At 40.5% G+C, this 144,179-nt stretch overlaps 1 protein-coding gene and 2 pseudogenes across 5 annotated transcripts; 1 reads left to right on the top strand and 2 right to left on the bottom strand.

Moving 5' to 3' along the window:
* The first annotated feature begins 41,473 nt into the window (after window positions 1–41,473).
* SLC5A1 (solute carrier family 5 member 1) lies at window positions 41,474–115,307 on the top strand. 5 transcript variants are annotated; one of them, XM_028124705.2, is made up of 16 exons: window positions 41,474–41,608; window positions 46,875–46,946; window positions 64,694–64,798; window positions 65,409–65,468; window positions 66,708–66,812; window positions 76,931–77,036; window positions 78,196–78,276; window positions 79,635–79,855; window positions 80,103–80,238; window positions 82,223–82,330; window positions 88,159–88,309; window positions 90,683–90,851; window positions 94,536–94,751; window positions 97,722–97,827; window positions 106,476–106,481; window positions 115,090–115,307. In XM_028124705.2, the coding sequence occupies exons 1-16, from the start codon at window positions 41,474–41,476 to the stop codon at window positions 115,305–115,307; spliced, it is 1,995 nt and encodes a 664-aa protein (XP_027980506.1). The 5 variants fall into 5 exon arrangements, with proteins under 5 accessions (XP_027980506.1, XP_087875816.1, XP_027980505.1 ...); XM_088019690.1 differs by lacking the exon at window positions 106,476–106,481 and adding an exon at window positions 102,247–102,252; XM_028124704.2 differs by lacking the exon at window positions 106,476–106,481 and having other exon boundaries at window positions 97,722–97,825; window positions 115,082–115,307.
* A 5,909-nt stretch (window positions 115,308–121,216) lies between these two features.
* LOC114225193 (dnaJ homolog subfamily A member 1 pseudogene) lies at window positions 121,217–122,431 on the bottom strand (annotated as a pseudogene).
* Window positions 122,432–128,111: 5,680 nt separating this feature from the next.
* Window positions 128,112–128,570, bottom strand: LOC114225248 (ubiquitin-conjugating enzyme E2 N pseudogene; annotated as a pseudogene).
* Window positions 128,571–144,179: the final 15,609 nt, after the last annotated feature.

Genomic DNA, 144,179 nt, shown 5'->3' with positions numbered 1-144,179 from the left:
CTTTATTAGATATGACCAGATTTTATCCAAAGTATTTGTACTAATTTATAGTCCCATCTGTAATGCACTAAAATTCACACTTCTTTACATCCTTTCTTTTTTTTTGATTCGCATTTCTTTATTTTTAATTTTTTAAATTTAATTTAATTTTATTATGTTACATTAGTCACCATACAATACATCATTAGTTTTTGATGTAGTGATCCACAATTCATTGTTTTCATATAACACCCAGTGCACCATGCAGTACGTGCCCTCCTTAATACCCATCACCGGGCTAACCCATCCCCCCACCACGCTCCCCTCTAAAACCCTCAGTTTGTTTCTCGGAGTCCATAGTCTCTCATGGTTCGTCTCCCCCTCCGACTTTCTCCCCTTCATTTTTCCCTTCCTCCTCCTAATGTCCTCCATGCTATTCCTTATTTTTCACAAGTGAGTGAAACCATGTGATAATTGACTTTCTCTGCTTGACTTATTTCACTTAGCATAATCTCCTCCAGTCCCATCCATGTTGATGTAAAAGTTGGGTATTCATCCTTCAACAGAGCAGGAAAAAATATGCAATGGAAAAAAGACAGTCTCTTCAATAAATGGTGCTAGGAAAATTGGATGGCCACATGCAGAAGAATGAAACTTGACCATTCTCTAACACTATACACAAAGATAAACTCAAAATGCATGCAAGACCTCAGTGTGAGACAGGAATCCATCAAAATCCTAGAGGAGAACATAGGCAATAACCTCTTTGACATCAGCCACAACAATTTCTTTCAAGATACATCTCCAAAGGCTAGTGAAACAAAAGCAAAAATGAACTTTTGGGACTTCATCAAGATAAAAAGTTTCTGCACAGCAAAGGAAACAGTCAACAAAACAGAGGCAACCCATAGAATGGAAGAAGATATTTGCAAGTGACACTACAGATAAAGGGCTGGTATCCAAGATCTATAAAGAACTTCTCAAACTCAACACCCAAAAAACAAATAATCAAGTCAAAAAATGGGCAGAAGACATGAACAGACACTTTTCTGAAGAAGATACACAAATGGCTAACAGACACATGAAAAAATGTTCATCATCATTAGCCATCAGGGAAATTCAAATCAAAACCACATTGAGATACCACCTTACACCAGTTAGAATGGCAAAAATTGACAAGGCAAGAAACAACAAATGTTGGAGAGGCTGTGGAGAAAGGGGAACCCTCTTACACTGTTGGTGGGAAAGCAAGTTGGTACAGCCACTTTGGAAAACAGTGTGGACATTCCTCAAAAAATTAAAAATAGAGCTACCCTATGACCCAGCAATTGCACTCCTGGGTATTTACCCCAAAGACACAGATGTAGTGAAAAGAAGGGCCATATGCACCCCAATGATCATAGCAGGAATGTCTGCAATAGCCAAACTGTGGAAAGAGCTGAAATGCCCTTCAGCAGATGAATGGATAAAGAAGATGGGGTCCATATATACAATGGAATGTTACTCAGCCTTCACATCCTTTCTTATACCTTCTGTTGTTAGTCTTTTTTCATACTGGCTGTTCAGATAGGGATAGAATGAAAATTTTCAAATTAGTTTCAGGGGTAGAATTTAGTTATTCATCAGTTGCATATAGCACCCAGTGCTCATTACATCAAGTGCCCTCCTTAATGCCCATCACTCAGTTACCCCATCCCCTGACCCACCTCCCTCCAGCAACCCTCAGTTTGTTTCCTAGAGTTCAGCATCTCTTATGGTTTGCCTCCCTCTCAATTTTCATCTTATTTTATTTTTCCTTCCCTTCCCCTATGTTCATCTGGTTTTGTTTCTTAAATTCCACATATGAGTGAAATCATAGGGTATTTGTCTTTCTCTGACTGACTTATTTTGCTTAGCATAATACTCTCTACTTCCATCCATGTCATTGCAGATGGCAGATTTCATTCTTTTTGATTGCTGGGTAATATTCCATTGTACATATATACCACATCTTCCTTATCCACTCATCTGTTGATGGACACCTGGAATCTTTCCATATTTTGGCTATTGTGGACATTGCTGCTGTAAACATTGGGGTGCATGTGCCCCTTTGAATCACTATGTTTGTATCCTTTGAATTAATACCTAGCAGTACAATTGTTGGGTTGTAGGGTAGCCTTATTTTTAACTTTTTGAGGAAATTTCATACTGTTTAGAATGAAATTTTAAACTGTATTTCTCTTATTATTATTGAAGTGGAGCATCTTTTTATTTATTTTTATTTTTTAAAAAGATTTTATTTATTGTGCTCACTTTGGCAGCACATATACTAAAAGATTTTATTTATTTATTTGACAGCGAGAGACACAGCAAGAGAGGGAACACAAGCAGGGGGAGTGGGAGAGGGAGAAGCAGGCTTCCCGTGGAGCAGGGAGCCTGATGCGGGGCTCAAGCCCAGGACCCTGAGGTCATGACCCCAAAGGCAGATGCTTAACGACTGAGCTACACAGGTACCCCGAAGTGGAGCATTTTTTATATGATTATTGGCCCTTTAGGTTTCCTCATTTTGAATAGCTTATTGATATCCTTACCACCTTCCCCCCCTCCCACTGGGTAATTTTTTTTCTTATTGAATTATAAAAAGTCTTTATATATCCTGGATGTTTATTTTTGTGCATATGTTTATTCTCTGTCCTCACAGATTTCATAGTCAAATGAAGAAACAGGAAATGGAGTTTGGTGGGTACAGTGAGAAGTACACAGGGCTAAAGGGTATGGGGAAAACACTTAAAACAGATTTCTGGGGAAGTGGGAGGATTTCCAGAAATGACATTTAATTTGAGATCCAGGGGGATGAGGTAGCCAGTTGGGGAACTGGGCCATATCTTCTTCTTTTTATCCCCCTAAGAACAATTTTTCTTTTTCTTTTTTAAAGATTTATTTATTTATTTATTTATTTTTTGAGAGAGAGAGAGCAAGCAAGCAGGAGGAGTGGCAGAGAGAGAGGGAGAGAGAATCCCCAAGCAGACTCCCCATCAAGCACAGAGCCTGATGTGGGGCTCAGTCTCATGACCCTGAGATCATGACCTGAGCTAAAGTCAAGAGTCAGATGCTTAACCAACTGCACCACCCAGGCACCCCTTGAACAGTTTTTTCTGCCCAGTACCTTCCACTTTTTGAGCATTATTTAGTATTTGTGGAAGTAAAATGGAATTTCTGACAGAGGAGAGATTTTGGACATGTAGGACCCTGTAGTATCTCTCAAATTTTACTCAGCTGAAAAGTCTAGGGGAATTCAGCTTCCTCTGTTCAGTGCTTGGAATTTCATAAATTTTAGAACTGATCTAGATCTAAGAGACCATTGGATCTAATCTTTCACCCACGGCTGGAATGCCCTGTATAAATCTTAGATAAGTGGTTAACCCAATTCTGCTGCTTAGTCTTTGAAGCTCACTCTTTCATGAGACATCCCATTCTATTTGCAGATAAACTGTTGTTAGAACTTTCTTATATTGAGCTCTGTGCCCTTTTCACCCATTATTTCCTGTCTGCCCACTAGAAACACAAAAAATATCTGTTCTTTTCACCTGATCACCCTTCAAATACCTAAAGACAATAACTTTGCGCTTTTTGAATCTCCTTTTCTCCGAATGAAACATTTCTAGTGCAATCAACCTCCACTTTCATTTTAAGGCATTCATGGATCACCTTTTCCAACTCAGTGGGTCTTTGTTACTGATCTCCTGGGTCAGACTTATTTTCTTGAGGAACCTGAGAAGAAAAAGTAGCCCTAAGGAATCTATATACACTTGTGGGGAAATAACTGCCTTGGGCTACGGTTCTTAAATTTAATTGCTTATTAAAACTACCTGGAGGAGTTTTTCTTTTATTAAACTGTAAAGAAATGGTAGTTTATTAATTCACTTTTGCTCAAAATCACAGATCTTTCACTGCAGTTTAAAAAATTATTATTATTTTTAAAGATTTTATTTTTAAGTAATTGCTACACCCAACATGGGGCTTGAACTTACAACCCTGAGATCAGCTCCACTGACTGAGCCAGTCAGGCATCCCCCTCCAAAATTATTTGTAATATTCATACACTAAAATTTACTGTTTTGGGGTGTTTAGTTCTATGAGTTTTGACAAAAACATAGAGTCATGTAACTATCACCACAAACAAGATACAGAAAACTTCTATCTTCCCCCCCGAATTCTGTCTATTTGTAGTAAACCCCCATCCCCAAACACTGGCAACTGCTGATTTATTCTTCATTATAGTTAAGTGCTTTCTAGAATGTTATATAAATGAAATACTGCAGTATCTAGCCTTGAATCTGATTTTTCACTTAGCATAACACATTTGAGATTTTTAATGTTGTTCCATATATCAGTAGTAGTTTCTTAATTTTTATTGATGAAATAATAATCCATTTTATGAATATACTATTGTTTGTTTATCCTTTCCCTAGTTGAGGGACACTGTTTCCAATTTTTGGCATGTATAGGTTTTTGCGTGAACATAGGTTTTCATTTCACTTGAGTAAATAGGTATGAAGGGGATTTCTGAGTCACATGCTAATTACATGTTTAATTTGATAAGAAACTGCCAAACTGTTTCCCGAGTGACTGTACCATTTTACATTCCCACTGAAAATATATGAGAGTTTCAGTTGCTCCACATCCTCTCCAACACTTGGTATTGTCAGGTTTTTGAAAAAAATCTTTCTAATAGGTTTGTAGTAGTATCTCATTGTGGTTTCATTTTACATTACTAATGACTAGAAATGAGCATCTTTTCATGTGCTTATTTGTTGTCCATATATCTTCTTTGATGAAGTATCTGTTGAAATCTTTTGCCATTAAAAAAATTGAGTTCTCAGGATGCCTGGGTGGCTCAGTCATTAAGTGTCCACCTTCGGCTCAAGGTCATGATCCCAGGGTCCTGGGATCGAGCCCCGCATTGGGCTCCCGGCTCAGCAGGAAGCCTGCTTCTCCCTCTCCCACTCCCCCTGCTTGTATTCCCTCTCTTGCTGTCTCTCTCTGTTAAGAAATAAATAAAAATCTTTAAAAAAAATTGAATTCTCTTATTCTTTAAAAAAAGATTTTAAAAAAGATTTTATTTATTTATTTATTTATTTAAGAGAGGGACAGAGAGAGCACAAGCTGGGGGAGGGAACAGAGGGAGAGGGACTCTCTGCTGAGCACAGAGCCTGATGCGGGGCTCAATCCCAGGACCTTGAGATCATGATCTGAGCTGAAATCAGATGCTTAACTGACTGAACCACCCAGGCACCCCCAAGTTCTCTTATTCTTGAATTTAGAAAGTAATATATTCTTTTTTTTTTAATATTTTATTTATTTATTTGACAGAGAGACACAGTGAGAGCAGGAACACAAGCAGGGGGAGTGGGAGAGGGAGAAGCAGGCTTCCCGCGGAGCAGAGAGCCTGACTTGGGGCTCGATCCCAGGACCCTGGGATCACGACCTGAGCCGAAGGCAGACGCTTAAGGACTGAACCACCCAGGCGCCCTAGAAAGTAATATATTCTGCATACAAGTAAGTCCTTTGTCAGATAATGTGATTTGCTAATATTTTTTCCTAAATTGTGGGTATCTTTAGAAAACAAAATTTAATATTTTGAAAAACTCTATTTAAAAATTTTTCTTTTATGGGCTATGCTTTTGGGTGATATCTAAGAACTCGTTGCCTAATACAAGATTACAAAGATTTTTTCTTTTGATTTCTTTAAAGGTTATAGTTTTACATTTAGAGGTCTATGATCCATTTAGAGCTTTTTTTTTTGTATAAGATGTGAGGTATAAGTTGAAGTTCATTCTTTTGCATATGGATGGTCAATTTTTCCAGTACCATGTGTTGAATATACTATTGTTTCTCTATTGAATTGCCTTTGCTGCTCTGTTAAAAAAATAAAATGGGGGCACTTGGCTGGCGCAGTCAGTGGAGCATGTGACTCTTGATCTTGGGGTTGTAGGTTTGAGCCCCACATTGGGTGTAACATTAAATAAAAATAAAATCTTAAGAAAAATCAAATGGACATGGACAACACCAAAGACTAAGGAAGATGTGGATCAACAGGCACACTCATTCTCTGCTGGTGGGAAAGCAGAATGGTACATATACCTTGGATGACAGTTTGGAAGTTTCTTACAGAACTAACCATAGTCTTACCATAGGATCCAGCAATCATGCTCCTTAGATATTTACACAGGTGAGTCGAAAACTTATGTCCACACAAACCCGCACACAAATGTCTATGGCAGCTTTATTCATAATTGCCAAAAATTGGAAGCAGCTAAGATGTCATCCTTCAATAGGTGAATGGATAAAGAAACTGGTGCATCCATACAATGGAATATTATATAGTAATAAAAAGAAATGAGCAATGAAGCCATGAAAAGACATGGAGGACACTTAAATGCATATTGCTAAGTGAAAAAAACCCATCTGGAAAGGCTAGCTACTGCATGATTCAAACTATTTGACATTCTAGATAAGGCAAAACTATAGTGACAGCAAAAAGATCAATAGTTGCCAAGGGTTGGGGAGATGGGGGAGGTTATGAATAGTGGAACATGGGATTTTGAGGACAGTGAAACTATTTTGCATGATTCTGTGACTATGGATACATGATTTTATGTCTTTCGCAAAACCCATAGAATTATACAACAGTGAACCCTAATGCAAGCCATTGACTTTAGTTAATGACAATGTATCTGTATCAGTTTATCAGTTGTAACGAATGTACCACACTAATGAAAGATACTAATAATGGGGGGAACTGGGGTGAGGGGAGAGGGAGTATATGGGAACTCTCTGTACTTTCTGTTCAATTTTTCTGCAAACCTAAAACTTCTCTAAGAAATAAAATCTATTAAATAAAAATATAATCAATTGGCCATATTTGCATGGGTTGATTTCTAGACTCCTTTTTTCTTCTGTTGATCTATGTATATATCCTTTCACCAATACTGTCTTGAATACTGTAGCTTTATATAAGTCTTGAAACAGGGTAAATTCTCCACCTGTGTTATTCTACATCAAAATTGTTTTGGCTATTCATGTTCCTTTGCCCTTCTAAATTATAGAATAATCTTTTCAATATCTACAAAAAATTTTACTTTGCTAGTAACTTTCTTGTTCCACCCCCTTCTGCTGGGATTTTTGACTGGGATTGTGTTGAATCCATAGATTGATATGGGAAGAACTGACTTTTTAACAATATTGAGTCTTCTAATCCATGAACCTGTTAAAAAAGACAAAATGCACAACTTGGAGTCACTTGTGCTAAGCCCACATTTCCATACTGAGAGTCGATACTTAATTGCAGTTTCAGTCCCTTCTAGGAATGTAACCTTAACCAATTAATCTGAATCTACCTGGTCCGTTTTAGTGAGATAATCTGACTGATGATGACCTTGCCTGAAACAATCCACTCTTGGCTAGTAACTTTCTTATACCACCCCCTTCTGCCTATAAAAGCAGAAGAGTTCCATTTCCATTTTGTACAGCTCTTTGGAGCTTGTGCTAGGTGGGATGCTTCCCAATTCATGAATCATGGAGTTAAACCAATTAGATCTTTAAATTCACTCAGTTGAATTTTGCTTTTTTTTCCTTTAGCAAACCTGATAAATTTCTCCATTTATTATTTATTTCATCAGTATTTTGTAGTTTTCAGCATACAGATCCTGCACATATTTTTTTTTTCAAATTTTTATTTAAATTCCAGTTAATATACACTGTAATATTGGTTTCAGGAGTAGAATTCAGTGATTCATCACTTACATACAACCCCCAGAGCTCATCATACCTGCCCTCCTTAATACCTCACCCATCTAGCCCATCCTCCACCCACCTCCTCCATTAACCTTCAGTTTGTTCTCTGTCGTTAACAGTCTCTTATGGTTTGTTTCCCTCTTGCAGAGCAACTTTTTTTTTTTAACTTTGATGAGGCCTAATTTATCAATTTTTATTTTTATGAATGCTTTTGGTGTCAGAAATTCTTTGCCTAGCTCTAGGTACTAAAGAGTTTCTCCTATGTTTTAAAGTTTTACATTTACACTATGGTCTGTTTTGAGTTTTTTTAAAAGATTTTATTTTTAAGTAATCTTTATACCCAACATAGGGCTTTAACTCACAATCTCAAGATCAAGAGTCACACTCTTACCAACTGGTCCAGCCAGGTGCCCCTATTTTGAATTTTTATATAAGGTGTGAGGTTTAGACTGAAGTTATCATATTTTTGCATGTGAATGTCTAATTGCTCTAGGACCATTTGTTTTAGTATTTCAAGTTTTACTTTAACTTTATTTTTTTAGTCAAGCAGAAGTAACTTTTATTAGTCTAATGAGCAGGAAGCAGTGCCAATGTCCCAACTGTGCCCTTCTCTAACTCAATGCTTCTCAGACCTTCTTGTGCACATGTTACCTGGGGATCTGTTTAATGAAGCTTCTGATTCAGCAGGTCTGGGGTTGGATTGAGACCCTGCGTTCCTTTTTTTACCAGCACTATTTGTTTTAATTTGCAATTCCATAGTGAAATATGCTGTTGAGCATCTTTTCATATGCTCTGTTCTATCTGTGTATCTTCTTTGGTGAGATGAGATCTTTGGCTTATTTTATTTTTATTATTATTTTATTTATTTATTTTAAAGATTTTATTTATTTATTTGACAGAGAGAGACACAGTGAGAGAAGGAAAACAAGCAGGGGGAGTGGGAGAGGGAGAAGCAGGCTTCCCACTGTGCAGGGAGCCCAATGCAGGGCTTGATCCCAGGACCCTGGGATCATAGGACCCTGGGACCTGAGCCGAAGGCAGATGCTTAACGACTGAGCCCCCCAGGCACCCCTCTTTGGCTTATTTTATTTTTTATTTTATTATTATTTTTTTAAATTTTATTTTGTTATGTTATTTTAGTCACCATACATTACATCATTAGTTTTTGATGTAGTGTTCCATGATTCATTGCATATAACACCCAGTGGCTCCATGCAATAGGTGCCCTCCTTATAACACATCACCAGGCTAACCCCTCCCCCCACCCCCTCCCCTCTAAAACCCTCAGTTTGTTTCTCAGAGTGCCCCTCTTCGGCTTATTTTAAAAATTGTTTCTTATTGTTGAGTTTTAGGAGTTCTTTGTGTGTTTTGAATGACGGTCCTTTATCAGATGTGCATTTTGCAAATATTTTCTCCTAGACTATGGCTTGTCTTCTCATTCTCTTGACAGTGTCTTTTGCAGCTAAGTAGAAGTTTTAAATTTTAATGAAGTCCAGACTATCGATTTCTTTCATGGATTGTTCTTATCGGTTGTATCTAAAAAGTCATCACAGCCCTAAAGTCACCTAGATTTTCTCCTGTGTTGTCGTCTAGGAGTTTAATGGTTTTGCATTTTCATTTAGGTCTATAATCCATTTTGAGTTAATTTTTGTGAAGTGTAATGTTGGTTTACCCAAATATTTGCATTTCTGTTATGTGTTCTTTATTTCTGAAGTTTTAAGTTTTCCTCTGGGATTACTTCTTTTCAACTTAAAGAATTTCCTTCTGCATTTCTTTTAGAGCAGATCTGTCTGCTGTCAAATTTCTCTTAGTTTTCTTTAAGCCACGAATGTCTTTGTTTCACCTTCTTTCTAAAGGATATTTTCACTGGATATAGAATTCTAGGTTGATGGTTCTTTTCTTTCAACAATTTAAAATGTTGTTTTACTGTTTTCTAGCCTCTGTAATTTCTGGTGAGAAACTTGTCACTCAAACTGCGTAATACTCCATTCCTATATGCAATGTGTTGTCTTTTTCTGGCTGCTTTTAAGATCTTTAAAAAATTTTTCTGGGAGGGCACCTGGGTGGCTCAGTCAGTTGAGCATCTGACTCTTGGTTTCAGCTAAGATCTTATGGGTTTTGGGATTGAGTCCCACATCGGGCTCTGTGCTTAGTGGGGAGTCTGCTTAAGATTCTCTCCCTCTGCCCCTCCCCCACTCGTGCTCTCTCTCGAATATATAAATAAATCTTAATTTTTTTTTTTTTTTTTTTGGTTTTCAGTTTAATTATGTATTTGGACATGGTTTTATTCAAGTTTATCCTGTTTGGAGGTTTCTGAGTTTCTTGAATTGGTAAAGTTTATGTTGTTCCCCCAATTTGGGAAAATTGCAGCCATTATTTCTCCATTATTATTATTTTTTCCTGTACCAGTCTTTTCTTCTTTTCTTCAGGGACTCTAATTACATGAATGCCAGACCTTTTGATATTGTCCCACAAGTCCCTGAGGCTCTGTTAATTTTTTCAGTTTTTTTCTTTTTGTTTTTCAGATTGGATAAATTTTATTGAAAAATTTTCAAATTTGCTGACTATTTTCTCTACATCTTCATTCAGTTATTGAAGACATCCAGTGATTTTTTTTTTTATTACAAATATTGTATTTCTCAGTTCTAAATTTTCCATTTGGCTTATTTTCTCAATATTTTCTATTGAGAATTTTTGTCTTTCCATTAATTTCAAGAGTATTTGTCTTTACCTTATACAGTATGGTTATAATAGTTTTTCAAAAATATTTTACAACTATAGATTTTTATTTATTTTTTTAAATTTAAATTCAATTAATTAACATATAATGTATTATTTGTTTCAGGGGTACAGGTCTGTGATTCATCAGTCTTATATAATACCCAGTGCTCATTCCAATATATACCCTCCCCAGTGTCCATCACCCAGTTACCCCATCCCTTTACCCCCTGCCCCTCCAGCAACCCTTAGTTTGTTTCCTATGATTAAGAGTCTCTTACGGTTTTTCTCCCTCTCTGGTTTCATGTTGTTTCATTTTATCCTCTCTTCCCCTATGATCCTCTGCCTTGTTTTCTTAAATTCCACATATCAGTGAGATCATATGATAATTGTATTTCTCTGATTGACTTATTTCACTTAGCATAATACCCTCTAATTCCATCCACGTTATTGCAAATGGCAAGATTTTATTTTTTGATGGCTGTGTAATATTCCATTATATATATATATATATATCACATCTTCTTTATCCATTCATGTGTCAATGGACATCTGGGCTCTTTCCATAGTTTGGCTATTGTGGACATTGCTGCTATAAACATTGGGGTGCATGTACCCCTTCAGATCACTACATTTGTATCTTTGGGGTAAATACCCAGTAGTGCAATTGCTGGGTTGTGGGGTAGCTCTATTTTCACCTTTTTGAGGAACCTCCATACTGTTTTCCATAGTGGCTGCATATCTTGGACTATTTTAGATGCTTCATGTAAGAGGAATCATGTAGTATTTGTCCTTCTGTGACTATTTCACTTAGCACATTGTCCTCCAGATTCATCCATGTTGCTCCAAATGGCAGGATTTTCCTTCTTTTTAAAGGCAGAATAATATTCCTCTGTGTGTGTGTGTGTGTGTGTGTGTGTGTGTGTGTGTGTGTGTGTGATGTTTTCTCTATTCATCTATTGATAGACACATTGGGTTATTCCCATATTTTGGCTATTGTGAATAATGCTACAATGAACATGGGAGTGAACATATCTTTTTGAGACCCTGATTTCCTTTGAATATATACCAAGAAGTGGGATTGCTGGATCATATAGTAGTTTTATTTTTAATTTTTTGAAGTACCTCCATACTGTTTTCGATACTGGCTGTAACATTTTATGTTCTTTTTTTTTTTTTAAAGATTTTATTTATTTATTTGACAGAGACACAGCGAGAGAGGGAACACAAGCAGGGGGAGTGGGAGAGGGAGAAGCAGGCCTCCCACGGAGCAGGGAGCCCGATGCGGGGCTCAATCCCAGGACCCTGGGATCATGACCTGAGCCGAAGGCAGACGCTTAACGACTGAGCCACCCAGGCGCCCTATATTTTATGTTCTTAACAAGTGTACATGTGTTTCAATTTCTCCATGACCTCTCTAACACTTTTTATTTATTTTTTATTTTTTGTTTATTCTTTTTTTAATTTAATTTAATTTTATTATGTTACATTAGTCACCATACAATACATCATTAGTTTTTGATGTAGTAATCCATGATTCATTGTTTTCATATAACACCCAGTGCTCCTTTCAATACGTGCCCTCCTTAATACCCATTACCGGGCTAACCCATCCTCCCCCCACCCTCCCCTCTAAAACCCTCAGTTTGTTTCTCAGAGTCCATAGTCTCTCATGGTTTGTCTCCCCCTCTGATTTCCCTCCCTTCATTTTTCCCTTCCTTCTCCTAATGTCCTCCATGCTATTCCTTATGTTCCACAAACAAGTGAAACCACATGATAATTGACTTTCTCTGCTTGACTTATTTCACTTAGCATCATCTCCTCCAGTCCCATCCATGTTGATGTAAAAGTTGGGTATACATCCTTTCTGATGGCTGAGTAATATTCCATTGTATTTATTTTTTAATAATAGCTATCATAACAGATGTGAGGTGGTGCCTCATTGTGGTTTTGATTTGCATTTCCCTGATGATTAGTGATGTTGAGCGTCTTCTCATATACCTGTTGGTGATTTGCATGTCTTCTTTGGAAAAATGTTTAGGATCCTTTGAACATTAAAATTTTTTTTTATTTTTAAAAGATTTTATTAACTTACTTGACAGAGAGATAGAGAGCACAAGTAGGCAGAGCAGCAGGCAGAGGGAGAGGGAGAAGCAGGCTCTCCGCAGAGCAGGGAGCCCAATGTGGGGCTTGATCCCAGGACCCTGGGATCATGACCTGAGCCGAAGGCAGACGCTTAACCAACTGAGACACCCAGGCGCCCCTCTTTTGAACATTTTTAAAGTCATGTTTTGTTTGCTTGTTTTGTTTTTTGCTATTGAGTTGTAGGAGTTCCTTACATATTTTGGAAATTAACCCCTTATCAGATATATGGTTTGCAAATATTTTCTCCCATTCTGTGGTTGCCTTTTTCATTCTACTGATTGTTTTCTTCGCTGTGCAGAAGCTTTTTAGTTTGATGTTGCCCCATTTATCTATTTTTGCTTTTGTTTCCTATGCTTTTGGTGTTATGTTCAGATTTTTAATTCATTTTCAATAGTTTTGTGTATGATGAAAGGTAAGGGTTCAATTTTATTCTTTTGGATGTGGATGTATAATTTTCCCAAAGCATTTATTGAAGAGACTATCCTTTTTCCATTGTGTATTTTTGGCACCCTTGTCAAAGATCAATTGACTATTTACTTTTGGGTTTATTTCTCGACTCTCTATTCTGTTCCATTGGTCTATAGGTCTGTTTTTATGTCAATACCGTATAATTTTTCTTTCTGTAGCTTTGTAATATATTTCGAATCCAGGAAATGTGATGCCTCCAGCTTTGTTGTTCTTGACCAAAATTGCTTTAACTCTTTGGGGTCAACTTAAAACTTTTTTTCCTATTTCTGTAAAAAAGTCTTTGGGATTTTTATAGGGATTGCCTTGAATTTGTAGATTGCTTTGTAATTCCTCCAATCCATGAACATGGATGTCTTTCTATTTAGATAGTTGTTTTTTATATTTTATCTGGAGTTTTTAGTTTTAATCAGTGGAAGAGATAGGTTTCATTGGGTTTACTTTATCTTCATCAAAACCAAAAGACTTGGGAATTTTTCTTTTACTTTTCAAAAATATTAATAAGTGCAGGAAAGACTTGAAGCACAGCCGAGTCTTTGCAGAATGCCTAGTGATCCTCCTGGAACACTAGAGGATAGGAGACCTATGAAGTGCTGCTATGAGACCACCTCCTACTCATCTTCTTATCTCCCCTGGGAGGCTGTCGTGAAACAGTTTTTCATTGCCTCCCAGAGTCTGATGAAAAATGGGGCTTGCTGTTCGGCGTCCTCTCAGAATAGAGCTGCAGAATGTAGAATCACTTAGCTGCAGTCTAGAATGAGCTCCTCAGCAATGGGATATCTCACAACTTACATTACAGTCGTCTGGTCCTTTTTATTTTGGTGTCATCTTTTGGTGTGTAAGACAAGTACCACAGGGAGCTGGCACCTTTGCCAACACTTCTTTTTGCTGTTCATATAAGTAATAAACTATCTGAATCTAAAAGTGGCTCATTGTATCTTTACTGACTGAAGCAGTCAGGCCTTGATCTTTGCTTTGTCTTGTTTGTGCTTGACATTAATCAGTTGCTATTATAAATTTTGGATTCTTATATTTTCTACAAATGGGCTCAGATGCCTACTAAAACCCAATGTTGGACAATTTTTTAAAAAAGATTTTATTTATTTATTTGACACAGAGAAAGAGATAGCAAGGGAGAGAGCGCAAGCAGGGGGAGTGGCAGGCACAGGCAGAGGGAGAAGCAGCCTCCCCACTGAGCAAGGAGCTCGACGTGGGGCTTAATCCCAGGACCCTGGGATCATGACCTGAGCTAAACCAACTGAGCTTAACCAGCTGATCCACCCAGGTGCCCTAAGTTGGACAATTTTTTAAAAACATTTTTTATTGTGGTAAAATATAAACACAAAATTGATCATTTTAACTGTCTTTAGTGTGCAATTCAGTGGCAGTAATTATGCTTAAAATGTGCTGCCATCACCACTATCCATTTCAAGAACTTTTTCATCATCCCAAGCAGAAAATCTGTACGTATTAAGCAATAACTCCATTCTGCCCTATTTTCATCCTTTGGTAATCTCTACTCTACTTTCTGTCTCTGAATTTGCCTCTTTTAGATGCCTCGTATAAGTAGAATCATACAATATTTGTACTTATGTGTCTGGTTTATTTCACTTAACATAATGCTTTCAAGGTTCATTTTCTTTGAACTTTTAATGTTGACATAATTTTGGGGTGCCTGGGTGGCTCAGTTGGTTAAGTGTTTGCCTTTGGCTCAGGTCATGATCCCAGGGTCCTGGGATTGAGCCCCGCATTGGGATTCTTACTCAGTAGGGAGCCTGGCTTCTCCCTCTGCCTCTGCTGCTCCCCCTGCTTGTGCTCTCTCTCTGTCAAATAAATAAATAAAATCTTAAAAACATAATTTTGACATAATTTTAAACTTAAAAAAAGTTGCAAGAATAGTACAAATAATTCCCATTCACCCTTCACCCAGATCTTCCAAATGTAACATTTTACCACACTAGCTTTTAATTTTCTCACTTTCCCTTTCCTCTCTCCCCATGTATATGTATATGAGTATGCATACACACACACACACACACACAATTTTTTTTGAATTATTTGAGAGTTAATTGTAGGCATGATACCTCTTTACCCCTAAATACTTCAGTGTGATTTTCTTTCTTTCTTCTTTCAGAGAGGGAGAGGTTGTGGGGGGGAGCAGAGGGAGAGCGAGAATCTTAAGCAGGCTCCAGGCCCAGTGTGGAGCCTGACATGGGGCTTGATCTCACAAACCTGAGATTATGACCTGAGATGAAATCAAGAGTCAGATGCTTACCCAACTGAGCCACCCAGACACCCCCTTCAGTGTGATTTTCTAAAAGTAATGACATTATTTTTACAAAACCACAACAAATCAGGGATTAACATTGATATAATACTATTATCTAATTTACAGACCTTATTCATATTTTGACAAGCATCCCAAGTAAAAAGAAAAACGCAGATCATGTATTACATTCAGTTGTCATGTCTCTTTAGTTTCTTTTCATCTTGACCATTTACTCAGTCTTTGTACTGCATGACATTGATATTTCTGAAGAGTAAAGACCAACTATTTTGACCTGGGAGAATTTTAAAAACCATTCCTGGGCTTCACTTCACAATTTTCTATTAAATTGGGTAGAGGTGAGACTTGCACATTGATATATTAAAACTACAACAGATACAACAGAAACTCTCCAGCTGGTGATAATATGCAGCCAGGTTGAGAAACCCTGGGCTTTGGGACTTTAGAATAAGGGCAGAATCCTGCTGGGTGGGTTAATTAAGTAAGGTAGGACTTTGGCTGGGCCTTGAATGGTGGTTAGTTGGGACAAAGGCACAGACTAAGATGTAAATTCAGATGGCAGCTATGCCTCTTACTACCTGTGATTTTGGGCCATTTACCTCACTTCTCTGAGTAAATTTCTTCATCTGTGAAACCTGGTAATAAATCTCACCTTATAGGATTCTTGTGAAAATTAAACTAACCAATATATTGAAAAATGCCTAGCCTAGTGCCTAGCACATAGTTAGTAGCTGCCATAATATTAGCATTTTAGTATTTTCATTCATATTATTATTAAAGGGCAGAGCATTCTGAGCAGGAGTAAGGCTGTTGAGGAAGGAACAGTGAATTATGTAAGGAACATTTCTCCAATAAGATTGAGGACCATATAGGGCGCCTGGGTGGCTCAGTTGGTTAAGTGACTGCCTTCAGCTCAGGTCATGATCCTAGAGTCCCGGGATCAAGTCCCGCATCGGGCTCCCTGCTCAGCGGGGAGTCTGCTTCTCCCTCTGACCCTCTTCCCTCTCGTGCTCTCTCTCTCTCATTCTCTCTCTCTCAAATAAACAAATAAAATCTTAAAAAAAAAAAGAAGACCTTAAAAAAAAAAAAGATTGAGGACCATATATATCTGCTCATCCCTGGCTTCCCCAGTGCTCAGCTATATGCAGAGTGTTGTTCAGGACAGGCTGGTGAGAGTCAGCAATGGGGCAGTTAGGGGAAGAGTGCTCTACCAGAGGAGTAGTATCTAAAATCATGGGAAGTGGGCGTCATGGGTGATATTCAGCTGGTGGTGTGAGGAGTCCTAGGAGGAGCATGGAACTCTTTGTTAGGGCACAGCAAAGTGTACCAGACTCTCAGACTTCTCTTGATGTGTTTCTGTTTTAAATACATACTGGGGGCCTATGGGAAAGTTTATTTAAATACAAACCCACAAGATTATATGGTGGCCAAGAATTTCCTTTTTGACTAATGACTTTCCACAAGACTGTGGCTTGGCCAAGCATCTGGCTTGGCTGCCTCCTTCTGATTGGACATGGTTGTGAAACAGGTCTCCTCTTGTTAGCTGCTTGTGGCTCCCCTGCCATAGGAGGCTGAATAATGGTCCCCAAAGATATTCACATTTAAATCCCCAGAACATGTGAATGTTACCTTATATGGGATTTTGCTGATGTGATTAAGGATTGAGAAAGGGAGATTATCCTGGATTATGCCAATTGGCCCAATATCATCACAGGTATTCTTGGAAGACAGAGACAGAGGGAGACTTGACACAGAAGAAGGCAATGTGGTCACTGCAGCAAGGTGCTTCAAAGCTTTTGGCTTTGAAGATGGGAAAAGGGACCACGAGCTGCAAGGAGTGCAGTTCTAGAAGCCAGAAAAGGCAAGCAAACAGATTTTTTTCCTAGAGCCTCTGGAGGAATTGTAGTCCTGCTGAGAGCTTGATTTCACCCCAGTGAAACTGATTTTAGACTTCTGACCTTAGAGTCAAAACTGTAAGAGAATAGATGTGTATGTTTTCATTTTCAAATATAACTTAATAACAAGGACAATTTTTATTGAAAAATGCTAAGTAACAAAAGCAGGGTAAAAAATTATATGTACACAGTTTGCTCTTCAAATAATTATAATTATGTATGGCTCTGTGTGTGTGTGTGTGTGTGTGTGTGTGTGTGTTTATGCACATTGCAGGGGCTTTTATATGTGCATACAATAACATAAATAAAACCTGTAAGGAAATAGTAGAGTTTATCTCTGGATGCTGGATGATTTAAAAATACTTTTCTTTTTTTAAAAGATTTTATTTATTTATTTGACAGAGAGACACACAGCAAGAGAGGGAATACAAGCAGGGGGAGTGGGAGAGGGAGAAGCAGGCTTCCCTCCAAGCAGGGAGCCTGACGCGGGGCTCGATCCCAGGACCCTGGGATCATGACCTGAGCCGAAGGCAGACGCCCAATGACTGAGCCACCCAGGCATGCCTTAAAAATACTTTTCAATAGTAATCATGTTCCATACCATATGGAAATGCTCTGCCACAGTTTGATAGTCAACATAGAAGTAGCAGAGATGAGATACACAGTTAGTACAAGGGATTTTTTTTTTTTTTTTTTTTTAAAGAACAAGGGAGTCTTGATATCATTTGGCTTTCTGGATCCAGTCATGCATAAATCTAGCTCCCCTATTGCCCTTCCCACGGTTTTGTTCAATATACAAATATGTTACTCACACTTTGTTTTTTGCCTGTTTTGCTTTGCCTTATGTAGATTTATTTATTTATTTATTTTTTTAAAGATTTTATTTATTTATTTGAGAGAGCGAGAATGAGAGAGAGAGAGCACATGAGAGGGGGGAGGGTCAGAGGGAGAAGCAGACTCCCCGCTGAGCAGGGAGCTCGATGTGGGACTCGATCCCGGGACTCCAGGATCATGACCTGAGCCGAAGGCAGTCGCTTAACCAACTGAGCCACCCAGGCGCCCTGCCTTATGTAGATTTAAACTGGGTTTTATCACTTGAATCTAACTGTGTGTTGTTTTAGGTTACCAGGTTTGTGGTAATTTGTTATAGCAGCTTTAGGAAACTAATACATGTGCCCACTGACATCGTCACCCTTCTTCCTTCTTGGAGCAGTTGGATATTCAAGATGCTGCTCTTGCATATGTCAATCATAATATGGGCTGTGGTTGAGATCTGGTCTATCACTCCTTCTTTAGGACCACATGCAATGCTGAACCAGTTAATAAATGTAAAGAATGAACCAGATCTTTGGGGTTATATGATGCAAATAATTCAGATAGATTTTTTACCAAATACAATGATCTTTTTTTCCTAAGTAGCTAATTTAATACTGAATTAAACTATAGTTAGCAATACTCTATAATGTACTTGGAAGTTGCTAAGAGAGTAGATCTTAAATCTACTTTTGTTCTCCGCACAGTACAAAATGGTAATTATGTGAGGTAATGGAGATGTTAACTGACTTTATTATGGTTATCATTTTGCAATATATACATGTATCAAACCATCACATTGTACATCTTAAACTTACACAATGTCATATGTCAGTTGTATCTCAATAAAACTGGAAAAAAATACTAAATTGACAAAGTTGGCTAGTTTTACATAAATCAGTACTTTCCCCTTCAAAATGATTGTTTTAAAATGTAATTTTAAAAATTTTTTAAAAAGATTTTATTTATTTGTTTGAGAGAGAGAATGAGATAGAGAGAGAGAGAGAGCATGAGAGGGGGGAGGGTCAGAGGGAGAAGGAGACTCCTGGCTGAGCAGGGAGCCCGATGCGGGACTCGATCCTGGGAGTCCAGGATCATGACCTGAGCCGAAGGCAGTTGCTTAACCAACTGAGCCACCCACGTTCCCCTAAAATGTAATTTTTTGTTTCTCACCAGATTAGTCAAATTTACACTCCCTGAAGTTGCTTATTTTTGCCCTGAATTCAATGATTGCCCCTGTTCCATTCAGGTGTTCTGTGAATAGACTCTGAGGCCAAGTAGCTCCCTGAAATATCTGGGCTCCTCACCTCAGCTGTGAAAAGGAAAATTTCCCAGGAAGAGGGTGTGACAGTGCTCATAAGGTGATCGGTGTTTTTTGCTTCAGAGACAGGTATTACTTGAAGAGGGTGGTGCCCGACTCTTAGGCCAAATTCTTCCTGAATTGAGCAGGTAAAAACATGCCCCTGCCTGACTCAGCTGGAGGAATGAAGGAGTACTATCCCAAAGCCTAGTGTTCCTTTCCAAATAAAGCATCATAGAACTGGGGCTACCCTCATGGATCATCTGAGCACAGTGAGCTCAGGGCAGAAGTGAGGCTTGTCCAAGTTTATATGCCATGACTATGGCAGAGAATCCCAGGGCTCTGCCCTTGACCCGGGCTGTCTCTTATTTGGTAAATACTTACTGAGCACCAGCTGTGTGCTCCAACTTGGCTCTATGCTCCTAGTCACATGCTGTACCTTCTCTCCCTCTCGCCAAGTTAGCTCCCTTCCCCTGGGTCATTATCACTGATCTTTTGTGACACTGCTTACATCACTCTTCTGGGGAGCTTTTTCTCACCCCCTGCCTCCCAGGACACAGCCTTCATTCAATGCTCTATCTGAAAGCTCTAGAGCACTGTGTGGGTGTCTTTGTCATAGCACTGACTTATCAAACTTGTTGAGGGGTGAAATGAGGGCAAATATCAAGGTGGCAGCGTGGGATCAGAAGCTGTGAGTTCTGGTTCCAGCTGAGCCAGCAGGCCTCACTGGGCCTCAGTGTCCCATTTGCGAAAGGTGGAGAATGAGTTATGCCCTTGCTAGTAAAATTTCCAGGGATCACATTCAAGCTATGTAATTTCCAGGTCTTCAAAAGGAGCTTAGCGAGTTGCAACCAAGGAGAGCAGATTTAGAAATGCAGACCAGTTGGCTTTCTGGGTGCAGTAAGTTGGCTTTCCCAAGACTTTAGCTCTGGGCTCCTCAGTGAGGTAGCTGAGGAGCCACAATAGCTTTGTTACACATGTGTAATCAGGGAGCTGTGATAAGAGTATTCAAGACATCCTCCCGTTAAACATTTTTGCGGTGGGCTATGTTGGCATGACTTAGGTTATCAAATAAATTGTGTACCTTCTGAGAGGGGAGTGTGTGGTTTATTAACCTCTGAAAGAACCAGACTCATTATGTGATAAGGCAAACGTCACAGAGAAAGAGCCAAGGGTCCTGAGCTGAGCAGAGCTCCCTGGAATCTCCTCTCCAGCCCTCCACCCACAGGCCATCAAGACATTAGGCCCCCATCAGAACCTGAGTCTGGTGCAGCTGGAAATTATGGGAAAAGGGGTGGTAGCATGATGTTGGGATCTCCGACAGGATGAAGGAGGCCAATGAGCCAAGGAGGCAGGGATGCTGGTGGAGCTGGGTTGCTGAGAATCTGATGGTTCACAGAGAACCAGTAGGTCAGAGAGGGGAAGGGATTTTTTGGGGTGACATATGGTGAGTGAGGAGTGGAACAGGGATGGAAGCCAATATTCTGAGTTCCTGCCCAGGGTTTTTTGTTTTTTTTTTTCCCTCCCCTGGATATCTTCTCTGAGCACATTTTTTATTTTCTTACTCCCCACCCCCTTTACTTAGATATAATTGACAAATAAAATTGTATATATTTAAAGTGTGCATTGCAATGATTTGATATATGTATACTTTGTGGGCACATATTTTTAATGTGTGATTAAGAGCAATGGGTTCAATGAGAGACGACGATGGACTCTGAAAAACAAACTGAGGGTTCTAGAGGGGAGGGGGGTAGGAGGATGGGTTAGCCTGGTGATGGGTATTAAAGAGGGCACGTGCTGCATGGAGCACTGGGTGTTATACGCTAACAATGAATCATGGAACACTACAAAAAAAAAAAAGAGCAATGGGTTCAAATTCTAGTTCTCTCCTTTATGAATTACTTAATCTTTCTAAATTTCAGTGTTCTTATCTACTAATTGAGGATAATATCGCCCATCACATAAGGGTGTTGTAAGGATTAAAGGGGAGGGTAATGTTTATAAAGCACTTGTTACAGTGGTCAATAAATGATAGCACACCATTGCTTAATGATAATTCTTTTGTTGTTATTCTAACAATGGTCTCCAAAGAATAATTCCCTGGGCCTAAGGGAGTGGGGGTTTGGTGCAAGGCCTTGAACTTTGCCCTCTTCTCTGGCTCTGCTCCCCTGTCCTGTACACTTTATCTCCTTTCTCCTACAGATTAGGACTTGTCCTGGTTGTGACCATCCGCTAACACGCATGATGCCAGAAATCTGGAGGGCTTCAGGCCATCTCAGGTCATGTAAGCATTTTTGTAGGTGGTTTCCATAGATGGTCCCTCTCATACTCTCTGAATCCTATGCTCTGGCTTTGAGTGGGGGCTGCAAAGTGATTTGGGGGATATTCATGCTACCTCTTCCTTCCAACTTTTAGGGCAACTGACTTCCTCATTTAATACCTTTTATTAAAAAAGCTTTCTTCCAAATGGTGAGGACCCCTTGTTCTCCCAGCCCTTGTTCACATTCATATCCTTTCCCTCTTTGAAAAGAACTGTGCCTGTTCTACACACTTCCACACTCCACCTTCCTTTGAGCCTCCCCTGGAAGATGGATAGTTGCTTGCATTTGACGCATGTGGAAACTGAATCTCAGAGAGTTGAAGTCACTAATCCAAGGTCAAAAAGCAAATTAAAAGCAGACTCAGGACTTGGATCTAGGAATCTTGATTCCTATTCCAAAGTTCTTGCCTTCTGTTAAATTCCTGGAAGAATTCCTGCCACTGGATTAAGGGGCATCCAAGGCCTTTAATAACATAGTCCCGGAGTCTGTCTCACAAATCTTCATTCTCATTCTCTTCCTGCTCACCCCTCAGGGGCCTTGTATTTGCTCTCTCTTCCTGAGAGGGCCTTCCCCCAGACATCACATGGCCTAGTCCCTCATTCCTTCCATACCATTCATAAGGGGTCCTGCTTGATCACCCTGCCTTTTTCTGGCCATCTTTATCTCCCGTTAAACATTTTTGCAGTGGGGTATGTTGGCATGACTTAGGTTATCAAATAAATTGTGTACCTTCTGAGAGGGGAGTGTGGGGTTTATTGACCTCTGAAAGAACCAGACTGTACTCTGCTTTGTTTTCCTTTCTAGGACCTATCATTGCCTGATATATTATATGCACTATTTGCTTGTTTTTTCCAAAATTTATCTTCTACAACTAGAATGGGAATAAGGACTGTGTCTTCTTCACTGTGGTTCCTCTAATGCCTAGAGCAGTGTGTGTGGCACATAGAAATTATTCAATAGCAATTTATTCAGTTATATAAACAGATACAGTAAATTTCCATCCAAACTAGACTATTCTTGTTCCCCGGCTTTTGCCCATGCAGTTCCCTCTACCTGTCATACCAGACAAGCTTTATACATAAAATAGCTATTTTTAATTAGATAGGTTTCTTTCTTTTTTTTACTGAGGTATAATTGGCATATAACATTATATTAGTTTCAGGTGTACAGTGTAATGATTTTACATATATGTATATTGCAAAATGATCATCACAATAAGTCTAGTTAACATGTATCACCACACATAGTTTTTTTCCCTTGTGATGATAAAAATATTCTCTTAGCAACTTTCAAACATATAATACAGTATTATTAACTATAGTCCCAATGTTGTTTATTATATCCCCAGGACTTATTTATTTTATAACTGGAATTTTGTACCTTTTGACCACCTTTACCCATTTTGCCCATCTCCAAGGCCCCTGCCTCTGGCAACCACCAGTCTGTTCTCTGTGTCTATAAATTCTTCTTTTTATATTCCACATATAAGTGAGATCATATGGTATTTGTCTTTCTCTGTCCTGCTTTTATATAGGTATTTTTATGTTGCCTTCTCTGTAAAGCCTTTCTTGGTTCCTCAAAGATACTGATGAACCTGTGTTAAACTTAGAATAGAAAATCACCTCCTGGGATCATCTTCTGCCCATGCCTATACTTATTATGTAGGTGTACACTTAGGTAAACCTTTCTCTATATCAGGCATTATAAAAATCGCAAACTTGGACTCATGAGCCCATATGTCAGGTTACTCTTTTGTTGATTGTGACAGAACAAATCTTGCCAGCGGAGTCACTTTTTGTCCCACCGATAACCCCTTTGACATCCAGCAGTATGAGGACAGGTTAGATGTGAGTCTTGCCTATATTCATTTTTTTTTCTAATTATGCCTGTACTATATAATTTTATTTGAAAAAAAAAAAAGGCCATATAGACAAGCCAAAAGAAAAAAAGTTATTCTTAAGCCCATATCCTATAAATTGCCACTGTTAACATTTGGTGTATATATCCTTTCAGACTTTATTTATGTATTTATTTTTTAAATTTTATTTTATTATGTTATGTTAGTCACCATACAATACATCACCAGACTTTAAAATATGTATTAAATACAGCTATGTATTAAATATATTCATATTTATATTATCTACTTAAAAATAAGCATCACATGTTTACACAATGAGATTAACCATTTTAATTTCAGTGGCATTAAGTACATTCACACTGTTGAGCAACCATGACTGCAATCCATCTTCAGAACTTTTCCATTATCCCAAAATGAAATTCTGTATCCTTAAACCTAGCTCTCTATTTCCCCTCCTCATAACTCCTGGAAACCTCTATTCTACTTTCAATTTCTGTGAATTTGCTTATTCTAGGTACCTCATTTAGGTGGAATCATACAATGTTTTTCCTCGGTGGCTTTCCAGACCAGCAAGGAAGACCCATGTTCCTCCCCCTACCACTTTTATTGCGGTAAAATAGATATAACTTAAAATTTACAATCTTAACCATTTGCAAAGTTCAATGGTTTTAACTACATTCATACTGTTGTGCAACCATCATCACTCATCAACATACGAATTTTGGGGGGGACACATTCAGGTAATAGCATATGCTTTGAGTTCTCTTGAATAAATGTTTAAAAGTGTAACTATAAGGGGGGGTGGGGGGGATGGGTTAGCCAGGTGATGGGTATTAAAGAGGGCACGTTCTCCATGGAGCACTGGGTATTATGCACAAACAATGAATCATGGAACACTACATCAAAAACTAATGAAAAAAAAACCTAATGATGTAATGTATGGTGATTAACATAACAATAAAAAAATTTAAAGAGAAGAAAAGTGTAACTATAAGTCATAGGATAGGTATAGCTTTCACTTTATAAGAAATTGTAGGGGTGCCTGGGTGGCTCAGTTGGTTGGGCGACTGTCTTCAGCTCAGGTCATGATCCTGGAGTCCCAGGATCGAGTGCCGCATCGGGCTCCCTGCTCAGCAGGGAGTCTGCTTCTCCCTCTGACCCTCCCCCCTCTCATGTGCTCTCTCTCTCTCTCATTCTCTCTCTCAAATAAATAAATAAAATCTTAAAAAAAAAGAAATTGTAAATTTGTTTTTTTGTTTCGTTTTTAAAGATTTTTTTTATTTATTTGATAGAGAGAGAGAGCACAAGCAGGGGGAGTGGCAGGCAGAGGGAGAGGGAGAAGCAGGCTCCCCACTGAGCAGGGAGCCTGACATGGGGCTCGATCCCAGGACCCCGGGATCATGACCTGAACTGAAGGCAGACGCTTAACCAACTGAGCCACCCAGGTGCCCCTGTAAATTTGTTTTGAACAATGTTTTTGGAGAAGGCAGAGCATTGGATTGGGAGTTCAGAGACCATGCTATAGATTTGGACAGGTAACCCTTCCTCTTTGGGTCTCAATTTCCACTATAGAATGAGGGGGTCGGTTGAATGCTCTTAACTCTTTTCAGTCAAAGAGTCTATTATTCTTAGAGGTTGTAGAAATGGAGAACCTGACACATGCCCGATTCAAGCATTACAAAACTGGCTCTTAAGGCTACTCACCAGCAGCATCCTATGCTCAAGAAGGTACAAACACTCCTCCTGTATCAGGGCTATGTGGGTGTAATCATGTTAATAACAGTTGTATTCAAAGAGGCCTTTGCCCCAAAGAACTCACAGCTCTTTCACATGGGATCACGACTTTGGGGAATACGGAAGGAAGCCCTCCCAGCCCGGTGCTTTCCCAAGGAGTGGAAGTGGGAAACAAGTGGGGAGTGACTCAAAATGAGTTAAAATAAGACATTAAAAACTGGGATCTGGAATGACTACTGCTGGCTGGAGCACAGAACAAATAAGCTTTACAGTGGCCCTCCATTAAAAATGAGGCACTATGCTTGGGTCCACAGCCTAAGCCCATATAACAAATTCTGGCTTCTACACTCTTTTCATGCACAACCCCTAAACCAAATCCTTTCTCTATCAGCAACTGCAGTTGTAGAAAGGACCAATTCCTTGTCTTGCCCACGTGTCAGAGCCAAACTGAATCTGGAAGGTCAACCAACAGGCTCTCCTCCAATTACAGAATCACTCCAAAGACAAAGATTTTAGGATTTTGCATTTTGGATCATCACAGTGGTTCTTTCTGTAAGTGTAGCCCATCTAAAATTAATGGTTCTTCATCTCAGAATTTTATTCTGTGCTTTGGGGTTGACATTTGTGTGTATGCCTAAATTTGTGTATGTACGGTTTCATTCTTAAACATATTATATAATAATTTAATCAAAACCAACCTAAAACATCAGGCTAAGCCCCAGGCTGTTGATGTTACACCTTCGTCATCCAAGGTAGTGAGAATGACACTCTTCTTTTCTTGCTTCCTGGTAGGATTTCCCAAACTTGGAAAAAACCTATTGAGGAATTTGCCTAAGACTCTTAGAAAACCCAAGAGATTGGGGACATTTGACTGTGGGTTAGGTTTTTTCCTCTTGCTCAGACAGAAGATCATTCTTTAGCTGGGTCTCTGCTTTATTGCTTTTCCTTAGTATTTTTGGTGTCTCAGAAGGAGCAGATGAATCATTGTTTGGAGTGTGTGTGTGTGTGTGACCAGTAATCATTTATAATGACTCCTAAATAATTGTGTGAATATAGGATGAAGATAGTATTAAATAGCATTGAGATATCTTTCCTTTGGCTGGCAATGACTATTAGAAAGTTTTCTATGTGTAGGAAAGGAAAGCTCTTTCTGCAAAGCCAGTTTTGTGGTTCAGTTATCTTCACACTCATAAACATTGCCTGTGTAATCAAGTCCATTTCCTTTGCTTTACTTTAAGCCCAGGGAAGATAATGAAACCAAACAGGAGCCCATAGACCTGGGTTTCAGCCCTGGCTCTCCCACCAACAAAGTGTTTGCCCTTGACCAGGGTCCATTCATTCTCTGGGCCTCAGTGTCTCATTGGAAAACTGTAAGGTCTTTCCCTGTTAGATTGTGTACCTTTGTACCTTTGCATCTTGCTATCTATGGCAACTGGAACAGTGCCAGGCATGTACAGGACACTCAAGATAAATTTGTTGAGTGAGTGAATATATTATTGAGTCAGGTTGGAAGATCTCTGAGGTCCCTAACTGCTTGGATATTCAGTGATCCTAGTGTGGTACTCTCCTTCTTTCTCTTGACTTTCTTTCGTACCTCCCTTCCTGCTGCTATCTATTGATCTAGTAAACAATACATTCCCATGGTTCATAAAGTACATAAGTATATATAGAGAGAAAGCCTCCCAGTCATCCAACCTTTCTCCCCGAAGCCAATCAATTTTGCCAGTTTCTTGTGTATCCAAGAGATTTTTAATGTACATGTAAGCAGATCTGTACCTATATTCTTCCCCATCCTCTATTTTATATTAATGTTAGCATACTATATATTGTTCCACACACCTTGAGTTTTTAACCTAACAAAATCACTTTGAGATCAATCAATATTCATACATAAGAGTTTTCTTTTTCTCTCTCTTTTTTTTTAAATGGCTGCATTGTAACCACTGAGTGGATAAACCATAAGATATTCAAATAGTTGGGTGTGGATGGGCGTTTAGGTTGCTTCTAATCTTTTTATTACGAATAGTGCTACAATAAATAACGGTGAACATAGATCATTTACCTTTATGTAAGCCTGTCTGTAGTATAAATTCTTACAAGCAAAATTGTTGGGTCAAAGGTTATATACATCTATGATTTTAAAAATGGACTTTTTTGAGCAGTGTTAGGTTACAGTAAAATTGAGTGAAAAGTATAGAGTTCCCATATTACCACCCCTTTGGCCCCATTCTCAGCCTGTGTCACCATCAATATCTTGTAGTAGAGTCATACATTTGTTATAATTGGTGAATATACATTAGCACCTCATTATCACCCAAAGTCCATAGTTTACATTAGAGTTCACTCTTGGTGTTGCATTCTATGAGTTTTTTTCTTATTATGTTTAGTTAGCCAACATATAGTACATCATTAGTTTTTAATGTAATGTTCAATGATTCATTAGTTGCATATAACATTCAGTGCTCATCACCCTACGAGTTTTGACAAATGTATAATAACATGTATCCACCATCATAATATCATAGAGAATAATTTCACTGCCCTAAAAATTCTCTGTGCTCAGGTATTCATCCACTTTTCCTCTCTAACTCCTGGCAACCATGGATCTTTTTATTGCTTCCATAGTTTTGTCTTTTATGAAATGTCATATAGTTAGAATTATACAGCATATAGCTTTTTCAGATTGGCTTTTTTCACTTACTAATATACTTTTAACATTCCTCCATGTCTTTTCATGACTTGATAGCTTACTTCTTTTTTTTTAAAGATTTTTTTTATTATTTATTTGACAGAGAGAGATAGTGAGAGCAGGAACACAAGCAGGGGGAGTGGGAGAGGGAGAAGCAGGCTTCCTGCTAAGCAGGGAGCCCAATGCGGGGCTTGATCTCAGGACCCTGGGACCATAACCTGAGCCGAAGGCAGACGCTTAACGACTGAGCCACCCAGGTGCCCTGATAGCTTACTTCTTTTTATCGTTGAATAATACTCCATTTTCTGCATGTACCACAGTTTACTTATTCATTCACCTACTGAAAGACATCTTGGTTGTGTCCAAGTTTTGGCAATTATGAATAATTATTTATTATTAATAAAGCTGCTATAAACATTTGATAGTTTGGTTAGCATTCCTTTATCAGATATGTCCTTTGTAAACACATCATGTTCATAACAGCATTATTCATGATGGTTGAAAGATAGAAGCAACCCAAGTTGAATGAATGGATATCCATCACTGAATGAATGGATAAATAAAATATAGTATATCCATACAATGGAATTATTTAGCCTTAAAAAGGAAGGAAATTCTAACACATGCTATGACATGGATGAACTTTGAGGACATTATGCTAAGTGAAATAGGCCAGTCACAAGAGGACAAATACTATATGATTCCACTTCTGTGAGATACCTGGAGTAGTCCTATAGACAGAAAATACAATGGTGGTTGCCAGAGGCTGGGGAATTATTGTTTAATGAGTATAGAGTTTCAGTTTTGCAAGGTGAAAGGAGTTCTGTGGATGGATGGTGGTGATTGGTGCACAACAACGTGAATGTATTTAATGCCACTAAACCACACACTTAAAAATGGTTAAGATAGTAAATTTTATATTATGTATATTTTACCACAATTAAAAAACACCTATAGTTAGATTCATTTAGTCAACAGATATTTATTGAGCTTTGTATGCTCCAGGCCATGTTTAGTAGGCACTGGAGATAGAAACTTGAACAAGACAAAGTCCTCTCAGAGGTGAAAATAGGCAGTAAGGAAGTAGCAAAGAAATCAACAAGATAGTTACATTTTGTTATGAGTGCTGTGAAAGTCACTGAATTGGGGTGGGGGTGGAGTTGTTTTAGTTCTGGTCAGGGAAGGTGGTGGTTCTTAATTTTTCTGGAGTCACCTAATCTGAGAATCTGTTAAAAACTGAAAACGCAAGAAAACACAAATCTGACCATAATTGTACATACAATTTTAGAATCCATGGATGTTCAAAATCCACCTCTGAGGGGCCTATGAGTCTAAGGTCAGGAAGCCCTGCTTTACTGGCTTCCCAGTATTCTATGGGATGAATTCCAGGATGCTTAGTATGCCACACAAGATCTCCTGTGGTCTAATTCCTGCCCACATCTCTGGCCTTATCTCCTGCTGTTCTGCCCAGTCATGCAGACCACAACCACTTACTGTTCTCTAAATATGCATACTGTGTGCTCTCACATCTCAAAACCTCATCTCAGCTGTGTTGCCTCAGGAACTCCTACTTATCCCTAAAGATTCAGTGCAAATATACTCTCTTAATGATTATTTCTTTTGCCCCCCTCTCTACATCCCTTAGGTAGATAAAGTAAGGCATGTTCTATCTCACCTTCCCTCACTGTTAGAGCATCTATCACATTATAATTGTTTGTGTTCATTATTTTAATTCACTTATGCACCCAACTAATATTTATTGAGCATCTACTATATGCCAACCCCAGTACTAGGCACAGTGATGGTCAAGACACACTGGCATCTCCCTCCTGATGCTTATAGTCTTGTGGGTTCATAGACAGTAAATATAGCTATGCAACTAAATGTGAATTATAAACTGAGACAGGAAGGATGAGAATAGGGCTTGAGAACTAAGTTCTCAGAGACTTTCAGGCTAGGGGTGGGGTGCAGGTCAAGAAGCTTCTTGGAAAAAATTTAAGTTAAGATGAGAGGATTATGACAGTTAGCCAGGTGAGGAACAGGGAAGAAAGAACAGCATGTGCATATCAGATGTAAACTTTCCTTGATGAACTGGGAGGGCCCCAAGGCAGAGATTGCATCTTTCTTTTTTTCTTCTTCTTTCGGCTAGTATGTATTTTCTTCTTTTCTCCTCCCTTACTTTCTTGACGCGTAATTGGCAAAATTATATATATTTAAGGTATACAATGTGATGATTATATATATATATACACATATTAAAATGTCTACTACAGGGGCCCCTGTGTAGCTCAGTTCGTTACATGGCTGCCTTTGGTTTGGGTCATGATCCCAGGGTCCTGGGATCGAGCCTCACATTGAGCTCCTTGCTCAGCGGGGAGCCTGCTTCTCCCCTGCCTGCCACTCCCCCTGCTTGTGTTTGCTCTCTCCTTCTCTCTCTCTGTATCAAATAAATAAAATCTTAAAATGACTACTACAATTAATTAAGGCATCCATCACCTCACATAGTTATCATTTTTTAATATCCAAAAAATATAAGGAACTCTGAGAAGTCAACAAGTACATGAAGAGTGCTTGACATCATTAATCATCAGGGAAATGCAAATCAAAACCACAATGAAATATCATCCCATGCTTTTTAAAATGGCTATTATCACAAAAACAAGAGGTAAGTGTTGGTGAGGATATGGAGAAAAGGAAACCTTGGGCAGTGTTGTAATGTAAATTGGTGTAGCCCTTATGGAAAACATGGAGTTTCCTCAAAAAATTAAGAATAGAGTCTACATGTGAGTAAAATAATATGGTATTTGGGGCGCCTGGGTGGCTCAGTTGGTTAGGCAACTGCCTTCAGCTCAGGTCATGATCCTAGAGTCCCGGGATCGAGTCCCACATCGGGCTCCCTGCTCTGCGGGGAGTCTGCTTCTCCCTCTGACCCTCTTCCCTCTCGTGCTCTCTATCTCTCATTCTCTCTCTCTCAAATAAATAATAAAATAAAATCTTTAAAAAAAATAATATGGTATTTGTCTTTCTCAGTTTGACCTATTTCATTTAGCATAATACGTTCTAGGTCCATCCATGTTTTTGCAAATGGCAAGATCTCATCCTTTCTTATGGCTGCATAATACTCCATTGTGTGTGTGTGTGTGTGTGTGTGTGTGTGTGTGTGTGTGTGTATGTGTCACATATTCCTTATCTGTTTGTCTATTGATAGACAGTTGGGTCACTTCCATACCTAAAATAAAACAAATGAATAAACAAGCAAACAAAAAGCAGAATCAGACCTATAAATACAGAGAACAGACTGATGGTTGCCAGGGGGAAGGAGGGTGGAGGGATGGGCAAAATAGGTGAAGGGGGGTGGGAGATACAGGCTTCAAGTTTTTGAATGAATAAGTGACAGGAATAAAAGGCACAGCATAGAGAGTATAGCCAGTGATATTGTAAAAGTGTTGTATGGGGACAGATGGTAGCTACAATTGTGGTGAGCATAGTGTAACATATAGAGAAGTTGAGTCACTATGTTAGAGGGAGAGAGGAGAGAGAATTCCAAGCAGACTTCATGCTGAGAATGGAGCCCGACTTGGGGTTCGATCGCAGGACCCTGGGATCATAACCTGAGCCCAAACCAAGAATTGGATGCTTAACTGACTACACTACCCAGGCAACCCCCAAATAAAATATTTTTAAAAAGATAAAAATATTAAAAATAGAACTGCTATATGATCCAGCAATCCCACTTCTGGGTATATATACCGAGGAAATGAAATGTTGAATGAGATGAAGAGATAGCTGCACTTTTACATTCATTGCAGAGACTGTGTCTTATTTAAGGTTGTAATCCCTGTATCAGGTATAGAATGGATACTCTGAAGGAATGAATGAATGAAGTTTCTTAATGTAGAATTATCAGGGTCAACCATTAGATGGGAGAGGATATTCTTTTGATGGTGAGATAAATTCACCTTTACATTCTCAAAAGTTGAACAAATGAATGAAATTCATGAAATTTTAGGACCAGTCAACAGGTTGGGAAGAAATTATGTGGGTGGGAATTAAATTTTTATTGTCTCCAGGCCTGACGTCTTGTACGTAGTTATGGGTTTTTAATTTTTATTTTTTAATGGAGGTGAAATTCACATAAAATAAAATTAATCATTTGAAAGTGAATAATTCAGTGGCATCAAGTGCATGCAACTGTTACTTCTATCTACTGTTATCATCCCAAAAGGAAATTCTGTGCCCATTATAAGCACATGAATAGGTTTTAAGCTCCTGAAAGACAGGGACTACCTTTATTTTGTTCACTTTGTACCCCTGATGCCTAGACAGATGTTCAACTGGTATTTGTTGAATACATGAATGACTTGTCATTCCTACTGTTACTTTGTGGGTTTTTCAGTTGCTCAAGGATTTTTGAGCCTGGTTTTCATGTTCCTGGAATCCTAGCCTCAGTGTGGGTTGATGGATGGGTGGCAGTTGGCTGTGTGGGGATAAGGTTCACAGGTGAGAGCTTTGATGAGTTCCTCAGCCAATACCTGAAGGCCTCTGGCTACCTGGGAGCTGCTTCTCTGTCTCATCTCAAGAGGGAGTTAGACATGGGATGACAATCACATTGAAGTGTGGCTGTCAGAAAGCTGTCAGAAAGCCTTCTCCAGGACTTGAGTGACAGTTAACTCTGCTACTTCACGTGCTCTCATTCTGGGCTGTGGGTTTTCAAAACACCAGGTTGTTTGTTAGAAGATAGTGCCTGTAATGCTGCTGGCTTTTGCCTCTATCTGTTATAACTAGTGAATCAGTGAAATGTCTCACACCTACAGGGAGGTGGGGCCAAATGCCAACCCTGGGATGAAGCAGGGAAGGAATAGAGGGATGCTACCTGGGGAGTAGGCTGGGAATCAGGGCTAAGGCTTTACTTTCCCTTCTCCCCTTCTCTCCCTACCCTCTTTTTCAGTAGTTAAAATATAGGCTTTGGTATTATACCCACATAGGGTTAAGCCCTGGCTTGGCCATTTACCAGCTTGGGCAAGTTACTTAACCACTTTTGAGTTTCGGTGCTTCATCCATAAAATGGGATAACAATAGGGTCATTGTAAAGCTTAAAGTTGTACCACTTGTCCCAACACAAGGTATAGGTTTTCCTGTTCATATCTGTCTTCTCACTTTGAGGGCAGGACCCCAGCTCAAGGTCCCATAACTTGGAGTCTAGGTAGGTGATGAAGACGAAGATTAAAGTTAACATTTTATTGAGCACCATATATGTGCTTGGCAGTGTGCTGAAATATTTTCTTTCTTTTTTTTTTTAAAGATTTTATTTATTTATTTGACAGAGAGAGACAGAGAGAGAAGGAACACAAGCAGGGGGAGTGGGAGAGGGAGAAGCAGGCTTCCCGCAGAGCAGGGAGCCCGATGCGGGGCTCGAACCCAGGACCCTGGGATCATGACCTGAGCCAAAGGCAGACGCTTAACGACTGAGTCACCCAGGTGCCCCTGAAATATTTTCCATATGAGGCACAATTCAGCCAGGTATGCTTCCCACAGTGCTTTAGAGCTGTTGAGCTCATAGGTGAGGAGTGTCTAGGGAGGGTGATATTCCTCCTTTACAATTTTAGAAATGATAGTGAGCAGTAGAAAATGTCAGCCCTGGGGCCATCAGATGTAGTGAGGGATGAGATTTAGGATGAAGTGGTGTTGACATGCTTGTGACATGCAACTGTCCAGTGCTTTCTGTCCCCAGTTTATAAATGAGAGACAGAGGTTCAGGGAAATTCAGGGCCCTGAATAGAGTCGTAAAATTGGCACCAGGATCTTTCTTAAGAGACCAGTTGGTCAAATTCTGCCAATTTGATAGGTAAGAAAACAGTCTTAGAGGGTGAAGTGACTTGTCTGGGGCCACTTGGCAGAATAACCAGTGCTTGGACCCAGGTCTCCTGCTTCTGGGCCATGTGCTATTCCTGCTGCCCTGGGCTAAGAACCAGGGCTGAGACAGTACCCTGTAAAGAGCTCTGGGGAAGGTAGGCTAAGATATCTTGCAGCATCTCATCCTGTAGCTTCTTCCTGAAGCTTGTCTGGGATTTGGAATATAGACAAAAGAGCTACAGCCCACCACCAAGCAACCTGGGTTTTGGTTGATATGCATGATGGGCACTCAGCAAGCCTCTGTTAGTTCAAACTGGATCCCTGCTGTAGCGGTGATTCTCAACAAACATTGGGGGCTTACCCATCATGACCCAGCATGGCAGAGGCGTAGCCAGGGCTTAGATGATTGGATGGAGACCACCAGGGGTCAACTCCTTATTGATTTCAGCTTTAGAGGGAGGGCCAGGAGCATTTTGTCCTTCTTAGCTTTCTGTCCTTCCATTTACTCCCTTCATGCCCAGATACCAGCTTGGGGGCTGGGGAGAAAGAGCAAGCAGCCTGGGGCCAATTCACAGATTCCCTTTCCTGGCCCTTCTGACTTATCCTCACCTCCTCTTTGCCTGGAAGCTTTTTGGCTTTTACCCTTCTGGGCCTAGACTCATCCCCTCCAGCAGTGCCCTCCTCCTCACTCCACCCTTCCCAAAGCGGCTCCAATCTTGCTTCCTCCATCAAATCCTTCCATATTCAGACTCCTTCACCATCACTGATTGCAGTAACTAAATAATGACCATCCAAAGATACCAGGCCCTCAATGTTGGAACCTGTAAATGCTACCTTATTTAGAAGAAGGGTCTTTGCACATGTGATTAAGTTAAGGATCTTGAGATGAGGATAGATGATCCTGCATTATCCTGGTGGGCCCTAAACACCATCACAAATGTCCTTAGTGACAGAGGGATATTTGACAGACAAAGAAGAGAAGGCATTGTGAAGATAGAGGTAGATTGTATGAATCCTCTTGTATAAAGGCACCTAGAATAGTCAAATTCATAGAGACAGAAAGATGAATGGTGGTTTCCAGGGGAAGGTGAGAAGTTAGTATTTAATGGGTAGAGTGTTTCTGTTTGGGATGATGAAAAGTCTTGGGGTATGGATAGTAGTGATGGTAGCACAACATTGTGAATATATTAATGCCATTGAATTGTGCACTTAAAAAGGGTTAAGATGGGCAATTTTATGTAATGTATATGTTACCACATAAACACACACAAAGATGGAGACAGAGATTGGAGAGATGTGACCACAAGCCAAGGAATGCTGACAGCCACCAGAAGTTGGAAGAGAAGAGAAGGATCCTCTCCTAAAACCTGAACAATGCAGCCCTGCTCAAACCTGGGTTTCACCCAGTGAAACCAATTTTGGACTTCGGCCTTCCAGAACCCTGAGAGGATACATTTCTTTTGTTTTGAGCTGCCATATTTGTGGTAATTTGTTAACAGCCGCCACAGGAAGCTAATACACTGATCAACAGTCTGCTTCCCACAGTTGAGCTTCCAACAAGGAAAAGGAAAAAGAAGAGAAAATCATAAGAGCCCTCTAAGTCCCTCACCTTTGCCTTTTTGTTGTCAATGAGGCCCCTTTGCACCCTCATCTCGTTTGGACCTCATAAGTACAGAAAACAGTCCTTGTCCATGCCATTTTACAGATGTTCAAATGGAGGATCACAGATGTCAAATGAGCTATCCTTGGTCTGCTGCCGGTTGATGGCTGAGCTAAGATTCAAACCAGTCATGTTATTTCCCCTCTCCAGGTAACTTCCCAAACTCATAGCCTCTGCACCTGGGCTGTTTATTTCACTCTGTGACAAGAGTTCAGGAGCTGGCCGTCACATCATGGGATTCCTTGACATGGAGCACATTGTGGCCAGTGAGAGGTGGACACAGCACATTTGAGGCTCGCTGGGGAAGAACTCCTGGGCTGATAGAAGCAGGTAGGGATTCCTGTGGGACCTGGTCAGATGAGTAGTGTGGAAGGGAGACAGAGAAGAGGAAAGAGGAGAATTCCCACTCAGTGATGTTACTACACTCCAAATCCTCGGTTCCTCCTCTGCCAACTGTAGATGTTAGCTTAGTGACCGCAGAGTCACTTGGATAATGTATTCCCAGCACTCAGGTTTAGCTGTGAATCTGTGGGCACCTGGTTTTTCAAGCTTAGGACTCCAATCTGACCTGAGATTGTGAACCTGTGTGGACTCAGGTGAGGTCTGCATCTTGCTCTTAAGTCTATCTTTCCTCATCAGCCTCATCTTACCCAGTCTGGCTCTTTGGCCAGCTTTTTTCTTTCTCTAGGGGTTCTGGTAATAACGCCCCTTTTTGTGACCAGACCCTGATTTGGCTTGGCACCAGTGAGGACAGGAGAGAGGCCAACAGGATCCTTACTAATTAGCAGTGGCCCAGCAGCTCTGGCCAGCTCTGGGGGGCAGATGGTGCATCCTACTGTGTTCCCCTGGAAGTATCTGTGTAGGGGAAATAATTCTTTTCTTTAAAAACTAGGTTGTATAGCATGATTTTTTAAAAGGTGTACGATGTGATGATTTAATATATACATACAGTGTGCTATGATTACCACAATTAAGTTAACTAAACACATCCAGCACCTCACATAGTTACCATTTTATGTGCTTGTGTGTGTGTGTGTGTGTGTGTGTGTGTGTGTGTGTGTGTGTTATGGTGAAAACACTTAAAATCTACTCCCTTAGCAACTTTCAAGTATACAATGCAGTATTGTTTACTATAGTAATCATACTGTACATTAGATCCCAGACCTCATTCATCTTATAACTCTAAGTTTGTAACCTCTGCCCAACATCTCCCCATTTCTCCCACCCCCTAGCCACTGGTAACCATCATTCTATTTTCTGGTTCTATGAGTTTGACTTTTTTTAGATTGCACATATCTGTCTGGCTTATTTTACTTAGCATAATGTCCTCCAGGTTCATCCATAGTGTTATAAAGGGCATGATTTCCTTATTTTTTATGGCTGAATAATATTCCACCACACATACATATACATATATGTGGTATGTATATATACCACATTTCCTTTATCCATTCATCTGTTGATAGACACTTTAAGTTGTTTCCAACTTGATTATTGTGAATAATTCTTCAATGAACATGGGAGTGCTATCTCTTTGAGATACTGATTTCATTTCCTTTGGATATATACCCAGAAGTGGGATTCCTGGATCACATGATAATTCTATTTTTAATTTTTTGAGGAATCTCTGTGCTGTTTTTTGAGTTAAATTGTCCTTTTAAAGGGGACCAGTGATGGGGCACTTGGGTGGCTTAGTCGTTAGGCGTCTGCCTTTGGCTCAGGTTGTGATCCCAGCGTCCTGGGACCGAGCCCCACATCGGGCTCCCTGCTCGGCGGGAAGCCTGCTTCTCCCTCTTTCACTTCCCCTGCTTGTGTTCCCTCTCCCACTGTGTCTCTCTCTGTCAAATAAATAAATAAAATCTTTTTAAAAAATAAAGGGAACCAGTGAGGAACAGAAATTGCAGAAGGGCCTCAGGCATCCTGGAGATCCCCTGTCCACGCCCCATAGTGGGGGTGTTACTTGCTGGTGACATGCTTATTTATTTATTTGGAGGGAGGGGGAGGGACAGAGGGAGTGGGAGAGAGAGAATCTTAAGCAAGCTCCACGGCCAGTGTGGAGCCCGAAGTGGGGCTCGATCTCACAGCTCTGAGATCATGACCTGAGCCAAAATCAAGAGTGGGATTTTAACCAACGGAGCCACCCAGGCGCCCTTATTTATTTTTTATTTTTAGCCCCAGCTTGTCCTCTCCTGGAACATCCCTCCCTCCCACCTTACCTGGCTCACTCCTCTTTCATGCCCCCCCCTTTTAAAAATTTTATTTTATTATGTTATGTTAGTCACCATAAAATACTTCATTAGTTTTTGATGTGGTGATCCACAATTCATTGTTTTCATATAACACCCGGTGCTCCATGCAGTACGTGCCCTCCTTAATACCCATCACCGGGCTAACCCGTCCCCCCACCCCCCTCCCCTCTAGAACCCTGTTTGTTTCTCAGAGTCCATAGTCTCTCATGGTTCATCTCTCCCTCCGATTACCCCCCCTTTATTTTTCCCTTCCTTCTCCTAATGTCCTCCATGCTATTCCTTATGTTCCACAAATAAGTGAAACCACATGATAATTGACTTTCTCTGCTTGACTTAATTCACTTAGCATCATCTCCTCCAGTCCCATCCATGTGGATGTAAATGTTGGGTATTCATCCTTTCTGATGGCTGAGTAATATTCCATTGTATATATGGACCACATCTTCTTTATCCATTCATCTGTTGAATGGCATCTCGGCTCTTTCCACAGTTTGGCTATTGCGGACATTGCTGCTATGAACATTGGGGTGCATATGGCCCTTCTTTTCACTACATCTGTGTCTTTGGGGTAAATACCCAGGAGTGCAATTGCTGGGTCATAGGGTAGCTCTATTTTTAATTTTTGAGGAACCTCCACACTGTTTTCCAAAGTGGCTGTACCAACTTGCATTCCCACCAACAGTGTAAGAGGGTTCCCCCTTCTCCACAACCTCTCCAACATTTGTTGTTTCCTTCCCTGTCCATTTTTTGCCATTCTAACTGGTGTAAGGTGGTATCTCAATGTGGTTTTGATTTGAATTTCCCTGATGGCTAATGATGATGAACATTTTTTCATGTGTCTGTTAGCCATTTGTGTGTCTTCTTCAGAGAAGTGTCTGTTCATGACTTCTGCCCATTTTTTGACTTGATTATTTGTTTTTTGGGTGTTGAGTTTGAGAAGTTCTTTATTGATCTTGGATACCAGCCCTTTATCTGTAGTGTCACTTGCAAATATCTTCTCCCATTCTGTGGGTTGCCTCTTTGTTTTGTTGACTGTTTCTTTTGCTGTGCAGAAGTTTTTATCTTGATGAAGTCCCAAAAGTTCATTTTTGCTTTAGTTTCACTAGCTTTTGGAGATGTATCTTGAAAGAAGTTGCTGTGGTTGATGTCAAAGAGGTTATTGCCTATGTTCTCCTCTAGGATTTTGATGGATTCCTGTCTCACATTGAGGTCTTTCATCCACTTTGAGTTTATCTTTGTGTATGGTGTTAGAGAATGGTCGAGTTTCATTCTTCTGCATGTGGCTGTCCAATTTTCCCAGCACCATTTATTGAAGAGACTGTCTTTTTCCCATTGCATATTTTTTCCTGCTTTGCCGAAGATTATTTGACCATAGAGTTGAGAGTCCATATCTGGGCTCTCTATTCTGTTCCATTGGTCTATATGTCTGTTTTTGTGTCATGGCCCTTTTCAAACCAGACCTTTCCAGGCCTTCCCCCAACTCCACCTCATTCCCAGGTCAAAATCTTTGCTACACATTTGGAACATTAGTATGTCTCTTTCAAAGCACATATCACAATGCTAAGTTTATAGGTATTTGTCTCATTTTTGATGATGGTCTATCTCCCCCATTAGGCTAGAAGCCTTGTGAGGGCAAGAACCCTGTGAATCTTTTTTTTTTTTTTAAGATTTTATTTATTTATTTGACAGAAAGAGACACAACGAGAGAGGGAACCCAAGTCAGGGAGAGGGAGAAACGGGCTTCCCGCTGAGCAGGGAGCCCAATGAGAGGCTTGATCCCAGGACCCTGGGATCATGACCTGAGCCGAAGGCAGACGCTTAATGACTGAGCCACCCAGGTGCCCCGAGAACCCTGTGAATCTTGTGCACAGCTCTATCCCCAGCATTGGCACACATGACCTGGCACATAGAAGCTGTTCTTCTGTTGCAAGAATGAATGAATGAATAAATATATTTTCTGGTCTCTTCCAAGATTGGAAGGAATTGCCATTCCTTTCCTTCTCTGGCCATGTTCTGCTGTCTGAGAAAGATCAGAGGACAGCTCTTTCTCTCCTAGTTCAGGTCCTTCCTCCTGCTCACTTTTCAGATTTGCTCATTGCCAGACTTCACTTTTGGAGATTGGCATAGGCTGGCTGCCTGCAGCTGGGGGTTCAGGACTGGACTTTTGCTGTGGATGAGCTCACTTCCAGACCAGCCTAGATGTTCCCTGAGGGCAGGGGCTCTGCTTGGTCAGAGCCAGGTGAAAATGCTCTGCTGAATTTGGGAACAGATGGACATGGATGAAAGGCAAGTTGCTCCAAGCTGCGGCTGATGCTGAGCTGGAAGTTTTGGAGAGCATCCATGTTGAAGAGCCCCTGCTTCCAGGTTCTCCAGAAGAGAAAGTCCTGTTCCCTGTGGCCAGGCATTATGATGGGCCCTGGGCAATGGGTGGGGGGAAATGGGGAAGACGTACATGGACGCTGCCCAAATAATGATTCTCTGACTGCAGACTCAATTGGAAGAGCATGTGCTGATGAGGGAGAAGGGGAGCAGACCTCAGAGGCAGTGAGGTACAAAGGAATGGGTTGCTGGCATTTCGGGCATTGGACGGTTGTCTAGTGCTGGGCAGGGAGGGCCTGAGGCAGAACAGAGTCCTGGCAGGTTTATGTGGTCATCCCCCTCCCTGTACCTTAACACCTCAGCAAGCCTCCCCTCTTCAAAGTGGCTGCTCTGTGGCCTCCAGCGCCAGCCTCTGAGAGCATCTCCAACCCTCCTCTGAACTAGGCTTGCCCTTGCCTAGGCTGCAGGACCAGCTCTGTCACTGGCTTACTGTGTGACCTTGGGTGAGTCAGGCCTCCTCTCTCAGCCATCTCTGTGTTGAGCCCTGACTTTTGGCTTAGACATGTGTTTCCAGATGGGAAGTCTGAGCACCCAGGAAGGGTCCGAGCTTGGTGAGCTCCATGGAAGGGATTCTCTAGTATCTTCCCTCCTACCTGCCTCAAATCATATTACTGGGTGAGGCACAGGGCAAGGAAATAGCTCCCAGTGGAATCCCTTCTCCCAGTCTCTCTTTCTTCCTCCTTATCGTGGGGGTAACAGTGGCTCTGGGGACTGCAGAGGAGTCAGAAATGTGAGTAGGTGGGTGGCTGTCCTTGTGGCCAAGAGACTGCAATTGTTCTGAATTTCTTTCCAGCAATATTTGACAAATGGTCTTCCCCAGATTTTTCTCCACAAAGACCAAGAACTTGGCTGATTGCTGGGAACAGTCCTGCACCCATGTTACACATGGAGAAGCCTGTCTGCAGAGGGCTTGGTGCTGATCCTCTGGCAGGTGACCTGAAGCCTCTAAGCCCCTGGCCCCAGGCAGCCTGGCTCCTCAATGAAGCCGCACCCTCTCTGCCCCCGCAGAGCAGGCCAGGTTGCCCGGCCAGGTGCCCGCTGCGGGAGCACAGCGGGCCTTTGTGCTAGACGGGCACCACCCCCTGGCCGGTCCCTCCCCACTCACGGAACAGCCCTTACCTGCCGGCCTGCCACCCATCTGCCAACAGCTCCGTCTGCTCCTCCTTCAAGGCGGTTTGCGTCTAAGGCTGCTCCCCGACGACGGCGCAGCGCAGGAGCTCCACTGCCCGGACGCAACTTCGCGGGTGCCCTCTCCCCGCCTCTCCCGGGCTGATAATTAACCCGGAGGCCATATAAGGAGCAAGGGGCCTGGGCGGGAGGGACGCATCGCCGCCACCGCCGCCGACATGGACAGTACCATCTGGAGCCCCATGACCAACGCCACTGCTGCACCCCTCGCGGCCCACGAGCGCATCCGCAATGCGGCCGACATCTCTGTCATCATCATCTACTTTGTGGTGGTGATGGCTGTCGGGTTGTGGGTATGTGGGGGCCCTGAGACGCAGGCTGAGGGGGCAAGGGCCACCAGGAGGGACAAGGGGGGGGTGCAGAGAGGAGCGACGGCATCGGTGAGCTGTGAGGAGGGGACGATGGGCTTAAGGGTCTGTGGAGCGGGTTGAAAATAACTTGGAAGCGCTTGAGAGGAGTTTGGGGCTGGGGCACAGTGTGAGGTGAGGAGGGTAAGCAAAGATGAGCAGAAAGGAGAGGGGTGCCGAAGGGAGCTGGCGAGGAAATCCACGGAGGATACCCCTGGCCTGTGAGCAGAGAAGGAGGTGGCGGGGGGTGGGGAGGGGAATTGGAGAGGCTGGGGGCCAGTGTGAGGGGCAGGAGAGGGACAGCTTGGGGCTGCAGGGAAGATCCATGGGCTTGGGAGATAAGCCCCAAGGAGGCTAGGACTATCCTGCCTCTTCTTAGTCATACAGTTTTGGATGGGAAAAAAAACCACAACAGTTTAGAGCAAGAAGGACACAAGCCTTTGCCAGTTGCAGGGGCTGCGGGGCAACCCCAAATGGAGGGGTGCTGCCGGGTCCTTCTGGGAAATGCTGATCTGCAGGCCAAGGGGCTGGAATGAGTGAGAGTTGGCAAAGCTGGGTGGAGGAGGAGGAGGAAAACCGGAGGGTCGCCTGGTGCTGGGGAGAGGGAAGTGCCTGTGGCTCCCCTTGGGGAATGGGGACACACCAAACCAGAGAAACTTGTTCTTAGCAGCCTTGGAAATTGGAACTTGGAAATTTTACCATGACAGGCCCTGGCACACCCAGCAACTAGAAGATGAGGTATTTTAAATGTGCACATATTCCAGGGGTGCTTGGGTGGCTCAGTCAGTTGAATCACCGACTTTTGGTTTAGGCTCAGGTCATGTTCTCATGGGTCCTGGGATTGAGCCGTCTTTGGACTCTGGGCTCCGGGCTCCGCTCTCTGGGAGTCTGCTTGAGATTCACTCCCTCTGCTCCTCCCCCTACTCGTGCATGCTCGCGCTCTCTCCCTCATAAATAAATAAATCTTAAAAAAAATATAAATGTGCACATATTCCAGATACTCTCGATGGCTTTGGTTGGGATGTTGGACCAGGAGGCTGTGATGTCAGCAGGTGCTTGAACTCTTGATTTAGAGGGGAGGAGGGTGGACATTAACCCTTCCATGGCTGCAGAATTTAGTTTAGGTTAGGTTTTTGTTTTTTTTTTTTAGAGGTAAAAGGAAGTATTTTTTTGGTTTGTTTGTTTTCTAAGTAATTGTAGAAACAAGATGTGACTAAAAGCTTCTCCAAGTGTCACAAGGGGTCAGTGTGACTGACTTGTCCCCAGTAGTCTTACCTTCCCAGAAGTGTCCAACTAGGAGCCAGGATTCTCAAGTTTACTACTGGCTTTGACATGGTTCTAGCTCTATGACCTTGGGAAACCCACCTCAGCCTCAGTTTACTTAGGTGTAAATAGGTACAATCTTATTTATTCTTATGACTCCCCAAGGTTGTTGTGAGGATCTGCAGAGATGAACCTGAAAATTCTTTATGGAGTCTGGGAGTCTTTTTAAATACTATTAATCATTTGCCCTCCAAAATATGAGCCAGGCCCTGAATTGTAAAATGGGCAAAAGGGATCAACTAGGTAGGGCATCTTCACAAAAAGCCCCAAGAAAGGGAGGGGAGGAATGCTAATCCCCATTTTACAAGAAGGAAACTGAAGCCGCATGTGGTTGTGATTTGCCTAAGGTTGAAACACATGGCATTGTTCCTGGAACTCAGGTCTTTTGACTCTTGGTTTTCCACAGAACCAGGGGCTCTGCCTCCTTGCCTACCTTCCTCCCCCCACCCCTCCCCAGCTTATAAGTGCTGTAGCCAAGATGTGAATCCATCATTTGCTAGCTGTGCCATACTGCCTGTTTCCCAGACAATCACTGATAATCTCTTTTCCCCTAACCAATCTTATTTTAGCCCCTGCCAGTCCTGCTGATTATGGTGTTTACACTTTTTAAATATCTGTGAATCAGTATCACTTGTCCTGTTAAATGCTACTTAATGAGCCTGCTAATATTTGTCTACATTTAATCTTCCCCATTAGTCAGTGCTTCTGGACCCTGATCATTTAACATGCTGGATTTCTTCCAGTTTACATTCCTCTTTTTTTTCTATGGGAGTATCAAAAGTGCCTTGGTTTGGGGATAGGCATCTTGACTCTTGCATGATCTCTGGGCTGCCCAGACAGAGCAATCCTGGCCTATTGTACTTCCTCATCTTAGAAAAGGCATCCACAGCTAATGTCCCTCTGTCACCATCCCCATCTCTTCCAACATTATTTTGTTCTGTCTTACCCTCTTCCGGGGCTGCCTCATCCAACTATACAATACAGTATTTTAGGGCGCCTGGGTGGCTCAGTCGGTTAAGCGGCTGCCTTCGGCTCAGGTCATGATCCTGGAGTCCCGGGATCGAGTCCCGCATCGGGCTCCCTGCTCGGCAGGGAGTCTGCTTCTCCCTCTGACCCTCTTCCCTCTCGTGCTCTCTATCTCTCATTCTCTCTCTCTCAAATAAATAAATAAAATCTTTAAAAAAAAAAAGAATCGTTTAAAAAAAAAAATACAGTATTTTAAACTATGGTCACCATGATGTAAGTTAGATCTCCAGAATTTATTCATCTTATACTTTTGCCTTTTACCTTTTTTTAAAAAAAGATTTATTTATTTATTTTTAGAGAGAGAGAGAGAGAGAGAGCGTGTGTGTGAGCACACGGGGTGAGGAGGGGCAGAGGGAGAGGGAGAGAGAGAATCTTGAGCAGACTCCCTGCTGAGCGTGGAGCCCAACTTGGGGCTCCAACTCACCACCCTGAGATCGTGACCTGAGCCAAAACCAAGAGCTGGAGGCTTAACCGACTGAGTCACCCAGGCGCCCCTACCTTTTACCTTTTGATCAACATCACTCCATTTCCTCCACCCCCTAGCCCCTGACAATGAATATGTACTTCAAAATATCACATTGTATCCCTTAAAAATAAACAATTTTTATTTGTCAGTATACCTCAATAAAGCTGGAAAAAATTGTAATATGGTAACACAAAGTAAAAAAATGTAAGGGCTGTGAATGAGGTATGGAGGGAGTTCTCTAGATGTTCACAGAAGAGAGAGATTATTTTTGTTTGGGAAGGGGAGGAGGCCATAGTAGAGGAGGAAGTTTCTGTGGAGGAGTGTGAGGTAAAGTTTCATGGGGAAGGTCACATCTGAGGGGCCTTAAAGGATCAGTATGTGGCGTCCGGGCTTGTGGAGAGGAGGGGATGAACATTCCAGAGAAGAGAAGGCCTGGTGTAGATACACCTCTCCTTGTCTTTGAAGGGCAGCTATGATCACCACGATACTACCAATGCAGACTCTCTCCTTGTCTTTTATCCAGCCCAACATCTTTCCTGAATTATCCAGTTCCCCACTCTAGTCTCTACCATCATATTCTTCCTCTAAGCTCTTCATTTCTGAGACCAACTTCGAAATGTTGTGTCTGGGCCCCAAAACCACTTTTTGTGTCCCTCCAGTACCACCTGGGGCCTATCAGTCTGTTTTGACTTCAGAGTGACTTTCAGAATGGCCTTTCCCTGGCAAACTGCTGGAGCCTGAGTCCTTGGGCCATATTTCTGTTCAGCCCCTAGCTACCTTCTTTGCTCCTTGGGTCTGCTAGTCTTTTTGCTATTCCTAGAAAAACCACTACGGAAGCCCTAACAGTATGTCCTATGGGAGGGAGGACCCTGCCAGGAGTCCGGAAAGATCTGAGCTGTGTTCTCCCTGGCACTGCCTGGCACACAGTTGTGCTTAACAATCTACATTGATTGTTGGATGTATGAATGACCCTGCTTCCTAAAGGACTGAGTCCAGTCCATCTTTGGAGTCTGAGCACTCAGCAACATGCTCTCTGTTGTAGACATGTTCGCTGAATAAATGGTGAGTCTAAGTGTCTGAAATGTCACCATCTGAGATTAATTCCTTTGGACTAGAGATGCTCTTTGGCCTCAGGGGTCATGTGTGAAAATGCAAACACCTTTAATAAGGCTTAAGTCATTATCAGCCATTAACATTTTCAGGGAGATTAGCAAGTGATCAGCTAAGGGAAGGCCATTGACATAGAAAGAGGGAGGACTGTACTAAACCTTGGCTAATTGAATTTAAATTAAAAAAAAAAAAGAAAGAGGGAGGGGGAGGGAGGCCACAGGCAGAGACACTGTCCCAGTTTTGAGCTGGAGGACTAGGCCTGGGCCTGAGCTGGACCAGGAATAAGCTGAAGGTTGAGAGGCAACATTCCAAGGGTGCTGGTGGTCATTTATTGAAAATGCATGTCATTCTTTTCCTCATAAACCTTCAGTGGCTCCCCACTGCCTATGGAATAAAGCCTATACCTTTTAGCTTGGCATTTGAGGGTCTGCGGTCTGCCCTCACTTCTCACCCCTCTCCTCATTCATATGCCTCAGCCGGGTTCACCAGGTAATATTGTTTACTGTTCCTTTCCTCCCCACACTGCTGCAGTTCTACCTCTGGGTTATCACTCATGCTGTTCCCACAGTCTGAAATGTCCTTTCCTTCTTTTCACTAATCAATCCCACTCTATCTTCAAGACTTGCTGAAGTGCTGCTCCTTCTGTGACTTTCCTGACACCCCAGTCAGAAGGAATCCCCTCCTTCCTCTGTATTTGTAATAATCATCATTAGTACTCACAGTACGTTGAAAAGTAATGTTTCCAGGAAGCTCCTACCTACATCCCAGAGAGGAAAGTTTTGAATTGAGTTTGAATGTTCCATCTTTAATGTATTTAGTATGAACACCATGCATTCCTAAAGCGTTTTTCTTCTTTTTTTGTTTTGATAACGTTATTGAGATAACATACTGTATGGTGTTTTTAAAAAGAATGATATTTCATTAGGCATCTTGAGTATGCTTGTAAAAAAGGCATAAAAATTCCATTTCCCCTTATTTAACAGACAAACAGGTCCAGGTGGAGTGACTTGCTTGAAGCCATGTGAACTCATTGCAGAGCTAGCACCAGGGCAAGCTCTTTAAACCTTCTGAGCTCCAGTCTTCTTGTCTGTCAAATGTAGGTCCCTGCCTCCTTCATCTAAGTATAGAGGAGCCCCAAGGGTATAAGGAAAGTGGATGTGTTTCAGCATGTGAAGTGGGTAAAAGAAAGTGCAAGTATATGGGGGTGGGGTGGGAGAGGTGTGTCCTTTGGCTGGCAAAGTTGCTCTGTTCTAGTTTACTATTACATTTTTGACCTTTCCTCCTCAGGCTATGTTTTCCACTAATCGTGGGACTGTTGGAGGCTTCTTCCTGGCAGGACGAAGTATGGTATGGTGGCCGGTAAGTTTTCTCTGAAAAACTACTTGCTTAACTACAATATTCTCCATAGGAGGCCCTTTTCTTCTTGGCTTTGGGAGGCACTGATTCTTCCTTCCTGCCTTAAATCTCTGATAATGGGTCTTCTGCTCACCAGGTCTCCTGGGTACCCTTAATTTCTTGTGGTAAAGGAATAGCCTTTAAATAAATAGTGCTTGGAATCTTTCATGGTATACATGGAGGAAGAGACTGCACAAGGTGGACAGTGTGGAGAAGCAAAAAGAGCACACAGACTGAGGTGATCTAGGGCACATCTGAGCTACCACTTTTGTACGTATAAAATGGGGATGGTAATATTTACCTTCCAGGAGTGTTATGAGAAATGGATACCTCTTAGGGGGTGGAAACTCAATAAATAGCTCTTTTACTACCTTAAGAGTCCCATGATAGAGAGACTTTGTCTGTCCCAACCTTGGGAGCTTAATGAAATGCCTGATACACAAGGGAACCTCAATAAGTACTCATAGAACAGATGGAGGAGGAGCCCCCTACTGTTCCTACACTTTTCTTCATCTCTTGGAGGATTTTGTATTTTGTATATTTGAGAGGTATTTTTCTTGAAACTTGTACATGGGCAGAACTATCTCAGTCAAAGGACATGTGCATGCATGGAAGGGAAACTGGGAAGCCCCTTCCATCCTATCAGCACAAAGCTCTGGCTGGCTTATCAGTTCAGTCCAGTGACCGTCTCAACTCAGAGTTCTCACCAAAATGACTGGTTGACCAGATTGGCCAAGTTATGCAATTCCTTGGACTTCAGGTATAAGCAAGACTGGCTGGCGAAAGAGGTGGGTAATGAAGCATAGAAACAATTAGAAGAAAGTGAGTGTGAGTTGATTGAAGGAAGAGAAGAAAGTAAAAATTGTCACTGTCATATGCAGAGCTTGAGAGGAGTTGTAAGGAAATCACACCACACCGTGCAGTTGGCCTTTGATCAGCTGTTTTGGGATGGACTTTAATAACTGGAATCTTTACAGTTTGCTTGGGTTATCCCTGAAGTCATTTCTGCCTTATCCCTAAGGTGGCTAAGAATACTGGGCAGATGCTGATTTATATCATGGTTCCCTCATGGTGCTCCCTCCTGACATATTTTATCTTCTCAAGCTTTGTACTTTGGTGCTTTCCTAAAAGCTGGTGTTGAATAGGAAGCTCTGATCACGAAGTCCAAGACAAGGCTAGGGTAGTCCCTCTAGAACTGCACTGTCCGGTATGGTAGCCAGTAATCACATGGGCTAGTTAAAAGGCAAAAGATTTATGCGATCTGAAGAGAAACCAGAGTATCACATGGGCTATTTAAATTGAAATTAAAATTAAATAAAATAAAAAATTTCTTTCCTCAGTCATACTAGCCATATTCCAAGTGCTTAATAGCGACATGTGGATAGTGTCTGTCAGATTAAACTGTACAGATCTAGAATGTTTCTATCATCATAGAAAGTTCTATTGGGCAGTGTGCTGTACAGATTTCAGAGCCAATGCTGGATGAAATCTTGGTGGACTTGAGATTTGCTGAATTAGAGAGTTGGATAGGAAGTTTACTTTAGTTATTTTGAAAGCAGTGCACCCCCACCCCATCTAATGCTTCACTGCTCCCTGCAGTATACCTGCCAAGTACTCAGCTGCCCTCAGTTTGCATCCACACCTCCTTTTTCTTCCCTCCCCCCACTGTGACGGTTAACTCTCATATCTCTTTATATAAAATTTCTAGGGCTGATTTATTAGGAGTAAGACATCAGCTTCTAATCCCTGGTCATGGAGAAGCCAATGAGAGTGGGAGGGGGTAAGAATGGGGCAGAACCATCCTTAGGAAATATGCATTTTGGGCTTGGCCTGGGAACACATCACATCTTAACTAACAATGATGTCTTTCTTCCTGCTAGCACCCAGGAGTGGGTCTGGGCCGAGATTTGGTTGGTGAAAGGAATTAGCCTTACCCAAACATGTAGGGTTCATTGGTTCATGTGGGGTTTCTGTGGGTGTTGTTTTCCTTACTCATGTTTCAGTGTTAGATTATTCTAACCAACAGAGAAGTGTGGCGTCATTTTTCTTTAGTACAGAAGTCACTACTTCCTTGATGAAGCTGAAATTCAACTTCTTCCTCCAATGGTGGTTTCCATCTAAGGCTTTGTGAGATTACATTAATGGTTTACAAACTTGCCCATGTATCAGAATTATCTGGGTGTGCTTTCCAAAGATACAGATATCTAGGCCTCACTTCAGACCTATTAAATAAATAAAAAAAAAAAACCTTGGAAGAGAGGCCCAGGAATTTGCATAAAAAAAAAACTTCCTGGATGCTTTTGATTATCAGGCAGGTTTGATAATTACTGGTTTGGGTAGACTCTTATCTATCTGGTCAGATACACTGAAAACATCATCTGTTAGGGATGCTGGACAGAGGGATTCTTGGATGGAGGAGCAATGACTTCTAAGTCCCTCTCGACTTTGAGAATGCTTTAATTCTAAAAAATTCTATAGTAGAACAAGCATGAGCTTTGAAGTCATCATATCTGATCTGCTACATTTACTAGTTGTGTGACTTTGGCCAAGTCACTGAACTTCCCTGAGCTTCAATTTCTGCCTCTATAAAGTAGGAGAATAGTGCTTACTCTGGAGTGTTCTCATCAGGATTAAATGAGATAATCCATGTACTCCACTCGGCACTTGGCAAGTACTCAGTAAATGAGAGTATTAAGAAATGGAAGAACGGTCAGGAGTACAAAGGCAACCTTCCAGTTGGCATTTGTCTGGGGCAGAGCACTTAGTGCCCACTAACTGAAAATTAGCATGTATGTGAAACTAGTGCTGCTGCTTCACTTAAATTTAACTTTCAGATTGACCATGAGGATAAATGAACATGATTTATATTTATATTTATTTATACTACTATAAGTCATCAATCCAAGCTACACAATGACCGCATTTTAACATCTCTGAGATTGGCTTGTGTATTATAATCAATCAGTGGCATGCCATAGCTTAAATGGCAATGCTTTTTCTTTCTTGGTGCTACATGGTATGTCTTACAGTAGTTGGTGTCTTAGATTCAATAAAGTATGGTTATATTCTGAAATAGTGTGTTTGAAGATATGTTCACTGCAGAAATATCTCAAAGGCTGCCCTCCTCCTCCTTCCCAGCAAACTGACTTTTATTTATTTTATATAAGGGGAATCTGCTAAGAATTTGTTTGAGAACAAGGTTCTGCTAATTTATAAAATTTAAAGACTGTTAGGGCGCCTGGGTGGCTCAGTCGTTAAGCGTGTCTGCCTTCGGCTCGGGTCATGATCTCAGGGTCCTGGGATCGAGCCCCGCATCGGGCTCCCTGCTCAGGGGGAAGCCTGCTTCTCCCTCTCCCACTCCCCCTGCTTGTGTTCCCTCTCTCGCTGTGTCTCTCTCTGTCAAATAAATAAATAAAATCTTAAAAAAAATTTAAAGACTGTTAATTTAGAAGAATAATAATTTTTATTCTAAAATTTAAAATGGTTTTAAAGTACTATTGCAATACATGCTTGAAAGAAGGAGTTAAAGGAGAAGATGAGAATCTAAGTACTTTCCCTCTAAAATTGAAAAAGAATTCAAACTATATTAAACCTATACATCTAGATTTCTCTTTGTATTAAAAATCAAAGTCAATTCAATCATGTCTGTCAGGGCTGGAAGTTCAGAACTGTAATGTCATTTCTCAAAAGTGCAAGCCCAAGGAGAACATCACAGTGCTAACAGGCTTTCTGGAGCTCACATCTCTGTCAGAAACCCTCTAATGGGACACTTTGCCCCCTCCATCTGCCATTAGCCATGTTGCTTTGTGCTGTATGTAGCAGGAGTGAGCAACCAGAGAAGCTTTGGGAAAAGAGTTCTTAGGTTATTTTAGGAACGGAGGACCTTGGATTAATACACCAGAGGCCAGGGGGTCTTGGGCAGTCACCCACAAAAAAGTAGGAGGAAATTGTATCTTGCAAAGTCTGAAAGGAGATTGAACAGAGAGGTCAGTTGGGGGCATTCCTGGGGGCTTAGGAGGCTGAAAGGAGCAGTTATGACCTGTAACAGGTGAAGATTTAGGAGCTCTGGAAAAAGACCCTATTCCTAAAAAGTTAATAAGGCTGAGAGAGAGAAATCATTTGTGCCTTGGCCTGGGAATAGAAGTGAGGGACAATTGAAGAGGAAGAACAAGGACTCCAGGGCTGGGTTACAAGAAAAGACAGCTTACACAGGGGGCGGGCAGGAAGGCCTCCAGAAACCTGAGTCACACAGGAGCAAGCCAAGCCAACTGAGTAATATGAAACCATGAAGCTATACCTTTTGTAACTTTGGGCTGGTTGGTGGCCCAGGATTCCCTTCTGTGGTTGACAGCTTAACAAACAGCTGCCTGTGTGCTATGGTGTATTGGTTATTTGGGGATGTGGGAGATGGGGAAGAAGGAATGTGAGCATTGAAGGGGAAATTTCCCACTCCTTGTATAGTGGTAGCAGAAATTACTCAGAGAGGCTGGGCCTCAGATACACAGCCCAGTGGAGAATTCTTGTTTCGGAGGAGGGTTTGGTTATACTTACCCAAGTCAGCTCCAAGGTAGCAGTGGGTTATAATGGGGTTGAATAAACCCTTCAACAACCTCCTTCAATGCAGAAATAAGCATTCCAGGGGGCATGGGAACCTCACAAGGAATGAAAGGGCTTGGCTTGTCCCAGCTTTGTGACATCAGGCAAATCATTAACTTCCCTGAGTCTCAGAGTCTCTTCTGTAATGGGGGACAGTCAGATTGAGGATCTCAAAGTCTCTTCCAGTACTAAACATTTACGAGTCCACACCACGGAGGAGGAAGCAAGAATGGGTGTGGGCATACTAGCCAGTCTGTTGCCAAAGAGGATTTTGAAAATTGAATGCCTCTCAATAGCCACAGTTCCTTTCCTTCTTTTATTATTAGAGAATCATCAGAGAAGAGTATATCACAGTGATGTAGGGCAAGGGTTGACAAACGTTCTCTATAATGGGCCTGATAGTAACTATTTTGGCTTTGTAAGCTATATGATCTCTGTCACAACTATTCAACTCTGTTTTTGTAGCATGAAATTAGCCATGGACAATGCATAAATGGATGGGCATGACTGTGTTCCAGTAAAACTTTATTTATAAAAAGAAGCAGAGGCCAGATTTGGTCTATAGGACCTAGTTTGTTGACCCCTTGTTCAGGCCTAGAATCTGGAGTCAGGCTGGTGGGGTTCAAATCCAACCTCTGCCCCTTAATGGTTGTGTGACCCTGTTTGAATTACTAAGCATCTCTGTGTCTTGCATTTGTTATCTCTACATTGGCGATATCAGTACTTACTTGAGATTGTTGTGAGGACATAGGCACAGTAAACTCTCAGGTTTAGCTCTTGTTTTTCTCTTTTCAACTGAAAACTTTTTAAGACTATCATATCCCATATCTGAGTGATCCAGCAAGAATGAAGATTAACCCAATGGATTGCCCAAGTTCATATAAGATAATTACAGAGCTAGGACTCTTTCTCTTTTTCTGGTTATTCAGGTCCCTTTCTTCCTATCCTTTGGGATGGAAGTTTGTGAGATCAATTGGTATAGTCTAAAGGTTTACCTGAAAACCAAGAAATTCCTTTAGGATTGAAGAGACCCTGATGAAAATTTTCCCTGAGGAAAGGAGACAACTTTTTATACTTACTACACTTTCTTGAGTAAAATATATCTGATTTGATATTTAAGTCTTTATACCCTAATGATCAAATTAAAGTTTATCTACGTAGGATGATACTGGAGTGGGTCTTGGAAGAGTCCGGCAGACCTAAGATATAGGGAAAGGCAGAAGAGCTCATCAAGGGAGCAAATCTCAGGAAGATGTGAGACTGAAGACAGACAAGTACTTGACCTTCATAAGCCTGGGTAGAAGTGACCAGTAAGTCCAGCTGACCCTTTCTTCCCCGCTCTGATTGTTTTCTATTTGTATGAAGCTATGTGTGCTTTGGTTTACCCCAGAGCTGAGGCTATGTTTTTCTTAATCTTTTTTTTTTTCTTCTTCTAATACCTAGTCCACGACCTTGCATCTAGTGGGCATTTGAGAAATACGTGCTGAATTAAAGAAATAAGAGGGAGGAGAGGGACATGTCCTTAGACACTCAGGCTGGATCCCTTTGTTGATGTCACCTAAGACCTTAGCCTGCATTTTGCTCTCTGGAGGATTGGCCACAAGTGTACGCAGTGGTAAGAACTTAGGAGGTTAGGAGGGTTCTGGATCCAAGTCAAAGCCTTCCTCCAGCAGTGCTCCACATTTCTGTTTCTGTGTACAGAGAACATTTTTTTTCTTCAGATTTTGTTTTTTTAAGGCTCTTGGTAGTAAAATTGGAAAAGCAAATTTCAGCCCTTATTGGACCCCTTGGAAAAGTCAGGTTTGACTATGCTCCCTTACTATCTCAGACATTTGGTTTTTCTCAAGTTGAGTCAAGATTTTGCAAAACTTGGTTGGCGGGTCCCATAGATATGTATCTCTTCTGTGGTGAGGATTTTTTGCTGAATGTGACAGTTGCTACCTTGCTCTTGAATAGCCTGTTTTCTCTCTTCTTCTCCTTTTCGTCTTCCTCTACCACCACCTCATTCTTGCTCTTTCTTCTCTTCCTTCCCTCACCTTCTCTTCCTGTCCTTCTTCCTTTTTCTCTGTTTTTGGTGGGGCCATTTCCCTGTCACTCTTCATGGCTTAATCTCCTCTGAGGAGTTTCTCTGATTAATGCACAGCCACTCACCACCCTATGTATTCTTTGTGTTCTTGGGCATCAGTTGATGGGTATGTAGCCAATTTCCTGTCATCTAGTTGGTGCATAAACTCCTGGTTTCTCCTTTCTCTCTGGATACCTTCCCAGCATTTTCTAACACATTAGCACTTTCCCAGACAGAGAAAGGAAAAAGTAAATTATAATCAACATTTCTAGTTGTTTGAAGTCAGAAGAGTGCTGAAACTATCAGTTAAGATGAAGACTTTGGATTATTCATGTTAGAAATGTATCTGAGCTTTCCATTTCTACCATTGGCATGGCACATTTTAGGTCACCTAGAGCTATATGTTTCTCTTTGAGTAAATTTTATATTAAGGAGGTGATTTAGAGTTGGAACCAAGACCATGGGTCCTGGAGCCAGGCTGCTTTGTTTTGAACCCCAGTTCCCCCATTCCTAGCTTTGTAGCCTTGGGTGAGTTACTTAAATAGAGAACATAACACCTATCTTATGGAGTTGTTTTGAGGATTCAGTTAATTAAAATACATAAATCTTTTACAACACTACATAATTAGTACTACCCAAGTTGGCTATTCTTAATATCATCATCATCATCATCATTTTTTTAAGTAATCTCTACACCCAATGTGGGGCTAAAACTCATGACCCTGAGATCAAGAGTAGTATACTCTATGGACTGAGCCAGACAGTTGCCCCCATCATCATTATTATTGTATCTCATTTCCAGATCTTCCTTCTTAAACTGTGAATTCATTTATCCATTTATGCATTGCTATTATTTCATTCTATATTTACATGTTGATTACCTACTATGTGCCACATTCTGTGTTAGGTGTTGGCATATATTAGTGTGTGTGTGACACATTCTTGCAAAATATATCCAAAATCACAAATAGTGGTAAGTGTTAAGAAGGAAGTGTATTTGAGTCAAGGGTGAGAGGGAAGGAAAGGGGTCTTTCTCAACCTACGTAAGAGGATCAGGAAAGACCTTTCTGAGGATTGAGCATTTAGGCTGAGACATGAAGGATCAGGAGGCAGCCATTCTTCCAAGCAGAAGGAACACAGTGGTCAAAAGCTTGAGGTGGAAAGGATCTTGGGATAGTTGTGGAACTGAAAGGAGGCCAGTGTAGGGGAGACAATGCATATCAATCAGGCCCTTCGAGTGAGGGACCCCAAGTTGTTGATGATCCTAAGGATGAGTCCATCTGAATTGGTGAGAGGGTTGGTCTCTAGCTTCCTTGACCTATAAATGCCAATAGAAGACCTCACCTGCCTTTTGTGCCAACAGCCCATGGGAAAATGCCAGTCTTGGCAGTGGTTTCCTGATTTCCTGCCCTTTTGGTTCTTAGGGCAAGGAGAGAGATTTGTGAAGATAATGAGTGAATGGCTACCATTGTTCATGAAGGACGTAAGCTGACGTAAAGTAAACAGAGATTATGATGGCTCTGGAGCAAGGCATGTGTCTAAATATTTACCAGAATCTCAGAAATAAAATGGTCTGAATATATGAACCCCACCTTCTTTTCTGTCCCAGTCCAGGAATTGTGATCCTTAAGAGATGGCAAGAGTCAAAGATTAAATCTTTCCAAATCTCTCCTGTGAAAAGATATCTTTAATGGAATCAAATACTAATTCAGAGTAGAGACCAGTTCCCCAGAGGATAAGGGAAGAACCTGAAATACAAGCATGATGGAGATATACACATGCTGTTCTTAAATTTACAGTGAGATGGGTAGGGGAGTCTGACCTGACTGTGTCCCTTCAGGGATGCTCAGAAAGGAATGTCTGGGGAAGAAGGAAGAAAGTCAGAATGGTGCTATGACCTCCCCTTCTGTCCCTTGGATGTTGGTCATGTTTGGCTGTGGGACGTTGGGCAAATCACTGTTCTGGTCTTCAGTCTTCTCACCTGTAAAATGAAGATGAGAATAATCCTTATCTCACAGACTATAGTGAGTATGATGTAAGTTAAAGTGAATGGGGTGCCTGGCCCCACACTTGGGCTAGAGGAGGCACTGTAAAAGTTAGTCATCCCTCTCCCTTTCTTATTCTCCCAGGACAGGCCTCTCAAATTGTGGTACCCACACCAGCAGCATCAGCAAGACCTGGGCTCTAGTTAGAAAGGCAAAATTTCCAGCTTCAACCCAGACCCACTGAATCAGAAAGTTGAAAGGATGGGATTCAACCATCTGCGGTTTAACAAAATTTCCAGGTGATTGTGATTAGAGTTGCCAGATTTAGCAAATAAAAATATAGGATGGCTAATTAAATCTGAATTTCAGAGAAACAATGAATACTTTTTTAGTGTAATGTCTCATGCAATATTTGAACATAATATTATTAAAACTGAATTTGTTTATCTGAAATTCAGATATGTTCTGTATTTTTACTTTAGATTCTGGGGGTGCCTGGGTGGCTCAGTCGTTAAGCATCTGCCTTCGGCTCAGGGCATGATCCCAGGATCCTGGGATCGAGTCCCATATTGGGCTCCCTGCTCAGCGGGAAGCCTTCTCCCTCTCCCACTCTCCCTGCTTGTGTTCCCTCTCTTGCTGTCTCTCTTTCTGTCAAATAAATAAGTAAAATCTTAAAAAAAAAAACCACATTCTGTAGATTCTGATGCATGCTACAGTTTGAGAACCATTGTCTGAGGATATCTCAAGGCAAGCATCTAGCACGGCCCAGAGAAAGGGTGGAGAGGAGGCTCTGGGATATTCTTGTATCATTCCTTAAAGGGAAGATAGAAGTTGGGATTGAAAAGCCATCTCTAGAGCTCTGGACATTCTGGGTATTATATGGTCCATTAACAAAGAAAACAGTTTCCTGAAATTAACTGAGTGTATTTTCCAATCGAGCTGTGAAGATCTTGCTCCCTCTAAGAGAAAACGACCACTCTGTTTCTTTTAGGAAATTCAGGGAACTCCATAAAAACATGGGGTGTACAAAAGCATCATCAGTATTTCTTCAGAATTGCATGCCTTTGTGGAACAGAACTTTTTTTTTTTTTAAATTTAATTTCAATTTGCCAACATATAATACATCATTAATTTTTGAAGTAATGTTCAATGATTCATTAGTTGTGTATAACACCCAGCGCTCATCACATCACATGCCCCCTTATCTTTCTTTTTTTTCTTTTTTTTGTCCCCGTCTGCCACTTTCCTCATACAGAGGCAAAACTTTCTTTCTTTCTTTTTTTTTTTAAAGATTTTTATTTATTTATTTGACAGAGACACAGAGAGAGAGAGGGAACACAAGCAAGGCGAGTGGGAGAGGGAGAAGCAGGCTTCCCACCAAGCAGGGAGCCCAGTGAGGCTCCATCCCAGGACCCTGGGATCATGACCTGAGCCGAAGGCAGACGCCCAATGACTGAGCCACCCAGGCGCCCCTAGGGGCAAAACTTTCTTAAAGGTGTCTCATATTTGTCACCTCATTTAAGCCTGAGAACCTTGTTGTGAGGTAAGCTAAGGATTCTTATCCTCATTTTATAGTGGAGGAAACTGAGGCTCAAGACAGGGAAGTGACTGGCTCATGGTCATATAATTTGTTTTGACAGAGCCAAGATTAGAATAAGATTCGAAGTCTCCCAGTGTGCTTAGAAGGAAGGGAAGAAAGTGGGGTCCATACCACTTAATTGTGCTTTCAAGCATGATTATTGATACTTTTTGTAAATCCATTAGCTGCCTCTGATGGTGAAACAAGGAAGACACACACAGACGTTGTCCATTGCCTTAAGCAATTCTTGACTCTTGGGTTAGTAGTTTGGAGTGTCATACTATCTTACTTTCTTAAAGTTGCGGAAGTAAAGATAACATTAATATGTAAACTTGAATCACTTTCTTCCCCTGGGCTATAATTTTGTTTTCTTTTGAAAATAACAAGGTTGACCTTAATTATTTCCAAGGTAATTCCAGCTCTAACATCAGATGACTGGATGTTGGCAAGTAAATAGGCTGTCCCCTATAGTTCCTATTTTCTTTTTCCTGTCACACAGAACATAATTTTTAGGTAGCATTCAATGACATTTTCATGTCTTTTCTTATATTGCCCCCAACAAACACATAACTTCCCTGCATGCTTTGTTCTCAGGCTCTGCAAGTGAATCTGAGACAGTTCTGGAATGATTTCCCTTTATTGTTAAAGGTTTTAAAGAACTGTGTTCTGCGGGGCACCTGGGCGGCTCAGTCGGTTAAGCGACTGCCTTCGGCTCAGGTCATGATCCTGGAGTTCCGAGATCGAGTCCCGCATCAGGCTCCCTGCTCGGCAGGGAGTCTGCTTCTCCCTCTGACCCTCTTCCCTCTCGCGCGCTCTCTCTCTCATTCTCTCTCTCGCAAGTAAATAAAATCTTAAAAAAAAATTAAAAAAAAGAATTGTGTTCTGCTTATAAAATTACACAAACTCATTGTGGAAAGATTGGAAAAGTACAAAAAAGGCACAAAAACACATTCATTATTTTCTCTTTCAAAGATAACCACTGTTAAACTTGGAGATATATCCCTATCTCTATCACTATCTCTCTCTATAAAACCTTGAATGTTATTTTTTATTTGACATTTTATCACTTTCATCTTCCCATCATAACAAATTCTTCAAAGCAATGATTTTAATGGCTGTGTAATATTCCATCACAGGTATGTACCTTAATTTAGCCGTTTGTCTTCCTATTGTTGGACATTTATGTTGTTTCCAAACTTTCCTGTATTGTAAATAACATGGCAGTGAACATACTAATGAAATTCTTATATATAAATCTTTGTATTTCTGATAATTTGCTTAAGGTAGAGTACTAAAAGTAGGATCATATGGTGGAAGGAGATGAGATTTTGATATGTACCAACAAACTACTTTCTGGAATTATGTTTATGTCAGAAATATATGGGAGAACCTATTTACTTGCCTGTTTGATGGACTAACCCAGAAGGTCAGATTCCAGCTGAGGTCTTCTTGTTACTAACACTGATCTTACAGGTCACCACATTAACATCTCAGAGTAGTGCATAATCCTAGCATGCCCCGTTGTTCTGCTGGGCACCATCTGGGCCTAGCAGGCCAAGTTTATTGCCTCTTCCTCAGGAGAGAGCCATCTTTAACACATCCCTATGAAGAGTCCCAACTCTATGCAGCCAGTGGGAATAAATACAACTCCAAGGCACTTGATTGCCAGCATCCTAGGAATTGATACAGCAACCCACTCACTCACTCAGCAGACTTTTATGGAATGCTTGTCACGTGCAAGAAAAGAAGCAGAAATGCTCTTTGAGGACTAGAAGATATGTGGGGGGCAACACTTGTGCAGAAGCAGTGTCATGCCCCAGGAGAGTGCAACAGACAAGGAGTGGGAGTAAGAGATCGGAGGAGGAAGAGATCAGCTCTGAATGGTGTCAGTGGAGAGATGGAACTGGGATTCCTTTTGAAGACTGGGTCAGTGTTTTGGGGACATCAGAGTTTGATGGAGAGGAGATTCAAGCAGAGGGAAATGGCATAAATAGAAACAGAAGGTAGGAAAGCCCAGAGCATATCTAGGAAACTGAGTCAGTGTAATTTAGTGGAGTGTAAGGGATACGAAACAGTATGGAGAGGCTGCTGGGGATGGAGAAGGAGGAGGGGGCTGGGTTGCAGACAGCCTTGAAGGCCTATAATTTCTGATGAAATTCAAGTCCATGGCCGGTGAGGATTAGACATATGAGAAGAGGAAGCTTAGCCCAGAGAAGATTTGAGGGTAGGCACAACCCCTTTCCTTAGACATTGGAAGAGCTAGCTTGTGGAAGAGAGATTTGACTTGTTCTGTATCACTCCAGAAGGCAGAAGTAGCCAGATGGGTAGATTTCAGCTCAAGGTAGAAAGAACTTTTTAACCACTAGAATTGTTCTATGGTTTCAGCTGCATTGTAAAGTGGGGAGCTCTCTGTCAGTAGAGGTGTGCGTCTAGAAACTGACCATCACTTAGGGGGTTGTTGCAGAGGGGATTCAAGCTGTGACATTTGTGGGTTCATACAACTCTGGAAGACTTATGATTCTATAATTTCTCCATATATTTCCTCTCCTGCCAATTTTCTAGGGCAGGAAGTTTAGGCAGTAAAATGTGATTATGAATTTCCCCAAATTCAAAGGAAAACAGTCTTTTTGCCATTTTTGATGTCACATTATGTTATTTCCCCAATACCATGCTATCAAACCTGTTGGGTGTGGTCAGACCCAGCTCAACTTGCACAATTACAGCAAAGCCATCTAAATACTTGTAATAGCTTCCTGAATCCCATCAGGGGATGAGGAAGGCTTGGAAAGAAGTTAGTCAGAAGCAAGGTCAAGCTGGGGGAATTTTAGATGAAGTCTAAAATCCTGAACTCAGAGGGACGGTGGGAGGAAATTATAGAGAAGGCCATGATTATTCACGTCATCGGGTCACTCCCTGGATGGGGCGTGATTCCCAAATGGGCATGAATGTGGGTGAGGAGTGGACAGAGAGTGTTTGGGAAATCAGAGTGATGAAAGCATTGTTAATGGGCTTTAGTGGGAGGAAGGGCAGAGTGAAAACCTGGCAGGGGAGTGGAAATGATAAAGCAGTGGTGTCTGTTACTAGTCTGCTTGGGCTGCCATAACAAAACACCATAGACTCGGAGGCTTAAACAAGAGAAATTTATTTTTCCACATTTCTGGAGGTTGGAAGCTCAAGATCAAGATGCTGTCAGGGTTGGTTTCTGGTGAGACCTCTTTTTCTGGCTTGACTACCTCCTGTCTGTGCATCCTCTTTTCTGAGTAGAGAATGGGAGGGGGGAGGGAGAGGGGAGAGAGGGAGAGGGGGCAGAGGGAGGGAGGGGGAGGGGGAGAGAAGGGGGAAAGAGAGAGAGAGAGATGGTGTCTCTTCCTCTTATAAGAACAAGTCCTATCAGAGTAGGGCCCCACCCTTATGACTTAATTTAACCTTAATTACCTCCCTAATTACCCTATCTCCAAATAAAGCCACATTAGAAGGTTAGGACTACAACACATAAATTTTGGGGGAACACAATTCAGTCTATAACAGTGTCCATTGTAGGTCTTATGAATTGTCTTTGTCCTCTTGGAGGAGAGAAAGGACTCTGATTGAGGGCTGGCTAAATGTCAGTCATTACTGATTCATAGTCTCATTTGACTCCTGAATAACCCTGTCATGAGAGAAGATTGAAGCTCACAGATATTATGATCACCCAGATAGTAAGAGGTCAAGAAAGTATTCAAATTCTAATTTTTTAATTTCATACTTCTCACTGGAGGGGATTTTAACTTGAAATCTTGTTGAATTCCTAGGACTACATCTTTTTTTTTTTTGATAGATTTTTAAAAGATTTTATTTATTTATTTAAGAGAGAGAGAGATAGTGAGAGAGAGAAAGAACATGAGTTGGGGGCGGGGAGAGAAGCAGGCTCACCACTGAGCAGGGAGCCAGATGCAGGGCTCAATCCCAGGACCCAGGGATTTTGACCTGAGCCAAAGGCAAATGCTTAACCAACTGAGCCACCAGGCACCCCGAGGACTACATCTTTAAACCTGGAACTTCCAGGAAGACTGCTTGGCAGGCCCATTTGGGGGTTGTGGAGGGTCTTTGAATACGGAAATGTGGCTTGATCAGAGTTGTGCTTTGTGGAACTGGCCATGTGGGTAGGCGGAGACTGGAGATCATCCAGAAGCCTGCTGAGAGATAATCACAGCCTATATAAGGGCAGTATAAGAAGTGCTAGATGCCTTTAACATTGTGAAGGCAGAGTCAGGGTTTTGGTAAATGATTGAGTTAAGGCCATGGGGTGAAGGGAGGAAGTCCAGAATGAGGCCAGGGCAAGTGACTGGGAGAATAGTAGTGATCATGACAGAAATTAACTGAACCTGGGCAGGACATGTGGTAACCCCAAAGCTCTCCTGATCCCCATTCCATCAGATGGTGAGGGAGTACCTCAGAAAAGCCTGCAACTGCTTAAAGTCCAGTGTTTCCCTTTGCGGGGGCTGTTGGAGAAGACTTCTGGAACTTAAGGTTAATCTAAAGCAGTTAATCATTACTGGTAATTATGCCCTTAATAGTACAACATTAGGCTTAATAATTTATCAAGTGAGAGATGATAAATGAAAAGATAATGGGCCAGGACAGGCAGGCTACATGCAGAAGGGAATTCGACTAAAAGTGGACTGTTAGCCCTACCAAGCTTTGAGGAGAAAGAGGTGAATGTCTCTGAACAGCCTGCTTTCCTCCCAATTTCCCCTTCTTCTTTTTAAAATTTCAAGTAAAATTAAATACAGAGTTATATTAATTTTAGGTATACAATACAATGATTCAACAATTCTATACAACTCTCAGTGCTCATCAAGATAAGTGTATACTTAATCCCTTTTATCTATTTCACCCATCCCCTGAAACCTCCCCTCTGGCAATCAACAATTTGTTCTCTGTACTTGAGTGATTTTTTTGTCTCTTTTTTCTGTTTGTTTTGTTTTTTCTTAAATTCCACATATGAATGAAATCATCTGATATTTGTCTTTCTCTGACTGACTTATTTTACTTGGTATTATACTCTCTAGGTCCATTCAAGTTGTTGCAAATGACAAGTTTTCATTCTTTTGTTATGGCAGAGTAATATTCCATTATATATATTTACCATATCTTCTTTATCCACTCATCTATGGATCCATTTTCCTCTTAATAAATGGCACCCACCTATTCAAGTCCTGAATCTAGAGTTACTCTTGATTACTCTCTCCCTTATTTCCCACGTCTGATCCGTCAAGGGTAATTCCTAGATTTAGGACTCCTGTCAACTTTACTTCTAAAATACTCTTCAGTCTCTATACTTGCCTTTGTCTTGACTGTTACTACCAGAGACCAAGCCACTGTCCTCTAATGTAGATACAGCATTAGCTTCCCTTACAGTTTCTCTGTTTTCCCCCTTGCCCCAAGCACTACATTCACCATGTGCTTGAGAACAATCTTTAAAAGCAAATTAAGTCCTGTCCCTCCCCTGACTAAACACTGTAGTAGTGGGGTGCCAGGGTGGCTCAGCTGGTTGAGCATCTGACTCTTGATTTTGGCTTAGGTCATGATATCAGGGTTGTGAGATTGAACCCTGTGTCGGGCTCATGTGCTGGGCATGGAGCCTGCTTAAGATTCTCTCTCTCCCTCTGCCTCCCCACCCCCCACCCTCCCCAAAAAACCTCTAGTGGCTTCCCACACTTAGAATAAAATCCAAACCTCCTATCCTTGCCTGCTAGGACCTACATGATGTATGCCTGCCCGGCTTCCCAGCCTCATCTCACAACACCCTCTTCCTTGCCTACCACACTCCAGCCACTCTGGCCTTTTTGCTTCTCAACTATGACTACTTTCTTTCTGATATTGACATAGTGGACTTCTTTTATCACTTCAATCTTAACTTAGAGGTCATCCACACAGAGGGATCTCCTGACTCTCCAGTTGAAACTAGTTATTTTATCACATCCTCTCTACTCGTCATTCTCTGATCTCTCTTTTTAAAAAATTTATTTATGTTTCCTCTGTTAGAATATAAGCTTCTGAAGAGTAGGGATTTTGTCTGTGCTATTCACAGTGGAATCTCCAGGGTCTAGAAGAGCGCTTGATACATTGAGTCGATACTAAATTAATTTTCATTGAGTGAATTAATGAATGCAATTTTATACGATTATCTTATCATTCCAGACACCTTCTGGCCTGGCCTTCAGGGAACTCCTTCTCTGACTTAACTATTTGGTACTAAGCATCCATTGCCTTATATTGGGGATAGGGGCTGATATAGTTAGGACAGTTTCTTGGAGTAATCTGTCTTTTGGAAAATAGCATTCTGTGTTTTGTTCCAGATTTGTTCCATCTCAGGGATATTCGACAAATAACTACCAGCCTTCCCCCATTGCTCGGCAAAAATGGAGATAATTATACCAGTTTGGTACTTTTCAAATGGTGCTATGCCTCTCCTCCTGGGTACAGAAGGACTCTAGAAATTTCTAGAGTTCTCTTGGACTTCAGATACAGTTGAGTTGATGGCACAGTATCATGATTAGTTAGTGCAAGATCCCTCTCTTGTTTTACCTGATATTTTCTCCTTCATCTCCCATTCACAGTCTCATTCTCCTTTTTCCTTCCAGGCTTCCAATCTTGGGTTTTTAATATATATCCTTCCAATCTGTCTTCTAACCTATGTATTTAGATATATGTATATCCTTGAAAAATGCAGTGTATGTGTCCATGGAGTCTAGGAAACCTTTGTAAAAAATAAAAAATAAAAATACTATATTGATTTAGAGAGTTATTATTAGTAGCACCTCGTGTTACTTGGGAGCACATGGGATCATAGAATTTTTAAAAAATTTTTATTTAGATTCAATTAACATATAATGTATTATTGGTTTCAGAGGCAGAGGTCAGTGATTCATCAGTCTTATATAATATCCAGTGGGGATCATAGGATTTAATAGTTAGGAATTGTCTGTAAATTATAGGCTCTAACCCCTGCCTTCTCTGATAAGTGAGAGGACTAAGGCCCAGAGACTTCCTTTAAATGATTCCTTTTATCAAAACTGTCCACATTTACTGGGAGCCAGTCCTTTGTCAGGAGTGTTGGAGGACAGAGATGAATGGCACAGGGCCTGCTTCTGAGTGGACAGCCTTTTGGAAGACTTATAAGGAAGGCTTGGTGGGCTGTGGGGTTTCCCATGTCTTCTTTGTTATTGGTCATTGGGCTGAGAAAGGACCCAAAGATGATCTGCTTTGGGGATACACACTGCCTCTTCCCCAGTCTTCTCCTTTTCATCTTCACTATTACCTAAGACTCCACATCCACCTTGTGAATCAGTGATCCCTACAGACATGCAGTCAAGTTCCCAGCCTGCCTCTGCTCTGTCTTGTCCCTCTTGTGGGTGACATGCCTCTTCCCTGTTTGGTCTACCTCTGAGTGTCCTGGTGGAACATAGAGAGTCCTTACCAGACTTTCCCTTTGTGTTTCCAGATTGGAGCATCTCTCTTTGCCAGTAACATTGGAAGTGGCCACTTTGTGGGGCTGGCGGGGACAGGAGCTGCTGCAGGCATCGCCATGGGAGGCTTTGAATGGAATGTGAGTTACATCAGAGACACTGTGTCCTGGAGCTGGAAGGACGTTTAGCAGTCATCCAGTTTAATCTATGCTTAGAGATGCTCTAAGTGTTAGGGAACCAACCAGGGCCACTATCTGAGGCAGTTGGAGGAGGGGCACAGCGTCAGGAGCTCCATGGTCCTGCTCCCCTCCACAGAGTAGCATGAGGAAACCACTGATATGATGGCAATAGTGTTTTTTTCTTCTCTTAAAAATCCAAATCCTCCTATACCCTTTTGGCCATATTGGAGGTTTGGAAATTCTTACCACCAGATTTCCATTATCATTATTATTAGTATTTAAAAGTTCTCTAAGTGGTATTTTACTCCTTGTAAACCAGAGAAGAGGCAAAAGGAGCTATGATGTCAGCGGACAGCCCCCTGGGGTGCTCTACACTATTGCCCAACTACCATTCCTGTGGGCCAATCAGGCAGCAAAGCCCTCTTTCAGTTTCTGAAGGCCACTTAGGGAGTTGTCCCCAGAGCCCCAAGAGAAAATGCTTGGTGATTTTCCTGTACTATTTGAGGGCAGGCAGCAGAATGGGCTAAGGTTCCTCCTGGTTTGACTCTACCTATTTTTTTGTTTGTTTCAGGCCCTGATTTGGGTGGTTGTCTTGGGCTGGGTATTTGTTCCCATTTACATTAAGGCTGGGGTAAGTATCTGCTCTGTTATTCTATTTTGTGCTATATATATACACATACATATATATATATACACACTATATAGACACATATATATAATATATAATACACATATTGTATATGATACATATATCATATATATATATATAATATATGTATAATACACACACATATTTAATATGAGCTCCATCCTCCTGAAGGACAGAGGAGACTTTATAGCATAAATGGCAGAGAACACCTGTGCCTTGGTTTTCTTTTCCAGGTTATAAAATTTTTGACTACTTTTAGAGGCATTCGACAGATCCACTCAGCCATGACTTGACTGTCTAAGAGACCCTCTAAACAACCTCATTCTATTCAGAGCCCTCTTAAGCATCGTGTCCTCTCACATTGGGTGTGCACTTGCAAGGCACTGCCATGCATTTGCTCATGGTATATAGCTGTGTGCCTCTGCTCCTGGAAGGGAAGCAGCATGAGAAAAATAACTGTATTTCCCCTTCATTTGCATATGTCAGTAGCTCTTGCAGCTGGTCCTCAATTATCGAATGCATGCTCAGTCTCTTGACTAAATCTCTCTGACATTTTACATATGACAGCTTTGGTGGCACCTGTTTAGTGAGATATAATGAATACCTACATTAGGAGCTGAAAGCAATACAGAAAAAACACAGGGCAGACTCTACATCTTCTGGAGGCTCATGGACTATTGGTGACATGTGTGTGATCCTAGAAGACAGTAGGCTCAGGGTTGAGAGAATGTGACAGAAGTACAGTCAGAATTTGCAGAAAGGAACTGGGAGAACAGTTGAGCAGGTCTGCAGCTACAATCCTTGGCAAGGTGAAGCACACACCCAGCCTGGCCAATTTGGTGCACTGAACAGATGCTACCATTGGTATGATGTCTTGTTCACAGTAGGCACTCTGTATAGGAATGCATATCTATCACCTCCTCTTTCAGGGCAAAAATCTGCTTTCTTGGTTATGTATTGATGTGTTCACTTAGACACAGAAAGTGTCTATTGAGCACCTTCAGTGTCCTGGGATAATGCCCTACCACTGCAAGGGTAGGGCATATGGGATTGAGATGGGATTGAAGAATGGGGGTCATCTGGCTACCTTATAGACTTCTCTGACCCATGAGGGTTAACCCTTGATCATACTTCTGATGCCATGGTGGATGCCACTGCTCTGTTTGCTCTGAGTCTTCTGGTCATTTTGGCTGGCAATGACCTCTCTTACATCCCATGCAGGTGGTGACAATGCCAGAGTACCTGAGGAAACGATTTGGAGGCAAGCGGATCCAGATCTACCTCTCTATTCTGTCCCTGTTACTCTACATTTTAACCAAGATCTCGGTGAGTCCACTGCCCTGGGGACTGGCATTAGCTGTCTACTGACCAATGTCTACCTGCCCACTCCTGCTCCTCGGCACGTATTGGCCCACCAAGGAGCAGCAGTATTTGTTTCTATTAACTTGGTGCCTTAGGTCTTCTTGCTCCTTAGGGTAAAGTCCTATTTCATGCATCAAGGAGTCAACACATGGAACTCCTTACCCTCTACCACGTGGAAGGTTAAAAGCATAAACAGGTTCAAGGAGTTTCAGTGAAAACTGTTCTTAATAGAAGACTGAAAGGGAATTAGCAATATCTGAAGGCTGGTTTCAATCTTAGAGTTTGCTGCGAGCCTTTGTGCCTGAAGGGATCAGAATCTGGCTCTAGGTGATGTTTCTAATACACTTAGACATGGGTAGTCAGTGACAACTCTTGAAGGGACCTCAGAAATTCTCCCTCTTCTTTTATGGACAGGGAAATGAAAACTGGGAATTGAAAATACTTGCTCAGGATCCTGAATCAGGAGTAGAACCCAAACTTCTGGCTCCACTTCAATGTCCTTTTCATTACACAAGGCTTCTTGTGTGTTATTATTTTTTAATCTGTTTTTTTTTTCTGATGTTGCTCATGCTTTTTGTGTCATTTCTAAGAATCCATTGCCAAATCCAAGGGTTGAGAGAAAAGTGACATTTTCTGAGACATAGGGAGTTACAAAGCGCTCACTGCTCTACCAGTTTTCTCATTGAGTATGATCAATTTTCCTCTGTTTTCTTGTCCTTCTCTATCCAGCACCAAAGGTAAGATTGGATCAATCTCAGCATCTTGCAAAAGATCTGTCCTGGATGAAATCTGAGTCAGGTTGCATCTGAAATGAGCCTTCTGCTCTAGCTAGGTAGTGTGCTGAAAAAACAGCTGCTAGTGCTTTTATTTTCCTGATCACTTAAAGCCAAGACAACAACAATATTAAATAACATTTGCATTTTTTTTATTTTGGAAAATTTCGAACATGTATACCCAGAGATAGAATAGTATAATAAACACTTGTGGACCTAATACTTTTCACTCAGCTTTAATAATGATTATCATTTTGTCATTCTTGTTCATCCATTTCTTCTACTTTTTTTCCCAGCGGTTTTTTAAGTCAAATACCAGACATTATGTCATTTCGCTGTGACTTCTTCAGAATACATCTTCAACTTTTAAAAAACATAACCATTATGCTATTATCACACAGCAAAATCTATAGGAATTTCCTAATTTAGGTGGTTTAATACCTGGTACATATCCAGATTTTCCTGATTATATAAAAAAATGTCTCCTTATAGTTGATTTTTTTGAATCAGAATCTAAATGAAGTCTACACATTGTATTTGACTATACTTTCTTTAAAGGAAATATCTATATCTTCAGCTTACCATAATAATTTTTCTCTTTTGTACCATTACCTCCCAGCCCTAGTCCTGGCCTACCTGCACATACTTTTTTTTTTTTAATTGGATTGTTTGTCTTTTTTTGTTGTTAAGTTGAAAGAATTTTTTATATGTTCTGGGTACTAGACCCTTATCAGATAAAGGATTTGCAAATATTTCTCCCTCATTCTGTGGGTTTTCTTTTTCATTTTCTTGATAATGTCCTTTGAGGCACAAAAGTTTTAAATCTTGATGAAGTCCATTTATCTACTTTTATTTCTGTTGCTTATGCCTTTGCTGTCATTTCTAGGAATCCATTGCCAAATCCAAGATCATGAAGATTGACCCCTATATTTTCTCTGAAGAGTTTTATACTTTTAGCTCTTACATTTAGTTCTTTGATCCATTTTGAGTTAATTTTTGTATATGATGTGAGGCAGGGGTTCAACTTCACTCTTTTGCATGTGTTTATCCAGTTCTTTCAGCACCATTTGTTGAAGAGACGATTATTTCCTATCGAATGGTCTTGCACATTTTTATACAACTCAATGTAAACATGCTCTTGCCTATAGGGCTGATAGAACTTTGTCTTGGAATTGGGACTGATTCCCAGAGCACTGCTCTTTCCCTGCGCAGCTTCTTGACTCAAACTGCTACTGTCCTTGACTGGTGCTTTTGTGTTTTGCCACCAATATGATGATTTCACCACCTTCACTTTCTCCTCCCCTCCTTCAGGGTTAGTTTTTAGTTATAAGATGAAGACCCTGGGCTTTTCAATGCTATGTCATTAGATATCAATGTGCAGAGACTAGACTGAGAAATGCTGGTAGGGGTGGAGAAATCAGGCTTTCTGAGGGAGAGAAGAGCAGATATAAGAAGAGAAAAAGGAATGTAAGCATGGAGGGAGAGGAGGTCATTCTTGAGCTAGGTGGGGGTTGGCAAGGGAACTGCTCCTTGGTTCAACTTGTGAGGTAGCACCTGTCTAATTAGCATGTAGAGGAGGCTACTGGGATTTCCCTTTTTGGAATCAAGCCTTCTCCAAGTCCACAGTTCAAGCAGGTGTAAGTCTGTTGACTGTAGTTGCCATGGAAAGGGTACTTTTTGCCCTTGCAGCTGATATGAGGTTAGTAATATAAATGAACTAAATGCCCAACCTCTCTCCCTGCATTGCAATCACCTCACCTATTGTTTAGGTTACTGATTAAACCTCCCTTGACTTGGGAGCCCCCAGATAGCTGAGGGGCAGTCTCACTCAGCTCAAGTCCTGATGGAGCCCATCCCCCAGCAGTCAGCTTTTTCTGAATTTTGCTTTTGAAAAGTACTTGGTATAGGCTGTTCCCTCTCTGTATAATTTCTGGGCTCCTTGCTGGAGGCCTTGCCCACCATCCTACCTGCTCTACCTGCTTCCCAGAGGCAGAAATCTCTTGAATATTGTGTAAGAAGGATGATAGCTGCCTTTTATTTAATGCCAGTCTCTTTGCTTAGATTCCAATAGGGGCTTTACTTTTTTCATCTCCAGTTCACATGAGAACTGCATGGTAAGGATTTCTATTTTATCTTCCACTTCATGGATGAAATAACCGAGTCTCAGAGAAATTAGGTAATTTGTCCTAAATCATACAACAAAATCAGGCATTGGAACCCAGGTCTCTCTAGTCCCAAAGTCTGTGTTCTTCTCACAGTTCTGCTCTATGTTGGATGGGATGAAGACATAGCATGATGGAATGAGATAGATCATCTAGTCCTATGTTCTTCGCTCTCATTTTATAGCTGGAGAAACTGAGGTCCCAAGAAGGGAAGGGACTCTGTGGGGTTAAACAGTAGCAGAACTAGGATGAACAGCAGGGTCCCTGTTATTGACTCAAAACCTTTGGCATTATGTGGCCCCTGACTTCTAAATCTTTCATTCTTTTAGTACAGAGTCAGTTAAAATTCAAGACCATGGGAAAAATTAAGATAGCCAGTTAAATAACCTTACAATATGAACAAGTTTCCATGAGTAGGATTTGAGAGGACTATGAGGAGAAAGCATCAACTGCACACCGGTGTATGAAGGATCTGAAGGAGGGACATTTAAGCAGAGGGCAGGGGCAGGGAAGGGTTGACCCGTAAGACTTTGTCTTTATAAGTTTGGCTGACTTCAGGTTCACCATGAGTCATAGAGCATGAAACCATTAAAATAATTATACTGATGGTGAATGTAACTCCTAGGAGCTCATATTAAGATAACACATGAGTTCAAAGTTCATTGACAAAAGAAAATAATTATAAGTTAACAAAGTAAGATAGGTATTTATTTACATTGCACACAAAGATTAATCAATCTTGTTGTGTATATGTAGAGGCATGGTAATTTGTGATGGGCAAGAAGAGAAGAAGGGTGGGGTGCCTGGGTGGCTCAGTCATTAAGTGTCTGCCTTCGGTTCAGGTCATGATCCCAGGGTCCTGGGATCGAGTCCCACATCGGGCTCCCTGCTCCCAGGGAAGCCTGCTTCTCCCTCTCCCATTCCCCCTGCTTGTGTTCCTGCTCTCGCTGTCTCTCTCTCTGTCAAATAAATAAATTAAAAAAAAAATCTTAAAAAAAAAAAAAAGAAGAGAAGAAAGGTGGCCTTGTGAGATCCAAATCCACACAGGAAACAACTAGGGACCTGCCAGGAAGGCTTAGGGGAGGCTATAGGGATCCAGTGTGTGTGTAATTGATAGCAGAGAAAAAGCATTTCAGGTACAGGGCCCAGATATAACCCAGGCCATAGAACAGCAGTGGTATAGAATCTTGACTATGGCTACCATCTTGTGGCCAGGTTTTGGGCTCTGAGACCCAGATTTGATTATTCCTCCATGTACTTCTCTGAATTTTACTGGTTCCCTGCTGTCCCCTTCCTGGCACCCTGTCTTATCAAGTTCTGAGAAGAATTCTGGTCTGTAAAATTTCCCAGTATCATGTATCTTATTTACGTGTGCACAATCACTTGAGATAAGCCTCAGATTTTATGAATTACATGTGATGACCAAATGTCTCTGTTTCTATTTCCTGGGGCTATTAACATGACTGCGATAAACTTTTACAGCAACTCCACTGTCCATTTTGGATCCTTGAGTGAAAATAAGAGCTTTGGCTTTTACTTAAGGTTTGAATACTCATTATCTGAGCCATTCACTTTCACAAACGAAAAGAGAAATTTGAGCAATGGGGCTCTCCATCTCAAATGTCATTGCCAGGCAGGATTTATTGGGTGCTCAGATATAACTCAGACCAGAAGGGGCACAAGGCACACATATAAAATCATAGGATCTCAAAGTGTCAAAGCTGAGACAAGTAATCTATGCAAGTCTCATGGTCAGAGACTCAGTTACTCTAAGAGGTTTCCCAGCTGAATCTGTAATTTTATTATTCCCATGAGTCTCATGGACGTTGTTCAGTCAAATTTTCAAAGTGACGGGAACAAAGCTTTTGAGCTGAATCCAACTGCCTGTTTTTGTAGATATAGTTTTTTTTTTAACATTTTATTTATTTGAGAGAGAGACAGAGAGAGTGAGTACACAAGCGGCAGGGAGAGGCGGAGGGAGAAGGAGAAGCAGACTCCCCACTGAGCAGGGAGCCCTACGTGGGGCTTGATCCCAGAACCCTGGGATGATGACCTGAGCCAAAGGCAGATGCTTAACCGACTGAGCCACCCAGGCGCCCCTGTAGAAATAGTTTTATTTGAACATGGCCACACCCACTTGATGTATTGTCTATGGCTGCTTTCTTGCTTCAACTGTAGAATTGAGCAGGTTGGACTGACTATATGGTGTATAAAACCTAAAACATTTATTACCTGAAACTTTATAGAAAAAGTTTGCTGACCCTTGGTCTAGAATATGGTAATTTTCGATTTCATTTCAAGTTGGTTTTACTTAGCGTGATTGGGGAAATTTGCTTGTTTCCTTCCCTTTTTTTTTTTCTTTATTAAGGGCTAAGAGAAGTTTAGAGAAGGAGCAATCTGGGAAGAGCTGTGAACCAAATGGTCTCATAGGATTATAGGAGAGTTCTTTTCTATCAATGCTGGCGGTGTATTTCCCTATTCATTCCCCTACTTTTATAAATAAAAAAATAACAAAATGCTTCAAACATACAGAAAAGTACAAAGACTAATATAGCAAATATCACCACCCAGATTCTATAGATCTTAAAAAAATCTCATTTTTTAAAGAAAAGAAATAAAACATTACAAATATGATGGAAGGCTTATTTCTACCCTTTTTTTTTTTTTAAAGATTTTATTTATTTATTTGAGAGAGAGGGAGAGAGCGCACAAGCAGAGGGGAGGGGCAGAGGGAGAGGGAGAAGCAGACTTCTTGCTGAGCAGGGAGCCCGAACCGGGGCTCAATCCCAGGACTCTGGGATCATGACCAGGCGCCCCTATTTCTACCTTTCTTGACTCTGTTCTTAAAAGTTATACATGTCTTAAACTTGGTATGTTTTCTTCTGTCTGTTTTTATATTTGTACTACATATATATGTATATTTATATATCAATAGAGAATATAATGTGTTTTAAAATTTCTGCTCCCCCCACTTTTGAAACTTATAAGAAAAACGGAACAATGGTATTTAAGAAAATCTGGAGTGGAAAAGCACCCATAATCCTATGACTCTAATTCAGATATTTCATATTGTGTCTTTGCCTGTATGTGTGTTTTCTTTTACAGAATTGCAATCAGTATGTGCATACCATTTTGTCATCTTTCTTCCCCATCTTAGCATCAAACTGTATACATTTTCCCATGTTTCCATCTTCATAATTATTATTTTGAGGGGATGTGGAACTTAATATTTGACATAATTTTCAGCAAGACATTTAGAAATCTTCTGGTGGAAAATGGCCAACAGACACATGAAAAAGGGCTCAACGTCGCTTGGCATCAGGGAAATTCAAATCAAAAATTCAATGAGATACCACCTCACACCAGTCAGAATGGCTAAAATTAACAAGTCAGGAAATGACAGATGTTGGCGGGGATGTGGAGAAAGGGGAACCCTCCTACACTGTTGGTGGGAATGCAAGCTGGTGCAGCCACTCTGGAAAACAGTATGGAGGTTCCTCAAACAGTTGAAAATAGAGCTACCATACGATCCAGCAATTGCACTACTGGGTATTTACCACAAAGATACAAACGTAGGGATCCGAAGGGGTACGTGCACCCTAATGTTTATAGCAGCAATGTCCACAATAGCCAAACTGTGGAAAGAGCCAAGATGTCCACCGACAGATGAATGGACAAATAAGATGTGGTATATATATATATATATATATATATATATATATATACACAATGGAATATTATGCAGCCATCAAAAGGAATGAGATCTTGCCATTTGCAACGACGTGGATAGAACTGGAGGGTGTTATGCTGAACGAAATAAGTCAATCAGAGAAAGACATGTATCATATGACCTCACTGATATGAGGAATTCTTTATCTCAGGAAACAAACTGAGGGTTGCTGGAGTGGTGGGGGGTGGGAGGGATGGGGTGGCTGGGTGATAGACATTGGGGAGGGTATGTGCTATGGTGAGCACTGTGAATTGTGCAAGACTGTTGAATAACAGATCTGTACCTCTGAAACAAATAATGCAATATATGTTAAGAAAAAAAGAAAAGAAGAAGATAGCAGGAGGGGAAGAATGAAGGCGGGGAAACTGGAGGGGGAGATGAACCATGAGAGATGATGGACTCTGAAAAATAAACTGAGGGTTCTAGAGGGGAGGGGGGTGGGAGGATGGGTTAGCCTGGTGATGGGTATTAAAAAGGGCACATTCTGCGTGGAGCACTGGATGTTATGCACAAACAATGAATCTTGGAACACTACATCAAAAACTAATGATGTGATATATGGTGATTAACATAACAATAAAAAATTTAAAGAAAAAAAAAGAAATCCTCTGGTGGACCAAAAGCTCTTAACAGTGGTCACCTTTGATCTGAGTGATGGAAGTAGGAACACTTTTACTTTTCAGCGTATAACTTTCTGTGCTGCTTTTTTCCAACTATACCCATAAGTTATTTTATTTTAGAAGTAAGTAAAAAAATGTTTTTTTAATGATAAAAGATCTTGCTGTCTGCAGAAAATATTCCAGAAAAGAGAACTCTTACCTTTTAGTGTTGTTGGAAAGTCACTGGACTTGGAGACAAAGAACCGATTTTAGCTCTTGAGCTTGTCATTAATTTTGTCTTTCTCATCTGTAGAGTAGAGACAATATATTTGTCCTATTACCTTGTTTTGGGGATCAAAACAATGAATGTACCTGAAAACATTTGGTAAACTATAAAATTCCCTGGATATGGCGGGAAAAAAAACCTTAGTGAAGCAGATAAAGTTTCGGCCCCTAGGATTCAAAGACTAATGTCAGAGCACCTGGGCTAATGTGAACGTAGGTATGGCACAGTATCCTGTGGCACTTCTGCTGGCTTTCAGAGTTCTAAGGGCAGAATTTACTCCTGAGGTTAGAAGTGTAATCAATAAAGGGGCCCCTTCAACTGAAATAACTATGTGATGATAAAGAAGCATGGGAGCAGAGGGTCCAGCATTATGAATACTCATCACAATTCCAATGGCTCAGTGTGCAGAGTCAGGAAGGAGTGGCCATTTCACCCTTAGCAAGGCTGATGTGCAGCTGGGGGCTCTTTCTTCTTCTTTGGCTTTAGAGGATAGGATGGAACAGGTCCAGGACTTGGGAGGGGAATGTTTTCTTTGGCTGCAGGACTTCCCCACTTCCAGCCACTGAGGATCATAAGCACTCAGAGTCAGAGCTTCTTACTTTAAAGATGAGAACACGGAGACATGGAGAGGTGAAATGTTTTATCCAAGGTCACTCAGGCCTATAATCACAGCACTGGTATTAAAACCCAGGTCCTCTGACCACTAGCCCTTGGATGGTCTCTTTCTAAGTCACCATTCTCTCCTTACCTTCTGACTCTGCATCTCCTCCTCCACCAGGAAAGACAATGATATTAAGTACCCTGGGGCTAGGGAATCTGCAGGGGAGCTAAGGCAGCAATCCTTAGGAGACCCATCTTGGGAGAGGGAGTTGTGCATTAGCACATAAGCTTGGAGCTGGTGTGAGACAATCTCTCTGCCAACTAATAGCGGCAGGGAATAGGAGATTTGACTGGTGGGGAGCTGAGCCACTGGAGGGCCCCAAGGAGCTGTAAGGAGGTGGGGAAGCTAAGATTGGAGAGGAGATGCAAGGGCACCATTCCCCGGGTTATGACTAGGTGGCCCATTACACACCCTGAAATATATTAGGTTTTATGCAGTGAAATAGCTCGTGCATTGCATCTAGGGGACGTCTAGTTTCTTTCACACCTAGCAATTTGAAAATAAAAGATTTACCATGATCATCCCTTAATACTACCCATCCTGGTAGTATTTTGGAACTGCCATGAAAATTCATTTTGGGTGACTCTGGTACTCTCTGTTTGGTTTAAATTAGCCACTGCACCATCCTGCCAGGTAGAAGGTTTTTTTTTTTTTTTTTTTGGTTTGTTTTTTATGGGGCTAATGAGGCAGGTAGGAGGAAGAGAACTGCATCAAGAACATAACTGGTGAATTTGGGAGGGAAGAGGGAACACTTCTCCCTAAAGTTTCATGATATAATCTAGACAAAGCCACCTAGAAACAAGCCTGCCATGCAAAAGATAATTGGTGATGTTCTGGTTGTGTTTGAGTCAAGGTGGACTCCATCTGGGCTGAGAAGATAAAACTATGATGTTGCTAAAGTTTCTCTCCACTCCGGAGTATGGTTGGGGTTTCCCTCTCATGGACTCTTTAGTACTTGCTTTTGGAAATAGATCTGATAAACATTTGCACACTGAGGTGTAAATGATAGAAAATAGCTTAGACCAGCAGTCTACAGGTGGGTTGGGAGGAACCTCAAGGTGTTAATAGTTATTCCTTGGCAAACAAAGTTCTATAGTTAAATAAGTTTGTGAAGCATCATTTACCACATTCCCCTCCTGGGGATTCACAGTACATACTATATATTAAAGGCTCAGGGAAGTTGTGTGTTGAGGAAACTGTCTTAACTTCACTTAATCCAGCACTTCACAGATCTCTGACTAGGGAATCCTTTTTCCCCCCCATGGGATATCTATTATCATCTTGAATAAAGCTTGTTGAGAAACTTAGGAATAGAGCATGACTCTGAGGTGTTTGTGTTTTTATTTTATTTTGTTGTGGTAAGAACACTCAACATGCCATCTATCAAAATTTTGACAGATTTTAAGCGTCAAATACATTATTGTTGACTATAGGCACAGTGTTGTGTGGCAGATCTCTAGAGCTTACTCATCTTACTTAACTGAAACTTTATGCCTGTTGATTAATAACTCCCCATTTCCTTCTCCCCTCAGCCCCTGGTAATCACCATTCTAGTCTTTGATTATACAAATTTGAGTGTTTTAGATACTTCATATATGTGGCATTGTGCAGTACTTGTCTTTCATATTCTTACCCGGGGATAAAAATATGAACTTTTAATTGGGGGATTTTAACCAAAGGGCAAGGGGGGTGTGGGCCAACATTGGGCCCAGAAATCACAGGCATTGACATTACTCAGGAGACGCCTTCTGCTACCCACTCCAAGTTTGCCACCTTGTCTCTGCAGCTGAAGTGCCTCAGCCAGGCCCTGGGTGCAACCTGCAGTCAGCTGGCCTCCTTCACCCCTAACTCTGCCTCTTCTCTTCTTCCAGGCAGACATCTTCTCTGGGGCCATATTTATCAACTTGGCCATGGGTCTGGATCTGTACCTGGCCATCTTTCTCTTATTGGCAATCACTGGCCTTTACACAATCACAGGTGAGTCCATACAAATGACTCAGCCGAAGCCCAGGAAAGGAGGAGGAAGTAGGAGACAAAGCTCCTCTCGAGGAGGAGAGATACACCTAGGAAACAGTTGTAGAATTGAGTGCTTAGTCCCAAAGCTCAGACCCTAACAAGTGATATGGGAGTCCCAGAAAACTCCAGTGTTGGCTGGAATAGTTAGTGTAGCTTCTTCTAGGAAGTGGGGCAGGGACTGGCCTTCCAGGTTGTGGATAGAAGTTGGCTGAGTTGGGAGAATCAGAGAGGGGCTACCAGGTGCAGGAATGGGGAGAGCAAGGGAATGGAGTCAGGAATGGGCATGGCATGGGGCTGGGGCAGGGTGAGCAAGCAGATGCGTTTGGCTGGAGAACGGTGGTCAATGGAGGTAGTTGAGGTGTGTGTGGAGTGATAAGCCCTGATAGTTCAAAAGAGGTCACAGTGCAGGGGGCTTGGAAGCCAGAAGGAGGCCTTGGATTTGATGTGATAGGCACTGGAAGGCACTGTAGGTGGGAAGGGAGGGAGTGACACAAAAAGAGATTTTAGAGGAAGACTCGAGAGGTGACTGGAGAAGCTGATGACAGGGACAGTTGGGGACCCCTTTGCAGAGGTGTTACTCTGTTCCCGATAGGGGAGCCAGGGTCAGCAATGGAATTTGGAGACAAGAAGTTATACAGCTTTGGGGACAAGAAGTTACTTAGATGATCTGAGTAAAGAGAGAGCAGGTGTGCATGGAAGTAGCCCTTCGAAATGTGCAGATTTGGTAACACCCGAACACCTTGTAGAGATGTTAACTCTTTGCTCTTCCGTGCCTTTGTTTGTGGGAGACAGTTCTTACCACAGCCATCTCCTTTGCACCATCTTCTGCCTTCAGTCACATCAAACTCCTCCTTCTCAAATAGGGAGAAACATTCTCCTTTTTCCAAGGTCTTCCCAGCATTTCTGTGAGAAGTAGAGGTGTGGGAACATGTTCGGTAATAGATTGCTATAACAAGACAAGGGAGGGAAGGAAGGAAAGGCAGACAGGTGACTGAGGGGTGTTCTCAGAGGATGTGCAGAGGGAGAGGGCCAGGGATTGGGCAAAGGAGGTAGGCTGGACCACACAGACAGGTGGTCCTCCTACATTAGGTCACATGTATTATTTTCTTTGCCTGTTTAGGGGGCCTGGCGGCTGTGATTTACACCGACACTTTGCAGACGGCGATCATGCTGGTGGGGTCTTTCATCCTGACTGGGTTTGGTAAGTGGGGCTGGGGCAGGCTGAGGAGGCAGGGAGGCAGAGGAAGAGGCCTAGGGAGACAAAAATCAAGTCTAACCTCCCTGCCTGCTGCTGGCCCAGGCAGTGAGCTGGGTATCCTCTGCCCTCCCCAGGGGAGTGGTCCAGCCTGAATTGGCCGCCACAGTGGGTGTGCAGGGGCACCTTCCTCAGCCCTAGAAATCTCAGGCTGGGCCTGCTCTCCACAGAGAAACTGGACAAAAAAAGGGATACATCTAAATATCCATCAGGCTAAATATATTCAATGTTGTATCTTAAACCTCAGGTTACATCTTGCCTATATTTGATGTTAAATGTCCTTTATTTTATGAATTGATGATAGTAAGTGATCATTTTCTTGTTTATGTCCTTATTTGACAAAATTTAAAAAACTAGCTTGTCTATGTTGGCCCCTGACCCCAATTTTGAAATTTTATTTGTCTGTAAAATCCTAAAGACAAGACTGGAGACACTAGATATGGAGGTACTTGTTATGGGAGAATATAAAATGCATTTTTAAGAGGGCCCATACTTTCTGTGTGTCCTGTGAAGCCTCTCTATTCTCTGTTTCCAAGAGCTTCCATTTGTTTTTCCCTAGTGGTGGTGGTAGTGGTGGTGGGGTCTGCAGGGCAGAAGCTAGAATGCCTTATTCAAGGACACACAGCAAAGAGGTTGTTGGGCTCCAGACTCCTTACCCTTTCTTTCTCTGTCCATCCTACCACATTGTTGTGACCAGGGATGGTATGGCTGAGTCTGTGGGTCTCTAGGTCTCTGTGCGGGATTTTAAAGGCTGCTGCTGACAGCAAAGGGTGAGGGGGAAACGTCTTTGAATCTTTAAAACCAACGTCTTTCTTTTAATAAGTCCAAGTACTTTCCCTTTTTATTTTATTTTTTTTAAAAGATTTTATTTATTTATTTGAGAGAGAGAGAATGAGAGATAGAAAGCATGAGAGGGAAGAGGGGCAGAGGGAGAAGCAGACTCCCTGCCGAGCAGGGAGCCCGATGTGGGACTCGATCCCTGGACTCCAGGATCATGACCTGAGCCGAAGGCAGTCGCTTAACCAACTGAGCCACCCAGGCGCCCAAGTACTTTCCCTTTTTAAAAAGTTTCATGGTTAAAATACTTTCACAGGTTATTGGTTTAGACCCTCACAGGAGCCCCCCCACCCCAGGAGGCTAGGCAGGGTTAATAATCCCATTCTATGGATGAGAGAGCTGAGGCCCAGAATAGGGAAGTGACTTTCCCAAGACCACACAGTGAGGGTGGTTTCTCAGGCATCCACAGGAAGAAACCCGAATGAAGAGTTGAGAGTTTTAGGATGTTTGTTGCTGATGTTTTCCAGCTTTCCACAAAGTGGGAGGGTATGATGCCTTCATGACAAAGTACATGAACGCCATTCCAACTGTGATTACTGATGGAAACATCACCATCAACAAAGACTGCTATACACCAAGAGCTGACTCTTTTCACATCTTCCGAGATCCCCTCAAAGGAGACCTGCCATGGCCTGGGATCATCTTTGGGTTGTCCATCCTTTCCCTGTGGTACTGGTGCACAGATCAGGTACCCATGCTGGATGCGTGGGGTGGATGGGGTATTCCCCACGTCTCTACAGGGACTCCTGTCTGTCTACGGCTTGTGGTGTTAGGTACGGTAGGGTTGAGCTCATATGGTCTGGGGTCACTGAGCCTTAGTGACAAGGGGCTCGCAGGCCAAGAACCAAGAACATGTGGGAGGGGAGCTGAGGGTAGCCAGAGGACGTTGAGAGGTCTCTGGCCTGCACCCCTCTCTTACTGGCTTTCCCCGGCAGGTCATTGTGCAACGCTGCCTCTCAGCCAAAAACATGTCTCATGTGAAGGCCGGCTGTATCCTGTGTGGGTACATGAAGCTGCTGCCCATGTTCCTCATGGTGATGCCAGGAATGATCAGCCGCATCCTGTACACAGGTGATCCCTTTTGCTGGACTCAGCAGCCACTCTCTCCCACTTTTCTGGCTCTGTGTCACTTCTAAAGCCCTATAGCTCGCTGCTCTTCCTCTTTTTTTTTTCTTGCCACAATTACCAAGCATTATTGTTCCCCCTTTACATAGCAAACAACTTGAGGTCACAGAACCTGTGGGGTTGTCTTCCCTGGTTCCTTACAATGACAATTACTTTCTCCCCTTTTGTAAATTCTCTGAAGTCATGATACACTTCCAGCTGTAGCTTCTTCCAACTAATATTTGCTAGCATTTTGCTCAGTCTTCCTTCCTCAGTGTGTAAAATTTAATGTCAAAGGACCCTGGCCAGTCTCTAATTGCTTGATGCTCAGAGCCCTGTTTCTTGGGCCATTTCTTTGAAGAGCCCTGAGCCTTATACTTTGCTATCTAGGGTAATAGAGTCTTTTTGACCCTTTTGTGACTTCTCCAGCATTGCATTTTTTTCAGTCAGCCATCATAGGTCAAAACTGTTTCCTGGAATATGAAATAATGGCAAAAAAGAGAGCACCAGGGAGTGAAACTTTGGTGAGCTCCTAAAATGAAGACAAGACAGTCTGGAGGCACTTGCTGCCGTTGGCCGTTATTAGCATTCCTATTAGATCTTTTATACTCCTATGCTGGCTCACCTGTCATGAGAAAAATATTCCTAACTGAATAATTTATATTCTAATGGGTATTACACACATAAAAGTATTTGAGATAGTGCTATAATGAATCAGCACTCTAAGGAGCAGCACTAAATGATATATCTGTAGTAGGTACCCAATAAATGTTTGTTGATTTAATTCTAAAGAAGTTACTGGAATTTTGTCCAAGTCTTTAGATCATTTCCCCTTCCTCTCCCAGGCTACTCCTTGTCTTTCTCTACCCCAGATTTTTCACATTTTGGAAGTACTACCCGATAGCCCTCCCACTGGGGAGTTCCCTCAGTTCAATCCTACTTGCAAAAAAGCTGCTTCAAATAAACCTCAAAATTAGGAGCCACAAGTCACTATGATCTTCAGGAGAAACAAGACAGTAGTCAGTGCTAAGCTGTAGGGAGGCCTAGCTAAAGTCTAAAGACTGTGCCCCTTCTCTTCCCGCCCTGAGCATTGCTTTGCTTCCCCCACTCCTCTGCCTAAGAATCCTTTTCTTCCTAGTCAGATCTTGGAGATGGTCATACCAGCAGGGCAGGGGCATGGCATGGAAGGGCTCAGCTTGGAGCTGCACTCTCTGTGGAACCAATTCAGGGCCTTAGGCAGGAATGTCCTGTTTGAAGCCTTATTTTAAGAAAGTGAATCTTGTTCCATACAAATTTTAGGATTGTTTGTTTCAGCTCTGTGAAAAATGTCAATGGTATTTTGATAGGGATTGCATTGAATGTGTAGATTGCTCTGGGCCACATAGACATTTTAACAATGTTTATTCTTCTAATCCAGGAGCATGGAATGTTTTTCCATCCCATTGTGTCTTCCTCAATTTCTTTCATAAGGTTCTGTAGTTTCTAGAGTACAGATCCTTTACCTCTTTTGTTAGGTTTATTCCTAGGTATCTTATAGTTTTTGGTGCAATTAAAATTAGTTAATCAGAAAAAGACAATTATCATATGGTTTTACTCATATGTGGAATTTGGGAATAGGGCAGAGGACCATAGGGGAAGGGAGGGACACCTGAATGGGAAGAAATCAGAGACGGAGACAAACTATGAGACACTCCGGACTCCGGGAAACAAACTGAGGGTTGTGGAAGGGAGGGAGTGGGGGGGATGGGGTCTGGGTGATGGTCATTGGGGAGGGCATGTGATCTGATGAGCACTGGGTGTTATACACAATTGATGAATCATTGAACACTACATCAAAAACTAATGATATACTATATGTTGGCTAATTGAATTTAAATAAAAAAAAGGAAAGTGAATCTTGGAAATATTTCCCCGATGTCTGCTTGCTGACATGGCTCTCATCTTTCCTCAGAAAAAATTGCCTGCACTGTCCCCTCGGAGTGTAAGAAATATTGCGGTACTGAGGTTGGCTGTACCAACATTGCTTACCCGACCTTGGTGGTGGAGCTCATGCCCAATGGTGAGAGTCATCTTGCTGGCAAAGTCTTTCTTTGGAGGCTGATTTGGCTTCCACTTTATGTAGATTTCTGTGGCCTTCTGGGGAAAAGCCATTTCTGAGCCTGGGGGCCCAGTAGGGAAGGCTTTCCTCTGGGTGTCCTCAGTTTTTGAACATGTCTTCCTTCAGTGGAAAGGAGACATATGACTTGGTTGAGCTCTATGAGACCTAGCATGTGTCCATCAGTCCGTTGTGGAAAAGAGGTGATCTGAAAATGTGCTAGTGAAAAAAACAACTTTTCCATGCTCATCTAGAAGATCTTTTGGAGCTCTCCAACAGACATTAACATGAAAGCTTAAACTAAGTGGAGTTTTTCCTTGAGAATGAATTGATATTCTAAGGAGGAAAGGCAGAACAGTTTTAGCTATTGAATGAGGAAGTTTGAGGCAGTAGATGGATGGACCACAAGGGGGCTTCTCACTAAAGAGAATGTGTTATCCTAGGTGATTGAGTACTTGGAGTCCAGAATAGTTTTGGGTTAGACCTGTAGGGCTACTGTTCATGTTTCATGTCGAAGAAAAATCTAATTCTGGATCAAGGGATGCAAACCTCATTAGGTTAGGGGGTCTCAGGAGGCTAAAAATTCAAAGGTATTGATCAGGAAAATTTATAATAAACTTATAAATTTTATTACTGAGAGGAAACCTAGAGACTATCTAGTCAAACCTCTTCATTTTATAGTTAGGGAAACTGAGACCTACAGAAGGAAAATGATTTTTTTCCAAGGCCACATAGCAACTCAGTGTCTGGCTTGCATAACTGTGCTCAAGGCTGGAATTGAAGTTTTTTTTTTTTTTTTTAAACCACAAACTGGATGTGTGACCTTGGGCAAACCATTTGCATTCAAATTCTATAAAAATGGGGGTAATTGTTAACTATTCCACTGAACTGGGCTGCTTATTAATTAAGGTTGCAATTAGAAGAGTCACATGGCTGGTTCTTTTAGAGTTCTGGTTTGGATTACACTGAACTATGTGGGGGTGTTTATGTTATTCCTCTTTCTCTTTTTTTAAGATTTAAAACATTTTTGAAATGATTTACTTATTTTATTTTTATTTTTTATTCTTAAAATGATTTATTTATTTGTCAGAGAGAGAAAGAGAGCACAAGCAGGGGGAACAGCAGGCAGAGGGAGAAGCAGGCTCCCTGCTGAGCAAGGACCACCCCCCTCCCCCTGATGTGGGACTCAATCCCAGGACCCTGGGATCATGACCTGAGCTGAAGGCAGATGCTTAACTGACTGAGCCACCCAGGAGTCCCTACATATTTATTTTAGAAAGAGAGAGAGAGAGCATGAGTGAGTGGGGGGAGGGGCATAGGGGGAGGGAGAGAATCTTGAAGCAGACTCCCTGCTGAGAGTGGAGCCTGACGCGGGGCTCGATCCCAGGACCCTGAGATCATGACCTGAGACAAAACTAAGAAATCAACTGACTGAGCCACCCAGGTTTTCCCCTAAAAAAAAATTTTTTTTAAAGTAATCTCTACACCCAATGTGAGGCTTGAACTCACAACCCCGAGATCAAGAGTCGCATGCTCTAGAACCATCCAAGTGCCCCTGTTTATGTTGTTTCTTTAGAAGGGCAGATTGTGGGTGAGACTGTAGTTCTGAACACTGTGCTAGAGTGAACTGTACATGACAGGAAAATGCATGACTCGCAAGACAACAAAATGCTGTGTTTACATGTACCATTACCATTCCCTCATCTTCAGCTAGAATCTGGCTTCTGTAAACACTGAATTTTCCAGTGACTTCCTGTGCTAGATTAAATAGAAATTTTCCATTCCTTATCTTACTTGACCCCTCAGTAGCATTCAGCTTTATTGATCACTCATCTTTCTTCCGTTATCTCTTCTCTTGGATTCCATTATACTATACTCTCCTATTTGTCTGTTTTATCTCCATCCTTTAGGCTGCTCCTTTTTGTCTCATTTGAAGATTCAGCCTCTTCCACTTGGTCGGTAAATGTTGCCCCACCAATCTGTCACTAAATTCTGTCCATTTTGCCTCCTAAATATCTCTTATATTCATCTATCTCTTTCTATTTTTTACCTCTATCACCCTGCATTGATATACCGTTATTTCTTGCCAGAGCCACTGTAAAATTATGTTCAACAAATATTTATTGAGTGAATAAGAGAGTTTGATAAGAGTGTAGTACAGAGGGGAGAGCTTTATCCCAGCTTTACAATTAACTAAACCCTGAACAAATGGCAGAGCTAGGGCTCGAAGCCCTACCTCCTAACTCCTTGAAGTGGACCTTTGTTGTCCACTGAAAAGTGAGGGAATTGGACTAGAGGATCTTTGTAACTCCTGTGGTTTATGTGCTACAAGCTCAGGAGGAACCATTAATTGTAAAGCTTTATCCCAGCTTTACAATTAACTAAACCCTGAACAAATGGCAGAGCTAGGGCTCGAAGCCCTACCTCCTAACTCCTTGAAGTGGACCTTTGTTTTGTCAACTGAAAAGTGAGGGAATTGGACTAGAGGATCTTTGTAACTCCTGTGGTTTATGTGCTACAAGCTCAGGAGGAACCATTAAAAAACTCCCAACAGGGGCACCTGGGTGGCTCAGTTGGTTAAGCATCTGCTTTTGGCTCAGGTCATGATCCCAGGGTCCTGGTTCTCTTTCCCCCTGCCTGCCACTCCCACTGCTTCTGCTCTGTCTCTCTAAAAAATAAATAAAATCTTAAAAAAAACTCCCAAAACAAATGACAAAATAATTGAAGCTGGCAGCCTTTATTTTTCTTCTTGCAAGATGAAAACAAAACTATAAAATTATTTGCAGATACAAAACCTAGAGGAATGATAGAATCATGTACCAAAAAGATCTCAACAGGCAGGAATGTTGACTCAAATCTAATAAGCTCAAGTTTAATAGAGGTAATATGTCAAGTTCTGTATATTTGGGCCCCCAAGCCCAATTATAAAGAATATTGTAAGAAACTGAGGATCTTTAGTGTGGAGAAGAGAGAGTTCAAGAGGACATGAATTATCTTTGAATATATGAAAAATGGTAAAGTAGGTGAACAGTGAGACCTCTTCTGTTGGGTAGCTTACGGACTGTGTCTGAGGCTATAAAGAGGCAGATATCAGCCTAGTTAGGATTGTCCAAGAGGGAGCAGACCCCCTGTGCAGTTGTGGATTTCCTGTTGCTGGAGAATTTGGGCAGAAGAAGGGATTCTACCAATGGATGGTAAGCCTAGGTGACAACTAAGGTTACTTTTACTTCTAAGACTGTACTCTCCATGGTGGGCCCTCAGCATGACCTGGCCTTCCAGCCTAGCAGGGACAACTTTATGCTGTCCTTGGTATGGAAGTAGTGATAGAGATTATAGCCAACCATGCTGGCCATGAGTGGGAGAAATTTTATTTATTTATTTATTTAGATTTTACTTATTTATTTGACAGGGAGAGTGAGAGAGCACAAGCAGGGGGAACAGTAGAAAGAGAGGGAGAAGCAGGCTCCCTGCCAAAGCAGGGAGCCCAATGCGGGGCTTGATCCCAGGACCCTGGGATCATGACCTGAGCCAAAGGCAGACACACTTAACCATCTGAGCCACCAAGGCGCCCCTGATTGGGAGAAATTTTAAAAGGACAATTCCTTATTCTGATTTGGGCAGGTGTAGTATTATCCCCATTCAACACACCAAGAGATGAGGCCTAGAGGTTAGCATAACTTGCTTAGGGTCGGAGTTTGGAAATACAGCCTTGTCTTTTGTTTTTCAGTGACAACTTTATTGAGCTATAATTCACATACATATGATTTATCACTTAAGGCATACAATTCAATGGTATGTTAGTATATTCAGAGGTGTGCAACCATCACCATAGTTTTAGAAAATTTTTATCATCTCCAAAAGAAATCCTGTACCCAATAACAGTCATCCCACATTTTACCCAACCCCCGTAGCCCTAGGCAACCATTGATCTATTCCCTGTCTCTACGGATTTGCTTGCTTTGAGCATTTAACATAAATGAGATTATACAATAGTTGTACTTTGTGTCTGGCTTCTTTCACTTAGCAGAACGTTTTCAAGGTTTATCCACATTGTAGCATGCATTAGTACTTCATTCTTTTTTACTGATAAATGATAGTCCATTGCATGGGTGTATCACACTTTGTTTATCCATTTATCAGTTGATGGACATGTGTTATTTCAGCTATTATAAATAATACTACTATGAACATTCATGTTCGAGGTTTTATTTACAGATTATTTTAGAGAGAGAGAGAGTGGGGGAGGGGCAGAGGAAGAAGGAGAGAGAAAATCTTAAGCAGACTTGCCACTGAGCATGGAGCCCAGTTTGGGACTCAGTCTCATGACCCTGAGATCATCACCTGAGCTGAAATCAAGAGTCAGACACTCAACCGACTGAGCCACCCAGGGGCCCCTCATGTTCAAGTTTTTATGTGGACACATGTTTCTATTTCTTTTGAGCAGATACCTAGAAGTGAAATTAATAATCATATGGTAATTGCATGTTTAACTTGAGAAACTGCTAGACCATTTGCCACAGTGACTGTGCCCTTTTACATTACTGCTAACAATGTATGAGGGTTCCTATTTCTCCACATCTCCACCCACACTTGTTGTTATATTTTCTTCCTTCCTTCCTTTCTTTCTTCCTTTCTTTCTCTTTCTTTCTTTCTTTCTTTCTTTCTTTCTTTCTTTCTTTCTTTCTTTCTTTCTTTCTTTCTTTCTCTTTCTTTCTTTCTTTCTTTCTTTCTTTCTTTCTTTCCTCTTTCTTTCTTTCTTTCTTTCTTTCTTTCTTTCTTTCTTTCTTTCTTTCCTCTTTCTTTCTTTCTTTCTTTCTTTCTTTCTTTCTTTCTTTCTCTCTTTCTTTCTCTCTTTCTTTTTTTCTCTCTTTCTCTCTCTCTCTCCCTCCCTCCCTCTCTTCTTTCCTTCCTTCCATTCCTTCCTTCCTTCTTTTTTATTATAGCCACCCTAGTGGGTACAAAGTAGTATTTTATTGTAGTTTTGGTTTGAATCTCCCTGATGTTGAGCATCTTTTCATGTGATTATTAGCCACTTGTTTATCTTCTTTGGAGAAGTTTCTATTCAAGTTCTTTACCCATTTTAATTGGATTACTTGTCTTTTTTATTATTCAGTTATACATGTTCTTTATATATTCTGCATACTAGACCCTTATTAGATATATGAATTGCAAATATTTCCTTCCATTCTATGGAATTTTTACTTTCTTGAGAACCTCATCTTTTGAATCCTACTTTTAATCTTTCTGCTATACCATGAATTTTTAAGTAAAAGACCTTATAAAACTCCTTTTAGATGGACTCACACACACATCATCACCACCATCACCATTAACCACCATTACCACCACCATCATCATCATTCAGTTGCAAAGTATTTACCTCATATATATTTTGTCCTTATCTCTCTGTTGACTGCTTTGGGCTTACAATATAATATCTAGTCTTTATGGAGAGACAAGTTGGAGAACATGGCATGGTTTCAGAAGGCAAACAAAGCTTGAGTTCTCACAATTTCTAAGTGCAAAAGGGGCGCCTGGGTGGCTCAGATGGTTAAGCGTCTGCCTTCGGCTCAGGTCATGGTCCCAGGGTCCTGGGATCGAGTCCCACATCAGGCTCCCTGCTCCTTGGGAGCCTGCTTCTCCCTCTGCCTCTCTCTCTCTCTGTGTCTCTCATGAATAAAAAAAAAAAATCTTAAAAAAAGAAAAACAAAATTAAAAACAAAACAAAACAAAAACAAAAACAAAAGAGCTGAGTTGCTGTGTGTGCCACTCAGAATCTCCTTCTCTTTCAGGACTGCGAGGCCTGATGCTGTCAGTCATGTTGGCCTCTCTCATGAGCTCCTTAACCTCCATTTTCAATAGCGCCAGCACCCTCTTCACCATGGACATCTATACCAAGATCCGGAAGGGAGCATCTGAGAAAGAGCTCATGATTGCAGGAAGGTAAGTGCAGCTTCTCCTTGCCACCCATCATGAAAGACTGAATGATCTGTGCTACCCCTCAAGGTAGAGAAGACTGGTAGATGCTTGGTTAGAATGGGAGTAACCTCTGTGGCTAGTTATATTTTCACTTCAGTGGCATTTAACTTCAAATTGAAGATCTCAAACAATGCCTGTCTGGAGTAAGATATGACATCAGAAATCATCTAATCTAACCCTCAGTTTATCAACAAACAAAAGGAGGCTTGTCTTTTTTTTTTTAAAGATTTTCTTTATTCATGAGAGGGAGAGAGAGGGAAGCAGAGGGAGAAGCAGACTCCTCACAAAGCAGGGAGCCCGATGCAGGGCTTGATCCCAGGACTCTGGGATCATGACCTGAGCTGAAGGCAGATGCTTAACCGACTGAGCCACCCAGGCACCCAAAAGGAGGCTCGTCTTGCCTAAATCCAGGTAGTCTGGACAGTGGCAGAACCAGGGCTGGAAATCAGGCCAAGTGAGTCCTTGTCCAAGGCCCTTTATACTGCCCCATGTGGGCCTCCTCAGCCCTCGACACTGTAGGTCTTCACATGGGCCATCTTCAAGGCCCAGATGCCTCTGATGCCTCGACCCTTTGCTACAACATTTTGCATGACCATTGTGAGGATCAAGTGATACTGTGCTTGGGAACATGCTCTGTAAAGTCTAAAACACCATGCTATACATACATTTGTTATTGCCAAATGGGATAATGGACACAACAGGATACTGAAAGCCAGAGCGTTGATGCATGGGTCAGAGGTGCTCATAATCTTGACTATCCATAGAACAGATGCTTTGGATAGAGGACTAACTAAAACTCTACTATGTCTCTTTGTGGGGCTATGGCAGGTCAACTTCTCAGAGCAGGGGGATCAAGTCCCTGTGATGTCAGTCAAGAGAAATTTCACAATGAGTGCAGGAGGGGTATGGACTGCCACCTCATAGGCCTCATCAATAAGATTAGGGCAAAGGAAGGAAAGGGAAAATGACAGGCCATTGTCAGGTGATGAGCCACCTGGCACCCAGGGGAGATCTGACCAGGCCCAAGTCTACTACTTTGCTTCACAGAAAGCAACACTATCACCCTGACTGTTTTTTTCCTTAGAAAGGACTTTACTGTTTCCCACCCGCCCTGTTATCTATAAGGCTCGAGATGCAAGATGAAAAGAGAACCATTTTGTTGCTTTGCTCAGGGCTGGCCCCTTGGCTCTGAGGTTGTTGGGGCTCACACTTTTTTGCATCCCATGACTGCTGCCCTGGAGCTTATCCATGCCCTAGATGAGCTTACAGGAGACAATCCCAAACTTTGCTATGGGGACTGTAAGAGCAATCAAGGAGTCAAAGAAGGGAGAGGTGAACATGGCATGCAGTAGTTGGGGAAGCTCCTAGAAGAGGGAGGCCTGAGCTGAGGTCAAAATTGTGGGTAGGATTTGGGTAAATGGGGGGTAGTGGGAAGGGCATTCCAGAGAGAGAAATATATGAGTGAAAACACTGCTTTGCAAAGGTTAGTTTAAGACTCTTTTGCCTTAAATTCATGTAAGTGAGGTAAGGGAATCATAGCCTTCTTTCTAATTAAATCAAGAGCACAAGTAAGAGGAGCTTGTAAGGGAACCCTCCAATCTCTTCAAAACTTGAAGTAAAATTCAAGAGGAGAGCTGGACGTACTTGGTAGTGTCCCTTTCTAACTAGACTGTTCCTTTATAAACTCTTTTTGGCTGTAGTTTTCAATTTATGAAGTGAAGAGGAGAAGGAGGAGGAGGAGAAGAAAATAAAAATTATGGCCTTTACTATTTATTGAGTACCTACTGTTTGTTAGGTGTTTTGCTATAGCTGATCCTTATTCCAAAATTGCAAGGTCAGTCATATTATTCCCAATTTGCATATAGAGAAATTGAGACTCAGAGAGGTTAAGCAAGGTGTCCTATGTCACATAGAGAAAAGAAAGATTTGAATCCAGGACTGCTTGGCTCCCAAATCCATACCTTTGTTCCTACACTCTGCTACTTGTCAAAGTGTGATTCTCTTATGGCAGTGACTAGTTTAGGTTAGTTAAGTGCATTTCACTTATTCACAGGCACAGATGACTTTCTCAAAGAAGCAGAATACAGAGGAAAAAAACCCTCAAGAATGAATTTGCTAATTATTTTTCCTTGTTGTGGTCATATTACACACACATACAACATGTATATATAATTATAATAAATGAAATTATGCACACACATAAATATATACATTTATGTGCATATGTATTTGCTAGTTATATATATATACACACACAAACACATCTGATACATAGTAATATATATTTATTCATATAGAGCCGTTTATTGACACTGTACTGGGGGGCTTTGATTTCAGGTTGTTCATCCTGGTGCTGATAGGCATCAGCATTGCCTGGGTGCCCATTGTGCAGTCAGCACAAAGTGGGCAGCTCTTCGATTACATCCAGTCCATTACCAGTTACTTGGGACCACCCATATCAGCTGTCTTCCTGCTTGCTATTTTCTGGAAGAGAGTCACTGAGCCGGTAGGTATCATTTATGCATGTCCTGAAAAGCCATTCTGACACAGAAATTCCCACCTGGAGCTGCATAGTCTTCATGGAAGGGATTCTGTTTCCCAGAGATCTCGAGCGGGAATACATGTGCCACTGAAGGTTTGTATGGGAAAGCCTTCAGAGACTCTCCCGGGTTCACGTTCTTTTGGATTTCCCTATCCTCTTTACTACAGGTTCCAAACTCATTCTCAACTAATGATGTACATTTTCCATCCAATCTGGGTGATTTTGACCTGATAACATGGCATTAGCCAGGAAGTTTGTAACCCCTGGGTGAGCCCCTCCGGAGGAAGTCCTAGCACAGGCTCCCTCTAGTGGTTCTGCAGTGAGCTTGGGTTTCTGGCCAGCACTTCTCAAGGCCCAGTGAAGGATGAAGTCCTAGGGCTCAAGAAGTTTATATGCAAAACAACATAAAGTAGATCATAATTGAGTGGCACAGAACATGAGAAGGGATTCACAGAAAGGCTATATCAGCAGAGGCTGAAACTGAGAGGGAAGAGAGGGTATTCAAAGCAGAGAGAACAGCACCAGGACTTGGAGGCAGAAGTGCAAGGATAAGGGTAAGGGTGAGGGGCTTGTAAGGCATCTCACCTGGCTCAAGAGGGAGTTTGTGTGTATGGATAATGGAAGATACGCTAGAAAGACAGGTTAAAGTTAAATTAGGAATGGCTCCTTTGAAAACCATGCTAAAGAGTTTGGGTTTTCATTGGGGTGCTGTTAAAGGTTTTGAGCCACCATGAAAAGGATGCCTTTGGATATGCCTTCTGACTGGGGTGTTGCTCACCTGGCTCTGTATCAAACCATCTACACACCCAGGGAAGGCTGGGGTGGAGTGGGGGTGCTGACTATGTAGCTTATTGTCTGAAGCAGTATAAATGATGACATATTTTTGGTTAGAGATAACCCCTTTCTCCCAGTAGGACAAAAACAAAAATATGCTTGGGAAATACCTCACTGGAATGACCCAGCTTTGAAGTGCAAAATTACATGTGTTTCTCTCCATTCAACATTTGCTGTTAGGAACATAGTCCAGATTTGCTGGTAACACAAAACCGCATGCACAGATAAATACCCTTGAGAGATCAGAATTAAACCTGCAAGTGATCATGACAGGTTAGAGAAATGGGTACACTCTTAGGATATATTTCAATAGAGATTAGCAGAAGCTGAGATATTTCTAAGTTAAAAGTTAGTAAAGTGTGGCTAGAAGCCCAGCTGGGTATTGCTGTGGACTAAAAACAGATTCAGTTCGGGGTGCCTGGGTGGCTCAGTTGTTAAGCATCTGCCTTCGGCTCAGGTCATGATCTTGGGGTCCTGGGATCGAGTTCAGCATCGGGCTCCCTGCTCAGCGGGAAGCCTGTTTCTCCCTCTCCCACTCCCCCTGCTTGTGTCCCCTCTCTTGCTGTCTCTCTCTCTGTCAAATAAAAAAAATTAAAAAAAATCTTTAAAAACAGATTCGATTCAACAAAGGACTGTGACATTCAAAAAATAAGGCTAAGAATTGGGATAGAGTGGTTCTCAATTGGGAGTGATTTTGCCCTTCCCCCAAGGGACTTTTGACAATGTCTGGCAACATTTTTGATTGCTTTGATTCAGAAAATGCTACTAGGATCTAGTGGGCGGAGGCCAGGGATGCTGCTAAACATTCTTCAGTGCACAAGACAGCTCCCCCCAAGCCCATCCCCAAAAGAATTGTCCAGCCCAAATGTCACAGTGCTGAGGGTGAGAAGCCCTTGCTAGAGTCTCTGGAGAGTACCACTTAGAGACTGCAAAGTGATTCTCAGGACTGGCCAGGGATTGTGTTTGATGAGGGGTGACTCTAAGGCTTGAGGAAAATGTCAAAATTTCCCAGATTTTTCAAGAGCCTCTTGAGAATAAGATTAAAGGAACAAGAAGAGGAGGCTAATTGCCAAAAGAGAAGGGCTATGTGTTGGTTAATTGAATATATTTATTTATTTATTTAAAGGTTTTATTTATTTATTTGTCAGGGAGAGAGAGAGCACAAGTAGGCAGAGTGGCAGGCAGAGCAGGCAGAGGGAGAGGCAGGCTCCCTGCTGAGCAAGGAGCCTGATGTGGGCCTTGATCCCAGGACCCCTGGATCATGACCTGAGCCAAAGGCAGATGCTTAACTGACAGCCACCCAGGCATCCCGCTAATTGAATTTAAATTTAAAAAAAGAAAAAAGAAAAAACCACAAAACACCAAAAGAGAAGGAAAGTTTTATAGCAGATTTTATCAATATTATTCATACAAACTAAAGTAAAAAAAAAAGTAATTTTTTGAATGAATAAGTGTATGGGGAAAGAATGAGGAACATCTTTTTCCCTATCTATCTATCTATCTATCTATCTATCTATCTATCTATCTATCTATCTATCTATCATCTATCATCTTCTAACAGATACTTCCAGATGCCAGACATAGGGCTAGGTACTGGCAACACAAAGGGAATAAATCCTGGTTTCTTCCCTGGGCAAATTCCCAGTTCAGAGGGGGAGACAGAGAAGTGAGTGAGTGATTCCATAGCAGTGGGATTAGTACTGGCATGGAGGTGTGTCTAAGGTGCAGTCAGAGCGAGGAGGATGCGCCCACTCAATTCTGTCTTGGGAGGATGAGAAGGGACGTTTAAGCTAGAAAAAGGTTACCAGGAAGGGAAGAGCTTGTGCTCTCTCAGACAGAGAGTGACCTGTGCAAAGACCTAGGACGTAAATACACATGACATATAAAGTGCAGGGGTACCCATGGCTAGGAAAGTTCAACGATCAACGTTTGAAAGGAAGGCTCTTTTTTTCACCTTTCTGTGAGCTCACTGTACTTTTTCACTGGTCCTTTTAAAATGTGGCCTCTATATTCAGACCTGGTTCTCTAGGTGAGGACTGACCAAAAAGGAAGCAAGAAGGAAGTAAGGAAGGAGGGGAAGGAAGGAAGGAAGGAAGGAAGGAAGGAAGGAAGGAAGGAAGGAAGGAAGGAAGGAAGGAAGGAAGGGAGGGATGGAGGGAGGGAGGGGTTAAAAAACTCTGAAAAATTGTACCCCAGTATTTTTAGTCTCTTAAAGGCTTTCCATATTTCTAATATGCAAACCCAAAACTTAATGTGAAGACACATAGTATAATTTTATGTTCTCAAATTAAAAACAGTGACTTTGGATCTATAAAAGGGGCTAATGAAGAAAGTAGTATTTATATTTTGATGGAAACATCTCTTTCTCTTCCATCCCCAAAAGACCCAATTTGTTTTTCAGTGTCTTCGAGGAAAACAAATTACTTCACAAGTAATTATAATACCTCTGAATATGCCTAAATCTGGAGGCTAATGTAGCTACAGGGAGGAGATTAAAATTATTTTTAAAATTAAAAATTAATTTTTGGAATTAAGACTTTGGGTTGATACTTGACACCAGGTATTAGACACTGTTACCCCATTATATTATGAATCTTGTTTTATGACCCAGGTAAAATCATGTCACTGAAACATGATAAACACACCTTCTGAAGGCTTGGGCCTGACATCACACTCTTAGCCATATTCTGAATGCCAGCGTTCTGGCTTCAGAAGGCTTGAAGCTATCATTTGTCTCATATTTATTCCTTTGACCCCAGGAATGCCCAGCTGTTTTGTGTTTGGTGTTAATTAGCCCAGGGTTTTCTTTCACAGGGAGCCTTCTGGGGACTGATCATAGGATTTCTGATCGGGATATCCCGTATGGTGGCTGAATTTGCCTATGGAACTGGGAGCTGCATGCAGCCCAGCAACTGTCCCACAATTATCTGTGGTGTTCACTACCTGTACTTTGCCATCATCCTCTTTGTCATTTCTGTCATCATCATTGTGGTCGTCTCTCTCTTCACCAAGCCAATTCCAGATGTGCATGTGAGTATCCATTTTGGAGAATGTGTCTTGCCCTTGTTTCATGCTCATGCTGCAACACCCATCTTGTTGCCCTTTGCTCAATTAGACAACTCACACTCACATGACTAAAACAGTCCATACTTGCCATTGGTTTTACATAGAAAGACACAGACCAGAAAACAGTGTGCCAGTAAGGCGGTATCAAGTGTGTGTCTTCGGCTGGAGTCCTCATATTTCAATCCAGGGGCTAGTCTCTGGATCCTGCTCCCCAGGTGACCACAGGTGCAAGGGAATGGGATCACATGAGTGAGCACAGGGGCTAGCCTGGTTTAGATGCTCATGTCTCAAATAGAAACTTAGATTTCTTCTAGTAGTCCCATGGCATAACTTCCAGGGGTCCCAGCAAGGAACATACTTAGTTACAAAAATCACCACACTCAGGGAAATTTGAAGTATGATATACCCTTAATTTTTTCCCCAGCTAACCCTCTAAACAATTACCCGTATAATTCGAGAAATTTCAAACAATATCAAAGTCAAATTGATTCAAGATTCCAAAAACGACAACTACTCTTCTTTAACTCTAGATGTCACCCTTGGTTTAGGATTTATTCATAGCCCTCCCAATGCAGATGAAGATTTCCAATTATAGGCCGTTTTTACCATAAGCAGTATAATCTGGCAATCCACACAGCTAATACTTTACCTTTTTCAGGTTTCCAAAGAACAGAGCTAGAGTTAACCCAAGATCATATTTGTCCATAGAGAAAGAGAAAGGGTTTTTCTTTTAGTCTTTTAAAAACATTTTAAATTCAATTAATTAACATATAATGTATTATTTGTTTCAGGGGTACAGGTCTGTGATTCATCAATCTTGTATAATACCCAGCGCTCATTACAACACATACCTCTCCAATGTCCATCACCCCATTCCCCCATTCCCCCACCCCCTTGCCTCCAGCAACCCTGTTTGTTTCCTAAGATTGAGAGTCTCTTATGGGTTGTCTCCCTCTGGTTTCATCTTGTTTCATTTTTTCCTCTCTTCCCCTATGATCCTCTGCCTTGTTTCTTAATTCCACATATCAGTGAGATCATATGATAATTGTCTTTCTCTGATTAGTTATTTCGCTTAGCATAACACCCTCTAGTTCCAACCACGTTGTTGCAAATGGTTAAGATTTCAATTTTTTTGATGACTGAGTAATATTCCATTGTATATATGGACTACATCTTCTTTATCCTTTCATCTATCAATGGACATCTGGCCTCTTTCCATAGTTTGTCTGAGAAAGGGTTTTGTTAACTTTTTACTCACGCACACACAAATACAGGGACTTATGGAATCCCTAAGAGACCTTCAACCTCATTGCCAAATTTTCAAAGCTCTGACTAATCTTAATGTCAAACAAAGACTACTTTTATAGCAGAAGAACCACCATTATGTTTTTTGGCTGAATCTGTCAGTAGGCTTTTTCGTGTTGTATTAACTGCTTTCTGATGTCTCAGCATTTGCACGTGTTGCAGTCCCAAACACATTAGCTCAATGATTCCTCTTGAAGTAGAGAAAGCAAGGTAGTCACCAAAGAGGGCATAGTTGGAATGAATACATTTCATTGACTTTCAGACTTCTTCAAGTTTCTGGTTCCATGTCCATAGAAACTCTGTCTCTGGTGCTACTCTATTCTTTTTTTTAAAATTTTATTATTGTTATGTTAATCACCATACATTATATCATTAGTTTTTGATGTAGTGTTCCATGATCCATTGTTTGTTCATAACACCCAGTGCTCCATGCAGAATGTGCCCTCTTTAATACCCATCACCAGGCTAACCCATCCCCCTACCCTCCTCCCCTCTAGAACCCTCAGTTTGTTTTTCAGAGTCCATCGTCTCTCATGGTTCGTCTCCCCCTCTGACTTACTCCCCTTCATTCTTCCTCTCCTGCTATCTTCTTCTTTTTCTTTTTTCTTAAAATATGTTACGTTATTTGTTTCAGAAGTACAGATCTGTGATTCAACAGTCTTGCACAATTCACAGTGCTCACCATAGCACATACCCTCCCCAATGTCTATCATGCAGCCACCCCATCCCTCCCACCCCCAACCACTCTAGTAACACTCAGTTTGTTTCCTGAGATTAAGAATTCCTCATATCAGTGAGGTCATATGATACATGTCTTTCTCTGATTGACTTATTTCACTAAGCATAACACCCTCCAGTTCCATCCACGTTATTGCAAATGGCAAGATCTCATTCCTTTTGATGGCTGCATAATATTCCATTGTGTATATATACCACATCTTCTTTATCCATTCATCTGTCAATGGACATCTTGGCTCTTTCCACAGTTTGGCTATTGTGGACATTGCTGCTATAAACATTGGGGTGCACGTACCCCTTCGGGTCCCTACATTTGTATCTTTGTGGTAAATACCCAGTAGTAGTGCTACCCTATTCTAATATGGCTCATGATTCTATAGATTATCTTCTTATAATGTGACAAACACATAGTATAAATCTCTGCTCTTATACTGCTGGTCTGAACAAATAGGCATTTAGTCTTCATTCTTAGCAATAGTGCTGAAAGAAACAATTTAGTTATCATATGTAAGAAGAGTTCATTCATTCAAGACAGACATTTCTTTATTCAAGGCAGTCTCTTAGTCTTTGAATATTATAATAAGGGCTTGTATATTCATGTGTATAATTTACACTGAAGTGCCCAACTTATTTAGAGATAATGTGGATGGAAACTGTTATCTATGTTTTTGTTGGTACTGAGAGGCCACAGTAGCTCTTTTTTTGTTGTTGTTGTTTTTATTTTTTAATGAGTTTCATTCAGCAAACACTGGCCACACTGTGTTCTAGAGCCTTTACTAGCCATCCACTGAGACCTTTCAGGAAGTGATGCACATCTCTTTTTTTCTCTCAACTTCTTGGCATGAGGCACTATTTGGATCTTTCTGCCAACCTGTTTTGCTTTCCCCACAGCTCTACCGCCTGTGTTGGAGCCTGCGCAACAGCAAAGAGGAGCGTATTGACTTGGATGCAGAAGAGGAGGACATTCAAGAAACCCCAGAGGAGACCATTGAAATAGGTGATTTGTGATTCAGAGCCTATCCCAAGCCCTAAAAATTTACTCCTCCAACAGAAAGACCACCTTACTGAAGTCTTTACAAAATGCTTACATCAAAGCTCAGATCTCTCTTTAGAAGGGAGTAATGAGTGAGGTGGGGGATGAGATGGATAAATGGGTTTTGGGAAGTTCACTCTGAGGCCAGGTCAAGGGGAAGAGAGAGGTGCAAAATCACCCCCGCCTCCTTATACCTCATATAGTTCACAGTGCTCAGTAAGTATCAGTGGCGTATTTGCCACGCTGACTTGATATGGAGCATGACCAGAGAGAAGGAAAAAGAGCCTGAACTGAAAGTAGATGGATCCTAAGCTATTGTCAGTCTAGTGACATCAGGAAGATAGGTGAGAAGCTCTTGGGGGTCTTTTGTCCACATAAGATATAGAATATAAAATTTCTCTGAAGTCCAGTAAGATAATGCTTAGTCAGTGTTCAGAGATTTATCCTGATCATGGAGAAAAGCTTTCCTCAGCTTTTGTGTTGGAACTTTTTCTCCTTACATGGGACTGGTGCACACATAAAGGATGGTTGCGGAGATGTGTGGTGTGCCAAGGTGTGGGAGAACAAGGTCATAGGTGCTTTATCTGGTGCTGGGCTAGAGGTCTCATCATTCCATCTGAAGGGAAGCACAGACAGAGCAGAATAAGTTCTAAATATGGCCATCAGAAATATCACAGAATCCTAGCTCTGGAAAGGGCCCTAGAGATCATTTGATCTTAAGGCCTTATTTTACAGATATATAAACTGAGGCCCAGGAAGGGAGAGGCTTGGCCTATTATCCCAGCTCTGATACAATCTGCTCTTGGTCTGTAAGCACTTTTTAGTTTTGAAACCTGTGACTCTGCATGTACTAGAAGGAACCTGGAGCCATAGGCAGTTGACCATGTTATTAAAAAAGACCTTTTCTGCTTTCTTGGAGCAGGGAGGCATGAACATGCTGTTTGGGGTTGCCATAAACCATGATCTGGGGCACAGTCAGGACACGAATTTTCGAGGAGGGACCCAACAAGTGGCAGATCTGGGGAGACTCCCCTTCCTCCCCCGGGGAGGAGCGGTACGGGACTGCACCCCAGGAATCTGCTGGGTTTGGAGAGGCCAAACAGGGTCGTGTGCCAGAGATAGAAATGCTTGGTCACAGGCCAGGTGAGCATGGAGTGTGGCCTGAGCCCAGGGAGAAAGGAGTGATTGACTGCTTTTCTCTGGGGGCTCACTGAGGAGTGGGGCCCCGAATTTTCAGCTCCTCTGGGGCAGAGATTGGGAGGCTGCCATTTTCACTCTCATCCTCCAAAGCTGTATGGAAAGTTTGCAGGGAACAAAAGCTACCGAGAGCAAACCGAGCAGATTACCTAACCTGGCCCCTGACAAGGGCGGTGCAATTCTGTCTTGGGCAAAGACATTTGAGAATTGCTGCAACAGGCCCTTCCCCCAGAAGATCAGCAAGAACAGCCAGCCAAGACCAAGTTTACTGATCAATGAGAACGGCAGAACTCCAGCACTAGGGGAATACAGACATAGAATTCATGGCTTTTCCCCCCATTATTCTTTAGTCTATCAAAGTTAATTTTTAAAATTTTCTTTATTTTTTCTTTTTCTGTTTTTTTTTTGAATTTTTCTTCTTCCCTTTTCAACGAACATCTTATCTTATCAATTCCTTTTTTAAAAATCTTTTTTAATTTTCATTTTTAGAGTCAAATTCTATCCATTTGTTGTAGTTAACCTTATTTTTTGTATGTATGTATTTTTTGTATTATGTTTGTATGTATACGTATATATATATGTATGTATATATATACATATATAAATGAGTTTTTCTCTCTTTAAAATTTTGGGATACAGTTTCTTCTAACAGACCAAAATATACCCTAAATCTCTAGTGTATGGCTTTGTTCTAGTCTCCTGCCAGATCACATCCTCTCCCACCCTTTTGAAAAATTTTTCTTCTCTTTTCAACCAACTTCTTATCTTATCAATTCCTTTTATAAAATCTTTTATAATTTTCATCTTTACAGTCATATTCAATCCCTTCATTGTATTTACCCTTATTTTTGTACATTTATAAGTTTTTCTTTCTTTAAAATTTTGGGAGGCAGTTTCTTCTAACAGACCAAAATACATCCAAAATCTAATGTGTAGCTCTGATCTATTCACCAGCCTGATCATATTCTTCTTCTTCTTTTTTCTTTCCATTTCTTTTCCCCCCGGTTTTGGGTCTCTTCTGATTTATTTAGTGTATATTTTTCTGGGGTCATTGTTACCCTTTTAGCATTTTGTTCTCTCATTCATCTATTCTCTTCCGGACAAAATGACAAGACAGAAAAACTCACCTAAAAAAAAAAAAAAAAAAAGAACAAGAGGCAGTACTGACTGCTAGGGACCTAATCAATGTGGACATTAGTAAGATGTCGGAACTGGAGTTCAGAATGATGATTATAAAGATCCTAGCTGGGCTTGAAAGAAGCATGGAAGATACTAGAGAATCCCTTCCTGGAGAAATAAAAGAACTAAAATCTAACCAAGTCGAAATCAAAAAGGCTATTAATGAGGTGCAATCAAAAATGGAGGCTCTAACTGCTAGGAAAAATGAGGCAGAAGAGAGAATTAGTGATATAGAAGACCAAATGATGGAGACTAAAGAAGCTGAGAAAAAGTGATAAACAACTACTGGATCACAAGAGCAGAATTCGAGAGATAAGTGATACCATAAGACAAAACAATATTAGAATAATTGGGGTCCCAGAAGGAGAAAGAGAGAGAGGGGCAGAAGGTATATTGGAGCAAATTATAGTGGAGAACGTCCCTAATTTGGGGAAGGAAACAGGCATCAAAATCCAGGAGACACAGAGAACCTCCCCCCAAATCAATAAAAATAGGTCAACACCCTGACATCTAATAGTAAAACTTACAAGTCTCAGAGACAAATAGAAAATCCTGAAAGCAGCTCGGGACAAGAGGTCTGTAACCTACAATGGTAGAAACATTAGGTTGGCAGACCTATCCACAGAGACCTGGCAGGCCAGAAAGGACTGGTGTGATATATTCAGAGCATGAAACAAGAAAAATATGCAGCCAAGAATACTATATCCAGCTAGGCTGTCATTGAAAATAGAAGGAGAAATAAAAAGCTTCCAGGACAAACAAAAACTAAAAGAATTTGCAAATACGAAACCAGCCCTACAAGAAATATTGAAAGGGGTCCTCTAAGCAAAGAGAGAGCCTAAAAGTAACATAGACCAGAAAGGAATAGAAACAATATACAGTAGCCTTACAGGAAACTTTACACAGTACACATTACAGGAAATACAGTGGCACTAAATTCATATCTTTCCATAGTTACTATGACTGTAAATGAGCTAAATGCTCCAATCAAAAGACACAGGATATCAGATTGGATTAAAAAACAAGACCCAATATGCTGCCTGCAAGAGACTCATTCAGACCCAAAGACACCTCCAGATTGAAAGTGAGGGGCTAGAAAACCATTTACCATTCTAATGAACATCAAAAGAAAGCTGGGATGGCAATCCTTATATCAGACAAATTAGATTTTAAACCAAAGACTATAGTAAGAGATGAGGAAGGACACTATATCCTACTTAAAGGGTCTATCCAACAAGAAGATCTAACAATTGTAAATATCTATGCCCCTAACATGGGAGCAGCCAATTATATAAGCCAATTAATAACAAAAGCAAAGAAACACATCAATGACAATACAATAATAGTAGGGGACTTTAACACCCCCCTCACAGAAATGGACAGATCATCCAAGCAAAAGATCAACAAGGAAATAAAGGCTTTAAATGACACACTGGACCAAATGGGCTTCACAGATATATTCAGAACATTCCATCCCAAAGCAACAGAATACACATTCTTCTCTAGTGCCCATGGAACATTCTCCAGAATAGATCACATCCTAGGTCACAAATCAGGTCTCAACCAGTACCAAAAGATTGGGATCATTCCCTGCATATTTTCAGACCACAGTGCTTTGAAACTAGAACTCAATCACAAGAGGAAAGTCGGAAAGAGCTCAAATACATGGAGGCTAAAGAGCATCCTCCTAAAGAATGAATGGGTCAACCAGGAAATTAAAGAAGAATTAAAACAAATCATGGAAACAGATGAAAATGAAAACACAACTGTTCAAAATCGTTGGGATACAACAAAGTTGGTCCTAAGAGGAAATTATATAGCAATACAAGCCTTTCTCAAGAAACAAGAAAGGTCTCAAATACACAACCTAACCCTACACCTAAAGGAGCTGGAGAAAGAACAGCAAATAAAGCCTAAACCCAGCAGGAGAAGAGAAATAATAAAGATCAGAGCAGAAATCAATGAAATAGAAACCAAAAGAACAGTAGAACAGATCAATGAAACTAGGAGCTGGTTCTTTGAAAGAATTAATAAGATTGATAAACCCTTGGCCAGATTTATTAAAAAGAAGTGACCCAAATAAATAAAATCATGAATGAAAGAGGAAAGATCACGACCAACACCAAAGAAATACAAACAGTTATAAGAACATATTACGAGCAACTATATGCCAGCAAATTAGACAATCTGGAAGAAATGGTTGCATTCCTAGAGACGTATAAACTATCAAAACTGAACCAGGAAGAAATAGAAAACCTGAACAGACCCATAACCACTAAGGAAATTGAAGCAGTCATCAAAAATCTCCCAACAAACAAGAGCCCAGGGCCAGATGGCTTCCCAGGGGGATTCTACCAAACGTTTAAAGAAGAATTAATACCTATCCTTCTGAAACTGTTCCAAAAAATAGAAATGGAAGAAAAACTTCCAAATTCATTTTACGAGGCCAGCATTACCTTGATCCCAAAACCAGACAAGACCCCACCAAAAAGGAGAATTACAGACCAATATCCCTGATGAACATGGATGCAAAAATTCTCACCAAAACACTAGCCAGTAGGATCCAACAGTATATTAAAAGGATTATTCAGTACGACCAAGTGTGATTTATTCCTGGGCTGTAAGTTTTGTTCAACATCGGCAAATCAATCAATGTGATACAATACATTAATAAAAGAAAGAACGAGAACCATATGATCCTCTCAATAGATGCAGAAAAAGCATTTGACAAAGTACAGCATCCTTTCTTGATTAAAACTCTTCAGAGTGTAGGGATAGAGGGTACATACCTCAATATCATAAAAGCCATCTCTGAAAAACCCACAGCAAATATCATTCCCAATGGGGAAAAACTGAGAGCTTTTCCCCTAAGGTCAGGAACACAGCAGGGATGTCCACTATCACCACTACTATTCAACATAGTACTAGAAGTCCTAGCCTCAGCAATCAGACAACAAAAAGAAATACAAGGCATCCAAATTGGCAAAGAAGAAGTCAAACTCTCACTGTTTGCAGATGATATGATACTTTATGTGGAAAACCCAAAAGACTCCACCCCAAAACTGCTAGAACTCATACAGGAATTCAGTAAAGTGGCAGAATATAAAATCAATGCACAGAAATCAGTGGCATTTCTATACACCAACAAGACAGAAGAAAGAGAAATTAAGGAGTCGATCTCAGTTACAGTTGCACCCAAAACCATAAGATACCCAGGAATAAATTAACCAAAGAGGTAAAGAATCTGTTCTCAGAAAACTATAGAATACTCATGAAAGAAATTGAGGAAGACACAAAGAAATGGAAAAACGTTCCATGCTCATGAATTGAAAGAACAAATATTGTGAAAATCTCTATGCTACCTAGAGCACTCTACACATTTAATGCAACCCCTATCAAAATACCATCCACTTTTTCCAAAGAAATGGAACAAATAATCCTAAAATTTGTATGGAACCAAAAAAGACCCCAAATAGCCAGAGGAATATTGAAAAAGAAAAGCAAAGCTGGAGGCATCACAATTCCGGACTTCAAGCTCTATTACAAAGGTGTAATCATCAAAACAGTATGGTACTGGCACAAAAAACAGACACATAGCTCAATGGAACAGAATAGAGAGCCGAGAAATGGACCCTCAACTCTATGGTCAACTCATCTTCGACAAAGCAGGAAAGAATGCCCAATGGAAAAAAGACAGTCTCTTCAACAAATGGTGTTGGGAAAATTGGACAACCATATGCAGAAGAATGAAACTGGACCTTTATACCACACACAAAAATAGACTCTAAATGGATGAAAGACCTAAATGTGAGACAGGAATCCATCAAAATCCTAAAGGAGAACACAGGAAGCAACCTCTTCGGCCTCAGCCACAGCAACTTCTTCCTAGACACATCGCCAAGGACAAGGGCAGCAAGGGCAAAAATGATCTATTGGGACTTCATTAAGATTAAAAGCTTTTGCACAGCAAAGGAAACAGTCAATAAAACCAAAAGACAACTGACAGAATGGGAGAAGATATTTGCAAATGACATATCAGATAAAGGGCTAGTATCCAAAATCTAAAAGAACTTATCAAACTCAACACCCAAAGAACAAATAACCCAATCAAGAAATGGGCAGAAGACATGAACAGACATTTCTGGAAAGAAGACATCCAAATGGCCAACAGACACATGAAAAAGTGCTCAACATCTCTTAGCCCAGGGAATTCCAAATCAAAACCTCAATGAGATACCACCTCACACTAGTTAGAATGGCTAAAATTAACAAGTCAGGAAGTGACAGATGTTGGCGAGGATGTGGAGAGAGGGGAACCCTCCTACACTGTTGGTGGGAATGCAAGCTGGTGCAGCCACTCTGGAAAACAGTATGGAGGTTCCTCAAACAGTTGAAAGTAGAGCTACCCTACGACCCAGTAATTGCTCTCCTGGGTATTTACCCCAAAGATACAAATTTAGTGATCCAAAGGGGTACGTGCACCCCAATGTTTATAGCAGCAATGTCCACAATAGCCAAACTATGGAAAGAGCCAAGATGTCCATCAACAGATGAATGGGTAAAGAAGATGTTATGTATATACACAATGGAATATTATGCAGCCATCAAAAAAATGAAATCTTGCCATTTGCAATGATGTGGATGAAACTAGAGGGTATTATGCTAAGCGAAATAAGTCAATCAGAGAAAGACAAGTATCATATGATTTCACTGATATGAGGAATTTGAGAAACAAGATAGAGGATCATAGGGGAAGGGAGGAAAAAAATGAAACAAGATGAAACCCAGAGAGGGAGACAAACCATAAGAGACTCTTAATCTCAGGAAACAAACTGAGGGTTGCTGGAGTGGTGGGGGGTGGGAGGGATGGGGTGGCTGGGTGATGGACATTGGGGAGGGTATGTGCTATGGTGAGTGCTGTGAATTTTGTAAGACTGATGAATGACAGACCTGTACCTCTGAAACAAATAATACATTATATGTTAAGAAAAAAAAAGAAGATAATAGGAAGGGAAAAATGAAGTGGGGGAGTCGGAGGGGGGAGACAAACCATGAGACTACGGACTCTGAGAAACAAAGTGAGGGTTTTAGAGGGGAGGGGTGGGGGATGGGTTAGCCTGGTGATGGGTATTAAGGAGGGCATGTATTGCATGGAGCACTGGGTGTTATACATAAACAATGAATCGTGGATCACTACATCATACTAATGATGTAATGTATGGTGACTAACAACATAATAAAATAAAATAAAAAAAACCAAATGTGTCTCCACATTAGCAAGAATATCATAGATTTAAAAGACTAACTTATTTCACTTAGCATTATACTCCCTAGCGCCATCCATGTAGTTGCAAATGGCAAGATTTTATTCTTTTTTATGCCTGACTAATATTCCATGGTATATTTCTATCTATCTACATCATCTGTCTCTATCACATCTTCTTTATCCATTCATCTATTGGTAGACTTGGGCTGCTTCCATAAATTGGCTATAGTAAATAATGCTGCAATAAATATAGGGGTCATATATCTTTATGAGTTATTGTTTTCATATTCTTTGGGTAAATTTCCAGTAGTATGATTACTGGATTACATGGTAATTCTATTTTTAATTTTTTGAGGAACCTCTACTCTTTTCCACAGTGGCTGTACCAGTTTGCTTTCCCACCAACAGTGCATAAGAGCTTCTTTTTGTCCACATCCTCACCAGCGCTTGTTGTTTCTTGTGTTTTTGATTTTAGCCATTGTGATAGCCATGAGGTGGTATCTCATTATACTTTTGGTTTGCATTTCCCTGATGATAAGTGATGTGGAGCATCTTTTCACCTGTCTGTTGTCCATCTGTATGTCTTCTTTGGAGAAATATCTATTCATATTTTTTGCCCATTTTTAAATTGGAGTATTATTTTTGTGTGTGTGTGTTGAATTGTATAAGTTCTTCATATGTTTTGGATACTAACCCTTTATCAGATACATCATTTACAAATATCTTCTCACATTCAGTCGGCTTTTAGTTTTGTTGATTGTTTGCTGTGCAGAAGCTTTTTATTTTGATGTACTCCCAATAGTGTATTTTTGCTTTTGTTTCCCTTGTCTCAGGAGACATATCTAGAAAAATATTGCTATGACTGATGTCAGAGAAATTACTGTCTGCACTCTTCAAGGATTTTTATGGTTTCAGGTCTCACATTTAGGTCCTTATTTCATTTTGAGTTTATTTTTGTGTATGGTATAAGAAAGTGGTCTAGTTTCATTCTTTTTGAATGTAGCTGTCCAGTTTACTCAACACCAGTTGTTGAAGTGACTTTTTCCCATTGCATATTTTTGCCTCCTTTGTTGAAGGTTAATTGTCCATATAATTGTGCATTTATTTCTAAGTTTTCTGTTCCATTCCACTGATCTATATGTCTATTTTTGTGCTAATACCATAATGTTTTGATTACTACAGCTTTGTAATATATCTTAAAATATAGGATTGTGATACCTTCAGTTTTGTTCTTCTTTTTCAAGATTGCTTTCACTATTTGAGGTCTTTTGTGGTTCCATACAAATTTTAAGATTATTTGTTCTAGTTCTGCAAAAAGTGCTGTTGGTATTTCGATAGAGGTTGCATTAAATCTGCGGATTGCTTTGAGTAATATGGAAATTTTAACAACATTTTTTTCTCCCAATCCATGAGCATGGAATATCTTTCCATTTCTTTGTGTTCTCTTCAATTTCTTTCATCAGTGCTTTATATTTTGAGAGTATAGGTCTTTCACCTCCTTGGTTAAGTTTGTTGCTAGGTATTTTATCATTTTTGTGAAATTGAAATGTTTTCTTGATTTCTCTTTTTTACACTTAATACATTATTAATGTATAGAAATGCATTAGATTTCTGTATACTGATTTTGCATCCCACAACTTTACTGAAGTCATTTACCAGTTCTAGTAGTTTTTTGGTGCAGTCTTAGGATTTAATATGTAGTACCATGTCATCTGCAAATAGTGAAAGTTTTACTTCTTCCTTACCAATTGGATGCTTTTTAATAAAAACCATTCATTGTCTCATTTCTGTGGCTAGGACTTTCAATACTATGTTGAATAAAAGTGGTGAGAGTGGACATCCTTGTCTTGTTCCTGACCTTAGGAGAAAGGCTCTCAGTTTTTCCCCATTGACCATAATGCTTACTATGGGTTTTTCATACATGGCCTTTATTATGTTGTGGTATGTTCCCTCTAAACCTACCTTACTGAGGGTTTTATTGTGAATGGATGTTGTACTTTGTCAAATGCTTTTTCTGTATCTATTGAAATGATCATATGGTTTTTATTCTTTCTCTTATTGATGTGATGTGCTATGTTGATTGATTTGTGAATAATGAAACACCCTTGCATCCCAGGAATAAATCCCACTTGATCATGGTGAATGATTTTTTTAAATGTATTATTGGATTTGGTTTGCTAATATTTTGTTGAAGATTTTTTAAAAATCTATGTTCATAAGAGTTATTGACTTATAGTTATCTCTTTTTTTGGTGTCTTTATCTGGTTTTAGTGTCAGGATGATACTGCTCTCATAGAATGAGTTTGAAAGCTTTCCTTCCTCTTTTATTTCTTGGAATAGTTTGAGAAGACCAGGTATTAATGTTTGGTAGAATTCACCTGTGAAGCTGTCTGTCCTCGACTCTTGTTTTTTGGAGTTTTTTGATTATTGATTCAATTTTATTGCTGGTAATTGGTCTGTTCAAATTTTCTATTTCTTCCTGATTCAGTTTTGGGAGGTCTATGTTTCTATGGAGGTTTATCCATTTCTTCTAGATTGTTCAATTTGTTGGCATATAATTTTTCATAATATTCTCTTACAATCCCTTGTATTTCTGTGGTGTGGGTGTTATTTTTCCTTTTATTTTTGAGTTTATTTACTTGAGTCCTCTGTCTCTCTTTTTCTCTCTCTCTCTTTTTCTTTGATGCATCTGGCTAAAGGTATATTAAGTTTGTTGGTCTTTTCAGCAAACCTGGTTTCAATAAACCTGGCTCCTGTTTCATTGATCTGTTCTATTGTGTGTGTGTGTTTTAGTTTCTATTTTGTTTATTTCTTCTCTAATCTTTATTATTTCCTTCCTTCTACTGGTTTTGGGTTTTGTTTGTTCTTCTTTTTCTAGCTCCTTTAGGTATAAGATTAGGTTGTTTATTTTAGGTTTTCCTTGCTTCTTGAGGTAGGCCTGTATTGCTGTACACCTCCCTCCTAGAACAGCTCTTGCTGCATCCCAAAGATTGTGGACCATTGTGTTTTTAGTTTCATTTGTCTCCATGTATTTTTTTTATTTCCTCTTTGATTTCTTGGTTGACCTACTCATTGTTTATAGCATGTTATTTAACCTCCATGTGTTTGTGTTTTTTTCCCAGATTTTTCCTTGTGATTGATTTCTAGTTTTATAGCATTGTGTTAAAAAAGATGTATGATATGACTGATTTTTTTGAATTTGTTGAGGCTTATTTTGTGGTTTAATATGTGATCTATTCTCAGGAATGTTCCATGAGAAGAATGTGTATTCTGCTGTTTTAGGGTGAATGTTTTGAATATGTCTGTTAGATCCATTTGGTCCAGTGTGTCATTTAAAGCCACCATTTCTTTGTTGATTTTCTGTTTAAATGATCTATACATTGATGTAAGGCGGGTGTTAAAGTCTCCTACTATTATTGTATTGCCATCAGTTTCTTCTTTTATGTTTGGTATTAGTTGCTTTATGTATTTGGGTGCTCTCAGGTTGGGTTCATAATTATTTACAATTGTTATATCTCTTGTTGTATTGTTCCCTTTATGATTATATAGTGCCCTTCTTTGTCTCTTGTAATACTCTGATTTAAAGTCAATTTTGTCCAATGTAAGTACTGCTACCCTGGCTTTCTTTTCACTTCCATTTGCATTTTCCCTCCCTTCACTTTCAATCTGCACATCTTTAGGTCTGAAATGAGTCTCTTGTAGGCAGCATCCAGATGGGTCTTGCTTTTTTATCCATTCTGTCACCCTATGTCTTTTGATTGGTGCATTTAGTCCATTTACAGTCAAAGTAATTATCGATAGGTATGTACTTATTTCCATTTTGTTACTTGTTTTATGGTTGTTTTTGTAGTTCTCTGTTTATGCTTTTGCTCTCTTCTCTCATGGTTTGTTGGATTTCTTTAGTAATATAGTTGGATTCCTTTTTCTTTCTCTTTTTTGCATATTACCAGTTTTTTATTTTTGGTTACCATTAGGTTTGTATATTACATCTTATGCCTATACAGTCTATATTAACTAGTGGTTGCTTAAGCTTGAACCCAATCTTTAGTCCTCTCTCCATCACGTTTTAGATATATGGTGTCATACTTTGCATCCTTTTATTTTGTGACTCCCTTAACTGATATTTTATAGATATACTTATTTTTATTGTTTTTGTCTTTCTTATTTTTCCTACTCCTTTTTTTTCCACTCAAAGAGTCCCCTTTAACATTTCTGGTTTTGTGCTCATGAATTCCTTTAACTTTTGTTTGTCTGGGAAACTTTTTATCTCTCCTTCGATTCTGAATGATGGCCTTGCTGGATAGAATAGTCTTAGCTGCAGATTTTTTTTTTTTTTCCCCTCTCAGCACTTTGAGTAGATCATGTCACTGCCTTCTGGACTGCAGAGTTTCTGCTGAAAAATTAGCTGATAGCTTTATGGGGTTTCCCTTTTATGTAACTGTTTTCTTTCATCCATTCTTTTTTTTTTTTTTTTTTGCTGCTTAAAAAATTCTTTATCTCTACTTTTTGCCATTTTATTTATTATTAAGTTTAAAAAAATTCAATTTAGTTAACATATATGTATTATTATATATCATTAGTTTCAGTGGTAGAATTTAATGATTCATCAGTTGTATATAAGACACAGTACTCATTACATCAAGTGCCCTCCTTAATGCCCATCATCCAGTTACTCCATCCCACCCCCCCCTCCTCTCTAGCAACCTTCTGTTTCCTACAATTAAGAGTCTCTTAGGGGCACCTGGGTGGCTCAGTCATTAAGCGTCTGCCTTCAGCTCAGGTCATGACCCCAGGGTCCTGGGATTGAGCCCCGCATTGGGCTCCCTGCTCAGCGGGAAGCCTGCTTCTCCCTCTCCCACTCCCCCTGCTTGTGTTCTCTCTCTCGCTGTGTCTCTCTCTGTCAAATAAATAAATAAAATCTTAAAAAAAAAAAGAGTCTCTTATGGTTTGCATATCTTCTTTGGAGAAGTGTCTGTTCATATTTTCTGCCCATTTCTTGACCGGATTTTTTGTTTTTTTGGGTGTTGAGTTTGGTAAGTTCTTTATAGATTTTGGATACTAGCCGTTTATCTCATAAGTCATTTGCAAATATCATCTCCCATTCTGTGGGTTGCCTTTTAGTTTTTTTTCACAGTTTCCTTTGCTGTGCAAAAGAGTTTTATCCTGAGGAAGTCCCAATAGTTCATTTTTGCTTTTGTTTCCCTTGCCTTTGGAGACGTGTCTAGGAAGAAGTTGCTGTGGCCAAGGTCAGAGGTTGTTGCCTGTGTTCTCTAGGATTTTGATGGATTCCTGTCTCACATTTAGGTCTTTCATCCATTTTGAGTTTATCTTTGTGTATGGGGTAAGAAAATGGTCCCGTTTCATTCTTCTGCATGTGGATGTACAATTTTCTCAACAGTATTTGTTGAAGAGACTTTTTTCCATGGGATATTCTTTCCTGCTTTGTCGGAGATTAGTTGACCATAGAATTGAGGGTCTATTTCTGGGTTCTCTAGTCTGTTCCATTGATCTATGTGTCTGTTTTTGTGCCAGTACCATACTGTTTTGATGATTACAGCTTTGTAATAGAGCTTGAAGTCTGGAATTGTGATGCCTCCAGCTTTGGTTTTCTTTTTCAATATTCCTTTGGCTATTTGGGATCTTTTCAGGATCCTTGCAAATTTTAGGATTGTTTGTTTCAGCTCTGTGAAAAATGCTGATGGTATTTTGATAAGGATTGCATTGGTTGTGTAGATTGCTCTGGGTAGCATAGACATTTTCACAATGTTTATTCTTCTAATCCATGAGAATGGAATGTTTTTCCATTTCTTTGTGTTTTCCTCAATTTCTTTCATAAGTGTTATATAGTTTTCAGAGTACAGATCCTTTACTTCTTTGGTTAGGTTTATTCCTAGGTATCTATGGTTTTGGGTGCAAATGTAAATGGGATCGATTCCTTGATTTCGCTTTCTTCTGCTTCATTCTTAATGTGTAGAAATGCAACTGACTTCTGTGCATTGATTTTATATCCTGAGAGTTTGCAGCATTCCTGTATGAGTTCTAGCAATTTTTGGGTGGAATCTTTTGGGTTTTCTACATAGACTATCATGTTGTCTGTGAAGAGTGAAAGTTTGACTTCTTTGCTGATTTGGATGCCTTTCATTTCTTTTTGTTGTCTGATTGCTGAGGCTAGGACTTCTAGTACTATGTTGAACAACTGTGGACATCCCTGTCATGTTCCTCAGTTTTTCCCCGTTGAAGATGATATTTGCTGTGATTCCTTCATATATGGCTTTTATGATATTGAGGTATGTTCCCTCTATCCCTACACTGTGGAGGGTTTTTATCAAGAAAGGATGCTGTATTTTGTCAAATGCTTTTTCTGCATCGATTGAGAGGATCATATGATTCTTGTCCTTTCTTTTATTAATGTGGTGTATCACCTTAATTGATTTGTGGATGTTGAACCACCCTTGCAGCCCAGGAATAAATCCCATTTGGTTGTGATGAATAATCCTTTTAATGTACTGTTGGATCCCATTAGCTAGTATCTTGGTGAGAATTTTGGCATCCATATTCCTCAGGGATATTGGTCTATAATTCTCCCTTATGGGGTCTTTGTCTGGTTTTGGGATCGAGGTAATGCTGGCCTCATAGAATGAGTTTGGAAGTTTCCTTCCATTTCTATTTTTTAACAGTTTCAGAAGAATAGGTATTAACTCTTCTTTAAATGTCTGGTAGAATTCCACTGGGAAGCCATCTGGCCCTGGAATTTGTTGGGAGATTTTTGGTTACTGATTCAATTTCTTTGCTGGTTATGGGTCTGTTCAGCTTTCTATTCCTTCCTGTTACAGTTTTGGTAGTTTATGTGTTTCTAGGAATTTATCCACTTCTTCCTGGTTGCCTAATTTGTTGGCATATAGTTGTTCATAATATGTTCTTATAATTGTATTTCTTCAGTGTTGGTTGTGATCTCTCCTCTTTCATTCATGATTTTATTCATTTGGGTCATTTCACTTTTCTTTTTGATAAGTCTGGCCAGGAGTTTATCAATCTTATTAATTCTTTCAAAGAACCAGTTCCTAGTTTCATTGATCTATTCTACTGTTTTTTTTTTTTCAATTTCTATATTATTGATTTCTGTTCTAATTTTTCTAATTATTTCTCTTTTGATGGATTTAGGCTTTTTTCCCCTGTTCTCTTTCCAGCTCCTTTAGGTGTTAGTTTAGGTTGTGTATTTGAGACTTTTCTTGCTTCTTGAGGAAGGCCTGTATTACTATATACTTTCCTCTTAGGATTGCTTTTTGCTGCATCCCAAAGGTTTTGAACTGTCATGTTTTCATTTTTATTTGCTTTCATTAATTTTTAAAATTCTTCTTTAATTTCCTGGCTAATGCATTCATTCTTTTCTTTTCTTTTATTTATTTTATTATTTATTTGACAGAGAGAGACACAGCGAGAGAGGGGACACAAGCAGGGGGCGTGGGAGAGGGAGAAGCAGGCTTCCTATGGAGCCGGGAGCCCGATGTGGGGCTCGATCCCAGGACCCTAGGATCATGACCTGAGCTGAAGGCAGACGCTTAATGACTGAGCCACCCAGGCGCCCCTAATGCATTCATTCTTTAGTGGAATATTCTTTTTTAAAAAATTATTTGAGAGGGCGAATGAGAGAGAGAGAGCACGCATTAGAGGGGGAGGGTCAGAGGGAGAAGCAGACTCCCCGCTGAGCAGGAAGCCTGATGCGGAACTTGATTCCAGGACTCCAGGATCATGACCTGAGCTGAAGGCAGTTGCTTAACCAACTGAGCCACACAGGAACCTAGTGGAATATTCTTTAACCTTCATGTATTTGTGGTCCTTCCAAATTTCTTCTTGTGGTTGACTTCAAGTTTCATAGCACTGCAGTCTGAAAATATGCATGGTATGATCTCAATCTTTTTGTATCTGTTGAGGGCTGATTTTGACCCAGTAGGTGATCTTATTCCATATGCACTCAAAAAGAATGTGTATTCTGCTTTAGGATGAAATGATCTGAATATATCTATTAAGTCTATCCGGTCCAGTGTGTGATTCAAAACCCTCATTTCCTTGTTGATGTTATGCTTAGATGATCTGTCAATTGCTGTGAGTAGGGTGTTAAAGCCTCCTACTATTATTGTATTATTATCAACCAGTTTCTTTAATTTTGTTATTAATTGGTTTATAGAGGCATAAATACTTATAATTGTTAGATCTTGATGGATAGACCCCTTTGTTAAGATATAGTGTCCTTCATCTCTTATTACAGTTTTTGGTTTAAAATCTAGTTTGTCTGAAAGAAGGATGACTACTCCAGCTTTCTTTTGATGTCCATTTGCTTTCAATCTGGAGGTGTCTTTGGGTGTAAAATGAGTCTCTTGTAAGCAGCATATCAAAGGGTCTTTTTTTTTTTTAAATCCATTCTGATGCCCTGCGTCTTTTGTTTGGAACATTTAGTCCATTTACATTCAGAATAATTATTGAAAGATATGTGGCATATCTTCTCAATTATTCTATTTTGGTGGAATGACCAAAGTGGAGGGGTACAAGGAGACTTGCCCCTCTTTCTTATGTTAATGAGAGAAAAGAGAATAGAAGGAGACTATTACTTCTTGACATCTACTACACACTGGACATTCTCTAATAAAATCTTATAATGAAGAAGGTATTATTTATCCAATTTTACCTGCACTTGAAGATTAGATAGGTGTATTAGCAAAACCATAAAGATGAGTTTTGGTTACAGTTCTGACATATGTATGTGCTTAATCACTAAGGTTATTTGCAATTCTAAAAGTCTGTGACTCTTAAAAATGGGAGAGTGGAGAGCAGTAGTCTCTGACTATGGTGTTGAAACACAGTGGGCTTGATTTAATATCTAGTGAGCCATAGACCTGGGATTCTAATCCAGGTCTGTCTACCTTTAATGCCTCACCTGGGCTCAGAGAAGAGAATCAGTTCCCTTGGTGGGCATCCACTTTGAATGGCAGGGCCAGTTGGGTGGTTTGATTCAGCAATATTGATATGCAACATCAGATCTTAAGCTCTGGAATTGTTCATTGTTGCTGCCCTATGTCAGGGAGTATTCAGACCAATTATTACCACATGGCTGGATCTGTTATAAAGCTTTGGAACTTCCAGGTGTAGCCAATATGCTCCTGAGTCATGCAAGTCTCACTGCTTTCCAGTAATGTGGTAAACAGATATGAGTTTATATGGTTTGCAGGTGGATTTTCCTTGTTCATATGTCATAGTTTCCCAGTCCATTGTTAACATTTCTTTTCATAGACTATTATTTCCTGTTTGATTCTGACTTTTCTAAATAAAAATGTATTTGTGTTGGCCTGACAGAGATAAAGCTTAATTTAGTTGATCATAAAGATGTAGAATTCACCCATTACCATCATCTTATAATTAATTAAGTTTACTCAAACATTTTGTACCATTTCCATTCCGGCAAACAAGAAAATTGGGAAATGTCTGAAGAATGGCAGATATTTCCTTTTCATGGCATCTTCTCTGGAACCTTTCCTCCTGCCTCTTACTTCTGTATCTAACCATCCTTTTATACCTTTCCCCTGACACAGAAGTTCCTGAGGAGAAAAAAGGATGCTTCAAGTGGGCCTATGATCTGTTTTGTGGCCTGGACCAGCAGAAGGGTCCCAAGATGACGAAGGAAGAGGAGGAAGCTATGAAGCTGAAGATGACAGACACCTCTGAGAAGCCTTTATGGCGAACAGTAGTGAACATCAATGGCATCATCCTGCTGTCCGTGGCCGTTTTCTGCCATGCATTTTTTGCCTGAGCCTTGCCTTCTGTGGCAGGCCTTGTTCAGGAAGGCCAGACTTTTTACTCTGCCTCCTTAACTTCTATTCTGTGGTGTTAAGCTGCTGGTAAACCAGCCAAGTGTAAATTTTGCCCAGTTGATAAATGTGTACAGGTGTAATTACAGGCTAACTGAAGAAAAATCATTAATTTGCTTTTAACTTATGTATTTGAAGCCAGTGTGATATCATCAGCTGTATATATTAGAGCTGCAGAAGGAAAGTCCAACTCAGTCATGTCCAGGAAAAGATGCAGTAAGAAAGAAGCCCTGCCATGTGTGATGCAAGTTTTTCTCAGATAGATTCAGTGTGTTAGTGTTGTTTGTGATCCTTGAATATTATTTTAAGAGTTGTAGTCTCCCTGGTTCATGCTGCTTTCCCTTCATGACCTTCTCCCCATCTTTTTTAAAGAGAAATATTTCCCCTCTCATCATACACCTGTCAAGTTTTTCCTGGCACAAGAAAAATCAATCTGATAAACTAATGAATGCATTGAAGCTGAAGATGGGAACTTGATAGGGTCCCTGCCCTGGGTGTTTTGCTCTTTGAAGGGAAAGCCTGGGTATGGCAGAACTTACCCCAAAGGGAAGGACCCAGGCACCAGCCTCAGGCCAGTGGGGAAAGTGGATAATCTTGAGTCAAAGCGATTTTCTGGTTTTCTTTAAATTGTCTGTTATGAGTTCCTCATCTTTGAGATTTCACTTATTTTGTCATTTGCTGTGTCTGGAATGTCTTTGGCACTCAGCCACGTTTATGGACCAAATGCATGATTTGGGCACTTATTTATAAATACTTGCTTTATTTTTATGTAAGCCTGGCCCTTGGTTATTTATTTATTTTTTTTGGTGGCTGCACAAAGTACACAGTACACACTCTGGTGACTCTCATCAATTGGAATACATTTTCCAGAGGCCACTCTTCCTCATGGTGTGGATGTTGACATATGAGCTTAGAAGCTGATCTATATCACATAATAGAACAAATGTACCTCTTGGAGCATCTGTCATTTCAAAGCAGCCACACTCTCCTGTAACATGGAAACAATTATCCCAAGATTCTCCTCTCCATGAGTTCATGTGAGCACAGTCCTTCCTTTTTGGGATGTCTTGAGTGGAGATCATCTATTGACCAAAGTTAGGGTAGGTGTCTCTGTTCTGAGTAATAGCATTCAACACTTTTAGTTGACAGGAGTGTATTTCTTGTTGAACCTGTTTCCTAGGGAGCAGTTTTTAAATATAATTTTAATTAATTAACTGATTAATTAAAATCTTTTAGTCCCACCCATGAAATCTCAATTATGTTGTAATATAAACTTTGAAGTTAAGAAAAAGTCATGATGTTAGTGTTGACTGATTTCAAGCTGGTTTAGGAAAAAGCTGGGATCTGAGGTGCTGTGGAGCTGAGAGTGGTTCCTAGGCATACAAATGGTTCAACAAGCAAAGGGATGGCTTGTTCTTGTGGAAGGAAGGACACTAGTTGATACACCCTCCATATTGCCCTTAAGTGAGGCAGAGAAGAGGGGAACATGGAGAATTTCTTGTGGCTGGCATTACTCAGCAGACTCAGTTTCATGTGGAGTTTGTGGTATTTTTGAGCTTTGAAAAGATAAAGGAAAAGGATTGAAAGCTGGTGGATGAAACGGGCACAAAGCATCTAGATTGTCCTGGGTTCAGTTTCTGGCATTGCCAATGATTCATGTGTATTTTGTAGTAAATTATTTTGTCTCAACTGTGTATTTTTCTCTTTGAAAAATGAGGACCTTGGTGCTTATAGCATCTACATACCTCCTCTGGGTGTGACTAGGTCACTTTGTAAAGAGGATAACAGATACATACATGAAAGATGCGAAACAGATGTTATAGTAAGTGGCATTTAGTCCCATAAATTAAAATGTATTACTTTGATACTAATAAAAACATTAAGAAATGTAACATCTAGGTTTCCTGTTTTCTAGATATTCTAAACAGATACTGACCATATGTGTGGCAAGCTTTAGTTGGCACAAGATGTGGATTAGGAAATAGGAGCCAAGACAGTGGAGAATAGAGTCTGGCAACTTGAATAAAAGGTAGCAAAAGAGATGATTTCAACTTCAAAATCTCTACTAAACATGAGGTAACTCTACTTTCAATGCATAATGTCTTTTTAGGACAGACTAAGTCACTTGGATGACCAGGGGCCAATAAGTGATAAATTGTACTAGAATAATTTCAGGAGTACATAAAAGAGGTACTTTTTTCCTCATATGGAAGATGGGTATTTGGGAACAGAGTGACTTTTTATTATGGTCTGTTTATAGAACTGAAAAATCATGTCCTATCAGGCAAAAAATCTTTGAATATAGATGACTATTTTATTTATTTATTTTTATTTTTTAAAATTTAAATTTAAATTCAATTAGCCAACATATAGTACATCATTAGTTTCAGATGTAATGTTCAATAATTCATTAGTTGCATATAACACCCAGTGCTCATCACATCCCATGCCCTCCTTAATGCCTTTCACCCAATTACCCCATCCCCCCATAGATGACTATTTTAAAAAGAATCTCCCCAAATGAAATCTCCTTTCCTGCAGAATGAAGTTAGTCTGTGGGCCTTTGGTTTACCTGGGAGCATTGTTTAATTTTATGTAACTGAGTCAAGCATTGGTATTCACTTAGAGGATTTCTACCTTTGGAACTCACTGGAACCTACTCTTTCTTGGTGTGGAAATCACCATCTCCTAAAAGATGCATTACAGCTTGTCCTGCTTTACAAAAGCAAACCTTGGGAGAAAAACATATGTGCACTTAGTTGGTGGAGAGTAGTTTCTTAACTTTCTTCCCAATCTAGCCCCAAGAAAACTTCTTCTAACCTCCAGATTGGATTTTGGGGAATGAAATTATTTGAATGAGGTGCCATTGCCTTGATGGGTTGGTAGTATGGAATTAGAGAAGTGTGGGTGAGGTTAATGGCACCAGTGCTGCTTGATTGGCACTGGGTGAGTGTTGTTTAGTCCCAGAGCTCCATATTCAAATCACAAAAGCTCCTAGTAAGCTTTTGTAGTCCTAAAAGCAACTTAAAGAATATGTGATTTGATACAATTAATCCCCTGCTTGAAAAACTGTTAGCAGGTGGCGCGTGAGTGGCTCAGTCGTTAAGCATCTGCCTTTGGCTCAGGTCATGATCCCAGAGTCTTGGGATTGAGCCCAGGGGGTCCAGGATCAAGCCTATCATGCTCCCAGCTCTGTGGGAAGCGTGCTTCTCCCTCTCACTCTCCCCCTGCTTGTGTTCCCTCTCTCGCTGTGTCTCTCTCTGTCAAATAAATAAATAAAATCTTAATAAAAAAAGAAAGAAAAACTGTTAGCAAATGCCCACCTGATAAAAGGGACCTTCTTGGGCATCTGAGTGGCTCAGTTGGTTAAGCATCTGCCTTCAGCCCGGGTCATGATCTCAGGGTCTTGGGATTGAATCCCACATCAGGCTCCCTGCTCAGGGGGAGTCTGCTTGTCCCTCTCCCTCTGCCCTGCTCGTGTGTGCTCTCTCTCTCTCAAATAAATAAAATCTTAAAAAAAAAAAACAGACCTCTACACATGAGTGCTGGAAGCATGTACATGTGCATTTAGGAATCAGATAAAAGGCTTAGAGCAGTGGTTCTCAAATGATAGCCTATATCAGAATCCCCTGGAGGGCTTGTTAAGACACAGATTATTGGGGCTACTCCCAGAGTTTCTGATTCAATAGGTCTGAAGTGGGGCCTGAGAATTTGCATTTCTAAGTTCCCAGTTGATTTTGATGCTGCTGGTCTGGGGGACCACACTTTGAAAACAACTACTTAGAGTTAGTTTCCAAAGAGGTTTCGTTTCATCTCCAAGGCAGGCAGAACTGGAGGAACCTCTTTCTCAGGCCCCATTTTGAGATTTTTATTGATGTATCAGGACCAAAACTCTTTTCTGAAACCAAAGTTGTGTAGGTATGGCTAAGGCACATTACCATGTCAAGGTATAGAAAAATCCACCTGCCCTACCTTTAGGGCCTACCTGCTTAATTATGACCTCCTCACTAGATGCCAAGGCTTGACATTTTACCAGCTTGACTTTTATTTTATATTTCATACTCATCACATACCATATACATGCTGGCCCTCAAAGTCAGTTTTACAGGTGGAATTTTTTACAGATGTGGAAGGGGGCATAAGGGGAAAAAGCACTAACACTTACTGGGCATCTTCTATGAGCCAGACCTTGTAGGCAGTACCAAATGACCCCACCTAATCTTTACAATAGTTCCATGAAATAATTTGGAGGAAACTGGGGTTCAGAGATTTGGGGACTTACCCAAGGACCTTGGATGGATTTTGGTGGTCATGGCCTAGAGGCTGACAATCCCCTCTCTCTCTTACAGAATTTCCCAAGACAGCCTTCCAACAGCAACACATTTCTCCTTTAATTCTGGGTATCTTGGAAAGGGGTGGGATGTGGACAAGTCAGGAGACCAACATCTATTGAGTCATATTTATTAATATTAACAAATGTTATAAATTTGTAACATTTAAATCAGGGAGTTAAGCATTTCTATTTCTGTTTTCAGATGAACAGTGAAGGTTCAGGGAAGTTGATTGTTTTGCTCATGGTGGGTCTGTCTCTAGAGCCTGTACCCATAGTTTTGGTTTAGGTGAATATCTCCTCCTTATCAAATAGTGATAGAAATATATCTTTTCTGTGAAAGCTTCTATTCTTCCATGAGGGCTCTTTCAAGACTCTCAGGACATGGATAAGGTTGTTTTCTAGTTGTTAGGCTCCGAGAAAAGCACAGAGTGTGTGTAAAGGGATTAATATCCAGGCTGGTTTAGGAAGACTCAGAGTTCCTGTTCTTTTGAAAATTCAGTTAAGATAAATATGCAGTGTTATGTCTGAAAACCTGTTATTCAAATCTCTGCAGCTGGGTTGGAAACTGAAGCTGCTTCTCTGTCAGTGAACCATATGGCTCAGAGCCTTCAGTTACAAGTGAGATATTTTACTCTCACTGATATAATTTCAAATAGCCAAGTTTCTCTATAATTTTAAATAATGCATTTTCAGTACCATGTCCTTGATGTGAGTTAACATAAGCTATTTTTACAGTCTCACACTCCTTATCTGTCGTTTTCATATGCCAGCTATGACCACTCCAGGGCCAGGGTCCTGACTCCAGAGTTCTAGTTCTTAAGTACCACACTACACTGTCTACCCAGAGATGTTGAAAAGGAAAACTTAACTTGTTGGAATAGAATACTTGGAGGATGGGCTAAAAAGCAGAATGGACAGCACTGAACTTAGTGGATAGAAATATGAAGCCCAGGAATTATCCCACAATGTACTAAAAAGAGGTAAAATGATGGAAACTGTGAAATAAAACTGAAAAGATATAACCCAGAAAGTCCAACATCCATCTCACCAGAGGGCCAGAAAAAGAGTAGGCAGAACATGAAGAGAGGAAATGATGCAAAGAAAGCCAGCAGTTGATAGCCAGACTATTCAAGGGATTCCTGTGAACCAACAACAACAATAACAACAACAGCAACAAAAAAGGAGGAAACCATTAGGAAAAAGATGGATAAAGAATATAAAAAGTCTTCAAAGATAAGTAAATCAGGATGACATCATAAAAATGGTGACATCAGCAAAATTTGGAGAGGGCCACTCCAACCTCTCACCTACTGACAGAAACATTGAACAATGGGCAGAAGCTGTCAGAACCAATTTTGGGAGAATTCAGGAAAGCAATCAAAAGTTTATAGCAACCAAACAAGCACTGAATCAAGAAAAAGATACTACAAAATGTTGACTGTCACCAAAATAGTGATGGTCACCCTCTCTCTTGTGTGGTGGCAATCTTTTTTTTTTTTTTTGAGCTTTTATATTTGAGTTTATTCTTCATTTAAAACACTACTATAGTTGAATATTAAAACAAAAACAATAGCAAGTAGTGAGCTATGATTATAGTCCTTCACTCATTCACTACTGCATATAAAATGCCAGCAGTGTTTTTCACTGGCCCCATTAAGAGGTCTGACACTGAACACCACCCCTGGGATGATGTTCATCATCCTCATAGGCTTCCCCATTGTAATGGCGCCATCTTTCCTGATTTGAATCAAAGTCCACCAGTTCTACCTGGTCCATTTCATCAGTCTCTTCTACTTCCTTCCTCTCAGGTAGGAGTTTTTCCAGCAAAGAAAGTTTATCAGGAGAGAGAAAGCCATTCTCAGGAAAGTTTACCTTAAATTCAATGATAAGGCGACCCTTCTCATATGGTCTATGATAAATTGGCATGCCTTCATTTAGCACACACTTGATATCTCCATGCTTGACAATTTGACCTGGGTGAGAGGTGATGACGATGGTTTGGTTGTCAAGAGTAGATATTGGCTTTTGAAAGCCACACAGTGCTTCAACCAGCTGTATGTCCATACACATGAAGAGGTCTTCTCCTCGCCGAGTAAAAACAGCGTGGTCCTTCTGATCTAAAACAATGATAATATCTCCTGGTTCCAGTCCTGGTTCTTGGTCTCCTTCACCATGGAATGTTATCTTCTGGCCGTCCTTCATGCCTTTGTCAATATGAACTTCTAGAATCTTCTTCTCTCGAACTATCTTCCTCCCATTGCAGCTTTTACATCTGTCTTTGGGACTGATCCGTTCCCCATGGCCCTGGCACTCCATGCACACAGACTGAATTTGCTGAACCATTCCAGGTCCTATCTGATGAATTCTTATTTGCATTCCAGTACCTCGGCAATTGGGACAACATTCGACTGCTCCTTTCTTACCACCTCGGCCTTTACATTTATCGCAAATCACATTCTTTTGCAGAGCTAGTTTTCGTGTTGCACCATTATATAAATCTTCTAAGGTTACTGAGAGCTGATGCACAACATTTTTACCTCTCCTTTCTCTCTGCATCCTTCCTCCTCCTCCAAAAAACATATCAAAGATGTCCATGGGGGAGCCAAAACCACCACCAGCTCCACCTTCCTTAATTGCCTGTTCTCCTCCTTTGTCATATAATTCCCTTTTCTTTGCATCAGAGAGTACTTCGTAAGCTTGAGAAATCTGTTTAAACTTCTCTCCTTTGGATTCATATCAGGGTTGTACTTCAAGGCCAGTTTCCTGTAGGCCTTTTTCAATTCCTCTTGGGTGGCATTGGGTTTGACCCCCAAAACATCATAGTAAGTGGTTTCTTTCACCATTTTCTACAGCCGGTGAGAGGGCTGAGGCCGGTGTGGGGGAGCGGGAAGGGGCGCGTTGCTGGGTGCAGCTCGGGCAGCCGCCGCTGCTCCGCGTCTCACCGAGCGTTCTGGAAAGTTCCCGTGTGGTGGCAATCTTAAAACAGCAGCAGTCATAAAGTATCAGTTGTCTTAAAGTGGGGGCAGCCTGTGTCCCCATTTCCCTCTGTCCAGGGGAGCAGAGCAGACCACATTGACAAATTACTGTGTATGCCTAATCTAACCTGTCTGAGGGATGCCTGAGGGACTGACACAAGGTGCTCCTCTCTATTTCACTTAACTCTAAACTCAGACTGGAAAAGCTTGAAACACTGAAAGCCAAATTAAACAAGCTCCGGACACCTAAGATTCTACTGAAAACCTACAGTAGAAAAAAAAAAGCCTACAGGGGGAGGAGGCAAGATGGTGGAGGAGCAGGGGATCCCATCTCAACTGGTCCCCAAAATGTAGCTGAATATCTATCAAACCATTTTGAATACCCACGAAATTAGCCTCAGATGTAAGAATATATATCTGGATCTCTACAAGCAGAAAAGCGACAGCTTTTTGCAAGGTAAGTGACTGCTTTTTGCAAGGTAGGACGTGTGGAATTGTGAATCTGTGGGGATATCGGTAGATAAACAGAAGGGGGATGGAGCCTCCATAAGCTGGCTCTTGGAAAGTGATAAAACACTGGAGTGCAAAATCAGAACCCTGAAAAATCTGCTCTAGAAGGGGCTCTGGAAATGAAAAGGCAGAATCTAGATAGGGCATTATGTTCTTGGGATATGAGGAACCAGAGAAAAAAGGGGCTTCCTGAACTGGTAGAGTGCCTGAGCAGTGGAGCCAGGAAGCAGGTTATGGTCAGCAAGCCCAGGAAGAGACTCTCAGTTTGGATTGCCATAAACTGTGAGCTTGGCCAGTTGATAATAGCTCTTCTCTTGAACAGCTTGAGAAAATCTGGAACCTGCACCTGCAACCTGGCAAAAACTCATAGAGCAGTAGTGGGACAGAAAGGCCTTTAGAGCAGCACCCAGACACTATCCAGGAGCTTTTGGTGTGCACAGGATCCTGCAGCTGCTTGAGGATTTAGAATCATAAAGGGCAGTGGCACTCCTGGGCCCCTCGGATGACCTCCAAGAGAGTTGCTATGGGTGCACATTGCAGGAAGTTGCAGTTTTGGTGGTGCACACAGAAGTGGAGACTGTTTGTCCTGGAGGGTTTATTAAAGAGGGCAGACTGAAGGGCGCCTGGGTGGCTCAGTTGGTTAAGCGACTGCCTTCGGCTCAGGTCATGATCCTGGAGTTCCGGGATTGAGTCCCGCATCAGGCTCCCTGCTTAGCAGGGAGTCTGCTTCTCTCTCTGACCCCCCCCCCCGCCCATGTGCTCTGTCTCTCATCCTCTCTCTCAAATAAATAAATAAAATCTTAAAAAAAAAAAAAAGAGGGCAGACTGAATTTTCTGCCTTGGCAAAAGATTTGGTTGTGGCCATTTTTGCTCTCATCCTCTGAAGAGGCGCAGAAAGCCCCCAGGGAACAAAAGCCACAGAAAGGAACAGTTTCCACTGAGCCCATCCCCCAAACAGGGGGTGGGGCAAATCCGCGCAGGCAGGGTTACTGAGAAAGAGCATGGCAAGCCCCTCCCCTAGAAGACAGGCTGGAAGAACAAGGGACAACAATCCTATGGATACCATAAGACTGTAAAATCTCAACACCAGGGGAAAATTGTATATTGAGCTCCAGATGTGGCCTCATGACTTGTTTGTTTTTTGGATAAAATTCTTTTTCTTTTTTTTTCTTTTCCTTATGCTTTTTCTCTGTCTTTTTTTCTTTTTACCATCTCCTCATTTCAACTAGATGTTTATTATATCAACTTGTAGTTCATAGTAGCTTTTTAACTTCTATTTTTCACACCTGTATTTTTTATAGATATATGCTTTATTTTAGTTCTTTTAAAAAAATTTTATTTTATAATGTTATGTTAGTCACCATACATTACATCATTAGTTTTTGATATAGTGTTCCACATTCATTGTATTTTCGTCCTTTTTTCACTCTATTCAATTTTACCTTTATATAAGTTTTACATTCCTTGTAATTTTGGGACATAGTGTCCTCTAACACACAGACCAAAATACACCCGGGAACAACTGAAACACCCTGCTTTGTCCACACTGAGAGATTCTAGGCTCCCTTCCCCTCCCCACCTTTTAAAAAATTTTTTAATTTTGTAATTTTACTCTTGTGTTTAATTTTGGCTTTGCTTTTTCAGTGGTAGCTTCTGACCACTCCGGATTTTGCTAGGGTGCATCTTGCTTGGGTTGTGGTTGATATTTTGGACTCTGCTCATTCACTCAACCATCCCTTGACAGAATGACTAGGAGGAGGAACTCTCAACAAAGAAAACAAACAGAGACCATGTCCTCTGCCACAGAACTAATGGATATGGATATAAGCAAAATGTCAGAGATAGAATTCAGGATAGCAACCTTAAAGTCAATAGTTAGGCCTGAAAAAAGCATTAGTGACAATATAGAATCTTTAAGAGCAGAAATGAGATGTAATCAGGCTGAACTAAAAAGATGCTATGAATGAGATGCAGTCTAAACTGGATACTCTAACAGCCAGGGTAAATGAACCAGAAGAGAGAATTAGTGATCCAGAAGATACGCTGATGGAAAGGAAGGAAGTTGAGGAAAACAGAGACAGGCTGCTAGTAACACATGAGAAAAGGATTCCAGAGAGTAATGATGCCATGAAACATTCCAATGTCAGAATTATTGGGATCCTTGAGGGGGTGGAGAGAGAGAGAGAGCGAGAGAGTGCTAGAAGGTATATTTGAGCAAATAATAGCTAAGAACTTCCCTATTCTGGGGAAGGAAAAAAGAGTTGGAGTCCAAGAGGCAGAGAGGACCCCTCCCAAAATCAATAAAAATAGATCAACACCCCAACATACAATAGTGAAGCTTGCAAATTTTACAGCTAAGGAAATAATCCTGAGAATAGCCAGGGAGAGGAGGTTCCTTACATATTGAGGGAGGAACATCAGAATAACATCAGACCTGTCCACAGAAACCTGGCAAGCTAGAAAGGGCTGGCAAGACATATTCAGGGTACGAAATGAGAAGAACATGCATCCAAGAATACTTTATCCAGCAAGCCTGTCATGCAGAACTCATGGAGAGATAAAAAGCTTTCAGGACAGGCAGAAACAGAAAGAATATGTGACCACCAAGCCAGCCCTGCAAGAAATACTAAGGGGGATTCTGTAAGTGAAGAGAAACCCCAAGAGTAATATAGACAAGAAAGTAACAGAGACAGTCTACAGAAACAGGGACTTTACAGGCAATACAATGTCACTAAATTCATATCTTTTGATAGTTACTCTGAATGTAAATGGATTGAATGCTCCAGTCAAAAGACACAGGGTATCAGATTGGATAAAAAAGCAGGATCCATCCATATGCTGTCTACAAGAGACTCATTTTGAACCTAAAGGCACGCCCAGATTGAAAGTGAGGAGATGGAGAACAATTTATCACACTAATGGACCTCAAAAGAAAGCTGGGATAGAATCTTCATATAAGACAAGTTAGATTTTAAGCCAAAGACCATAGTAAGAGATGTAGAGGGACACTATATCATACTTAAAGGGTCTATCCAACAAGAAGATCTAACAATTGTAAATATCTATGTCCCCAACATGGGAGCAGCCAACTACATAAACCAGCTATTAACCAAAATAAAGAATCATATGGATAATAATATATTAATAGTAGGAGACCTCAACACTCCACTCACAGCAATGGACAGATCATTTAAGTAGAAGATCAACAAAGAAACAAGAGCATTGAAGGACACATTGGACCAGATGGACTTCATAGATATATATAGAACATTCCACCCTAAAACAACAGAATACTCATTCTTCTCAAGTGCACATGGAACTTTCTCCATAATAGACCACATACTGGGTCACAAATCAGGTCTCAACTGATACCAAAAGATTGAGATTATTCCCTGCGTGTTATCAGACCACAATGCTTTGACACTGGAACTCAATCACAAGAAAAAATTTGGAAGGAATTTAAACACTTGGAAATTAAAGAGCATCCTGCTAAAGAATGATTGGGTCAACCAGGAAATTAAAGAAGAACTTAAACAATTCATGGAAACTAATGAGAATGAAAACACATCAGTCCAAAACCTATGGTATACTGCAAAGGTGGTCCTAAGGAGAAAATACATAGCTATCCAAGCCTCTCTCAAAAAAATTAGAAAAATCTGAAATGCACAAGCTAACCTTACACCTAAAGGAGCTGGAGAAAGAACAGCAAATAAAGCCTAAACCAAGCAAAAGAAGAGAAATAATAAAGATTAGAACAGAGATCAATGAACTAGAAACCAGAAAAACAGTAGGATAGATCAATGAAACTAGAAGCTGGTTCTTTGAAAGAATTAATAAGATTGATAAACCTCTGGCCAGGCTCATCCAAAAGAAAAGGAAAGGACCCAAATTAATAAAATCATGAATGAAAGGGAAGAGATTACAAGTAACACCAAGGAAATAGAAACAATTATTAGAAATTATTACCAGCAACTATATGCTAACAAATTAAGCAACCTGGAAGAAATGGTTGCCTTCCTGGACACTTATAAACTACGAAGACTGAAACAGGAAGAAAGAGACCAGTAAAGAAATTGAAGCAGTAATCAAAAACCTCCCAAAAAACAAGAGTCTAGGTCCAGGTGGCTTCACAGGGGAATTCTACCAAACATTTAAAGAAGAAATAATACCTATTCTGCTGAAGGTTTTCCAAAAAACAGAAACAGAAGGAAAACTTCCAAACTCATTCTTTTTTTTTTTGAATAACAAAAAATATTTTCCTAAAACATAAGATTTACAGAAGTCTCCAGACAAGCCATACAAAATGGTCACAAGCTTTTTCTTGAAGGAAAGATTCTACACTTGACAGCAAAGTCACAATGTTAACAGTGAGGGCTGTGTTGTTTGTTTAATGTTCCCGTTTTGGTTCAAACAATCAAGTTTGTCCATCTACAGCATCTAAATAAAGTTAGACTTGGCTAGAGAGCATATTCTAAAGAACTGGTTAGCTTCTTTTAACCAATGCAATTAAATCACCATAAAAAGGGGGAAAGGAGCCCGTAAAATTAAAATAAAACTACCTTTCCCCCTCAAAAAAAGTAATAAAGAAAAACACCCACATCCCTGCAGCTAACCCTGACAAGTACCTTCATTCACAGTGCTTTATACTCAAACCATGATGGGGGAAATGAATAAAAGCAGAGAAGGGCCACTGCTTTTAAACGTTTCACAACAATCCAGATGGTACTTCTAGCCTCTGTCCATACTTTACAACAGTGAATCAGGACAAGGCATAGATTTGCTAATGTGCATTTAATCACCGAAGGACTGAAGATGTCTGGGCTTTTATTCTAATATTTCTAAGATTGTGTCCATTAAATGCAAACAAAAAAGGGAGAAGTCTTGGCAGAACAGGAGAAGTGATGCACACTTGATGATCAGATTGAATTTTAAATATTATTCATGGCATATAGCCTAGTCCATGCTCTAGCTGTTTCTATGGCTTGGGCTTCATTGGTCTTGCACTGCTCTGCTACATCATTTGCTAATGGATCATCTGGATTGGGAACACTTAACAAAGCCTGGATGGATAGCAGAACTGTGTGGATTTGCAGTGCTGGGAACCACTTACCTTTCAAAATATCTAAACATGTTCTTCCCAACTTGTCTACATTAGGATGATAAATTTTGGTCATGAAACATACTTTAGGGGCTGCCATTGGGTATTCTTCTGGTAGGAATAGTTCAAGCTTAAAAGCCCCTCCCTCATAGGGGGAATCCTGGTGGCCAGCAATGACCACATGAAAATAATGGGCATTGCTCTCATCTGGTTCTGCTTTAATGCCAGGAACTGGTTCTGTCAGCAAACACTGGGTTTCCTTGGTAATCCTGAGGGGTAGCCCGGCCATCTTGTCAGATCCCGAGTTCGGTCTCTGGTCTTGACCCTGGCTCTCCAAACTCATTCTATGAGGCCAGCATTACCCTGATCCCAAAACCAGGCAAAGATGTCAGTGAAAAGAATTACAGACCAATATCCCTGATGAACATGGATGACAAAATACTCAACAAGATTGTAGCCAATAGGGTCCAACAGTACATTAAAAGGATTATCCATCATGACCAAGTAGGAATTATTCCTGGGATGCAAAGGTGGTTCAACATTTGCAAATCAATCAATGTGATAGAGCACATTAATAAAAGAAAAGACAAGAACCATATGATCCTCTCAATTGATGCAGAAAAAGCATTTGACAAAATATAGCATCCTTTCCTGATTAAAACTCTTCAGAGTGTAGGGATAGAGGGAATATTCCTCAATGTCATAAAAACCATCTATGAAAAGCCCACAACGAATATCATTCCCAATGGGGAAAAGCTGAGAGCTTTTCCCTTAAGGTCAGGAACACGACAGGGATGCCCACTCTTACCATTATTATTCAACATAGCACTAGAAGTCCTAGCCTCAGCAATCAGACAACAAAAAAATAAAAGACATTCAAATTGGCAAAGAAGAAGTCAAACTCTCTCTCTTCACAGATGACATGATACTTTATGTGGAAAACCCAAAAAACTCCACCCCCAATTACTAGAACTCCTACAGAAATTCAGCAACGTGGCAGGATACAAAATCAATGCACAGAAATCAGTTGCATTTCTGTACACTAAGAATGTGTGGAATCTATTCCATTTACAATATCACCAAAACCCATAAGATTCCTAGGGATAAACCTAACCAAAGAGGTAAAGGATCTATACTCTAGAAACTACAGAACACTTATGAAAGAAATTGAAGAAGACACAAAGAGATGGAAAAACATTTCATGCTCATGGATTGGAAGAATAAACATTGTGAAAATGTCTATGCTGCCCAGAGCAATCTACACTTTCAATGCCTTCCCTATTAAAATACCATTGGAATTTTTCACAGAGCTGGGACAAACAATCCTAAAATTTGTATGGAACCAGAAAAGACCCTGAATCGCCAGGGGGAATGTTGAAAAAGAAAACCAAAGCTGGAGGCATCATGATGCCTGACTTCAAGCTCTGTTACAAAGCTGTGATCATCAAGACAGCATGGTATTGGCAAAAAAACATGCAAATAGATCAGTGGAACAGAATAGAGACCCCAGAAATGGACCTTCAACTCTATGGTCAACTAATCTTCAACAAAGCAGGAAAGAATATCTAATGGAAAAAAAGATGGTCTTTTCAGTAAATGGTTCTGGGACAATTGGACAGCCACATGAAGGAGAATGAAACTGGACCATTCCCTTACACCATATACAAAGATAAACTCAAAATAGATGAAAGACCTCAATGTGAGACAGGAATCCATCAACACCCTAGAGGAAAACATAGGCAGTAACCTCTTCAACATCGGCCACAACAACTTCTTTCAAGACACATCTCCAAAGGCAAGGGAAACAAAAGTGAAAATGAACTTTTGGGACTTCTGCAAGATAAAAAGCTTTTGCACGGCAAAGGAAATAGTCAACAAAACAAAGAGGCAACCCACTGATTGGGAGAAGATATTTGCAAATGACATTACAGATAAAGCGCTGGTATCCAAGATCTAGAAAAAACTTCTCAAACTCAACACCCAAAAAACAAATAATTAAGTCAAAAAATGGGCAGAAGACATGAACAGACACTTCTTCAAAGAAGACATACAAATGGCTAACAGACACATGAAAAAATGTTCATCATCATTAGCCATCAGGGAAATTCAAATCAAAACCACATTGAGATATCACCTTACACCAGTTAGAATGGCAAAAATTGACAAGGCAAGTAACAACAAATGTTGGAGAGGTTGTGGAGAAAGGGGAACCCTCTTACACTGTTGGTGGGAATGCAAGCTGGTACAGCCACTCTGGAAAACAGTATGGAGGTTCCTCAAGACATTAAAAATAGAACTACCCTATGACCCTGCAATTGCACAACAAGGTATTTACCTCAAAGATACAGATGTAGTGAAAAGAAGGGGCACATGCACCCCAATGTTCATAGCAGCAATGTTCACAGTAGCCAAATGGTGGAAGGAGCTGAAATGCCCTTCAACAGATGAGTGGATAAAGAAGATGTGGTCCATATATACAATGGAATATTACTCAGCCATCAGAAAGGATGAATATCCACCATTTGCATTGACATGGATGTAACTGGAGGGGATTTTGCTAAGTGAAATAAGTTAAGCAGAGAAAGACAATTATCATATGGTTTCCCTCATATGTGGAACATAAGGAATAGAACAGCGGACCACAGGGGAAGGGAGGGAAAACTGAATGGGAAGAAATCAGAAAGGGAGACATACCATGAGAGACTCTGGACTCTGGGAAACAAAATGAGGGTTATAGAAGGGAGGGGGGTGGGGGATGGGGTAACTGGGTGATGGGTATTAAGGAGAGCATGTGTTGTGATGAGCACTGGGTGTTATATGCAACTAATGAATCGTTGAACACTACATCAAAAACTAATGATGTACTATATGTTGGCTAATTGAACATAATAAAAAAATAAATAAAAGGCAAATCACAGACCTCAAGAAAAAATGTTTGCAATTCATATGCAAATAATAAATATATAGACTAAAGAATAGCTATAAATGAATGAAAAATTTATAAAATATATCAAGAAATTCACGGAAGAAAAACAAATAGCTAATAAATATATGTAAATACATGCGATCTCACTAAGTGGAGAAACACAAATTTAAAAAATTAAATTATTTTTCAACCATCAAATTGATAAAAATGAGTTAAGATTGATAATATAGGGGCGCCTGGGTCGCTTAGTCGGTTAAGCAGCTGCCTTCGGCTCGGGTCATGATCCCAGGGTACTGGGATTGAGCCCCACACTGGGCTCCCTGCTAGGCGGAGACCCTGCTTCTCCCTCTCCCTCTGCGTGCTGCTTTGCCTGTTTGTGCTCTCTCTCTATCTCTCTGTCAAATAAATAAATTTAAAAATCTTAAAAAACTATTGATAATATACTCTATAATTACAGATGTGAATAAATAGGAACTTTCATACATGGATGGTGAGAATATAAATTGGTGAATCCTTTTTGGAACAAAATATTAAATGTTTATACCCCTTGCCCCAGTATTCCATTCCTAAGAACCAATCATTAAAGAAAACAAAAGTGGTTAATGGGGGGTGCCTGTGTCGCTCAGTCGTTAAGCATCTGCCTTCGGCTCAGGTCATGATCTCAGGGTCCTGGGATCAAGCCCCGCATCGGGCTCCCTGCTCGTCAGGAAGCCTGCTTCTCCCTCTCCCATTCCTCCTGCTTGTGTCCCCTCTCTCGCTGTCTCTCTCTCTTTCAAAAAATAAAAATAAAATCTTAAGAAAAAAACGTGGTTAATGTACCAAAAGATGAATATCCAGGTACATGTGGTCAAGTATCATTGATAATAGCAAATAATTGAAATCAACATGAATGTTTTTCAGTAGAAAAATGTTCAAATTTTTGGCACCTGATTTTTCAGAATAATGTGCAATTATTAAAAAGGAGGGGTGCCTATATGCACTAATAGGCAAAGATTCCAGGATAAATTTTATATGATGAAGCCAGTCATAGAACAATATATAGAGTAAGATGCATTGTGTAAAAATATGTGTACAAATTAATAGAAAAATTACTTTAACATATGCTTTAAACTGTTAACAGTTATTCTTTGTAAAATTAATGGGAGTAGATGGGAAAGATATCTTGTCAGTGGAGAGTATTTTATTTAATTCTATAGAACAAAGCATTGTTTGAATTTTGTAACAATATGATAGGTGTTTCCTATGTAATTTATTAAAAACATTTTAATGTGCTGATTTACTTCTAAGAAAGTATGTTTTAAAACCACATGTAGTCCTACATAGAGATAACTGTCATTCAGAATGTCAAAAAAACACAGAAATAAAGACAGAGAAATATGTATATTCAAGTAACAATTTCAACAAATAATGTTAATATCGAAATTTAGGTTGTGGTAACTGTTGAACAACTCTGAATATTCTAAAATACACTGAATTGTGCACTTTATTACATTACTTTATTTTTAAAGATTTATTTACTTATTTTATTTTTTTAAGATTTTTTAAGTTATTTGACAGAGAGAGAGAGACAGTGAGAGGAAACACAAGCAGGGGGAGTGGGAGAGGGAGAAGCAGGCTCCCCACTGAGCAGGGAGCCCAATGTGGGGCTCGATCCCAGGACCCAGAGATCATGACCTGAGCTGAAGGCAGACCTTAACGACCGAGACACCCAGGTGCCCCTACTTCTTTTATTTTTTTAAAAGATTTTATTTATTTATTTGAGAGAGAGTGATCAAATGGGGGGAGGGACAGAAGGAGAGGGAGAGGCAGAGAATCTCCAGCAGACTCCATGCTGAGCACAAAGCCCAGTGTGTGACTTGATCTAACGACCCTGAGATCTTGACCAGAGCTGAAACCAAGAGTCCAACACTTAACTGATTGAGCCACCCAGGCACCCCTTATTTACTTAGTTTAGAGGCAGAGAGAGAAAGTGCAAATTGGGGTGGGACAGAGAGAGAGGGAGAGAAGCAGACTCCATGCTGAGCATGGAGCTGGACCCCACAACCTGGGGTCATGACCTGAGCTGAAACCAAGTCAGACACTCAACCAACTGAGCCACCTGGGAGTCCACTGAATTTTACACTTTAAATAGATGCATTTTATCATATGTAAATTATTTTTATAAAGTTGTTTATGAAATCAATGCCTTAATATGCTAACATTTAGCGGGAGATGGCTTTATTTAAGACAGAAGCTAATAATTTCCATTAAGTTCATAAAAATATTTACAACACATTTCTAGCTCACCTCCCCTCAACTATTAGGAAGTATTTCTATTTTCCTTGACATCAGTAAAGTGAGGTTAGGAGGTCACTGTTTTATAGATGAGGAGGTTACTATGTGAGGTAGAGTTGGAAGAGGAATTTCTCCTAAGTGGAAATCTCTAGAAATAGCAAGAATAAGGTAGGGCAATCTACCTGGTGAACAAGAAAAAAAAATTTAGAACAAATGCTCCTAGTTTACACACACATATAGAGTCAGCTCCCTGGCTTTCTAAATTATCGACTTTCTTTTTTTTATTTTTATTTTTTAAAGATTTTATTTATTTATTTGACAGAGAGAGACACAGCGAGAGAGGGAACATAAGCAGGGGGAGTGGGAGAGAGAGAAGCAGGCTTCCCGCTGAGAAGAGAGCCCGATGTGGGGCTCCATCCCAGGACCCCGGGATCATGACCTGAGCTGAAGGCAGATGCTTAACGACTGAGCCACCCAGGCGCCCTAGACTCTTTCTTTATTGACACAAAGGAATAACAAAAGCTAAAAATCAGGTCTATGGTCATCTCATATGATAAAATTACACACTTCTTTCTCCCTTTTGAAATTACCTCCCTTTTGAAGCATAACAAACTCTAAAAGTGAAAAAAATTAGTAAAATTATCCTTTGCTTAATAAATATTTAGTGGCTCAGGGTCATCTGGGTGGCTCAGTCAGTTAAGCGTCTGCCTTTGGCTGGGGTTGTGATCCCAGGGTCCTGGGATCAAGCCCCAAGTTGGGCTCCCTGCTCAGCAGGGATGCTGCTTCTCCCTCTCCCTCTGCCTGCCTCTCTGCCTACTTGTGCTCTCTGTCAAATAAATAGATAAAATCTTTAAAAAAATACATATTTAGTGGTTCAGATAGAGTTCAGGCAAAATAGCCATGGACGAAGACGGCCACTGCCAGGAGAATGGCTTTGACATTCACTATAGTCCTCCATAAAGGCTTCTTAGATGTGTCTCTCAGCTTCTTGTTTTTGGGCTTCTTCCTCCTCTTTGCTCAGTTTGGGGCCTGTCTTCTGCAAACCACAGAATAAGCCATAAGCCTTCCTGAGGCATCCACGGGGTTCCTCAGGATTATCTGAAACAAAAAAGACAAACAAATGATCACAAAATATGGGAAATAAAACCCCTGTAAATGTAGTACAAATGACTATAAAGAATGATTACCATCACTTTTAAGTGTTAGAGGAATCCCTGAGAAAAATATAGATAACTTTGATTATATAAAAATAGAAAACTTTTGCATGGCATAAAGTTCAATAAATAAAGTAAAAACAAGTGACAAACTGGGAAAAAACATTTGCATCTTATACCACAAAGGGTTTAATATCCTTAATATACAATGGACATTTAAAAATAGAGAAGAAAAGACTTCCAACAACCCCATGTAGACACATATACATACATAGATAAACAGTTCTTAAATTCACTCAAAAAAGAGAAATTTGAAAGGATAAAGATATGATTATATATAATCATATATATGTATATATATACATATATTATATATATATAATGCAATATTACTCAACCATCAAAAAGAATGAAATTTTCCTATATACAATGACTTGGATGGAGGTACAGTGTATTATGCTAAGTGAAATGAGTCAGAGAAATAGAAATACCACATGATTTCACTCATATGTGGAATTTAAGAAACAAAACAGATGAACATAGGGGAAGGGAAAAAAAAGAGAAGAAGGCAAACTATAAGAGACTCAACCATAGAGAACAAACTGAAGGTTGCTGGAGGGGAGGCGGGTGGGGGGATAGGCTGAATGGGTGATGGGTATTAAGGAGGGCACTTGTTATGTTGAGCACTGAGTGTTATATGTAAGTGATGAGTCACTAAATTCTACCCCTGAAACCAATATTACACTGTATGCTGATTAACTAGAATTTATTAATTTTTTGAAAGATTTTATTTATTTATTTGACAGAGAGAGAGCACAAGCAGGGGGAGTGGCAGGTAGAGGGAGAGGGAGAAGCATGCTTCCCATTGAGCAAGGAGCCTGATGCGGGCCTCAATCCCAGGACCCTGAGATCATGACCTGAGCCAAAGGCAGCTGCTTAACCGACTGAGTCACCCAGGTGCCCTAGAATTTATTAAATTTTTAAAAAAGATTTTATTTATTTATTTGACAGAGAAAGACACAGCAAGAGAGGGAACACAAGCAGGGGGAGTGGGAGAAGCAGGCTTCTCGCCGAGCAGAGAGCCTGATGCAGGGCTCCATCCCAGGACCCTGGGATCATGACCTGAGCTGAAGGCAGACGCTTAACGACTGAGCCACCCAGGTGCCCCGAATTTATTAATTTTTTAAAAAAGATTATATTTAATTATTTTAGAGAGAGAGAGCACAAGTGGGAGGGGCAGAGGGAGAGGGAGAGAGAATTTTAAGCAGATGCTGCCCTGAGCACAGAGCTCCACATGGGGCTCGATCTCACAACACTGAGTCAAAATCAACATATTTTAAGAAAAAAGAAAAAGAAGAAGATAACAGGAGAGGAAGAATGAAGGGGAGTAAGTCAGAGGGGGAGACGAACCATGAGAGATGATGGACTCTGAAAAACAAACTGAGGGTTCTAGAGGGGAGGAGGGTAGGGGGATGGGTAGGCCCGGTGATGGGTATTAAAGAGGGCACATTCTGCGTGGAGCACTGGGTGTTATGCACAAACAACGAATCATGGAACACTACATCAAAAACTAATGATGTAATATATGGTGATTAACATAACAATAAAAAAATTAAAAAAAATCAAGAGTTGAACACTTAACTGACTGCACCACCCAGGCACCCCGACTAACTGGAATTTAAATGAAAACTTGAAACAGCAAAAAAAGAGAAATTTGAAATAAAATGACACTGAGATAGCACTACTCATCTGTCAGTGACAAAAGTTAAAAAGTTTCACAATATACTATATTAGTTTGTGTGGAAGCAGATACTCTCATACATTGTTGCTAGGAAAGCATGATGCAACTCTCTTGGATGGGAATTTGGCATTATACAGCAACATTGCTTAGGCATTAACCCTTTGATCCAAAACTCAAACCTCTCAAAATCTATCCCAAAAGTAAACTGGCACAATCCTAGAAAATATAATTTTCCAAAACTGATTAACCAAGAAATGGAACCTCTAAATACCTCTGTAGGTAAACACAAATTTAATCAGGTTAAAAGTCTCTCTCTCTCTCTCTCACACACACACACACACACACATTCACTAGACCCTAATGCCTATGGTATTGTTAGCAAAATACCAAAATTTTGATGCAGAAAACATTCCAATCTTATTGAAATATTTCCAATTCATTCTATGAGAATGTTATGATTTTAATACCAAAACCAGACAAAGTACAAAAAAGGCAAACTACATAAACCAGTCTTACTCAGGAACACTGATGTAAAAATCCAAAAGGAGTAGAAGGCATTTATCCTTCCCTCAAGTTGAAAAATCTAAGCCAAACCAAATGAAAAATTAGTGTATAGTTCAAGACAACATTTCTTGAAGTGTTAAACTTTGTCAAAGGTTTTAAAAGTACCAAATATACAAAGATCCATGCGGATGGATGCTGGAGAAATTTCCTTGAAGGAAATGAGAGTAGAACTTAGTTTCAAAGAATAGGCACTTTTTTTTCTCTTAGAGAGGAGAGGTAAAATATTCTAAAGAGCTTGGTATATGTGGGAGGAAAGTAAAGGAATCTGCCAGGCTGGAATGGAGGGTATATTGGAGAGAATAGTGAGAAACAAGGTTGGAGAAAAAGGTGGGATTAGATGCTAGATGCCTAATCACTATCAATCCAGATTGATTTGTTGGACATTAAATATGTGACTAGAAACAGGAGAGATTGGAATTGATTTTCACCTCAGTGAAGGTACACAGATCCATGGATGGATGATGGATGAACGGACAGACAGACTGATGAATAGGTAGACGAATGGGGATATTTTATTTGTAATGAATTGTTCTGGTTTTTTTGGAAGGTAAGATTTTAAAGTTCCAATTTGCCATAAATCTAACACCCTTTTCAGAAACTGAATTTAGTGGCATTAAAAAATAAAGCAAACGTAAGCAATTCAGGTACCTAGAGTTTCTACATGAAAACCAAATGTAATCCTGGTATTACCTTCATCAACATCATGATCAACTTCTTCTTGTCTTTTCTCTTCTGCATCTAAATCAGTTCGTTCCTCTGTACTGTTCCGAAGACCCAAGACAGGAGATACAGCTGTAAAGAGACCATAGACAAGCACATTAGTGATGGGAAAATCTTTACAATAATATGATGGTACATTAGTTTATTGTATTGTGCAAAAAAATCAAATGGCACTGAACAGTGTAGGTAACAAAGAAAAGGTCTTCTGCCACACTAATTCACAAAAACACACTAACCATTTAAAATTATTTCTGTTTTTAACTCTTCCAGTAGTTATTAAACACTTTTAAGTAATATGCTTAAAACTCTTACTTCTAGATTTATAATTTCATAAAAGTCAAAGATTTATCTAACTTACATATACCCCTGCTTCACTCATTGTCCTTATCATTCAACTGTTAATAGCTGCATGATTATTACTTTCAGTTTGTCTAGTGGTTACATTTGTAACTTTTAAAATATCTTCTTTTTAAAAAATATTTTATTTATTTATTTGGAGAGAGAGAGCGCATAGGCAGGGGGAGTGGCAGAGGGAGAAGCAGACTCCCTGGCAAGCACGGAGCCGACGTGGGGCTCTATCCCAGGACCCCAGGATCACGACCTGAGCCGAAGGCAGCTGCTTAACTGACTGAACCACCCAGGTGCCCCGATTCATAAGATTCTTAATCCTAGCATTTATTATACAATACCTAATTTCTTTGCTGAAATATGATTTGTGGATGGGGAAACCTGAAATACATAATAGTTCAAATTACTTTACCAAAGACATGTCACCAGAAGTCATAACTAAATATTTATGTTGAATATTGGGAGTTGAATGAAAAACATACTAAAAAACATTAGTTTTCAAAGAAATATAAGTATTAAGTTCTTTTATGGCAATAAAATAACTATAATTTATTATTAATTTTTAGGAAAAATGTGTCTAAAGGATCAATGAGACCATTTATCTAATTTATGTTTATGTTTCATAAATTTACTGTGTGGTTTGAATTTTCAAAATAAACTGATAAAAATCAATAGTCATTTCAGAGAAAGTCATGAGTAGTGTTGTGAACCTAACCTAACAGAAATAAAAATCTCAGAATGATAATTTCTTTGGCCTGGGAAGACTGCAGAGTACCTTGTCCAAGTTAAAAATTGTTCTATTTTTCTTTTTCCTGCCACCTGCTACCATGTGCTTTTTTAAAAAAAAAAAAAATCTCTATGTCAGCGTTTGTGTGGTATATGAAATTCTACTTGCCACTGAACAGTACCAGCCCAGATGACAGCTCTGCTGTGAAGTCTTTTCCAATCTCTTTGGCAACACTAATTACTCTTTTCCTGGTATCCTATAGCAAAGATGAAAATTTACTTCCCAAATGCATCATGAAGTTTTTTGAGGTTGAGGCCCTTTTCCCAATGCCCTGGAAGGCAAAGAACTCTTATTTTAAAATGTGCATGTATCTACTACTCATTACTCACATGTATATCAGGAATGGGTTTTGTTAGCAGGGAAATTCCCAGGATGACGAGTATGGAAACAAAAAAGAGAATGATGGCAAAGTATAGATAGTGCACTTCACAGATGACCTTGGGACAGTCACTGGTAGCCAAACAACTACTTTTTCCATAGACAAACTCTGCAATCATGTGAATGAGGCCAATCACAAGTCCAGGGACTAGACCCCAGAAGGCTCCCTGCAAAAGAAATAAGAATAAAATCAGAGTATTTAGAAAAGATGAGAAGCTCATTTGAATAGATCATAACTATCATCCTACCTGCTTTCTCCACTAAGAATCAATAATGACTAACCTTGAGCACAAACTCACTAGAGCAAGGAAAATGTGCAAATACACGTGTTTATTAGTGGGCTGCTACTTTCTGTGATCCTGAAATTTCATTGCACCAGGACACTATTGTCTACTCTGACCCAAGCTTAAGTTTACCTTGAATTTTATTTTATATATAGATTTCAAAAATTGTGACTTATAGAATAAACAGAACTATGGCTCATGTTAAACAATTTGCAGAGTTGATATTAGATAGTTTTGATAGGTCTATTAAACTTTTTACAACTAAAAGCATTTATTTTCTCTGAGAAGTTAGTGGGGTTGGAAATATGTGTCCTTTATTTCCCTGATCAAGATGTTATGTTTAGGGAAACAGTTGCTTAGAGATTAAGAGTATGAGCTTTGGTTGGAGGAAGACCTGAGTCTGAATCCCAAGATCTCACTAATATTAAGTAACATTTGAAAAGCACATAAGATATTAACCTTTCTGTGCCTATTCTTCATTTCAAAATTATAATAAAGCTAACAGCTGGCAAGAATGAAGGGATTAAATGTACATGATCCATAATAATCAGTTACATATATCATAATAAAAATTAACACATTTTGAATTGTTACTAGTGGGGCGGTTTCTCTTCTAAGCACTTCACATTTTTTAAAAAAAATCTCTTTTATTTTTTTAAGTATATATTTTTAAAGATTTTATTTATTTATTTGACAGAGAGAGAAACAGCGAGAGAGGGAACACAAACAGGGGGAGTGGGAGAGGGAGAAGAAGGCTTCCCGCCAAGCAGGGAGCCCGATGCAGGGCTCAATCCCAGGACCCTGGAATCATGACCTGAGCCGAAGACAGATGCTTAATGACTGAGCCACCCAGGCACCCTCCAGAAAAATCTCTTTTAATCCTCACAGCAATCCTACAAGGTAGGCACTATGATTATCTTCATTCTACACAGAATCAAATGGTTTGCTTAAGATCACAATGATATAAAATGGTAGAACCAGGATTGGGTTTTGTCAGTCTTACTCCAAAAATTGTGTTCCTCAGCATCGTGTCATGTATGTATATAATATTTTGTAAGAAATATAAAGACTGTACTATAAGTGTGCCCTATATATTTACACACTTCAGTGGGAATCAGGAATTGTAGCTGACTACAATTAAAAATAAGATGGGTTTTGAGTTGTATAAACACGGTAGAAAGAATGTATTTTTTTTTTTTACCAGTGAAAGAAATAACTTTCTCACTCTAGCTGAGAAGAAGTTTTCTGATTTTTCCTTACCTGTTCATTAACCCTTTTACAGAAGATGGCAAGCAGGAAGACAGCTGCAATAGGAGGTCCAAGGTAGCTAGAAATTGCTTCGATATAATGGAACAGTTGTCCATTTTGAGATACCTGCACTAATGGGACCCACAAAATGCTGATGACAACTAATAGAATGATAAATAATCTGGGGAGAAAACAAAATGATTTCAATATTAAACAAAAGCATTATTGATACTTCTAATGTGCTTTTGTTTTTGAATTCATCCTTGTGGCCATTCATTGATTTTCCAAATAAAATCCAACTCCTTGACCTCACATGAAGCCATGCCATGTCTAATAATCATTGGTTAGCAAAATGCCAATAAAGCAAATGCTTGTCTATAATTAGTAACAATAGCTTCAACTGTGAGATTAAACATCCATTCATAACAGTTCAAATGTCAGCAACTGGTTAATAATTCTCTGATGCAATTTATGTAATACATCAATTAGAAAAAGCCACCACACTGTTTCTATGAGTAAGTAATTATTTGTATGATAAAGAAAGTGATTCCCATTTTGGTCTTTTTTCCTAGCTTGAGGAAAACTAAGTCAGTTTGCACAGGCTAGAATTAAAACATACTTTATTGCAGAATGCTGAGTGAATTGGCCAGAAATGTTAATTTGTGTATTTTACTACTTGAGTACTTTGGCAGGTAGAAAGAATTGGTTAAAATATCGGTAAAAACCTTTAAGAGGTTCTTGGGGTCCAGGGAGAATGACTAATGCTAAACTCCACAATATTCTATGCTTATTGTATAAATAAACATAATTTACTGGACTGTCATTACTTCTCTGGGCTCACCTGAAACAGAGAGGTGGGGGGAGAATTAGGGAACAAGCATTTGGGCAGGAGACTAAGGCATAAGTGTCTCATTGAAGTTTCGCAAAACTTCCGCAACCTTGCAATAATTAAATGTGATAAACCATGGTAAGTCTGAGCCTGATTCCTATATAATAAAGTTTAATAAACAAATAATACCCATTATCCTTGTTCTCCTTGTTATCATCATTGGGAAGCAAATCATGTACCTTCCTTGCTCTCTTATCTTCAGTTGTTTTCCATCATATGTGGAATAAAATCCAAAGTCTTGTATGGCTTACATGGCCCTACATAATTTCACCTCTTGCTCCCTTTTAGACCATGGTTCTTATCACTCTTCCACTTGCTCATCACGTACCCACTTCACCCCTGCTGTCCTTAAATACACCACACACATGACTGTTGTAAGAATTCAACACTTACTGTTCCATCCCCACAGAGACACCCAGTTCACTCCCACACTTCCCTCAGGGCTGTCCTCAAATGCCACCTCCTCAAGGAGGACTTCCTGAACAGCTGTCTTGAGTAGCCCCCATCTTTAATCCTGCTTTAATTTTCTTCCTAGCACTTTTTGTCATTAGTAATAGAATATATTTATTAATTGTCTATCTTCCCAACAAAGGCATAAATTCTACAAAGCAGGAAATTATTTTTCACATATATGTCCTTTTTCATATTTGTATTCTGGGAACTACTAGGCATTTAATAAGAGAGAGAGAGAAGGAAAAATTCATTAATTTATCATTGAGACTTAAAAGGTATTCATACCCAAGATCATATGCCTATTAGTGGACTTCTGCTTCTTGTGCTTACTGAATTCAGGTCTTAACACTTTCTCTACCACAGAAACATAGATGCCTTACTGTTCTTCTTCTATAGCATTTTTCCAGAGTCAATATCTGGACCAAGTGAGCCCTTGGAATTTTCCCTGCAAGTGCTTAATTTACTAAGCACTTGTTACTGTCTTCAGCAAACCACTATCTTTTATATAGGTGGTCAGTTTCTCCTCATACCCTATTTCTTAATGAATACAGTTGATAAACTACCCTGTAGTAATGTGTGGATGACTTAATTTGTGACTTGCTTCATGAGATATACATGGAAACTTCTAGAGACAATGTATTAACCTATCAGAGTAGGTGGGAAATTTATACCCCATGAAAAACACTAGAGTTTCATGAAGATGTAGTTGGAAGAGAGTGTGAGGAGAGGAAGAAATAAAAGACAATCAGAGAGGCATTTGAAAGTCTGAAAAAGCAACTATTTCATTTCAAAGTATGGCCCCAAGTTTTGTATCTGGAAAGAGATAAAGTTGGATTAAAGGTCCTCTTAATGTCCCTTCCCCACTCTAGAATTCTATGATTTATTTCACTGAACCCAAAGATGAGAAGGCTCTAGCTCACTTTTATTTCTGCATTTTTCCAGAGAAATTTTAGACAGAAATCAGGATGCTCTCACCGTCTCTTTCTCTGATGCCTGTTTCCTAAACTTGGTTGTAGAGGTCGATGGTAAAGAGGGTGCTGGCACTGTTGAAAATGGAGGTCAGGGAGCTCCTGAGAGAGGCCAACATGACTGACAGCATCAGACCTCTCAGTCCTAGGGCCAGATGAGAGTGCAAACATTAGTTAGGAATTGGACTCCATGATTTATGAGGACCTTGCCAAACCAGAGAGTTCTTCAAAAGTGTCACCTGGAACATTTACTAACTGATATGCTTGTCAACATATATCATCACGTGGCATTTCCTGCATATTTCCTGGTGATTTGAGAATAATCCAGTATAGAATTTTAGTTATAAATATAAACTTAGAGATAATTTGCTGGAACTTAAATTTGGGAGAAAGGAAACAGTGTTGTGTCATCTTTCTTTGGGGGAGAACCTCTTGGTTTCCTGAAGACTTAGGGAACTGGACAGGGAAAAGCATAGTAGGTAGTTCTGTGGAAGTTTTTGGTGGGCAAAGCAAGTAGTTTTGAGCTATTATGGTTACTTCATCCTCCAGTTCTCTCTGCTTATTAGTAATGCCCCTAAAACTCCTAAGACAAAATTGGAATGAGGTGGATGGGTGATGTCATTTGTGGGTCATGCTCCCTTCCTCCTGACAATGCTCATGTGTGCAGGAAGGAGAAAAATCACAGAAGTATTAACTGACCTTTGATGGACCTAAAGTGTGAAATCACCTGGTTGTTGCTGAGCCCCATATTCTGCTCTGTTTCTGACCAACATAGATCACCTTCTAGTATCCTAGTAATTTACTTTTTTCACATGTGTAATTTATTTTCTATATCATGAAACTAGAATGTGAGTTCCAAGATATAGAGGATTTTGTGCCTATTTCACTGATGTTTTCTAAGCACCAGGGTGTCTGGCACATAGTAGGCACTCAATAAATAGTTGTAAATTAGATTGATTGGGGTCTATTATTTGGGTATAACTGGTCTAAAGAAAGCAGGATAAATAGTTTACTTCTAGTTTTCTGAGTTTATAAGTTTATGTCTATGCAACACTTTTTTTTTTTAAGATTTTATTTATTTATTTGACAGAGAGAGGCACAGCAAGAGAGGGAACACAAGCAGGGGGAGTGGGAGAGGGAGAAGCAGGCTTCCCACAGAGCAGG

This window comes from Eumetopias jubatus, unplaced genomic scaffold (assembly GCF_037043125.1).
Source record: "Eumetopias jubatus isolate StellerSeaLion01/CBP00866 unplaced genomic scaffold, mEumJub1_p1.0 scaffold_16, whole genome shotgun sequence".
NCBI lineage: Eukaryota > Metazoa > Chordata > Mammalia > Carnivora > Otariidae > Eumetopias > Eumetopias jubatus.
This window is presented reverse-complemented; position numbering and strand designations above follow the sequence as displayed.

Bases quoted from the DNA above. Each gene is read 5' to 3' on its own strand.
- SLC5A1 (XM_028124704.2), top strand. From the start codon at position 41,474: ATGGACAGTACCATCTGGAGCCCCATGACCAACGCCACTGCTGCACCC. The intron at 78,277-79,634 runs GTAAGTGGGGCT...GATGTTTTCCAG, and splicing joins TTTCATCCTGACTGGGTTTG to CTTTCCACAAAGTGGGAGGG. The intron at 94,752-97,721 runs GTGAGTATCCAT...CTTTCCCCACAG, and splicing joins AGCCAATTCCAGATGTGCAT to CTCTACCGCCTGTGTTGGAG.